At 39.2% G+C, this 144,179-nt stretch overlaps 2 protein-coding genes and 3 pseudogenes across 3 annotated transcripts in view; 2 read left to right on the top strand and 3 right to left on the bottom strand.

The window, feature by feature from the left end:
* Positions 1–44,042, bottom strand: part of LOC122694965 (interferon-induced very large GTPase 1-like) — a 1,416,129-nt gene extending 1,372,087 nt beyond the window's left edge. Inside the window, exon 1 of the mRNA XM_043904384.1 lies at positions 43,969–44,042. The gene's annotated coding sequence lies outside the window, so the exon portion shown is untranslated. The remainder of the gene's footprint in view (positions 1–43,968) is intronic.
* LOC122695313 (olfactory receptor 2D3-like) lies at positions 22,251–23,192 on the top strand. The gene has a single exon (XM_043905061.1). The coding sequence runs from the start codon at positions 22,269–22,271 to the stop codon at positions 23,190–23,192; it is 924 nt and encodes a 307-aa protein (XP_043760996.1). The 5' UTR covers positions 22,251–22,268.
* Positions 30,070–30,997, top strand: LOC122695196 (annotated as a pseudogene).
* Positions 44,043–54,601: 10,559 nt separating the features above from the next.
* Positions 54,602–55,838, bottom strand: LOC122695280 (annotated as a pseudogene).
* Positions 55,839–66,504: 10,666 nt separating this feature from the next.
* Positions 66,505–122,090, bottom strand: LOC122694957 (annotated as a pseudogene). The gene is made up of 4 exons (XR_006341285.1): positions 122,019–122,090; positions 109,559–109,628; positions 76,443–76,557; positions 66,505–75,668 (listed from the first exon to the last, which is right to left on the bottom strand). The product of XR_006341285.1 is annotated as an interferon-induced very large GTPase 1-like (transcript).
* Between the last annotated feature and the right edge of the window lie 22,089 nt (positions 122,091–144,179).

Below are 144,179 nucleotides of genomic sequence, written 5' to 3'. Positions count from 1 at the left end.
TCTGTTTTGTGTCAATTTTATTATTATTCCATCCACAAGAACTTAAGAGAAATAGAGGAGGAAACCTCCCTCTCTGAGACATTACCTAGCTCTCAGCTTTCACAATCCTTATTATCCTCTGTTTTGCCTTGTTACTATAGCTATCTATGTACTTCAATTATTTTCCTCTATTAAATAGAGAACACTAAAACAGGCTATTAATTAAACACTATTAATTAAACTGTTATGTATTGAGCATCATTTACATTCTGAAAACTTTAGCGAATCCTTTGCAAAATTTATTGCATTTATTTATTTTTTTAAATATTTATTATTTATTTATTTATTTGAATGTGCTGGGTCTTAGTTGTGGCATGTGGAATCTAGTTCCCTGACCAGGGATTGAACCTTGCCTCCTGCATTGGGAGCATGGAGTCTTAGCCACTGCACCACCAGGGAAGCCTGTATTGCATTTATTTTATTTTTTTTTTTTGCATTTATTTTTAATAAAAAATTAGATACTATCTCATTTTATAGGTAAGAAAGTCAAGAATGAGACAGAGTAAGATTCCCAAGTTTACATGATTTTTTTTTTTTTAGGGAAGAATGAAAAGTCAAACACAAGTCTTTCAAATCCCAAAACCATGATTCTTCCAGTATTTCCAATGGATAATGTGTTACTCCTCATTGTGTACACTTCAAGACACATCAGAATGATTTTTAAAATAGTAATAACTGTCAACCCCCCCTAACTTTTGCTTCTTTTGCCCCATATTTCTGAAAAATGTCCCCTATAAATTTACTTGTTTCTTTCTTACTTTCAGTGCCAAAAAGTACATCAAATAACTGTGTAGCACTCACCGTACACCATGCAATGATCCATGTGCTGGATATTCAGTTATGACCAAGACAGAATACCTTTCCACAAAGAAATTTTCTTCCAGGGCAAGGTAGGATATTGGGATATGCATGAGAAAGACAATATCAAGAACATAAAAATCTTAATGTGATTTTTCTGCTATAAAGATGATTGAATATGGTGTGGTGAAACACTACTAGGGGCCAGGGGATAGGGGATGCTTAGGAAAGACTACTCTGAAGATGCAACGTTGTTGTTGTTCAGTCCCTAAATTGTGTCTGACTCTTTTGTTACCCCATGGACTGTAGCCCACCAGGCTCCTTTGTCCATGGAATTTCCCAGGCAAGAATACTAGAGTGGGTGGCCATTTCCTTCCCTAGGGGATCGTCCCAACTCAGGGATCAAACCTGCATCTCCTGCATTTTTAGGCAGATTCTTTACTGCTGAGTCACCAGAGAAGCGGGAGGTACAATAGTTAAGTTTAAACCTGAAAGAAGATAAGAGGAATGTGAAGAACTTGGAGAACCTTCCAGGAATAGGAAATAGCAAATGCAAAGGCTTGAAACAGAAACCAGTTGGATATTTTGAGGGACAAAATAAAGGCCACTGTTGTTGGTGCAAAATTGAAAAACAGGAAAGAGTAGTAGATGATAGAAAGTTGTGATTCATGTTCTACCTTTTAGGTCATGATAAAGATTTTGGGTTTCTTCTATGTGTTGTGGGAAGCAATTGGAGCATTTTAAACATGAGAATGACAACATGGTTGAGTTTTAGGAAGATCATTCTGTCTTCTGAATGAGGACAGAATAGTTACCACAAGGAGGCAGTGGTAAAAATAAAGAGACTTAATGATGATCTAAAAAAGATGGTAGCTTGACTAAGTTTTTTAGCAAGTAAGACAATGAGCAATAGCCATATATAGAGTTTATCTTGTAGACATAGCCGTCCGGAATTATTGATGAATTTATTATGGGTTTGAAGAAACGTGAAAATTCAAGGATAATATAGTAAGCAGGTTTCTAAGATGCTAAGATAGAGTCCGCCCCACCCTCTCTTGTATTCATGCCCTATATAGTCCCTTCCCCCTTAGTTTGGGCAGATTCTATAAATATGATGGGATATGACTTCTGAAATTATATTACCTTATGTGGCTCAGATGGTAAAGAATCCACCGGCAAAGTGGGAGACCTGGGTTCGATCCCTGGGTTGGGAAGATCCCCTGGAGGAGGGCATGGCAATCCACTCCAGTATGCTTGCCTGGAGAATCCCCATGGACAGAGAAGCCTGCCAGGCTACAGTCCATGGAATCGCAGAATTGGATACGACTGGGCAACTAAGCGCAGAACAGCGCATGTGCAAAAGCAGGGAGGGCTATTCTAAACGGCTTTGACTTAACAGGTAAGCGCTTGAAAGCGGCAAGAAGCAGCAGTAGGTATGCTCCTGCTGATCTGGGAGAGAGCATGTATTGAACTGCCTGTTTGGGTAATATTCCTAGGGTCTGAGAGTGATTCTGGGCTGATAGCCAGCAAGAAAATGAGAACTTAAGTCATAATCTGAAGGAAGCTCAATTTTTCTAATAACCTAAATGAAGTTTGAAGAAGACCCTGAGCTCCAGATGAGATAAGGAGCATGGAAAACACTTTAATTGCTGCCTTTTCCAATCTTGCCCAAAAGACTTATCTAACTCTTACATGGATCCCTAACCCATGGAAACTGTAAAATAATAAATTGGTGTTGTTTTAAGCTACTGATTTTTTACTAATTTGTTGTGCAGAGATTAAAAACCAACACAGATGATTTCTAAGATTCTGACCTGAGTATAATAGATTGATTCTGGTGTCATGCCCTGAGATGGTCAGTTTATTATATAAACAGATTGGACATCATATTTTATTTACAGAATCAACTAGATAGACTGGTGGAGGTGGTAAGTAGACTAAAGTGGGCATACCTTTAAAGGAGTGGGTCCAATTTGGAGATACAGACCAGAGAGTTGCCCATATTTAGTATTTAAAGGCATGGGACTGGTAAGCTTGGTTAGGAAAAAAGTATAGATAGAGAAGAAAGAAGGGCCCTGAAGGTGAGCAGCATTCCAGCACTTAGATGAGAGGTAAGAGGAGACTAGAAGGAAGCAGAGGAGGCGGGGAATGAGGCATATATGAACTCACTGAATCCTGGAGAAGGAAGTGTTTCTAAGAGAAAGATGTGGTCAACCTTATTAAGTGCTTCTGAGGCATCAGGAGGATAAAGATAGTGAATTAGTCATTGTGTCCTTTAAGAAGAGATGACCTTGATAAAAGCCATTTCTATTGGTGGGGGAAAAAGCTTAATGGAAGTGCATAAAGAGAAAATTAGAGATGAGATGATCAGCTAAGTCTTCCAATATTTTTTGCTCTCAGTATAAGCGGAGTAAAGGGCTATTACAGGAATGGGTCATGTGGTTAAGAAAATTTATTTTAGGTGTCGGATTTAGCAAAGCACTTGGTAGGAATGATCCTATAGGGAGGGAGAAATTTTTGATGAAGGAGATTGTATTAATTTCGCATTATTGCTATTAAAAAATTACCCTAAAATTAGTGGCTTAAAATAGCAAAAAAATTTTTTGTCTCATAGCTCTGGGTCCAGAATTCTATACTGAGTCTGTCTTACGGGACTAAAATCAATGTATGGTAGGACATATAGCTTTTTCAGGAACCAGCTCCAGGGGAGAATCCATCCCTTACCTTTTCTGGCTTCCACTGATACTCCTTGACTTGTGACCTCATTATTCCAGTTTCTGCTTCTGTGGTTACATTGCTTTCTCCCTTTCTGTAGTAAAAATTCCATCTGCCTTTTCTCTTAGGTGACTGCATTTAGGGCTTTCTTGGATAATTCAGGATATTGTCCCAATATTCTTAATTTAACCACCTCTGCAAGTCCCTTTTGCCATACAAAGTTTACAGGTTCCAGGAATTAGAACATGGATATTTTGGGAGGGGGGAGGACTGTTATTTAGCCTATCAGATATATAAGAAAAATGTGCACCTGAGAGAGAATGATTAGAACAAGAAGTAGAACTGTGTTAGGAAGGACAGAGAAAAAGATACAGAAATCAAAACATATTTAAGAGTTTTAAATGAATAGCAGAACTTTTTTTTATTGTTTGTGCAAATGAATGTCTTGCAGGTGATTCCTAGGTTTATCCTTAATTGGGCATTTTATTGAGATGCCCCATGCCTTATAGGAGACTATAAGGTATGGAGCAGATCTGAGGCTGAAGGAAGATAACTCATTTAATTTTAACAGATTGAGTTTGAGATTAACATAATGGTTAACATGTGCTCTTTATATTTTCCAAACATTCTTCTACATACTTTACATGTATTGTTTTTGTTATTTGGTTTTTATTTCAATTTTTTTTGCCATGACACACAGCATGTGGGATCTTAGTTTCTGACCAGGGATTGAACCCATGCCCCCTGCAGTGGAAACACAGAGTCTTAACCACTGGACCACAAGGAAAGTCCCTATATTGTTTAATTTAATACTGACAACAAACTTACGTCTTAAGGTAAGTATTATTATATCTTTATTTTATGGGTGATTATTCAGAGATGTAAGTTGTTCAAGGCTCTATGAAAGCCTGGCTCTAGAATAAATGCCCTTAGCTACCACATCAACATCTAAGTGAAGATGCCTGCTATTAGGCTGGCAACATGGTCCTGCATACCAGAAACCTGTCTGGGCTGATGATTTAGATTAAGGAATCATCAGCATAGATAACAGTCAAATTAATAAAAAATAGATGCAATCAGTCAGGGAAAATATCCTCAGAGAAAGGATTAGCAGGCCCTATTTACACAGGGCTGATATACAACTGTTAGACTGTGGGGTAACCTTATCAACAATTAAATATTTACACACATATGGGTGACTACTAGATTCTTCTCTAGTCTATATACCCCACCACCACCCTAGTTTCCCAGGATCTAAGGAACACTGGGTGGGCCCTGCCAGGAGAAATATTCACTATTTCATTTAAAAATAAGTATTTATTCAGTACATTCTGTGGAGCTGTGGCAGATAATGGGGAATAAAGGAGAAGTGGGATATCTTTCCTGTCCTCAAGAGATTTATGAAAAATGACACATATAACCATGGCATGAATGTGATTAAGCTTGAATGCAATTATTTTATAGTGTGGTATAGGAGCCCAGAGAATACAGCAATTATTGTCATTTATTTATTCAATTCATTCATTTTACTTAGATAAAAAGCTATTTTTAAGCAAGACTAATAAGATAAAGGGGCTTCCCTGGTGGCTCAGATGGTAAAGCATCTGCCTGCAATGTAGGAGACCTGAGTTCGATCTCTGGGTTGGAAAGATCCCCTGGAGAAGGAAATGGCAACCCACTCCAGTATTATTGCCTGGAGAATCCCATGGTCAGAGGAGCCTGATAGGTTATAGTCCATGGGGTCGCAAAGAGCTGGACATGGCTAAGTGACTTCACTTTCTTTCACTAATAAGATAAAATCCCATTCCTCAAGTGCTCAGTGTCTGGTGGAAGACATGGACACAGATCTGATTTACCTGTGTATTTTAAGACAAAAATAGATACGGTAGAGGACATAGTAGAACATAATGGGAGCAGAAGCCAATATTGCTCAGTTCCATTGACAGTGATAGCCAAAAAATGGACCCAGGCTTCAGTGAATTTAAAGGTAGAAGAGTTCTTACACAGTCTTTGTACATGTACTTTGGTCTTTGTGTGTCCTCTATAGACTGTTCACATTTTCAGAGACAGCTCAGACCTGGAGTCCTCAATGAGGACTCTTTCCCAGGGTTCCTAGATTTGAGCAAAGAACTCTGAAATGTGTTTAAAGCAGGACCTTAACAAACTGTAAATCAAAGAAGACAAAGACAGAGAGAGTGACATGAGCAAGTCAGAGAGCGATCATAATAGAGCAATAGAGAATGATGAGGAAAGCGACCCACACACACATATATACAAGAGAAAGACAGAGAGATAGACAGAGACAGAGTCAGATCAAGAAGGAAAGCAAAGACCAGGAACAAGACTTTCACACACACTGCAGACCTTTCTTAGTCAGCTGTGCTCCCGTCCTCCCCATGGGTAAAGGGAAAGCTAACCCCATCACGGGCCCCTGGGCAAGAGGAGACTCACCGGTGTGAATCCTAGGTCTCCTTCCAGTTCAGTCAGACCTTGGGATGGGAGGCTGCTCTGGCAGGTTAGAAATGTGGCTGTCTTTTGTGAGCCAAGCAGCTAGCTTGATTTTTTTTTCACCTGTGTCTGAATAATGTGGGGTGTAGTAATGTAAATCACTGCCAGCCAACACCTACTCACCTGCTGCTGAGAGGACAGGGTGGGAGGACCAGGGCAAAACTAGAAGTGTTATCTTACCCCTGATTTAAAACTTTGTCAATTGCATCTCATTATGTGTTGAATAAAGTTCAATTTGGGGATTTAAGATCCATCTAGCTAGTAAATAAGAAAATGGATTGAATTGTATTCAGACTGATCTGACCTTAAGTCCCTGTGATTACTTGCTAGTTGAATTAGGGCAAGTTACTGTTGACTCCAAAAAGTACACAATGTGAGAGCTGTGAGTTAAATTTTATTTGAGGTAAAAATGAAGACTGCAGCCCAGGAGACAGCTCCTCCGATAGCTCTGAGAAACTGCTCCGAAGAGGCAGGCGGAAGGTCAGTATATGTGTCATTTTGGTGAAGGGGGAATACATGCAATCAAGTACATATTTTTTCCAGAAGATTTCTGCTAGTCACAAGGAACAGTCATCACCATGAAGGACTTTAGTTCTTTTCTAGGTATGAGGAGATACAAGAATTAGGCTCATAAAATCAGTTCTTGAAAATGTCTTAACTGTCTGAAGACCCGTGCGGCCAGCAGAGAGTGCCTCATTTCTATCTCCGCTCTGACTCCTTTCCGAGGTGTTGAAAAGCAGCACCTGCAGCAGCGCATGGTTTAATCCCTGCAGAAGCAGACGGTCAGCGCCAGTTCGTGGCTGACACTACTTAGCTTTCCACAGTCTCTCTATCTTCTAATTATGAAATGGGAATAAAAACAGCACTTATATCCAAGAGTTGCTTTGAAAAGTAAATAATCATGTAAATCTTGTAGCATAGTGTTTGGCCCTTACTTAATATTCAATAAAAGTTAACTACTATTTTTCTTCTAGTGGGGGACCCTGAGACAGATAAACCAAAGAAAACCAAGCAAAAATTTTATAACTTTTATACTTGTGAAAGGGACCCAAGAAAGCTAACTTGCTAAAATGGCAGAAACCAACCCCTCATCTTAAATACCATCTTCAGCTAAAGGCAAAAGAATGTATTAGGGGTACTGGCTTGGAACTTCAAAAAGAGGAAGAAGGCAGTTGAAATGGAGAGGAAAAGCAAATGTTTGGTAAATAAATGCCTACTGGATCATGCAGAGACAATGGGGCAGACAGCAGACTCTTGATCCTTAAGCTCTGCTGGGTGTCACCCATCATACCTAGCTCTCATACTCTTTGCAGCTGTCTCTGGTAGTAGCTCTATTCTGGTAGCAGGTCCTTTATCTAAACATTTTAGACAGCTAAATGTTAGGTAAAAAGAAAGACTTCCTGTGTCTTTGGTTTCTTAAAATTAAATAGCATAAATTAATTGTCATGCCAAAGAATCACTCTTTGGGGTGGCGAATTTTGCTCCCCCTAGGAAACTAAGGCATAGGAAATTGGATTAATTTACCTAAATTCCAAAGGCCAGGGCATGACAGAACTGGAACTCACACTCAGGCAGTTTGGCTTCTGAGCTCACGTTCTTGATTACTAATTTTTCTAGTAAAAAAAAGTGAGAAGGACCTACAGTTCTACAGCTTATTGTCTTTGAAAATTTTAAAACCACTCAGGAGAATCATGACTATTGTAGGACTAGTACCAGTTTGTTAATTGTGTAGCAAATAATGACAGTCTCATGGCTGATGCAGGGGTGAGCTTTGAGGTGCTGTCTTGCATTGAGTATGAATCATTAGCTGATTTGTTTCATAGTATTGGGAAGAGTAGATGGAGTGTTTCCTTTATACAAGGCTTCCAAGAGCATTGTTTCTTTGACCAGAACATTTGATAAGTCTAAAAGGTTGTAACCTTGAGATTTAGCCCCTGGGATATAACAACTATCTTGTTTGATATGATTGGTATCGTTTTGGGGGGCACTCTGAAGAGTTATGATACCATATTCCTTTATGTCTCAGTACAGAGTAGAATTCAGCAAGAGTGAAGTGGTAGATAAGAAGTGATTTATTAGAATAGGACGCTTATGAGGCTGACAAGCTGGTGGGTGAGAAATGCCACACCCCAAGAACTTGGTGGGCTACAATTTTATAATCAAAGGAAGAGTAGGGAGGGGGAGAAGACCTTCTTTGTCTTTCTTGAGTAGATGTCATGTTTCCTTCATTAGTTCCTCCTTCAGGTTGAGCAGGGAAGTTTACTTGTCCATACATTGTCAAGCTAGATCTACAAATTACTGTTTTCTATGTGTAGCGAGTATGTCTTAAGGATCATTAACTTCATGAGCTCACTGGGCAGAATGTGGGTCTCATGCCACCATTGTTTTATTGTTTGGGGGCATGTTCCATGCTTCTGTTGTATGGTTTTGTTGCTAAGCAAAGCCTGCTTGGTTTTGTGGCTAAGCAAACCTGCTTTCTTGAGTAATCATTAACTTACGGGGTCTCCCATATCTTTCACTCCAGTATTCTTGCCTGGAGAATCCCATGGATAGAGGAGCCTGGAAGGCTACTGTCCATGGGGTCGCCAGAGTCAGACACGACTTAGCGACTAAACCGCCACCACCACCCATACCTTTCTACTTACAATCCCCTAGTGGGATTAACAATTTAATTACCTATTTTGTCCCTTCATTCTGTCCCCATTGGTTTAGTACAGATCTCTGTCTGACCAGATTAATGATCTTGGAAGCATTTACTATTATGATCAGATTAAATATTTTGTACCTCTGCTTCCTCAACTATTGCTAATTTTGAAAAGTCACAAAGGAGAGTCTCTCTTATTTCTATAGCTTCTCCTTCTGCATTATGCTTCTTTCTCTGAGGCAGGAAAGTAGGGATTTTTATAAATAAACTAAAAAAAGGAAGATGTAGCTCTGAATGAATGAGTTGTGCACCTATAGGCTTCCATGCACTTCTTTCAACCCCAATTCTACTTCTTTTACTCCTTTCCCAGCAGTTGTGTGTTTTGGGTGTGTGTGTGTCTGTGTGTGTGTGTGAGTTGTCTCAACTTGGCCCATATTCATGCAAGTTGCAGCTGTCCTTGGCCTGGGGAATTTCCAGGGAAAGCTTCTTTAAGCTTGTCAAAACTTGCTAGGGAATCAAGGCTTGGAGATATGCTCACTTTTTGATAATTAAAACTCAGAACTTCTGGTACTTTAAGAATTCAGAGAGGGCTTGCTATTTCTCATTTACAATCACCTCCAGTTATTTTCTTTGCATCATGCCCCAAGAGAAATAACAGTCAAAATACTGCAAGTTCTCAGCCTGAGCTTCAGGGTAAAATGGACCCTGTTCTTAACTACTTTCTTGAATAAATCTTTACTGCAATATATTGCAGTATATTAAAAGACCTGACTTGATATTAATTAATAATAATTTTTAAATACCCTAAAATTTCAGTCCAAAACTAGCTCCATATGAGCCAAAGTCAGATGGTCCTGTTGAGTAAGACTCATTTGACTTCTTCTGACTTTATTGAGGTATAGTTGACATATAATATTCTGTAAGTTTCAAATGTACAATGTATTGATTTAGTCCATATATATATATTTCTCAAAATGATTGCTCTCACACCATTACCCAACTTCTCCATCCCAGCTTCATTTGATCTTAAACTTCAATACTGCTGGCTGAGTATCCAGGAAAATGAAGTAATATACCTATATACTGGTCAGTTTCTGTGGTTAGTGCTAAGAGTAACACTGTTTGGCCTGATGGATTTCTCAGGGACCGGCTCCTTAAGTCATTGGAGTGGGTGTGGATATGTGCGACCATTAATGTCAGTTCCTTTTCAGGTAAGTGAAATGTTTTGGTAGCATTAGATAACAGGGGACATTAAAGGCATTAAAACTGGGGCTGAGAAGATTAGGGCAGCAGAGATTCCTGAAAAAGAGTAGGAGGAGCTTTGCAGGGATGGCCTTGTATGCTGTCGAGAGTGGAAAATATTGGTGAAGCACTAATTAAATTTGTTCCAAAATAAATTAAGGAAATAATCACCAGGAGTTTTTTGAAACATCAATCATTAGAGTAGGTTTAAAATTGATTCATGGGGGGTAGGATGAATTGAGAAATTGGGATTGATGCATACACACTATTGATACTATGTATATTGTAGATAACTAATGAGAACCTACTGTATAGCTCAGGGAATCCTTCTCAGTGCTCTGTGGTGACCTAAATGGGGAGGGAATCCAAAGAAGCAGGGACATATGTATGTGTATACGTGTAGCTGATTCACTTTGCTGTGCAGTAGAAACTAACACAACACTGTAGAGCAACTATACTCCAATGAAAATTAATTAAAAATTCCAGTAGTCATGTATGGATGTGAGAGTTGGACCATAAAGAAAGCTGAGCACTAAAGAATTGATGCTTTTGAACTGTGATGTTGGAGAAGGCTCTTGAGAGTCCCTTGGACTGTAAGGAGATCCAACCAGTCCATCCTAAAGGAGATCAGTCCTGAATATTCATTGGAAGGACTGATGCTGAAACTGAAACTCCAATATTTTGGCCACCTGATGCAAAGAACCGACTCATTTGAAAAGACCCTGATGCTGGGAAAGATTGAAGGCAGGAGAAGGGGATGACAGAGGATAAGATGGTTGGATGGCATCACCGACTCAATGGACACGAGTTTGAGTAAACTCCGGGAGTTGGTGATGGACAAGGAAACCTGGTGTGCTGCAGTCCATGGGGTCGCAAAGAGTCGGACACGACTGAGTGACTGAACTGAACTGAACTGAACTGAAAGTAAAATTGATTCGAGCATTCTGCTCCAAGACGGTGGCATAGGAAGACCTTGACCTTACCGCCCCCCATGTGTACACGGAACCTACACCTACCTATAGAACGGTTTCTCCTGAAGAAGAACTGAGAGCTGATTGAACAGCCTCTGCACGTCAAATGATAGAAAGACTACATAGAGATAGATAGGAGAGATAGAGACACAGTATTGATGGGAATCCCACCCCTGGCATGCTGACCTGTAATAGGGAGGGATATCAATGAAGGAACTGTGAACAGACTTCCCTGGGGCACAAGAAAGAAAAACCCCAGCAGTTTAAAGGACATCTAAGCTACATGTGAAAGAAATTCATATATTAACCCTAAGGCATGTGCAAACATCTGTAAAACTGCTGAAATTCTCTTGGAGAGTGCCTCTCTCTCAGAGGCGCTAAAAATCACCATTTTTGCATTCCTCCTCCACCTTGATAGTGTGGATGCGAGAATGGTACAGGCATTCTAACCAACCCTCTAAGGCTTCCCCAGGACACTCCAGGCTCCTGGCCCATACCAGCTGTCCCCCCAAAGAGACCCTGAGAAATTGTGCCCTGGGACCACTAAACCCATGCCCACCAGGACATACCAATGGAAACCCAGATCCCCTGGATGAAGGAGCCTCAGGACTTGTACCTAGACTCTCCGGCGCCTAAAAGAATATGCTAATTATCTCTGTAACAGAACAGAGTCATAAATCCCATTATGCTTATGGGGGTATGACCACAGGCCTATTGATAAATGTCTACTATTTAACTATCTAGGCTTATGACTCATGAATCATGGGTTAACTTTGATTGTATCTCTCTTTTACCTTGTCCAGACTAGTTTCAAGGAATTTGGGGAGGTGGGTTTGAGCACGTACACTTAGGGTGTATAAGGTTTTCACAAAAACTGGTTGGGGTCCTTGGCTAAGAGGAGACTCTGCCTTGGGCCCTCTGGTGTAAAAAACTGCACTCCACTCTCTGCATTGTCCTTCTGAGTGAGTTTGTTTGCCAGAACACATAGCTACAACAATGGCACATCATGCCCCAGGCCTATGCTCACTGTGGCTCCAGCTGTCCTGCCAAGGCGTCCCTAGCCCTTAGATCCCACACAGAAGAGACAAGCCCCCTGAATGTCTGGCCCTGAAAACTAATGGGGACTATATCCAGGAAAGCCCTGGAACTGCAGGAGGTGAAGAGCTCTCTCTTAAAAGACTTCGATTCACTTATGCTATAATGTGACACATACACAAAAACACCAGTTGGAAAAATGTTTAGAACAAAAGAGAAGGAGCCTCATTTACTAATCTTAAAGTGTCTGTCAGAGAAGCAGGCAGTTGGTGAGTCCTCTCTGGGAAGCACCACTTTGGGAGCTTATCCATCCTATCTTGCTAATGCTAGGGGCCACTTTGGTACTCCCCTGGAAATCTGCTAGAGCTTGGGTGTGTCCCTCACTGAAAGCCCTGTTTATCTCTGTCGCAACAGCTCCTGTCCCAGCCAGCCTGAGTGAGAGAACTCCACCCATACCCACACTGCAGCTGCAGCCCTGCCACAACAGGTGGGGCGCCTCCTGGGCCCACATGCTGGGCACATGTGGGAAGTCCCTTCATTTCCAGAAAGACTTTAATTAAGCAGAGATAAACAACCTGTCTGATAAGAGTTCAAAGTAATGGTTGTAAAAATGAAGGAGAATGGATGAACACAATCAGAACGTCAACAAAGAAAGAAAATATAAGAAAGTACCAAACAAAAGTGAAAACTGAACTGAAAAATATAGGGGTTCAGCAGCTGAATGGATGAAGATGCACAAATCTGTGAGCTCTAAGACAAAGCAATGGAACTCATCCAGACAGAGTAGCATAATGGAAAAAAATATTTTTAAGTGAAGATCCCCGAAGTCATAAAGTCAAGCAAACTAACATTTACATTTTAGGAGTCCCAGAAGCATAAGAGAGAGTAAAAGGGAGATCAACTTATTTGAAAAACTAATGATTAAAAACTTCTTTAACCAGGGGAAGGAAGCATATCTAGGTCCAGGAATCACAGAGAGTCCCAAACAAGATAAACTTGAAATGAACCACAAAAGACATATCATAACTAAAATGGCAAAAATTAAAGATAAAGAGAGAAATTTAAAGGCAGCAAAGAAAAACAACTAGTTACATACAAGGAAATATTGATAAGACTGATACCAGTGAAGACTGAAAAATCAGCTGATTTTTTAGCAGAAGCTGCAGGCCAGAAGGGAGTGGCATGATGTGTTTAAAGTGCTGGAAAGAAAAAAAAAAATTGCCACCAAGAATACTCTACTTGGCAAGATTATCATTCAGATTTGAGGGAGAGATAAATGAGTTTCCCAGACAAGCAAAAAGTGAAAAAGATTATTACTGCTAAATTGGCCTTACATGAAATGTTAGTAAATCTTCAAGTGGAAAAAAGAAAAAAAAAAAAGAATCACTAGAAATAAGGAAATAAACAAAAGAAAAAAATCTCATTGGTAGAGATCCATTGGTGGTGGATAAGCCACTTAATAAAACTACTATGAAGGTTAAAAGACAGAAGTAGTAAAATTATAACTGCAATAAGCAGTTAAGGGACACACACACAAAAATAGATGCAAAATATGATGTTAAAAACATGTAACATTAGGAACAGTAAAAATGTAGTGCTTTTAGAATGCATTCAAAGTTGATTATCAGCTTAAAATAAACATGTGTGTGTGTGTGTGTGTGTGTGTGTGTGTGTGTGTGTGTGTGTATTCACGGTGACTGTAGCCATGAAATTAAAAGATGCTTGCTCCTTGGAAGAAAAGCTAGGACAAGCCTAGACAACATATTAAAAAGTTGAAACATCACTTTGCAGACAAAGGTTCATATAGTCAAAGAGACAGTTTTTCCAGTAGTCATGTATGGATGTGAGAGATGGACCATACAAGAGAATGAGCACTGAAGAATTGATACTTTCGAACTGTGGTGTTGTAGAAGACTCTTGAGAGTCCCTTGGACTGCAAGGAGATCCAACCAGTCAATCCTAAATGAAATCAACCCTGAATATTCATTGGAGGGATTGATGCTGAAAATGAAGCTCCAATACTTTGGCCACCTGATATGAAGAGGTGACTCACTGGCAAAGACCCTGATGCTGGGGAAGATTAAAGGCAAAAGGAGAAGGGGTGGCAAGGATGAGATGGTTAGATAAGCATCACCAACTCAATGAACATGAATCTGAGCAAACTCCAGGAGATAATGAAGGACAGGGGAGCCTGGTATGCTGCAGTCTGTGGGATTGCAAAGAGTTCAACATGACTTAGTGACTGAACAACAACAATGTATATTCATGAACCTAATAGCAATCACCAATTACAAACCTACAGTAGATACACCAAAAATAAAGGCAAAGGAACTCACACAAAACACTTAAAAAAAAAAAATCAAACCACAAGGAAGAGACCAAGAGAAGAAAAAGTAGTGAAGAACCATAAAAACAACCAGAAAACATTTAACAAAATGGAAATAAAGTACATACATATCAATATCCACTTTAAATGTGAAACAATGAAATGCTCCAATCAAAAGACATAGGATGAATTAATGCATAAAAAATACAGACCCATCTATATTCTCTACCTATGAGAGACTCTTCTCACATATATACACACAAAGATTGAAAGTAAAAGCATGGGGAAGAAGATATTTCATACAAATGGAAACAGAAAGCTGGTATTACAATACTCATATGAAACAAAATAGACTTTAAAACAAAGATAGCAACAAATTAAAATGGAAGTCATTATATTGTCATAAAGAGAAGATCCAAGAGGATATATTATAAACCCAACATAGGAGAACTAAATATATAAGCAAAAATGAACAGACATAAAGGAAGGAATTGACAGTAATACAATAATAGTAGGAAATTTTAGTACCCCACTTACCTCAATGTACAAATTATTCATACTAATTTATGAAAATCAGTAAATACATATTGGCCTTAAATGACACATTTGACTTAATGAACTTAATAGATATAGAAAGAATAGTCCATCTAATACACATTCTTTTCAAGTGCGCATAAAATAATAGTGGCTCTGCCACTGGCGATCAACTTGGTTTATCTTTTCTTGGAGATCTCAACTTTTATTTTTGACTATTTTATGGTCTTGTGACCTCTGGCCTCTGATTGCTTCAAAGACTTTACAATCCCCCCCCCCCCCGATTCTTTCATTTAAGCCAATCTAGTTTCATTTGTTCAGCACAATGTTTTTGAGATTCAACCATGATGTTGCATTTATCAATACTCTATTATTTTCTATTTTCTCCTGAGTACTATTCTGTTAAATGGATGCTCCATAAGAATACGCTAGTTTATTTGTGCATTCATCTGTTGATGCACAGTTGGTTTTTTTCCAAGCTTTTGGCTAGCTGAATAAAGCTGATAAGAACAGTTACAAGCTTTTGTATAAGCAGAGGCTTTAATTTCTGTTGGATATCTAGGAATGGAAGTACTAGGTTAAACAACACGTGTACTTATGTTGTATTCGACATGTCCATTTAAAGTTTGGTCTCTGTTAAATAGAAGTTGAAATCAGGGGAGACACAAAGATTCCAATCTGTGTCTACAAACATAATATAAGCGGCTTCAAAATATCTTACAAAGTCAGACTCATGGGAATGCATTGTTTATGTCAGCTCTCAGGGCCTTAATTTTAATGACTTCCTCCCAGGAAAAGTCACTGTTCAAGCCCTTCGGGAATTTAGGTTCAGGTCTTTGAGACTAGTGGTTGGCAAAGATTTAGGATGGGGAAATAAAAATCCAGTGAGAAATGCCAAATGGGATTTTGATCTTCAAACTGCAGATTTCGCTGCCCTGTATTCAGCCCTTGATGCCCTCTCCACTGACTCCATTGCTGTGTGCTCAGTCCAGCAGGTCAGAGGAGGCTGCATCTCTTTAGACATTTTTGCGGTTTGGAGAGACTTGGCTTTTTCTCTTCAGTGCCGCCTACCTTAATCTCTCCTTCTCTTCCTTCCTCGCTTCCTTTCTTCCTTTGTCTCTTTCTCTTTTTCTTCTTTTTGTGGCGGCCTTCTCTTTAACTGTCCTTACATAAAACCAGCATAGAAATCCTGTTTCAAGATGCTGGCAGGGATCAGATTCTACACTGAAAAAAAAATTGAGGATTTTACCCTGAAATCTGTAGGATGATAATCTCCCAGAACAGCCTTATCTTCTGAGAGCTGGAGCCTGCCACATACCCCCTGTCCTTGGCTGACTCTGTGCTCTCATCCCCTTGTGCTTTTCCTATTACCACAGGTATAAAGTTACAGGAAACCTGTTTTTTTATTTTAATTTTGAAAGTTCTTGGATCTGGAGATGAATACAACAACTACTTGAGGACTTCTGTTACCATAAGACCCACAACCTTGCTCTAGCATCTCTGTCTTATGGAAGGTAAAGGGTTTGTCCAATTTATAATATTTGCTTCTTCTTGAACTCAAGGAAGGAAGAAAAAATCTTTTGTTTTTACAACTTTACCTACTCCCAAGCCCAGGTGCACATGCCTTGTTTTTCTTGCTGGTCATTTCTGTGGGTACCAATGCTAATAGATATTAATTCATTTTATTGTTTCTAGTTGTGTGAGTATTCAGGTTTAGGTATATGAGTGTAAATATATGTAAATTTGTATATGTGATAATATGCACATGGGATAAACATGCACATATTGATTTATTGATTTGTCTAACAGATATTTATTGAAAAACTTATCTGTGTCAAGCAGTGGGGATAAAATAACTGGTGGTATTTCTCTTCAAAATAGAAAAAACCGTCATGTCAATATATGACAAGACCCACTGTGGTGTTGTAAAGTGATTAGCCTCCAACTAATAAAAATAAATGAAAAAAAAAAATAGAAAAAAACGGAGTGACTTGAAAGCAAGTATATATTATGTGATAGAAAAGATGTATTAATAGTTGTCGGGATAAAACCTAGAGAAGCAGAGAAATGGAAAATAGCAACTCAGCTTAATGGCGTGCATGGAAGCTTGGGTGAAGCCGTTAGAGGAGGATAATGGAGAATGACAAGGAGTATACCTCCTTGATCGAGTAAGAAGTGAAGTTACATAGAGGAAAGGGTGCAGGCAAAGGCCCAGGTTCACGTACCTTTAGGTATGAACGTCACGGGTGAGAGTTAGCAAGCAAGGAGAGGTGACCTTGCAGACATCTCCCAGTCAAGCAGAGATGCTCTAGAACCTGATTATACATTAGATTTAAATCTATAAACAATGAAGAATTATTAAATTGGTTTAATGGGGAGTTGAAAATGGTACAGTTAGCATTTTCTGAAGATTATTGTTTGAAAGAGCAATAAAGGAGGCAGAGAAGTCATAGAGATATAATAAGTAGAAATTATGAGGTCAGAAAATAGGTTGGTGATATTAGCAATTGAGAGGAGGAGAGAGATTTGAGATCTCCTGAGATAAAACCAGTGACTATTTCAATTGTCAAATTGATGGAAAGGAAAAAAAAAAACAGAAAAGGACTCCAATTTTCAATCTGAAAATCTGTCTTAGTAGTTTTACCAATATAAGGGAAAGAAAGGAGTATTTATAGAAAAAAAAGAAGAGAGAGATCGTAGTTTCAAGTTTGGCTATCTTAAAAGTTAAACAAGAAAATGTATGTGAAGTAACTGGTCCATATGTGTGCATTAAGTCATGAATATTTACTATTATTCTAGATAATTAAACCTAATGTACACCAAATAATAACTGTGTATTTATAAATAATTTAATCTAATTCCTGTAATAGATACTAATATCCTTATCTTATAGATGCAGAAACAAAAGCTTATGTGGCATAAATAACTTGCTCAATATGACCTTTAGAGCTCAGGTCCAAATCAAGTTGTCTGTCCACAAGACTTATTCCATCACTGTAACATCATAATGATAATCATTACTATTGCTATTATTATTTCTATTATATATAAAAGGAATTTGTCAGTGAGGTTCAGTAGGAAGTTTGATATGTGAATCAGAACTTTGAAAGAAAATGACTCAGTTGCTTAGAGAGATTTAGAAGCCATCAACAGTTAAATGATAGCCAAGGTCAGAAGAGTAGGTGAGATCTCGCAGAGAGTCTATGGCTTCAGAAAGTGAAGAAAAGAGGAAAATGCCGATACTAAATGATGGGCAAAAGAAAAGTATGATAAGGAAAAGAAAAGGAGGTGTCATTGGGAGAAAGAAGGTCTAAGAGAAGGCAAGGGAGAATATGGCTTTGAGAGTATTCATAGTTGTACATATGACTGAGTGATCACACAAGACAATCACAAGCACAATTAATATACTTGAGCATTGAAAGGTCTCTTTGAATTGTGCAAATAGATTTATTGGAGAGATTAAAAATATTATCTCAAGAAGCTTAGAGAGGAGAAGAAATAGATAAAATTCCTTTGTTAGAAGGAGAAACCAGTAGCACAAAAGATGGGGAAAGTAGAAGGAGAACAAAAAGAGGTTATGTTGGAAAAATAACCAGAGAAGAAATATTTGACATTACAAGCACAAGGGAATCCCCTTACTATAGCTAAGACAACTCTTCTGCTGAGAGGAAAGGGTGAATTATTACACAGATGTAAGGATGTGAAGAGGTGAGCAGTTGAACCTATTTATGTTGACATTTTCATTTTTCTGTTATACAGTCACGGAGAAAATCCTGAGTGGTGAGGTTGACCTTAGTTGGGTTAGGGCAGAGAACTTGAGAGGAATAATGTTTCCCTATTTATGATGGGAATATTGGAAAGACACAAGGAAAAAGTAAAGAAAAGAGACCACGATTTGTGGAGGCATTGGCTGTAATAAGAAACTTTGGCATTTGTTGTGCTTTTTCTCCAACTTAACCTAACAGCTGAAATATATATGAGACAAAATCAAATTAATACAGACTTCAGATTCAGGAAATTATATATGGATTTAACAGAACCCAATGGAAAAGAGTTTCAAGGAGGAAGACTACCAAACAGTGCCAAAAACAGAGAAATGAAGAATGCACCCAAAAGGGTTGAGTCTCAAATTATGGGAGAGTTTGGAATAGTTTTTCAGTAGAATCACAGGAGTAGGAATTATACTGAAAATAATTAAAAAGGAAAATGGATGGGAACTTTCAGTCATGCATATATTTGGCAATGAAAGAGAATGATTGGAAAGTTTGGCAGCAAAATGAGAAAAATTAGGCAATGGCTAGAAAGGACAGTAGAACCAAAGAAAGGCTGTTGTGTATCTGTGTCTGTGTACATTTTAATACAAAGGATGTTTTAACATATTTGTTTATCATAAATGAAGGCAAAATCAAAATCAAATATAAGAAAAGAAATTCAAATTGTATTATCACTTCCAAAAGACAAAAATGAAGATTCTTGCCTTTGTTAATGGTTCTTTAAAAGTAATGTGATTTCTGGGGGAATTTTATTTTAGAAAGTGACACTTGATAATTACCTGTTGAGTAAATAAGGCAACAAATGTGATCAGATGCCTATTCCTTCATGGCTAATGGATTTGGTATCATGATTATTTTTTTTCTCATTCCAAGACCAAAAAAAAATTCTTTGTACTTTCTCTTCCATTATGTTTTGTCACTGTTTGTGTTCTATTTCTCAGATTTTTTGCATTAGAGTCTGGCATGTATTATAAAACAAAATGGAAGATGTACAGGTGAATTGGATATTTGTTGGTTATCTTTTTAATATCCTTTTTTCTTTGCTCAAAATTTCCTGATTTCTTTTGGGGATACATATTTTTGCAGGGAATCTGACTCTATTACACATCAGACTTTATCTTAGTACCTTTGATGAGAAAGCTGTTGCAAAGAAACTTTATTTTTCTGATTAGATGAGAGCAAGAAATCGTGCATCCCTCATAGTTAGGATGAGGACTATGTGGAAGACTATAAGGAAACATGTTGAGGGTTTGGATAGAACCTCACCTGAAGCCAGCCCTAAAATGGATTTTCAGTAATTTAAATCTATAAGATACCATTGCTTTTTTGTTTTTTGTTTTTTCATTATTATTAGTAGTGTTAGTAGTAGCATGCTCTGTTGTTGTTCAGTCACTAAGTCATGTCCTACTCTTTGTGATCCCATGGACTGCAGCATGCCAGGCTTCCTTGTCCTTCACTGTCTCCTGGAATTTGCTCAAACTCATATCCATTGAGTCAGTGATGCCATCCGGCCATCTCATCCTCTGTCGCCACCTTCTCCTCTTGGTCTCAGTCTTTGCCAGCATCAGGGTCTTTTCCAATGAATCAGCTCTTTGCATCTGGTGGCCAAAGTATTGGAACTTCAGCTTCAGCATCAGTCCTTCCAATGAATGTTCAGGGTTGATTTCCTTTGGGATTGACTGGTTTGATCTTGCAGTCCAAGGGACTCTCAAGAGTCTTCTCTAGCACCACAACTTGAAAGCATGCTCTAGTACCCAGCATACTTGTCAAGATCCTTGACACAATAGTTAGGCTCCTATATCTCTCACAAAATCTTCTAAGTTGCAAGTCTAATCCAGTAACCTGAATGTTAAAGGTAAATTTATGGTAATTGTATGGTCACCAGTGGTACCAAACTCAAACTGACCTTGATGCGCGTTGGCCCTGCTAGCACCCAGGACGTGTTATTTACTATCGGCAGACACAGCTGGGACTCCCCGGCTGCAGAAGGCAGCCTATCAGCATTGCCTTCATTAGGCTTCCATATCAGGTTCTGTACTTTCTCTCTTACTTTAGGTCCTTGAAAGCAGAGCCTGAGAAAAGAGCTTGGGTACAGTTTATTTGAAAACTGATCCCAGGGATGGCTTCATGAGGAATGGTGATTAGGAAAAAAACTCTTAAAAAAGCTCTTTAGAGGAAATAATAATAACAGTAGGAGTAATAAACAATGGGGGCTTAACTATATAGAGCTCAACTTCTAAGAAGCATACAGATGCCTCCCAGAAATGTCTGGTGCACTTATTCATCAATTCCCATTGTCCATTGGTTAAAGGTTGCCTCTGGGACATTAACTTACCCATGCTTCCAACACTGTGGGCAGAATGCTGAAAGACAGCAGGGGTCCCTGAGGTAAATTGTCTGTGGTGCCAGGGGAGTCAGAACTGTCCACCATGGCTAAACCTGAGGTCTGAGGTGAGCTGAAATTGTGTGACAGGGCTGTGTAATATTCAGTTCAGAAGTTCCTCTTTATCATGTGAAATGTTTGTATAAGGGTCAGGATTATAGTCCATGGTCATAACTTCCTCTTTTCTTCCTTGTCCTGTTTGGATTGCTACTTAAGCCTCTTTATAAAAACACAATGAAAAAATGCAAGAATTAATAATAATGATTTATCTATTTGAACTCCCAAGCCATGTTTTGGGAGTATTATGGACAAATTTGACATTTGCAGGGAGCCGGCCTGAATGTACAGGCCCCTTACGGCTCTAAGAGAGATCAAAAGGTCTCTCTTTGTCCTGCCACCCCTTCTTGTTAAAGTATAGACTGGCATTTGTCTCCTTCAGGGAAAAAACACACCGGTGACCTTTTTGCCTGTTTTTCTGGTGCTGATAAGCTCATCATGCCTGAAACCTGTTTTCCATCTAATGTTCTATTGATGAAGCCTGTTTTCTATCTAATGTTCTAATGATCTTAATCATGTTGGGCGCTAGGGTAATTAATGCTTTACTGATCTTAAGTGTGGGAATTTAAAACATCTGTAGCTCTGCACGTATGCAAAACCCTCGATCTATTCTTAGTAACTCCTGTTAGCATATATATAGGTGTGGTAGTCTTCAATAAAGTTGGCGGAGTCAGACGCAAGCGGACTCCGTCCCTCTCAACCCCATCTTTCTCTTTCTGAGTCTTCTTTTTCCTAGGTACTCTGGTGATTGCGTTCTTGACCAGTTCGTTTGCCGGCAGGCTCCGGCAGACATTGACCCCTATTTTTTAAATTTTGAAATATAAAAAGTGAGTGGTTTTTATTGATTAAACAAGTTCATCTCATTCTTAGACTGCTGAGTCTGCAAGTACAAAATATTTTTGAGGTGAAAAAATGAAATCAAAACAAAGACAATACCTGTAATATATTTTATTTAGCAATTGTAAATTACCTTGTCAGGAATTGTCAAGAAACTGTATAGACTGTGATACTCAGACTACCAAGTGGATCAAGCAAGGAAAACTGGGCTTAAAAAGCTATATAAATTAGTGAAAATGACAATATGCATTCTAATGCTAACTGGCACATTGTAGGAAGCAGCTGGAAGCAAAGAGTCCCCAAGGTACACTTGTTAACATTGCACTTGTTTATAAAGCTTGTGAAATCAAACATTCAGAATACATCTATTCTCCTTCTGATGACAGGTAAACAGGGATATACATCAATGGGAGAAGGAAACCAAACTTTTGTGCTTGAATTTACCTTGCTGGGACTTTCACAGGATCCAAAGATCCAAATCTTGCTGTTCTGTGTTTTCCTGATCATTTACCTTCTCTCTGTTTTTGGAAACTTGCTCATAATAATCCTTATCCAAACTGACCCTCGACTTCACACTCCCATGTACTTCTTCCTCAAAAACTTGTCCTTTGTTGATCTTTGTTTCTCTACAAGCATCGTTCCCCAGATGTTGATCCACTTCCTTGTAAAAAAGAAAGCCATTTCCTTTGCTGGGTGCTCACTGCACATAGTTGTCTTCCTCCTAGCAGGGTGTACAGAGTGTGCTCTTCTGGCGATGATGTCCTATGACCGTTATGTGGCAGTCTGCAGGCCCCTACACTATTCTACTCTCATGACCCAGAGGGTTTGTGTCCAGTTGGCCACAGTGTCCTGGATCAGTGGGGCATTTGTATGTTCAGTGGACAGTGCATTTACACTCTGTCTCCCCTACCAGGGACAGAACATAATTAATCATTATTTTTGTGAACCTGCTGCACTCCTGAAGCTGGCTTCTGCAGACACCTACAATGCTGGAGTGGCCCTCTTTTCAATGGGTGTGATTGTTCTCCTGTCTCCTGTCTCCCTCATCCTGGTCTCTTACTGGCATATTATCGCCACTGTGATCCGGATGCAGTCAGGGGAGGGGAGGCTCAAAGTGTTCTCTACCTGTAGCTCCCATCTCACTGTTGTGGTTCTCTACTACGGCTCTGGAATATTTGCCTACATGAGACCCAATTCCAAGACAATGAATGAAAGGGATAAGGTCATTTCTTTGTTCTATTCAGTTATGACTTCAATGCTGAACCCCATAATTTACAGCCTGAGGAACAAGGATGTGAAGGGAACTCTGAGCAAACTGGCTGGAAGATAGTCAACATTCAGAGGCAATGATTTTTGACACTTTGAAAAAGTACTTTGAGCACTGTGATATACAACAATAGCTCTACTAGCTTCATCCTTTTCTTTCCTTGCCTTGTTTACCTCAGTTGATTTTCTTCTCTACAAATATTCACTGAATGCCTACCCTATGAAAACACTGTGCCCAGAACCTCAAAATATGTGTAACTTAATGCCTTTCTTAAAAAAACTTGAAATTCACAAGATAACACAAATATAACTCTTTTAAGAGGTAACTCTTTCAAAACCTAAAAAAAGAAGAAATATTTCACAAACTTTTGCACCGCAGAGGAAACCATGAACAAAATGAAAACCTATGGACTGGGAAAAATATTTGCAAATGATGGAATCAAGAGCTTAATTTCCAAAACACACAAACAGCTCAACCAACTCAATAACAAACAAACAAAAAAAACCCAATCAAAAAATGAGTAGAAGACCTAAACAGATGTTCCTCTAAAGAAGACAGTCACAGTCACTGTGCGTGTGTATGTTCAGTCGTGTCCATCTGAGCATAGCCCTATGGACTGTAGCCCACCAGGCTCCTCTGTTCATGGAATTTTCCAAGTGAGAATACTGGAGTGGGTTGCCATTTCCTACTCCAGGGGATCTTCTTGACCCAGGGATTGAGCCTGGGTCACATGAATCTCCTGCACTGGCAGGTGGATTTTTTACCACTAGTGCCACCAGACAGTTGGCCAATTGGCACCTGAAAAGAGACCCAACACTGCTAGTTATTTGAGAAATGCAAATCAAAACTATGAGAAGTCACCTCACACTGGTCAAAATGGCCATCATTAAAAAGTCTACAGAGAACAAATGCTGGAGAGGGTGTGGAGAAAAAGGAATCCTCCTACACTGCTGATGGGAATGTAAATTCGTGCAGCCACTATGGAAAACTGCGTGGTCATGCCTTCCTTTTAGGAGAAAGACAATGATTAAATGGAAAATTAAACTTGGCAATCTGCATAACTTTAAGTAAATGAAAGTCACCTAGTCATGGACTATACAGTCCATGGAATTCTCCAGGCCAGAATACTGGAGTGGGTAGCCGTTGCCTTCTCCAGGAGATCTTCCCAACCCAGGGATCGATCCTGGGTCTCCTGCATTGCAGGCGGATTCTTTACCAGCTGAGCCACAAGAGAAGCTACATGAACACAGGATCACAATTTAAAAAAAAAAATTTTTTTTAAATTTTTAAATTTCAATGTCTAAAGAAATCTTATTGATCATATTATCTAACTAATGCTTTAATCTCTGTAATTTTCTTAATTAACTCACACTGAGCTTTTTTATTAAAATGTCTGGGAGGTCTACATTCATTATATTCTAGCCTCAATGACTTTCTTTTTCTTCCTCAAAAAGAAAAGTGCATTCAACCTCCAGTCATTAGCACTGGATATTCCCTGCATCTGGAATGTTCTCCTAATCAGCCTTGGTGCACTTAACTCGTACTCAATATTGACAGTTCATTCTCAACAAAACTGTCAGCTCACTAGGGCCTTCACCGAACATACAGTCTAAGACAACACCTTTTCCAGTCACTCCCTATCTCCATTATTGCTTGCTATTGTGCTTATGGGACTTCTATCTCTGAAATTATTCATTTGGAAACATCCAGATTAAAACCAACTTGAAAGATGGAATGACAAAATTAATAAAAATCCAAGATCTGTAAAGGGAATCTGGCTATAGTGGTGTGTCATAAATATAAGAAGGAAAAAGACTGAAGAAATGAGAACTACTCAATAGTGACAAATGCAAAAGGATAGTGAAAAGATTAGAACTGAAAGACTGCTCATCAGAGAAGAAGAGACATTGGATAGGTGCCTGCAGACAGTGGTTTTGTTATTCATTTTTTATCCATGATCTAGTCATTTCCTGTTGGCAGCAAGAATCCTATTATAAGTCCACTTATAAAATCAATATGGGATTAAATTATATAATATTTCAATTCCTTTCCAGTTCTAATATAATATGACTAAGTCCCAAATAATTAATAATAGTGTAATTCAGAAAATTAAATAAGTATTAATATTGAATTATATACTTCAATAATTCAATACAGTATCCTTCTTTCTGATTCCCTTCAGTGTAGTAACTGGTTATTCCAGATCCTATGTCCGTCATTCTCTTTTGTTCTATTCTCTACAGTTTTTACTGAATCCACAAGTATTCCTCTAAAAAGATTTTATCTGAGTTTTTAACCTTATAAAGGTTATTCCTATTCCTTATAAAAGTTTTCTGTACTTTTTATTTTAAAAAACTCCCTGTTCGCGGCACAGAAACAGGGACACAGGCACACAGAACAGAATTGTGGACACATTGGGGAAGGAAAGGGTGGGACTAATTGAGAAAGTAGTACTGACATATATACAGTATCATGTGTGGAATAGGTGACTAGTGGGCAGCCACTGTATAACACAGGGAGCCCAGCCTGGTGCCCGGTGATGACACAGAGGGGTGGGATGAGAGCAGGGAGGGAGGCTCATATGTGTAATTACGACTAATTCCCATTGTTGTAGAGCAGAAAGCAACACAACATTGTAAAACAATTATCCACCAATTAAAAAAAATTTATCTGAGTTTTTAACCTTATAAATGAAGTACCATGATACATAATCTTTAGGGCTCTTTTTTCCACTTAATATTAAATTGCTGAATTATTTGTTTTGTTGTATGTCCTTCTGGTTCGTTTGTTTTGATTGGGGCATGATATTCTTTTGTGTGAATATTTATCTATTCCACTGTTGGTGGACATAAAGCTTGTTTCCAGTTTGTTTTTTTTTAATTGTGAACAATGTGCTCTTACATTTCACATGTGTAAAACCTTCTTTTGGGTACATCCTTTTATGAGAAAAATAAAAAATCTTGTATTTTATTTCTTTTGTTGTACTTCTGCAATAATTTTCTTGAGCATATTCTTTTTATAACCAGAACATAAAAAATGTATTTTTCATTTGCTTAAAATTGAAAGAAAAAAGATATAACTTCAGCAGCAGTTTCAGAATTTTCTGGAAAAATAAGTGATTAAAGAGAGACTAAAGAATGAGGAGGACCTGGCAAAAAATTGGGTGAGGGAATGGCCTGAACTGAAGCAGTGATGGATAGAGGCAGGTGCTGTATCATTCATTATCTTAGAAGCAGCTGAGTCCACTTGACCTGAGAGCAGGAACATGCACACAGGTGTGCTCATGAATTAGTGAAAGAAAAAGGGAGAAACAAAAAATTTAAAAGTCTAGAAAGTTTCAATAAATCAGTTTGATACTAATTAAAGCTCAAGGAAGGAAGGCCTGATATGAACAGAAGCACTACAAAGTTCATTTCTCTCTGGCTGATAATGGCCCAGGCTAGAGGCACAAGATGGGAGACGGGGAGCTGCAGCATTTACAGAACCCACAAGATACACTTTGTAATTTGGAAAGAGAGCTAACCAGGGGCCCTTGCTTCTTAGGTCATTCACTGACACTGTCTATTTACTAGGACTTTGGAAACAGCCTCGGTAAATCCACGTGAGGGCAGCATAGCCCTCAGGCCTTAGAGCTCATTTAGTGGGTAAAGTTTGCTGGAGTTGGAGGCCAGGAGATATGCCTGGGAGAGTCATTAAAATTTTGTTTCCTGGAGCAGCATTTTCAGGGGAAGTCATGTCAGCTGAGGGGATGAGACCATGATGCCTCCCCCAGGACAGGGCCCCAGCTCACTGTTGCCCCAGGGACAGTGAGGCTGGTGTAGAATCTCCATTGGGCAGCTCCTTTTATACCTTTTTAGTCAAATACCTTCTCATCTTTTTTTGTGGCTCCCAGTAAGATAGAAATACCTGAAAGTCTGAGTACCTGGACTCAAGAATTCTGTAAGAACGATGCCAAGGCTCTGAAGGCTTTCTTGCAAGGAGAATGGACAAGAGAAGTGCATAGAGATTTAGCTCCTTGCTTCCCCAGGATCCTGCCCTAGGCCCTCATCTTCTCGTTGGCATCCATTTCCACCCCCAGAGAGGACTGGCAATGTGACTGGAGGTGTCTTTGACCTCTGATTTCAGTCACAGCTGTACACCTGCCTACATCTTCCCCTGCCAGAAGAACCATCACCTCTTTCTTCATCTTCTTGAGCATCTTCATCCCTCAAATGACTCCCAGGGCAGTAGGTGTACTCAGGCAGCTGAACCTCTCCCCATGTGAGGTAAGGGCTCTTTCTTTGTTTCAAGAAAATTGAGTGGAATCTGGGTCTTGAGATATATGGTCAAGACCTCACTGCTCTGCTTCTTAGATTCTCAGTCTCTCAGCCATTATAACTCGTCCATTCCCTTCTATACTTTAGGTACCCTTACATATACCCACAATTGATCTGTTCCACTGGCAAGACCTGGGTTCCTATACTTCCTGATGCTGGCATCCTGGTAAAAGTCTCAGTATTACCTTTAGATCTAGATTATCCTGGCCTCAGATGGTCTGAGGTGTACCCATAAAAGACTGGGATCTCAAAAGAGGATGATCTAAAATCAGTTTACGTGCCTGTTCGATCTATGCCTGCTTGATATTAAAGTCCAATGCTACAGAAAAAGCTAGTTGAAGTCAATGACTATTTTAAAGTATGCTAACAGTGATACAGAGTAATAACATAAAGATATGATTCCAAATTTTTGACTCCATCTTCTTCATTGGCTTTGTCTGACCATTTCCTATAATTTCAGCAATGCCCCTCTGTTAATCTCGGTTTCCAGTCTCTTCCCTTGATCTGAGGTATTCACCCATCACCAGCAGTTTTCCAGAAGGGGGCTCATCCTGTGTAGGCACACTATATGTTTTCTGGCATTTATCTTCAGATGACTGTACTGGAGACAAACTAGAGAATGGAAGGAAGGAGAGCAGGGCTCTGAATCAAGGGGAGGAAGACAGATAGAAAAGATCTTGAGTCCTAAGAATCACCACTTTACTTAAGTCCTGCTTTTTCTTTTAAGTCCTGTCCAAATTCCTGGAGCATAAATCTGGATAAATATAACCAGTTAATTATTTTCTTCCCTTTATTAATATATCCATTCCTGTTTTTAATTCAAGGAAAGTATTTCAAGATACATATATACTAGGAACTGTACTAAGAATTGTCGTTGAATTTATGTTTTTGTCTCTGCCAATGGGCAAAGAAGTTCTTCCAGTCACTATTTCTTAGTTTCAACGTATAGACCTGGTTTTATGAGGCCAGAGAAAGATCTCAGACCCCAAAGAATGATGAAACAGCTTTACAAGAAGATGATTTTCTAGTTGACTTCTTGCCTAGACTTCACTGTGGCACAAGTGCAAGGAGGACACTTGTGCTTGTACTGCTTCAACGTTCTGACCTTTATAGTGCGGTCTCCTCTCTCTGCTTTGCACTCTGACCCCTTTTTCCTTAGCCCCCTTATATTTGTCTGCAGCCTGTAGCTTGTATAAGTGACATAGAAGTGATCATATAAAGTTTCCTTTCCTGATACTTCACTTAGATAGACTCGTAGTATGTTATACTTTCCTTCGTATTTCATTGCCAGTAGATGTGTGTAGGTGTTTAGGTAATGGGCTTTTCACATCCATGCAGTTTCCCTAGCATCAAATATAGTGCCTGGTCTGTTGTAAGCGCTTAGTAAATCTTTATGGAGTGAATGAAAGGAACTAGATCAATTGGAAAAGCCTTCTAATTTTAGGATTTTATCATCCAACTACTGAAAGGTCCCAACACTAAGTTGACAACGTTGGTGACATAAACTGAAGACAGAGGGGTCAGAGCAGAGGATACAAAGGGAAGATGAAATATTATTCTCTTCCTTTCCAGAGTGCCTCATGAGTCTTCCATCCAACTATGAAAGGTCTGCATTCATGTAGAGGAAACTAAGTAGCACTGTTCCACAAACCGCTTGGTCCCCTGCTCACACCTTTCCACCAGTACTTTCACATAGATTCAGGACTCAGCAGAATCAGCGTCTTTCCTCATACAGCTAATACTACAAGATAGAGGATGTCTTTTTTTTGTTCAAGATCTTACTTTCACTTTCAAGTGATGGGATGGCTTTGGACCATTTCTATAAATCCCCTTCTTTTATAACTCACCCCTTCTATCATGTACCCTAAACACAAATACCTTGCCATATCTTTTCAAATCTCATGCATCACCTTCGTTTCTATCCTCATTCCTCCTGAGCAAACATCTTATCATTACCTGAAAATAGGCAAACATCTTTTGTACTGTTCCTGAATATGTACCTCCAAAATCTATACTATCCCAGTGATTCAGTCATGCACAGAATTCCTCTTCCCTTCCCTTCCCTTCCGTAAAGTAGCAGTATGCTCAACAAGGATGTGAGGATAGTTCAAGAACACAAGAGATCAAGTGGTCCAAGAGCCAAGAGGTTCCCTGTTGAGAAAACTGTTCAGAATAATGAGACTGGAAAATGAAGCCAGATGTCATGTCTAGGGGAGCAGAAAAAAACAGAATTGGAATCCCAAAGAAATTGAAAGCAGAAAAGCAACTGAATTAAAATCCAATGTGCAGAGTATTTTTTTGTTGGAAAGATAGCTATGATTTTATCTATTTATAAAGATATTTGTTTGGGTTCATTCTTTTGGTTATCTTATTTAAAGATGACAGGCTATGACCAATATGCTTATTTCTAATTTATAGGATACTTTATAATAATTTAATGAAAAGATTCATAAATTCAGAAGACAGAAGGCAAACCTAGCTACCAAGAGGAAAAGATATCATCTCATGGAATTCTTATTGGTAATTCCATAGTGATGTGAGACAACACAAAACTAGGGTAATCTCCCTTAGAAAGGCTTTCATCAAGACCATCTGGTTCTACATAACTAAAGAAACAACACAGAATGGAGCACTGGAACTCCACCCTGGGAAGTGGCTTCATATTGATGGGGATTCTGAATGACAGTGCGTCTCCTGAGATGATCTGTGCTACAATCACAGTCCTGTACATGCTGGCCCTCACCAGCAATGGCCTTCTGCTCCTGGTCATCACAATGGATGCCCGGCTCCATGTGCCCATGTACCTCCTGCTTGGGCAGCTCTCTCTCATGGACTGCCTCTTCACATCTGTTGTCACTCCCAAGGCCTTCATGGATTTTCTGCTCAGTGAAAACACCATTTCCTTTGGGGGCTGTGCCCTTCAGATGTTCCTGGCACTGACCCTCGGTGGTGCAGAGGACCTCCTACTGGCCTTCATGGCCTGTGACAGGCATGTGGCCATTTGCCATCCTCTGAACTACATGGTCCTCATGAGGCCAAGGATCTGCTGGCTCATGGTGGCCACATCCTGGTCCTGTCTTCCCTAAGTGCTCTAGGACATACCTTGTACACCATGCACTTCCCTTTCTGCATGTCCCAGATCAGCCACCTGCTTTGTGAGATCCCACCTCTGTTGAAGTTGGCCTGTGCAGATACTTCCAGATATGAACTCATGGTATATGTGACAGGTGTGACTTTCCTCTTGCTCCCCCTTTCTGCCATTGTTTCCTCCTACACACTAATCCTACTTACTGTGCTCCACATGCCCTCAAATGAAGGGAGGCAGAAAGCCTGGTCACATGCTCTTCCCACTTGACTGTGGTCGGGATGTTCTATGGAGCGGCCACATTCATGTATGTTCTGCCCAGTTCCCTCCACAGCCCCAAGCAGGACAACATCATCTCTGTCTTCTACACGATTGTCACCCCAGCCCTGAACCCCCTCATCTACAGCCTGAGGAATAAAGAGGTTCTGGGGGCTTTAAGGAGGGTCCTGGGAAAATGCATACTATAGACACACCTCCTGACACAGCTACTAAGTAGATGTGGTTGTTGTTGTTCAGTCACTCACTGGTGTCTGACTTTTTGTGACCCCATGGACTGCAGCACTCCAGGCTTCCCTGTCCTTCACCATTTCTCCTGGAGCTTGCTCAAACTCATGTCATTTGAGTCGGTGATGCCATCCAACCATCTTGTCCTCTGTCATCCCCTTCTCCTCCTGCCCTCAATCTTTCCCAGCATCAGGGTCTTTTCTAATGAGTTGGCTCTTTGCATTAGGTGGCCAAAGAACTGGAGGTTCAACTTCAGGGTAAGTCCTTCCAATGAATATTCAGGACTGATTTCCTTTAGGATGAATCTCCTTGCAATCCAAGGGACTCTCAAGAGTCTTCTCCAACACCACAGTTCAAAAGCATCAATTCTTCAGTGCTCAGCCTTCTTAATGGTTCAACTCTCACATCCATACATGACTACTGGAAAATCCATAGATTGACTAGACAGAACTTTGTGGGCAAAGTAATGTCTCTGCTTTTTAAATGCTGTCTAGATTTGTCTTAGCTTTTCTTCCAAAGAGCAAGTGTCTTTTCATTTCATGGCTGCAGACATGATAGACTAAGTTTCAATTTCAATATCATATAGCAGTGATAATGATATAGCTAATAACAGGCTGAGCAAGCTCCAACAGCCTCTTAAAATCAGAGGAGGACTGCTTTCATTTGACCTGGATTCTTAGTTGTAGAGAGAAATATCTTCAGAAGATATCTTGGGCTTCTTGTCTTGTTAGGCAGATGGTTGTTCAAGCAATTAGTTGGAAAGAATAATCAATTTGTGACTGTATTTGTATAAATACTTATGTGGAAAGTATTAAAGTGAAATTGTTAGTCACTCTGTCATGTCTGACTCTTTGCAATCGCATGGACTGTACCCCGCCAGGCTCCTCTACCCATGGGATTCACCAGGCAAGAATACTGGAGTGGGTTGCCATTCCCTTCTCCTGGGGATATTCCTGACCCAGGAATCGAGCCCGAGTCTCCCACATTGCAGGTGGATTCTATACCATCAGAGCCACCAGGGAAGCCCTTATGTTGAGATAAAAAAAAGCTAAATGGTATTTTTTATACTGCCTGAAATTAAAATTATAGAAATGAATAAAATAGAATGTGGAAATTCTCAGATTACAAGTGAAAACTGGAGATACAATAGCAGTGAGAGACATGTGATGTGTATTTGCTTGATTTAAAAAAATATATATATAATTTACATACATACAGACCTATTTTGAAACATCAAAATAATTGCATGGTAAGTATATGTATATGTCTATGTCCACAGGAAAGGAAGACTACCAAATATAATTCACTTTCTATTAGCTTAGAATGAAATTTAGTCGCTCAGTCGTGTCTGACTCTTTGCAATCCCATGGACTGTAGCCCTCTAGTTTTCTCTGTCCATGGAATTCTCCAAGCAGGAATACTGGAGTGGGTTGCCATTCCCTTCTTCAGTAGATCTTCCCGACCCAGGTGTTGAACCCAGGTCTCCCACGTTGGCAGGCAAATTCTTTACCATCTCAGCTACCAGGGAAGCATATCTATTAGTTTAGATATGCTTTATTTTTATCATTCAATGTTTCAGTGTGGGAAGATTTATAACAAAAACTGGGAACTAAAATCTGTCCAGTTGAGAAGCTCCAAAAATACCTTGTCTCACATAGTTGAGATTATTTTTGAGGCAATGCTTTGTTAAAACTCAGAAAAACTTTCTTTCTTCATAAAAACTGTCTTAGATTGCTGCATCTGTTAAGATAAATGATAATACAAATATAATAATCTATGGAACTAATCCATGTTCATCATAAAAACAGAAAACTTGAAACTTGATAAAGAAGCCAAAATCACTTAAGTTTTCTATTTTTTGCTTTTTCATATATGTATTTTACTGAATAGTTTTGTACATTTTGGTTAAGGTTCTTTCTTTGTTGTTGTTTAAGATTTGGTGAACTTCTTCCTGTGAAGAAGGAACATTATAGTGTAGGGGTAAAGAGAGACAGTAGCAGGGAGAGAGAGAGTGTTGAGCCCTTTTATCGTCTGTGCATCTTTGAACACTAAATTAAACCACATGTTTCTCAGTTTGCTCATCTGAAAAGCAGTGATATTAATAGAACTCATGATGATTTCATGATGTTTTAGGGAATCTTGAATAAGATGATAAGGCACTTAGACCAGAGCTTGGCAAAGTGCTTAAACCATGCTGCTGTTGCTGCTGCTGCTAAGTTGCCTCAGCCGTGTCCGACTCCATGCGACCCCATAGACGGCAGCCCACCAGGCTTCGCCGTCCCTGGGATTCTCCAGGCAAGAACACTGGAGTGGGTTACCCGTTTCTTTCTGCAATGCATCAAAGTGAAAAGTGAAAGTGAAGTCTCTCAATTGTGTCCGACTCTTGGAGACCCCATGGACTGCAGCCTACCAGGCTCCTCCTGGAAAACCCATGGGATTTTCCAGGCAAGAGTACTGGAGTGGGCTGCCATTGCCTTCTGTGTAAACCATGCTAACTATTACATGACTAACTAGTAAATATTCTTAATAAAACTTCATTTCAAATGACTACATAATGTCATCATATCAATCTGCTATAATATATTTAGGATTTCCTTACACTTAATTTTGTCTCTCCAAATTTTCCTACATAAGGGTATATATTATGTTATGTCAAATTGTAGAAGTGGAAATAGTGGGGTGCAAGCCAAGAAACTTCTTTTAAATTCTTGTTATAAAGAGCCAGATTGCTAACAAGTAATTTAGAAACCCTTTCCATCCTGTCATAATGTTGAGCTGGAAGTGCCTGTTTATTGTACACTTTATGGAGCTGTCTTATCATTTGAACTTGCTTTGCTTATTTATTAAACATATTAATGAAAATGTAACAGCTGTTTTCATTTATATTACTTATTTTGCTTCATCTAATGAGGTTTGTTTTGTAGCTGTTTGTAGATCCTTACATTTCCCATTCTTTGTTCAGAAAATATTTTCAAATTTCTTTTAGATTTGCTTAATAATTTTGTAAGTGACATTGGACTTTTTAATCTGCAGTTTATATAGGTATATGATGAATGATGAGCTTTAAGTTCTGTTTCTAAATAGCTGGTTTTCTTACTAGTATTCTTAATCACCTTTCCATAGCATGTGTTTATTATTACTGTTGCTGTATTTATAGTTGCTTGACTACATGCTGTCCTGTAACTCTAGCAGTAGAGAATGCTTTTGCTCCTGTTCTCTAGTTCCACTGGTCAATAAAGAGTCTCTGTTTCCATTTTTCCTCAACAAACTTTTCTTAGGGTTTATCATCGGTTTATTCTTCCTGATGAATTTTTGAATCATCTGCTAACTGTCCAAAAAACCCCACTGGTATATTGTTGTGATTGTATTTAACTCATACATTGATTTGGAAATGCTATCTTTTTGCAGTATTCAGTCTTAACTCCCAGGAATATAGTATCCCATTGCCTCACCCAATAGAATTTGTTTGTTATTCCCTAAAAATACCATTTCACACCTTGACTCTCTGCTTATGACTTGCATCATACATCGCAGGGAAAGGGGGAGTAGTTACATAGAACTTCGTCATCTTCCACTACCAGCTTGACTAGCATAGCTGCACGTAGTGTTTTTATCTTTGGAAGAGCCCATCATACTCTCCAGGACAATCCATATTGCTACAAATGGCAGAATTTCACTCGTTTTTAAATGGCTGAGTTATTTTTCATTGTTAAAATTTAAAAAGTGGCCGTGAGAGACCAAACACTACACTAAGTGCTCTTGAGCCAAGTTCTCTTACTACTCAAAGAAATAGGTATTAGAATTATCTGCTTCTGCTCCACAGCGTCTCTTTACAGAAATATTGCTAAAGTTTACACACTTGCTCCAGTAACCCCCATCTTAAAGAACTCTTCTTTGAAGTCATACTCTTCCCTCCAGTTACTACTCCATTTCTCAGAGCAAATCATCTTACCAGAAACTATGGGTTTAGGACCTAACTGTATGTATAGCTTCAGGTCCTTTCCTACTATTCAGGACACATGCACTGTAATCAGGTTCCCTTCCACTCCATACCCAGAGCATTGCAGTTGTGGTTGTCAATTAAACAGGTTTATGATTCATCATCTGACAAAGAAAATATAGTTTGTATATTTTATAAAATGGTAAAAGTGAACTTTAATTACCCATGATAACCAATGACCATAAAAAGACTTTAGAGATTAAAAATTAAATTCCATAGAAGATATAACAAATATTTATAATCTACATGTCTCAGAAAAATTTTGAACAATTTGTAGGAACTTCCAACACTGCTAACTATACAGAATTCCATTGTTATTAATGTTTTTAGTCTTATACTCAGTTTATGTGTTCCTACATGATTTTCTCTCTGGAATTGCACTCCTTCTTACAGGCATAAAAAATTCTGCTCATTTTCCAAAACTCCTTTTTTATTTTCTTTCTTTTTTTTTTCATTTATTTTTATTACTTGGAGGCTAATTACTTTACAATATTGTAGTGGTTTTTGTCATACATTGACATGAATCAGCCATGGAGTTACATGTATTCCCCATCCCGATCTCCCCCTCCCACCTCCCTCTGTATCCGATCCCTCTGGGTTTTCCCAGTGCACCAGGCCCGAGTACTTTCTCATGCATCCAACCTGGGCTGGTGATCTGTTTCACCCTAGATAATATACATGTTTCGATGGTGTTCTCTCGAAACATCCCACCCTCGCCTTCTCCCACAGAGTCCAAAATTCTGTTCTGTACACATGTGTCTCTTTTTCTGATTTGCGTATAGGGTTATCATTACCATCTTTCTAAATTCCATATATATGTGTTAGTATACTATAATGGTCTTTATCTTTCTGGCTTACTTCACTCTGTATAATGGGCTCCAGTTTCATCCATCTCATTAGAACTGATTCAAATGAATTCTTTTTAATGGCTGAGTAATATTCCATGGTGTATATGTACCACAGCTTCCTTATCCATTCATCTGCTGATGGGCATCTAGGTTGCTTCCATGTCCTGGCTATTATAAACAGTGCTGTGATGAACATTGGGGTGCATGTGTCTCTTTCAGATCTGGTTTCCTTGGTGTGTATGCCCAGAAGTGGGATTGCTGGGTCATATGGCAGTTCTATTTCCAGTTTTTTAAGAAGTCTCCACACTGTTCTCCATAGCGGCTGTACTAGTTTGCATTCCCACCAACAGTGTAAGAGGGTTCCCTTTTCTCCACACCCTCTCCAGCATTTATTGCTTGTAGACTTTTGGATAGCAGCCATCCTGACTGGTGTGTAATGGTACCTCATTGTGGTTTTGATTTGCATTTCTCTGATAATGAGTGATGTTGAACATCTTTTCATGTGTTTGTTAATTATCTGTATGTCTTCTTTGGAGAAATGTCTGTTTAGTTCTTTGGCCCATTTTTTGATTGGGTCATTTATTTTTCTGGAATTGAGCTTTAGGAGTTGCTTGTATATTTTTGAGATTAATCCTTTGTCTGTTGCTTTGTTTGCTATTATTTTCTCCCATTCTGAGGGCTGTCTTTTCATCTTACTTATAGTTTCCTTTGTTGTGCAAAGGCTTTTAAGTTTCATTAGGTCCCATTTGTTATTTTTGCTTTTATTTCCAATATTCTGGGAGGTGGGACATAGAGGATCCTGCTGTGGTTTATGTCGGAGAGTGTTTTGCCTATGTTTTCCTCTAGGAGTTTTATAGTTTCTGGTCTTACATTTAGATCTTTAATCCATTTTGAGTTTATTTTTGTGTATGGTATTAGAAAGTGTTCTAGTTTCATTCTTTTACAAGTGGTTGACCAGTTTTCCCAGCACCACTTGGTAAAGAGGTTGTCTTTTTTCCATTGTATATCCTTGCCTCCTTTGTCGAAGATAAGGTGTCCATAGGTTTGTGGATTTATCTCTGGGCTTTCTATTCTGTTCCATTGATCTATATTTCTGTCTGTGTGCCAGTACCATATTGTCTTGATGACTGTGGTTTTGTAGTATAGTCTGAAATTAGGCAGGTTGATTCCTCCAGTTCCATTCTTCTTTCTCAAGATTACTTTGGCTATTCGAGGTTTTCTGTATTTCCATACAAATTGTAAAATTATTTGTTCTAGTTCGTGAAAGACCGTTGGTAGCTTGATAGGGCTTGCATTGAATCTATAGATTGCTTTGGGTAGTATAGCCATTTTGACAATATTGATTCTTCCAATCCATGAACACGGTATATTTCTCTGTTTGTGTCCTCTTTGAATTCTTTCATCAGTGTTTTATAGTTTTCTATGTATAGGTCTCTTGTTTCTTTAGGTAGATATATTCCTAAGTATTTTATTCTTTTGTTGCAATGGTGAATAATATTGTTTCCTTAATTTCTCTTTCTGTTTTCTCATTGTTAGTGTATAGGAATGCAAGGGATTTCTGTGTGTTAATTTTATATCCTGCAACTTTACTAATTAGCTCTAGTAATTTTCTGGTAGAGTCTTTAGTGTTTTCTATATAGAGGATCATGTCATCTGCAAACAGTTAGAGTTTCACTTTTTCTTTTCCTATCTGTATTCCTTTTACTTCTTTTCCTGCTCTGATTGCTATTCTAAAATGCTTATTGGAAAGATGTGAGGTTTAAGGGTTGAGGCAATAATTCCCTCATTTTGAGTAACAACTTAAAGAGCTTATATTTTGCAATTTAATAGAATGTAAAATGAAAATAAAATTGGAAATGAAAATGGCTCAGTCACTATGGAAGATAATTCCTTAAAAACACACTTACCAAAAAACTGAGCAAGTTCACTGAAAGATATTTAACCACATGAGTAACAGTTTATGTTCACTTGAAAATCTGCACCTGAATGTTTGTAATGGCTTTTTACACAAACAACAAAATCAGAAAGAACACACAAATGTCTTTGATGAATAGATAAGCAAGCTATGATACGTCCATACAAATGAACACTACTCAGCAATAAGTGAGAATAGGCTTCTGATAATCAGCAGAATTTGGATGAATCTAAAATATATTATGCTAAGTGAAAGGAGCTATACTCAAAGTGTCTGAAACCATTCATATGACATGCTGAAAAGGCAAAAAAATAAAAATAGTAGCAATGGTAAACAGATCAGAGAGTTGGCGGAGGATTGGTGGAGGGCAGGATATAATTACCAAAGGACACCAGAGAATTTGGGAGGTTGATACAACTTCTATATCTGCATTATGGTGGTGGCTGAATACTATATATGGGATTCCTTGGTAGCTCAGTGGCAAAGAATCGGCCATTGCAGGAGATGTGGGTTGATCTCTGGGTCAAGAAAAGCCCTGGAGAAGGAAATGGCAACCCACTGTAGTATTCTTGCTTGGGAAGTCCCCTGAACAGAGAAACCTGGCAAGTGTAGTCCATGGGGTCCCAAAAGAGTCAGATACAACTTAGTGACTGAACAACAAGTATACATTTATGAAAACTTGCAGCAGTATATACTACAAAAGGTGAATTTAACTGTATGAAAACTGTACCTTAGTAAAACTGAAAAAAAATAGGAAAAGATAATTGTAAACAAAAGGATATGAAGCTTTTAATATCCTGCTTCTACAACCTTCTTTAAGTACCAATAGAAAAAGTCCCCTGCCATATTGCTTTCTGTCAAGAGTTCAGTGTTATAGTTTTGAAATTCAATTGCATTTATTCTGTCAATTAAACTTGCCAGATGATTTGTCGAGTCAATTACTGTGTTCATCATCGCTCCCTGTAATATATATATGCCCCTAGGCATCACCTTCCTTCTTGATGAAATTATTATATTCAGGCATCTTTGGTGGTAAAGCCTTATAGTTTTGTTTGTAATTTTTTGTCACTCTCTACTGATGCTTTATCTATGCATAAAACTCTCGGTGGGGACAGTTATGTTCCCTCAGCACTTTTGAAGGTATTTCTCTCTTGTCCTATAACTTCAGTGAAAACTCCACTATCTTCTGTCTTTATCAGTGGGAAATCTGACTTGTTTCTTTGAGAGAATTTAAAAGATTTTCAGTAACACTGATATTCTCCATATTCAGTACTGTCTGGATAACTTTTTTTTTTTTTTTATTGTCCCTGCTCAATGTTTACGAAGTTGCACACTTTCTCTTCAAATGTCACTTGTGGCAAACAATATAACACCAAACACACGTACGTATGGACAGGACAAAACAGATGCCAAAGGTCAAGGAGGGAAGACTTGGTAATTAGAGACTCCACAGAGCACAGTCATATTGAATTAAATAGTCCAGGCTAAGAAGATGATAAATGAGGCCAGGGGGATGGAGGTGGGAAGCAACGTCCCACAGGTGCCTCAAAACCCACCTTAAATCTGGGGCAGAGGACTGATTGACCACGAAAGGGTCTTTTCTTCCTGTTCATTTCAGTTGGTAATTTGGAAATGGGCCATCGGTGCCTCCCTTAGGTGACATAGAAACCCAGGGCCTCCAAGCTCATTTAGTGAGAGAAGAGTGCAGGGATACAGGACCAGGAAACAGGCCCAAAGGGATTCATTACCATCCTGTTTCCTGGACCAGCCTTTCCGGGGAAGGCCATTTCAGCTGAGAGGCTAGGCTAAGTCCCTCTAAACACAGGGGTAGAACACAGAGAGTGGGATCATGGGATGAGGAAACTGAGCAGCCTCTCCCAGGACAGGAGCTGGCTCCATCATGACCCCAGGGACAGTGAGGTCAGTCATTGCAGGGTCTCCTTGGAGCAGCCCTTCTAATATCTACTTCCTCCCGATTCTCACTGCTTTCATCTTTTCTCCCAGATCCCAGCAAGAGTAAATAAAATTCTGAGCATCAGTACCCATGAACTCTGTCTGACTAATGCACAATAGATAGATGAAACTTTTACTTGAGGAGCTATGTGACAGAAGCAGTTTCTTTTAATTTTCCACAGGTATAAAAACAGGAAAGCTATACTCTTGTTCCGTAGAAGCTCTCCAAGTCATAAGGATTCAGTTGGCTCTGTCAGCAAGTATTGCATTTCCAGAGCAGACCTGTAGAGGAACTGAGGGACAGAAGGAGTCCTAACAGACCTTGGTCAGACCCCTCAGACTTGTAACATTGCTTAGCAAAATCAAACCTATTGGATACGGCTGAAAAAGTCCCATCTTCCTTCTAGTTTTCGACTGCATCTTCCTTGACCCTCAAACAATCCCCAGGGTTGTCCATGTGGTCAGGCAGCTGGCATTTAACCACCTCAGGTAAGAGTGTTGTCTCACTTGCAGGGAAGGGTGCAGTCTTGGGGAATTTTGACTTGAGAAATGGAGCCCAGTGCAGATCCCAAGAACTTCAGCTACTCTGTCTTCCAGGTTCTCTGGTGCTTGGGCTCTGTACCTCATCAGAAACTCCTCTATTCTTTGTTTTCTAAATATGAGGAGAATCAGTGAGGCCTGATGGAAGATTCTATGCTACATCCCACATCAGGGTATCTGCTTCCTGGTGGTAGCATCAGGATCTGTCTTCAGACCTTTAGGCTTTACTGGCATCTGATAAAAATATTTGTAGCTATGTTATAATATATGCCTCTGAAGGACCATTTAAGATCAGATGATAGTTTTGTGACATGCTTTAGTACCTCTTTACTATTAAAATTCTGTGGACCTTGTAGAAGTCAATGGAAACTAGTGAAATGTCAAAATATATGACACAATAGAGGAAAGTGAGTTTTAGAAATATGCTTCACTGACAGACTTCTTAAGATATGTTCAAAGTTGGATTTATCTGCCCAGTTTCCATGGTGCTGATTTCTGTCCATCTCGTGTCCCTGTTCTAGAAAGCTTCCCTCTGGGAGTGGGTCCCAGAGTCCCATGGCAGCTTTCAGAGCAGGAGCTCTTTTTCCTCCCCCTGTGGCTCCTCAGTGTGGTGTGGATACCCTGGCTCTGCAGTTTGGGGACCTAAGATGGTGAAAGAGAGGGGAGCTAAGGTTAATGAGCTTGATTACAAATACAACACATGCTCTTTTTTCTCCTACAACTTTCCCTATTTCTCCCCCAAACAATCTGAGCTTCCTTATCAATTCCTTATGTTTTTCATATTTCTGAATAATCCCAGGGTCACATTTATGATAATATGTTATAAAAGAAACAGCTATGTTTGCCTTGATTTTAAAGGTTAAGTTCTGAAAGTGACATCACCTCAAGCACACTATTCCATAATCTCAGACAATCTAAATTCTCTTCCCTCTTTGTTACATGGAGAGTGTAGGGCTGGTCTAGTGAACTAAGGTGCACACTTTAGCTCTTCTAATAACGCTGTTTCTACAGCTTTGAGGGCTGCAAATCAATGTGGACATACAGTATATGGAAAAAAATATTGAGGTACATTATTGATATCACCCTGATGCTCTTGTTTTAGTATTTCATATTCAAAATAGGTACACAGAACAGTGACTGGGTACTTAAATCATCAGTCAAACATTATACCTAAAGCATAGGTATAAGGATTATTAAGAGCATGGATACCTGAATATTGATACATTGTAATGAGAAAGATGATTTGAATTTCTGGGGAGATACATGTTCAGGTTTGATGCCCTGAATAATAATCTTATCTAGTGATCTTTGAATATTTAGCTGTTAATGTGATGCTTGTTCTTCATTCAGATGCTTCTTTTCAAGATACTTAAAAGATTCAGAAACAGAGATCAAGAAATAAAATTAGCTACCAGTGGGAAAGGAATCACCATATTGGACTCATATTGGTCATTCTATGGGGCCTCTGATGTTACAAAATGTTGCAACCGTCTTAACAAAAATTCACCTAGAATCTACTTGCTTCCAGGCAACTAAAGAAACAACACAGAATGGAGCACTGGAACTCCACCCTGGGAAGTGGCTTCATATTGATGGGGATTCTGAATGACAGTTTGTCTTCTGAGCTGATCTGTGCTACAATCACTGTCTTGTAGATAATGATTTATTTTTATTTGATGATAGAAGTTACCAAACTGTTTGTCTCTTGATAATGTACTCCCTTCCCCTTAGATTTGGAATTGTTTACTGGAACAATGAGAATGTTAGATTCATATTTGTGTTCTCATCATGCCTTAATCTGCCTTGATCTCTGACTGTCTCTATTCCCATTTCCGTCTATTTCTGTTTTTATTTTAGTCTCTGAGTATGTCGTTGTATCTCTCTGTCTACCCATTTCTCTCCTTTTCCTTCACTTACCTGTCTCCTTGAGGCCAAGCTCCTATCTTCAGTTTGCTCCAGAGAGATGAGCGAGAAAGCAGAGCAGGTTCCTTCCCAGAGTCTGGCAGTTTGCTTATTGAAGTCTGCAGCCTAGACTTCAGCTCCTTCTGTGGTAAAAGGGCAAGCAGGAAGTGAAAAACTGGTTTCACTTTAGTTTTTTTTTTTCCCCCTCTTTTATAAGATCAGCTGATTTTAAGGAATCCTTCTCATTTATTTATTTGTTCATTCATTTATAATTGTGATTTATATTTATTTATATAATTATGATTAGATAATTGTGAATTATAATTGTGTTTACATTGTGATTCCTGGGTGATAAGGTTATTGCAAACAGAAGACTAATGTTCGGGGGGAGTGGTGTGTGTGCATGTTTATTTATGGTGGCCTGGAGTGAGCACCAGATAAAGAACATGGGAGAAACAGGATAGGGAAAGAATTTCAGAAAAGAAACAAGGGCACATTAGAATGTCTTCCTCAGGGAACTTGCTTTAACTTCTTTACTGTTCTAGCTGTGTGATTGATTTGAAATTTAACAAAGTTTCAAAATTGTATTAGCTGATGTGGATGATTCAACACTACCATGAGCTAAATTCTTAAAAGCATACTGTGTGTTTATAGTGAGAAAGAGAATTTTACTGTTCTCTAATTTTATATTAGAGCTTTTGTAGTAGTTTAGTTGCTAAGTCATGTCTGACTTTTGCAACCCCATGGACTGTAGCCTGCCAGGCTCCTCTGTCCATGGGGTTCTCCAGGCAAGAATACTGGAGTGGGTTGCCATTTCCTTGTCCAGAGGATCTTCCAAAGCAAGGAATTGAACCTAGATCGTCTGCATTGCAGACAGATTCGTTGACAGCTACAAGGGAAGCAAAGATTTTGAATAATGTTAAAAATCTGTTTTCCCTTACATATCTCATGTAAAGCATTTTGTTTCATTGATTATCATCTTACCCCATGATTTAATTCATCATGATTTTGCTTGTAAACAGTACTGGCTGCTTCATTGTTCTCTGTTTCAAGCTGTATATGTCTGCACATGTCTTCTTGGAGGGGAACCTCATATTCATTTTTCTCAGGACCTCTAGAAAGTCTCCCCACGCCATCTCATGTTTCCCCTTCCACCCCCAGGGCACCTGTGCGTCTCCCCTGCCGGGACCTCACTGAGCTGGCCGGGTGTGCGCCCAGAGCGCTGACCCCACTGCCGACGCTCCTGTCAGTGCGCTGCTCTCTCACTGTGCTTGTCCACTCACGTCTCCCCCAACCGCAGACCTCCCCCCTCCCTGTGTTCCTCCAGGTTGTGGGGGATCTGGCTTATTCGTCTTTGTATCCCACACGTAATGCATGAACCATATGGATGAACAAAATGTCATGATTGAACAAGAAAATGATTGGTCTGTTTGAGCCTGGGTCTTCAGTTATGTGTGAGAATATTAGCAGCTATTTCAGTGAGTGACATGAGACACAAGGAAGGGATAAGAAGGGCTGGAATGGTACCCTTCCCATAAGACTTCCCTTTTCCTACTTTTAGGATAAGAATGAAAGTGTTTTCTAGTAGGCCAGAGTTTCAATGTCAGCCATTAGTTGGAGTCCAGGATCCAGCAGTTCCTAGGTATATTTGCTTATGAGTGTGGAGAGGGTGACCTAAGTAATGAGGAGCCATTGAGCAGTGGAATGAATTTGCATCAGTAGCACCATCCACTTGCAGAATATTAATGAGGATAAAATGAGGTAGGTTAATCTTACCCAGTGCTTGGCCCGAAGTGGACGTTCACGTATGAATTCTTGTCCCCAGCACACAATTGGTTTGATGATCAAATCTGTCAGAACAAGAAATATCAAGGGAAGTGTCTAGTGGCAGTGTTCCCTCACTGTTTATCCTGCACCTATGAGTATTTCTGTTACCTGCGTGTTTTTGTGATTCTTGTTTTGGGCTTTGCGTCAGTGCCCATCTTCTCTATTGCCATGCTTTGGGTCTAGAGTTCACAGAGTCTGTCTGTTGTACCTCAGATTCTGTCACAGAGTGAGCAGATTTTCTGTACCTGGTAAGATTTCAGTAAATGTATAAATTAATGAAGGAGTAAAAGCAATCCCATAGAATAAAATCAGATTTGAAAACAAGTTTATTTCACCACACATTTACCTCCCATACTCTGTGTCAATGCCCAATACAGAAAACAGACTTTTGCTTTCTTTTTCACTTTTCTCTCAGTTCCAGGAAATGTTTGTTTTTAAGATCGGTTAAATGACTAGTGACTGTTTTTGAAAGATGTTTTCTCCAGGGCTTTTTTTTTTTCTTTTTTTATTGCCAGTTTTTAACTTAAGTTCTCTTTGAAAAGTTATAGCCTTATTCTGAATAAACAGCAAAAAGGAAATCACCCAGTCCTCCACAGTGATAACAGAGAGAGCCAAGCCCCCAGGGCTGGAACTAGGGTGAGGCAAGAGAAGAGTTTAGGGTACAAGGGAACTTGTGATGAGAGAGATTTGAATTTGTAGTATGGGTGCCTCCCTTGCTTCACCCTAATTTCAGCCCTTCTTTTAGCTTCAGCTAAAAATCCTGGCATGAACCAATCCATCTCTAACCCACTGATTACAGAGAAAGGGGCAGCTGAGATCACTGGGTCTCTCTTGCCTGACATCTTCCCCTGATTCTTTCCTTCTAACTGACTTTTCTTTGACTAAGAGAATATGTCCTTTAATAGACTCTGTTGGCCTCTTTTGAAATCAGGTGGGTGATACTTGCCACCAAAAAAGGGTTTGTGGTATTTTTCTTTTTCCCCTTTCATTTCTTTTGGCTAGTCAAACAATTTAAATGATATAAGATATTCACAGTAGAAAATAAGTTTAATATCTATGTCTGGAGAATTAACAGAGGCATGAGAAATTTGAAAGATACTAAGGCAAGGTGAGGTATATTTATAAATCATACTGGACTAAGGAAAAAGAGGTTGGAGTCTGGGACTTCAAAGGGAAGTAAAGTAATTCACAGGAAAACGTAGAGATTTAATGTTTGTTAAACAAATGTTTGCTGGTCAATCTAGAGAGAATAGGACACAGAGAGGACTTCCATCAAACTGGCCTTGCTAAGTTCCTCCCTGTTTAGCACACCTAGTTCATAGTATACTATATTTGTATAGTTGTCTATAGTGGTATCTCCCTCCTGGAACAGGCTCTATATTCTGTTCTCTTAGGCAGTTAGGTAGAAGTTCAAAGTTTCTTTCTGAGTCTTTTGGAACTTCCTTACCTTCAGGTTGAAATAATCTACACCCTGAAGTGGCACATGTTGGGTCACCTGCACCGTGTCCCATCAAAGAGAGGAAGAAGAAGAAAAAATCAGACAACCTAGGTGTTTTAGAGAAAACAAAACAGTTTTCCTTTGTTTCAACACCAGGTGTGTGTGGGTCTTTCTCCACAACAAGCAATTCTGCAGCACTACCCTGGTGTCTTACAATTTAACTTGATTCTGATACTATGTATCTTTCTGAATATACTGTCAGGTCCCTCAGATTGAGGGCTCAGTCCCAGGAGACCGCCACTGGCTTCACCTGTCAATTTCAGGCAGTAGATCCCCAGATTACCTTCAACTTCTGTATGCCTTGGCTATAAATCAGAAGTTCCCGAAAGCTGCCTCTTCAGGTTTTGCTGTACTTGCTAGAGCAACTTCTAAAACTCAGGGAAGACTTATGTTTACTAGTTGAGTAAAGAATGTGATAAAGGATACAGATGGACAGACAGATGAAGAGATACATAGGTTGAGGTCTGGGTGGGTTCTGTCCCTGTGGAGTAGGGGTCCATCCCTCTCTTGGTATATATGAATTTGTTCACCAAACTGAAAGCCCTTCAAACCCCCTGCTCTTGGGATTTCATGTAGGCTTTCTCACATAGGATTCCTCTATTTTAAAGTTAATTTCCAGCCACTCTCTGGAGAATGGAAAGTGAAGGACTGAACATATGAAACTTCTAATCATGGCTTTGTCTTTCTGGTGACCATCTCCCATCCAGGGGCACAACCAGAGTTGGCTCATCAAAACAAAAGTACTTCTATCATTTTTACTACTTAGGAATTTATAAGCATTACAAGAACCCTATTTTATCAATTGGGACAAATATCAACTATATATTTCTTATTATAAATAACAAAATAACACAGGGAAAGGCACAGAGGCATCGGATCCTGCCTTCAGTGGGCTTCTTCGCCTACCTCTAAGGGCAGTGCCCAGCTGCAACCAGCAGGGCTTTGCTAGCCCTAGGTAGAGGTAGAAAGGAAGAGCATCCTCTTCTGTGAACCCTGAGAGTTTCCTGCTTCTGCTGTCTGATCCTACTTCCAGTCTACTCCCTTTAGAAAACATGAATTTCTAAGTGAATATTTAGGTGGCATTATCCTTGCAGATGACAGGGATATAAAAATTTGGGCTGATTTGTCAAGTTTAGGGATGGCTATCAGTACTAGTCTCCTTAAAGGTATGTATTTACATGGAGAGTGGACCTGAACTCCATTGTTGTTACTTTCTAATTATGCAGACTTTGGTCACTCATTTATTCTTTCTCCATTTTTCAGTAACTAAGGTGGACCCTGTAGGGCTTTCCCGAAACCAGCCGCCTGCCCTCCCATGTGCTCCATCTGCCTCTTTGTAGAAAAGCTTTAGTCTCCCAGGTCTCTCCTGAGTCCCAAAAGGCTGGCTCAAGATTTGATTTAAAGACTGTGAATTTGTAGTAACAAAAAGTAGCAGCTCGGCCAGGAGAACTGATAACAATTTAAACAACAGATCAGCCATATAGCAGTCACAAGACCTTTAGTTCCTTCCTGAAGTACATAGATAATACTGTCTAATACAACTTCCTGGGTTGTTTTGCAAATACTAGAAAACCTCCACCAGATCTAAGAAGTTAACTGCCTTATGACTATGAGAACGTGGCCCCCAGACTGATTGGAGTCTGAGGATTGATGCTGTTAACCCCTATGACACCAACTTGTTATATCACCATCAGCTAATCAGAGAATTATGCACAAGCTGATCACACACCTGTGATTCTCTCCCTCACTTTGCCTTTAAAAAAAAAAAAAAAAAAAAAGCCTTTTCTGAAATCTACTGGGGAATCTGGACCTTTTGAGCCCATATGACTCCTTGTATGGCTCTGTAATAAATGCAGCATGTTTCGCAGTTCAGCTGCTAAGAATCTGCCTGCAGTGTGGGAGACCCCGGTTCGATTCCTGGGTAGGGAAGATCCCCAGGAGAAGGGATAGGTGACCCACTCCAGTATTCTTGGGCTTCTCTGGTGGCTCATCTAGTAAAGAATCAGCCTGCAGTGTGGGAGACCTGGGTTCCATCCCTGGGTTGGGAAGATCCCCTGGAGAAGTGAACAGCTATCCACTCCAGTATTCTGGCCTAAAGAATTCCATGGACTGTATAGTCCCTGGGTATAGTCTGCAAAGAGTTGGATAGGACTGAGTGACTTTCACTTTCACTTTCCTTCACCAAAACTTGTTGTCAGTAGATTGGCTTTACATGTGCTAATGGACTCAAGTTTGTAAAGTTCAGTAACATTTCTCTTGCGACTTTTCATTATGTTGATGAAATGAGAATTCCGGGGCTTAACCTGAGGTAGGGGCTCAAAATATTAGTTTTTTCCATCTCTTTTTCCCATTTAAGTTCTGCTTAAAGGAATCTCCAGTGTAAACTCCATCTCAGTCTCAGACAGAAGTACTGAAACTGATTATGCAAAACTGAAGGGGTCTCAGACAGTAAAGAATCCATTTGCAGTGCAGGAGTCCTGGGTTCAATCCCTGGGTCAGGAAGATCCCTGGAGAAGGGAATGGCTACCTACTCCAGTATTCTTGCCTGAAGAATTCAATGGACAAAGGAGCCTGGCAGTCTACAGTCCATGGGGTTGCAAAGAGTTGGACATGAGTGAGCAACTAACTTTCACTTTCACACTGTGTGAAACAGAAGATGGAATTCAAGGAATCTTCCATCACCAAGCCAAGTGGAGAACTTACTATGCCTTCCTAGATATTATGATAGGTTTTATAATTGATGATATTGAAATACTTTAGAATCCAGGGTAAATATCCATCAATATGAATCTAGAAGAGCAAATGTAGAAAATTTACAGTGGTTGGGGATATAGAGTGGCTCCCATTTCAGAAAAACCTGAGGGATTTTCAGAATAGCCAGGAAGCATGCAAAAGGAAATTAAGTCAGAAGCTTAATTTAGAGTGTCCACCATGGAAGTGGTAGGAATGAAGTTAGGGAAGACCTCCCAGTAATGTGGGAGCAGTCGTGGATTTTTCTGGCTCTGAAAGGGATTCAGTTGCATTTTGGTACCACTCATGAATATTGAAAACTTTAGAAGAGATTACTAATTACTAAAGGTATCCCTTGGGTTTGGGGTCAGATAGGAGGGGGAAGCAGATCCAGGATTTTTGCCAGTTTGGTCAAATAGAGACTTGGAGTTGGTGTAATTTGAGATACCATTTTAGGGGAATATTTTTGAACCCTCAATATGATTATCACAGACATGTTAGAATATATGCTTTATTGAGTCCTAAAACATGTGCTGCTTCAGTTGGTCCAAGATCCGGTAATTACTAACTATATTTAGGTGTGTGGGGCTACCTAAGTAAGAAATAGTCCAGTGGTAGAATGATTTTCCAGTAGCACTAGCTACCTCACATAACATTAATGAGGGTAAATGAGATAGGTCAGTCCCACCCAGTGCTTGACCTGAAGCAGGTATTCAAATATGAATTCTTTTCTCCCCCCGCACATGATTTGTTTGAAGATGAAATGTGTCCAAACAAAAGATATCAAATATAGTGTCTTCAGCTGCAGTGTTCCTTCAGTGTTTACTTTGAACCTGAGTATTTCTGTATGAGTGGAGTTTTCTTTTTTCTTTTTGCACTCAGTGCTGGGTCTTGTATCAGCCTGTGTCGTCTCTATTGCTGTGCTGTGGAGAGATCATAGAGTCTGTGTCTGATGTACCTTAGATTCTCACAACGTGAGCACATTTTCTATATGTGATAAGATTTCAGGAAATGATAAATTAACTAGGGGGTAAAGCAATCCCATGAACTCAAAATCAAATTTACAAACAAGTTTATTTCACCACATAGCTGCTGCTTGTTACTCAGGCCACTCCCAGTGTGAGAACAGACTTTTGGTTTCATTTCTCAGTCTGATGTCAAATTCCAGAAATGTTTTTAACATAAATGTTTGTTAAGTGATTAGTAAAGGATTTGAGGAGCCCTGTGTTAGGAAGGAGAATGAAGATCAAATATACAGTTCTTATTATGAATCACAATATCACACCAGGGAAAGACACAGAGGTATCAGATCCTGCCTTCAGTGGCCTTCTTTCCCTCTCAGGGCAGTGCCCAGCTGCAAACAGTAGGGCTTTGCTTGCTGGAGGAGGTAGAAAGGAAGAGCATCCTCTTCTTCTGTGAACCCTGAATTTCTCCTATTTCTGCTGTCTGATCATACCTCCATCCTACTCACTTCAGAAAACATGGAGTTCTGCGGAAATTATCAGGTGGCATTATGCTTGCCGATGACAGGGATCTGAAAATTTGGGCTGATTTGTCCAGTTAAGAGATAGCTATTATCATTAGTCCCCACTCTTTTCTCACTACTTTCTAACTCTGTGATCTTGGATTTCATCTTTCAGTTTTCCTTTCCTCTTACCACTTTACATTGGGTTCATCAAGTGAGATAATTTCAGTGCTTTACCTGAAGTAGGGACTCAAAAATTTAATTCTTTCCATCACTTCTTCCCATTTAAATCTTGATTAAGGACCCTCCAGTGTAAATTCCATCTCAGCCTCCTGTGGGGATGTAAAACAGAGGATGGAATTCAAGGAAGCTTCCTCCACCAAGCAAAGGGGAAAACCTCTTAGACATTTCTAAAACCTCACAGACATCGTGCTGTGCTGTGCTAAGTTGTGTCCAACTCTTTGCGACCCCGTGAACTGTAGCCCATCAGGCTCCTCTGTCCATGGGGGTTCTCGAAGCAAGAATACCGGAGTGGGTTGCCATTTCCTTCTCCAAGGGATATTCCCAACCCAGGGATCGAACCCAGGTCTCCCACATTGCAGGTGGATTCTTTACTGTCTGAGCCACCAGGGAAGCCTATAATTTCCTATAATAGATGTATTGAGCACTCTAGGATCCAGGATCAGTATTCACCAATAAGGATCTGGAAGTGTCAATGTAGAGAACTTTCAGTGAATGGGGATTTAGGATGGCCCCCATAGTAGAGGATCCTGAGGAATTTTCAGAATGGCTGGGTAAAGGACAAAGGGCAATTGAGTCAGGAGACTAACTCAAAGAGTAGCCCCCAGGGTAGTGGTAGGGATGGACTTAGGGAAGCGCTTCCAGTAATATGGCAGCCACTGTGGACTTTGCTGACTCTGCAGGGGATTCACTTACATTCTGGTAACACCAGTGAATATTGAGAGCATTAGAAGAGATTGTCAATCATTAAAGGTACTCCTGGGCCTTGGGATCATATTTGAGGGAGAAACAGATCCAAGATTTTGTTAGTTTAGTCAAATAGAGATTTGGATTTGATGTAATATGAGATACAATTTTAGGGGATAATTTTTGAACCTGGTTTATTGTTTACATATGCAATTCAAGCAATTATTTGGTCTACCATGAAATGTATTCTGGGAGAGATCAAGATGGCAGAGTAGGAGGATGTGGAGCTCACTGTTAGCAATGAACACATCAGAAATTCATCTACATGTGGAATAATTCTCACTAAAATGTAGCGTTAAACTGGCTGAAAGAATCTTGTACAATCAAGGCTCTTAGAAAGATCTCATGTTATCAGGTAGGTTGGGAAGAGAAGTGATTGTGTTGGGACCTGTGCCCTTAGAATGGAACTCAGTGGAAAAGGGAGAGCCCACAGGTGGGCATCCTCTCTGGCTCATGAGGAGATTGAGTCACAGACTTGCCATCCTAGTCTCGAGGTCCTTATGCATAGGGGACAAGCCCCATTGGCTGATTGGAGAACTTTGAAGAACAGATAAAAAGGCTACAGAAACCTCAGTTCCACTCATGAACAATTCCTCTCTCAGGGTGGAGAGACATCTGCCCTAGCAGCTGCCTCACCATACTCCTCAGTCCCAATTGGAGTGAACACCCTGGCCCTGTGCATTTTACTTCACAGAGTGGCACAAACCTAGGGCTTCCAGGACCAGGGAAAATACTCCACCGTGGAATGCAGAGGCCACCCATTCCCAGGGAAGAGCGCCAGTGGGTAGGTATCAGCCAATGCTGGCCCTTACTCAGGGAGTGCCCCACAAGCAGCCCAGACTTCCGATTGCAGTGCAGCTGCCAGGATTCTCATGACTGTCTCATTGTGCACCCCTGTTCCAAGCAAACGCTCCATCCACTTACTCTACACTTTACACATGGCATTAGATCTGGGGTAGCTAGGACAGGGGAAAAGGTAACCATGGGCTGTATCTGCATGGATACACTGATGCCTCCAAAGGCAGAGCATAGGACCTCAGTAGGTGCAGAAACCCCACTTACTTCCTCATTCCCTTCCTTTGTGGCAAAGGTTCTGGAACAGGGAGACAGAAAACATAACTTTAAGGGAACAGAGCAAACACAAGACCGGCCCTAAAGACTTCCACATCAGCAACTTGGAATCAGACCCCACCCTTGAAAGGGTGGAATGGCACTGAGTAGAGAGAAGTCCCACAGGCAGAGAGGAGTTCTTATAGCCTGCAGAAAGACTGCAGGCTGTAGCTCCACCATATCTAGTCCCTCCTCTACCAAGGTGATAGCTGCCAGTGCACGCTGAGGAAAGGCAGCTGATGTCCATGTCAAATTCAGCTCCTCACCAAAGGCACTGGACACATTTAATATGTATAGAAGTTCTTCCACAAAAGAATACCCCTTCAGGACCATAGTAACTGTTTCACCTAGACTGACAGAGGCAGAGAATATTAAGCAAAAATAAGAAAGCAGAAGAACTACTCTCAAATGAAAGAGGAAGAGACAACTCCAGGAAAACAACAACAACAAAAACAACAAAATGAACAAACAATTTGCCAGATAAAGATTTCAGAAATTGGTACTAAAAATGTTAACTGAATAAGGGAAGATGATTGATTTAAATATTGATCATTTCAATAAGGAATAAAATTATATTAAAAGACCCAATCAAAAAGAGATAATTCGATATCTGAGATTAAAAAAAAACACTAAAGGAATGAATAGCAGATTAAGTGGTTCAGAAGAACACATAAATTGTCTGGAAGGTAGAGTAATGGAAATCATCTAATCAGAACAGCAGAACAAAATTCAACACATGCACCCCAATGTTCATCGCAGCACTGTTTATAATAGCCAGGACATGGAAGCAACCTAGATGCCCATCAGCAGATGAATGGATAAGGAAGCTGTGGTACATATACACCATGGAATTTTACTCAGCCGTCAAAAAGAATTCATTTGAACCAGTCCTAAAGAGATGGATGAAACTGGAGCCCCTTATACAGAGTGAAGTAACCCAGAAAGATAAAGAACATTACAGCATACTAACACATATATATGGAATTTAGAAAGATGGTAACGATAACCCTATATGCAAAACGGAAAAAGAGACACAGAAATACAGAACAGACTTTTGAACTCTGTGGGAAAAGGTGAGGGTGGGATGTTTCGAAAGAACAGCATGTATACTATCTATGGTGAAACAGATCACCAGCCCAGGTGGGATGCATGAGACAAGTGCTCCGGCCTGGTGCACTGGGAAGACCCAGAGGAATCGGGTGGAGAGGGAGATGGGAGGGGGGATCGGGATGGGGAATAAGTGTAAATCTATGGCTGATTCATATCAATGTATGACAAAACCCACTGAAATGTTGTGAAGTAATTAGCCTCCAACTAATAAAAAAATAAAAAAAAAAATAAAAAAAAAAAAACAAAATTCAAATTTTAAAAAATATAAGGAGTCTAAGAAATCTCTGGGAAACCATTAAATGTGCCAACATTCACATTATAGATGTTGCAGAAGAAGAAGAGAGAGAAGAAAATGGAAAGTGTATTTGAAGAAATTATGCCTGAAAACAACCCAAACCTGAAGAAGAAAACAGATATGCAGGTATAGAAAGCACAGAGGGTCCCAAACAAGATAAACCCAAACAGACCCACACCAAAATATATCATAATTATACTGGCAGTAATTAAAGAGAATTCTAAAGGCAGCAAGAGAAAAAGTTATATACAAGGGAACCTCTCTAAAGCTACCATCTGATTTCTCTGCAGAAACTTTGCAGGCCAGAAGCAAATGGCATGATGTATTCAAAGTGGTGTAAGGGAAAACCCTGCAACCCAGGGTACTCTATCCAGTAAGACTGTCATTTAGACTAGAAGGAGAGATAAAGAACTTAGACAAGCAAGACTAAAATAATTCCACAATAATAGACCTACCCTGAAACAAATGCTGAAGGGTCTTCTCTCAACGGAAAAGAAGTAAGAGTCAAAGGAAAAGAAAAATCCCTACAGGAAAGACAACTGTACAGTAAGGACTGAAGATCACTTCAACAAGCAGGTACACAGATTAAAAAGCAAAAAATTGGCCAAGTAGTATTCCATTTTATATGGGTACCACTCCTTCTGATGTAAGTCCGAAAGAGAAAAGCAAATATAGCAACACATATATGAGTAATTGAGAAACACTGTCCTGTTGAACCTGTTTGCAAGATAGAAATAAAGATGCAGATGTAGAGAATGGACTTGTGGACACATGCGGGGAAGGAGAGAGAGAGATGAATTAAGAGAGTAGCACGGATATACGTACATCACCAAGTGTAAAATAGAAGCGGCTGTGTAACACAGGAGGCTCAACCCAGTGCTCTCTGATGACATAGAGGGGTGGGATGTGATGAGATGACAAAATGAATTTTACAAATTCAGTGCTATCAAAGGCCAAAGCAAAATGTCTGGCCTTATTCTCAGGAAAAAGTAAAATCTGTCATAACAAAACCTGGAAATTCTTCAAAAGGCATTATACTTACCAGTTATCCATTGTGGACATATTTCCACAAGGGAATATATTTATCTTAAAATATATATATATATTTTAAGATAAATTTTTAGGGAATATAAATAACTTTAGGAAACTCCCCAATATTATGGGTTTCCATGGTGGCTCAGATAGTAAAAGATTTGTCTGCAATAGAGAGGATGTGGGTGGGAGCCACAGGAAAAAATATATATGTAAAATAAATTATTAGGGAATATAAATAGTCTTTTAGGAAACTCTCCAATATTATTAGGTTGGTGCAACATAATTGTGGTTTCAGATTGTGAATTTTAAACCATTGTAACTAGGCTCAAACACATCTTTATTAACCAAAATAGGAACCATTACAATCAACACGTTTTTGCCAATGAAAAATAAGTTTATTTGTTCCTGTGGCATAAAAATGCATGCTTTGAGTTTTGACAAACTGTTCGAAAGATTGTTCCATCTCTGCTGGTTGTGGAAGTCTTTTCTCTGCAACAAGTTGTTGAGATGCTTGGAGAAGTGGTGGTCAGTTGGGAAGAATTCAGGTGAATATTGGGCTTCCCAGGTGGCGCAGTGGTAAAGAATCTGCCTGCCAACGCAAGAGATACAGGTTTGATTCCTGGGTTGGGAAGATCCCCTGGAATAGGAAATGGCAACTCACTTCAGTATTTTTGCATGGAAAATCATATGGATAGCCCACTGCTGGGCTACAGTCCATGGGGTCACAAAGAGTTGGATACGACTGAGCACACACAGGTGAATATGGAGGATGAGGCAAAACTTTGTAGTCCAATTCATTCAACATTTGAAGTGCTGGCTGTGTGACATGCAGTTGGGCATTGTCTTGGAGAAGAATTGGGCCCTTTCTATTGGCCAATGTTGGCTGCAGACATTGAGGTTTTCAGTTTTTCGGTGTATCTCATCAATTTACTGAGCATGCTTCTCAGATTTACTAATGGTTTCACTAGGATTCAGAAACCTGTCATGGATCAGACCAGCAGCAGACCACCAAACAGTGACCATGACCTTTTTCTGGTGCAGGTTTGGCTTTGGGAAGTGCTTTGGACCTTCTTCTCAGTCTGACCACTGAGCTGGTCATCATTGGTTGTTGTATAAAATCCACTTTTCATTGCACACCACAATCTGATTGAGAAATGGTTTGTTGTTATTGTGTAGAATAAGAGAAGATGACACTTCACAACAATGATTTTTTAAGATTTTGGTCAGCTTATGGGGCACCCATTTATCAAGCTTTTTCACCTTTCTAATTTGCTTCAAATGCCAGTCAACTATAGAATGGTCGATGTTAAGTTCTTTAGCAACTTCCTGCGTAGTTGTAAGAGGATCAGCTTTGATGATGGTCCTCAATTGGTCATTGCCAACTTCCAGTGGCCACCCACTACTCTCCTCAACTTCAAAGCTCTTGTCTCCTTTGCAAAACTTCTTGAAATACTGCTGCACTGTGCATTTGTTAGCAGTTCCTGGGCCAAATACGTTGATGTTGCAAGTTGTCTCCACTGCTTTACAACCCATTTGAATTCATATAAGAAAATTGCTAGAATTTGCTTTTTGTCTAATATAATTTTCATAGTCTAAAATAAATATAAAATACACAGAAAGTAATGTCATTTGCAAAATAACATAAAGTGAGAAATGCACTTTAAAATGATGTGCCAAAAAGACAGAAATATAGATCAATGGAACAAAATAGAAAGCCCAGAGATCAATCCACGCACCTATGGACACCTTATCTTTGACAAAAGAGGCAAGAATATACAATGGAGAAAAGACAATCTCTTTAACAAGTGGTGCTGGGAAAAGTGGTCAACCACTTGTAAAAGAATGAAACTAGAACACTTTCTAATACCATACACAAAAATAAACTCAAAATGAATTAAAGATCTAAACGTAAAACTAGAAACTATAAAATTCCTAGAGGAAAACATAGACAAAACACTCTCCGACATAAATCACAGCAGAATCCTCTATGACCCACCTCCCAGAATATTGGAAATAAAAGCAAAAATAAACAAATGGGACCTAATTAAACTTAAAAGCTTCTGCACAACAAAGGAAACTATAAGCAAGGTGAAAAGACAGCCTTCAGAATGGGAGAAAATAATAGCAAATGAAGAAACAGACAAAGGATTAATCTCAAAAATATACAAGCAACTCCTGCAGCTCAATTCCAGAAAAATAAATGACCCAGTCAAAAGGTGGGCCAAAGAACTAAACAGACATTTCTCCAAAGAAGACATACAGATGGCTAACAAACACATGAAAAGATGCTCAACATCACTCATTATCAGAGAAATGCAAATCAAAACCACAATGAGGTACCATTACACGCCAGTCAGGATGGCTGCTATCCAAAAGTCTACAAGCAATAAATGCTGGAGAGGGTGTGGAGAAAAGGGAACCCTCTTACACTGTTGGTGGGAATGCAAACTAGTACAGCCGCTATGGAGAAGAGAACAGTGTGGAGATTTCTTAAAAAACTGGAAATAGAACTGTCATATGACCCAGCAATCCCGCTGCTGGGCATACACACTGAGGAAACCAGAATTGAAAGAGACACATGCACCCCAATGTTCATTGCAGCACTGTTTATAATAGCCAGGACATGGAAGCAACCTGGATGCCCATCAGCAGACGAATGGATAAGAAAGCTGTGGTACATATACACCATGGAATATTACTCAGCCATTAAAAAGAATTCATTTGAACCAGTTCTAATGAGGTGGATGAAACTGGAGCCCATTATACAGAGTGAAGTAAGCCAGAAAGATAAACACCAATACAGTTTACTAACGCATATATATGGAATTTAGAAAGATAGTAATGAAGACCCTGTATGCGAGACAGCAAGAGAGGCACAGATGTATTGAACAGTCTTTTGGACTCTGTGGGAGAGGGAGAGGGCGGGATGATATGGGAGAATGGCACTGAAACATGTAAATTATCATATGTGAAATGAATCCCCAGTCGAGGTTCGATGCATGATACAGGATGCTCAGGGCTGGTGTACTGGGATGACCCAGAGGGATGGAATTGGGAGGGAGTTAGGAGAGTGGTTCAGGATGGGGAACACATGTACACCCATGGCAGGCTCAAGTCAATGTATGGCAAAACCAATACAATGTTGTAAAGTAAAATAAATAAATAAATTAAAAAAATAATAACAATAAGGAAAAAAAACCTATGGGAAATTAAAGCATAAATTAGTAGTACTAAAAAATAAATACACTTTCTGAATAGAAAAATAAAATAAAATGATGTGCAATATAACCACATTTATTTACAAATGTATTTTAATATCTAAAATAGCAAAGTTGAGCAATGTAAAACCACAATTATTAATAGCTTCTCTTTACCAATTTCATTTATTTTGTCTCTCTTTTTCTTCCTTGATGTGTTTCACTAGAGGTTTATCAATTTTATCTCATCAAAGAACTAGCTTCGTTTCATTGATCTTTTCACTTGTTTTTTTCAGTCACTATTTCAATTATTTCTTCTCCAAGCTTATTATTTTTCTTTTATGAACTTCAGGTTTTGTTTGTACTTTTTATTCTCATTCCTCTAGGGATAAGGTTAGTTTGTTTACTTGAGAATGCTTTTTTGTTTGTTTTCTTTAGGTAGGCCTATATTACTATACACTGCCTGTTAGAGCTTCTTTTGTTCTGCCTCATAGGTTTTGGAGCATTTTGTTTTCATTTTCAGTTGTCTTGAGATTGTTTTTTAAATTTTATCTTTGATTTCTTCAAGGAACCATTTGTTGTTTAGTAGCATGTTGTTTAGACCACAAGTTTATGATTTTTCTGGGGTTTTTTGGTACATTCTTGTTTTATCCTGTTGTGCTCAGACAAGATAGTTGATATAATTCTAGTTTCTACAAAGACTTGTTTGTGGAGTTGCATATGATTTATTGTTGAGAATGTTCCTTGGGCACTTGAAAAGAATATGTATTGTGTTTCATTTGAATGAAATATATTTTCTGTATCTAATAAGTCAACCTAATCAAATGCATTGTTTAAGGCCCATATTTCTTTATTGATTTTGTGCCTGGATCATCTGTCCAGGGATGTAAGTGGGCTTTTAAATGCCTGTACTTTTATTGTATTACTGTTCATTTCTCCCTTTATGCCTGTTAACATTTGCTTTATGTGCTTAGGGGGCACCTGTATTGGGTGAATTGATAGTTACAAGTTTGGAAATAATAGCTGGATCCATAAGAAATCAATGGACATTCAAATTTCAATTTTATGTACTATTTTTGGTAGAGAGGTCATTATGCAACACATATATCTTATAAAGTGCCTACATGCAGAATATGGAAAGAACTATGAAATCACCACAAAATGAATATGGATGAAAGACTTGAGCAGGCAGTTTATATAAGTGAATATTCAAATAGTCACAAGGAATGAAGGAAGTCCAGTCTCAGCAGTAATCAGGGAAATGCAAACTATAGTGAGTTATTACTACTACATAGTCCAGAGTGACTAAAATTAAAAACAGTGATAATAGTGTTAATAACACGAGAAGCAACGGAAACACTCATATATTGCTAATAATGTTATAAATTTGTACAGCTACTTTAAAAATTGGCTGGTATTCTCTCCTAAAGTTGAAGAGATATCTAGATATGTAGATAAACTATGACCCAAAAATTATTCTCCGGGTATATACCTAATGGAAATGTGTGAGTAAATGCAACAAAAGACATGTGCAAGAATTCTTAGAGCAGCAGTATTTAAATAAACACAAGCTGAAGAAAATTCAAATGTTTGCAGTAGTTTAAAGGATAAATGAATCGTGATATATATTGGAATATTATGCAGGGATGAAAAACCCAACTGTAGCTCCATTGAGTAACAGATAAATTTCCCGAACATTGTTGAGTGAATGGAAGCCAGACACAAAACAATTAAACTGAATCATTCAATTTGCCTGTTCAAAAACAGAACTCATCTATGGTGTTGAACCTCTGGAATAGAGAGGGTAGAGTTATTAGAAGAGGACATGTTGTAAAGGAGGTGATTCTAGGAGGTTGGTATGTCCTGTAACTTTTCCTCCATGGTGGTTAAATTGATGTGTTTGTTATGGAATAATTCCATGAGCTGTACACGTGTAATTTGTGTTGTTGTTGTTTTGGTAGTATAACTCTTGTATTTCCATTAAAAATAGGTTTAAAAAATCACATCTTTTATAGCCTCCTGACTCTCCAAGAGTTGTTTCTCTTTCATTCTATGAGTAGGTGTGATATAATGAATAAAGGACCCCCCAAAACAGATATCCATTTTCTAATCCCCAGAACCTGTGAATATATGGCTTTACATGGCAAAAAGAATTTTTCAGATGTGACTAAGATATTGAGATTGGGAGATTATTATGGGCTATCCGGTTGTGAGGAATGTAATCAGAAGGTCCTTATGAGAAGGAGATGTGGGGGTCAGAGGTAGAGTGATGTTGCCTGGGGACAACTTGACTGGTCACTGACAGCTTTGACGATGGAAGGAGATTGTGAGCTTAGGAAGGAGGGCAGCCTCTAGAAGCTGGAAAAGGCAAGAAAACAGACTTTCCTTTAGAGCCTCCAAAAGGAATGCAGCTTTGCCAATAGTTTGTGTTTAGTCTTATAGACCCAATTTTGGACATATCACCTCTATAACTATAAGAGAATGAACCTGTTGTTTTAAGTCACCAAATCTGTGGTAATTTGTTACAGTAGCAATAGGAAACTGATAGTTGTAGTTCATGGGCAGTGTCCTCTGACATTGTATCTGTCACAGTACACTGTCCATAATAGGTGCTCTATAAATTGTGCAGAATGTATGATCAAGCTTCCAAAGTGTCATTCCTCATACAGTAAGGGGATTTTTGAAATAAATAAGGATGTTGAGAATTCAAGACCAGTATGATGTCATGTGACCAGGCAGTTTCTACTAGTCTCTTTCCCTCTAATCTTCAACCTTCCTTAAATGTGAAAGGCTTAGGGTCTGGAGATGAAGGAAAAGAGCACAGGGTTTGCAGTTATCAGGCACAACAAAACTGGAGATGAGGATGCGGATGAAGATGGCATGACTAGAACTTTCCCTTAGTCTGTGAAAGGCATTTGTTGTCAAGAGGGAGATTAGAATATTTTACAAAAGAAATGTGCAAAGAAATAAGATGGAGGTATTAATGCTCTTGACATCCCAAATGGATTTTATTGTTGTAATTCAACCACTCAGTTGTGTCCGACTCTTTGCAATCCCATGGACTGCAGCACACCAGACTTCCCTGTCCTTCACCATCTCCCAGAGCATGCTCAAACTCATATCCCTTGAGTTGATGATGCCATCCAACCATCTTGTCATCTGTTGTCCTCTTCTCCTCCTGCCATCAATCTTACCCAGCATCATGGTCTTTTCCAATGAGTCTGTTCTTCGCAACAGGTGGCCAAACAATTGGAGCTTCAGCATCAGTCCTTCCAATGAATATTGAGGATTGATTTCCTTTAGGATTGACTGGTTTGATCTCCTTGCAGTCCAAGGGACGCTCAAGAGTCTTCTCCAACACCACAGTTCAAAAGCATCAATTCTTTGGTGCTCAGCCTTCTTTATGGTCCAGCTCTCACATCCATACATGACTAGTGGAAAAACCATAGCTTTGACTATAGGACCTTTGTTGGCAAAGTAGTATCTCTGCTTTTTATTATGCTGTTTAGGTTTGTCATAGCTTTTCTTCCAAGGAGCCAGCATCTTTTAATTTCATGGCTGCACTCACCATCCACAGTCATTTTGGAGCCCAAGAAAATAAAGTCTGTCACCATTTCCATTGTTTCCCCATCTATTTGCCATGAAGTGCTGGGGCCGAATGCTATGATCTTCCTTTTTTGAATGTTGAGTTTTAAGGCAACTTGTTCACTCTCCTCTTTCACTTTTATCAAGAGACTCTTTAGTTCCTCTTCACTTTTTGCCATGAGGGTGGTGTCATCTGCTTTTCTGAGGTTATTGGTATTGCTCCCAGCAATCTTGATTCCAACCTGTGCTTCATACAGCCCTGCATTTCACATGATGTACCCTGCATATAAGTTAAATAAGCAGGGTGACAGTATATATCCTTTTCATACTCCTTTCCCAATTTTGAACCAGTCCGTTACTCCATGTCCGGTTCTAACTGTTGCTTCCTGACCAGCACACAGGTTTCGCAGAAGGCAGGTAAGGTGGTTTGGTTTTCCCATCTCTTTAAGAATTTTCCACAGTTTGTTTTTATCAACAGAGTTAAAGGTTTTAGCATAATCAATGAAGCAGAAGTAGATGTTTTTCTAGAATTCCCTTGCTTTTTCTATGATCCAGCAGATGTTGGCATTTGATCTTCGGTTCCTCTGTCTTTTCTAAATCCATCTTGAACATCTGGAAGTTGTTGGTTCATGTTGAACAACTAGGCATGCTGAGGCCTAGCTTGGAGAATTTTGTGCATTTCTTTGCTAGGGAGTGAGATGAGTCCTATTTTGTCGTAGTTTGAGCATTCTTTGGCATTGCCTTTCTTTGGGATTGGAATGAAAACTGATCTTTTCCAGTCCCGTGGCCACTGCTGAGTTTTCCACATCTGCTGGCACACTGAGTGCAGCACTTTAACAGCATCATCGTTTATGGTTTGAAAGAGCTCAGCTGAAATTCCATCACTTCCACTAGCTTTGTTCTAAGGTCTGCTTGACTTAGCACTCCAGGATGTCTGGTTCTAGGTGCGTGATCACACCATCGTGGTTATCTGGGTCATTAAGATCTTTTATGTCTAGCACTTTTGTGTATTCTTGCCACCTCTTCTCAATATCTTCTGCTTCTGTTCAGTTCAGTTCAGTCGCTCAGTCGTGTCCGACTCTGCGACCCCATGAATTGTACCACGCCAGGCCAACCTGTCCATCACCAACTCCTGGAGTTTACTCAAACTCATGTCCATCGAGTCGGTGATGCCATCCCACCATCTCATCCTCTGTCGTCCCCTTCTCCTCCTGCCCCCAATCCCTCCCAGCATCAGGGTCTTTTCCAATGAGTTAGCTCTTCACATGAGGTGGCCAAAGTATTGGAGTTTCATCTTCAGCATCAGTCCTTCCAATGAACACCCATGACTGATTTCCTTTAGGATGGACTGGTTGGATCTCCTTGCAGTCCAAGGGACTCTCAAGAGTCTTCTCCAACACCACAGTTCAAAAGCATCAGTTCTCCGGCACTCAGCTTTCTTCATAGTCCAACTCTCACATCCATACATGACCAATGGAAAAACCATAGCCTTGACTAGACAGACCTTTGTTGTAATGTCTCTGCTTTTTAATATGCTGTCTAGGTTGGTCATAGCTTTCCTTCCAAGAAATAAGTGTCTTTTAATTTCATGGCTGCAGTCACCATCTGCAGTGATTTTGGACCCTCCCAAAATAAAGTCTGACACTGTTTCCCCTGTTTCCCCATCTATTTCCCATGAAGTGATGGGACCAGATGCCATGATGTTAGTTTTCTAAATGTTGAGCGTTAAGGCAACTTTTTCACTCTCCTCTTTCACTGCTTCTGTTAGGTCTATACCATTTCTGTCCTTTGTTGTGCCCATCTTTGCATGAAATGTTCCCTTGGTGTCTCTAATTTTCTTAAAGAAATCTCTAGTCTTTCCCATTCTATTGTTTTCCTCTATTTCTTTGCACTGATCACGCAGGAAGTCTTTCTCTCCTTGCTATTCCTTGGAACTCTACATTCAGAGGGATGTAGCTTTCCTTTTCTCCATTTACTTTATTTTTTTATTTTTCTATTTTTTTTATTTTGAATAACCAAAGTTGTAAGTTTAAAGTTTAATCAACTTTATTTTTTTTCTTTTTGTTTTTCATTTATTTATATTAGTTGGAGGTTAATTACTTTACAGTATTGTAGTGGGTTTTGCCATATATTGATATGAATTAGTCATGGATTTACATGTGTTCCCCATCCTGAACCCCCCTCCCACCTCCCTCCCCATCCCGTCCCTCTGGGTCATCCTAGTGCACCAGCCCTGAGCACTTGTCTCATGCATAAAACCTGGACTGGAGATCTGTTTCACAATTGAAGAAGGCGAGGGTGGGATGATCTGAGAGAATAGCATTGAAACATGTATATTATCTCCTTTGACTTTAGCTGCTTTTCTTTTCTCACCTATTTGAAAGCCCTCCTCAGACAACCATTTGGCTTTTTTGCATTTCTTTTTCTTGGGGCTGGTCTTGATCACTGCCTCTTGTACAATGTTACAAACCTCCACCCATAGTTCTTCAGGCACTCTATCTATAAGATCTAATCCCTTGAATCTATTTGTCACTTCTAGTGTATAATCATAAGGGATTTGATTTAGGTCTTACTTGAATTGCTTAGTGGTTTCCCCTACTTTCTTCAATGTAAGTCTAGTTATAATTACTAAGATTCATTCCCAACTATAGAACACTTCTGACACTAAAAGTGTGGGTTTTCTCTACCAAACAGTTCTCTAACTCTGTGCAGATACCAGCTGGGTGTCCTACAATTTAATTCAGTTCTGACACTAACTACCTGGAGTTAGTTCAGACCTCACTGGTTAAGGGCTCAGCCCCACAAGACTGCTCTCCCACTTCAGATAGCAATTGCAAATATTGGGTCCCTAGTTACCCACAATTTATCTGACTTGTCTTAAAATTTGGGATTCCCATGACTCTCTCTTCTAGTTTGATAATTTGCTATGACAACACACGGAAATCAGGGGCTTTTCTTATTTACAGCTAAGTATATATAGGATATATAGTTACGTATCCTTATAAAGGATGTTAGAAAATATATAAATGAAGAACCTGATTACGAGGCAAATAATATGAGGTATGGAGGTGTCCTGAATACAAGAGCTTCTGTGACTGTAAATGTTGGGGTACACCACCTTTCTGCATGTGGGGGTGTTTACCACCCTAGAAGCTCTCCAAACCCTTTCCTTTATGGTTTTACAGAGGTTCCATGACATAAGCATGATTAAATCACTGGCAACTCTGGATTAACTCAGTCTCTATCTTGTTTCCCTCCTGGACACCTCCAGGCTATTTGGAGCTGAAAGGTCCAACCCTCTAATCACATCGTTTCTTTGGCAAGCAAACTCCATCGTCTAGGGGGCTCTTACAGAGTCACTGCATTAACATAAGCTCAAGTATTCTCGACAGGGACTTTTTAGGAGTCACAAAAGAGGCTCCTCTCATCCCTGTAACTCATGAAGTTCCAAGAATTCTAGGAGCTCTGCTCCAGAAACCTGGACAAAGACTGGATATATCTTTGTTATTATATCACAATATTGTACTAGTTAATAATGAGAAGTAATTGAAAACATCTCCTGGAAGCAGCCCCTTCCTTTGTCAGAAGAGACTCATCTGTGTTGCCAGTTTATTCCTCCTCTTGCCCCTCTTCCTCATTTTTCTTCATCTGTGTGTAACCTGTTCATTGAATGAGCTGGACTCAATGGTGTATGATTGGAATATTCCTTTATTTATCTCTACCCTTGCTTGCCACCATGTTATTTTGGTTCTCCCCACCCCCATTCCTGATAATATTCTTGGGAAAGTGACTTTTCTAGTCACTTTTGGTATTAGAATATCTAAAGTCTTAGGCATTGAAAGGTTTAGTCCTATCTACTATCAAAACTTCCATCTCTCATTAAATCCTAAGCTGGCTCTTTGACCACCTTTCACCACCTCCATCAAGTTCAGGCCTGATTTACAATTTCATAGACTAGGAGAGAGTAAACTGAACTGAAGTGTGTCCTGGCCTGTTTTCTTTTTCTCGTTTCTTCCTTTCCTCCTCCTACTCTCATTATTTGGTTTGAGGGATGAGAGCTGAAGGGTAGCTGGTGCTATTTGTGATTTTTCTTTTAGTTGTTGAATATACAATAGCTGCTTCTTGTGGTTGTGCTTTTGTGGAGTCTTCAGAATGCCCCCATACACTTAATGAGCTGACAGTGTACTGTTTGCTGACCTGTTTTGCTGACATCCCAGGGTAATTTCTTTGACTTTCCCCTCATTCCTGCTTCTGGCAGTATATTTCCAGTTGTCTCTGCTGAAGTGGGTGGTGGGAGCAGTGGGGCATGGAGGGGTGCGTGGGGTGGGGCGTGGGAGGGGTGAGGAAACTCTGTTGGGCAGAGGATCCAATCTGTAGCCCATGGACCTTGGAGAAATTCAGCATCTTGTTCAGGAATACAGGACACTAGTGATCATTAGAAGGTAGTCCCAGCCTCCATGTTAACTACCATTATTGCTGTTTCCCGGAGTTTGTTCAAACTCAGTGATGCTATCTAACCTTCTGATCCTCTGCTGCCCTCTTCTTTTGCCTTCAATCTTGATGTCTCCTCCAAATTAGAAGACATATAAGTCTGTCTTAAATCCCTATGGACTTAGGCATGACAGTAATAATTAGTCCGTAATAGTCCATAATACACTTCATTCACTTTGAGACCTAAGTGAAAATCTTCTTAGTGAAAATTTCCCTATTTTTAAAAAGCATGTGCTGGTGCTCTGTCATGTCCAACTCTTTGCGGCCTCATGGATGGTGGCCCATCAGGCTCCTCTGTCTGTGGAATTTTCCAGGCAAGAATACTGGAGTGGGTTGCCGTTTCCTTCTCCAGGGGATCTTCTCAACCCAGGGATTGAACTTCGCCGTCTCTTTTATCTCCTGCATCAGCAAGTGAGTTCTTCACCATTGGTGCCACCTGAGAAGCAACTCACATCTTATTTGTGTTCTTTATCTTGTCCTAGAATCCATCACTCTCCTAGCCCCATTCCTGCAGGATTTGTCCTCTCTAGCTTAAATCACTCTGGAAATTCCCTACGTCTATTGATGTGATGACCCCCAATTCCTTTGTTTCCATGACCCACATTTTCAGAGACTCTAAGAGACTCTTTCTACTGATTGTGTGAACCTTACCTCCAGTGACCTTACAACGCTGGCCATCTCTAATCCCTGTGACCTACCTTGGGCCCAGCATCTCCCACTTTTGATGACTATATGATTCTCACCCCTATCACCCTACTCCAGTGTTCCTAAGATCTCCCTCACTGACCTCAACCCATTGACACTTTGATCCTGACCCCACCTTGATGGCACTTTACTCTCCACTACTATCATAGAAAACCACTTTCATATGTTTCCATCTACCTTCATTCCCAACTTATGTCTAGCCATTTTGTAGGGAACTCTTGACACCGTCTCTGAATTGCATTTAGTAATCACTCTCCTTAAATGCCTGAGGAATTGATAAAAAATTATTTGTTTATACACAAGAATTTTATCTGATAATCAAAGATAATCATGATGCTTCTTAGTTAGAAGTTTTAATGGGCTTATTGAACAAATATGAAAAGCATTGAACAAATGTTAACATTGCACAGTTATCAAGGATGCAGTGATGTCAGAGACAGGGGCTATATTGTGCATGGGTTCTGTTTTTGTCACTATTTTAACTTTATCCTATTCAGAGGCTCCTCCGACTCTCAGTGAGACTATTTTTAAAGAACAAAAGGAAAATCCATCTATTCAAGAACATCTGCTTTCTGTTTCGTTTTTCTGTTTCATGATTTCTTCTGGAGACATGGTCATTTGACCTGAAACTGAAGAGTATGCTTGGGGCACAAAGATAGCAGAGTGAGCACTCCTGTCTCCCAGCTCTGCAGATCCAAGTTCTTTGATTGTTCTTCTTTGTACTGTATGTTTTCATACAGGCTGTGGAGGGGTAGAGAGTGTACCCTTAAATGGAAGCCAATGAATGGCCCTATGTCAGACATGAGTAACTTTTTTCTTTGCATCAGGATTCCTCCAGATCATCAGCTTTGAGAACCTAGCATAAGTCATTGTTTCAGAAGGTATAGGTTTGCAGAGTGGAGATTTCCTCCCCTCTCAGGTCCTTGGTTGGCTTCAGTGTGTTTTCCTTTTTTATTTCTGATCATGACTCTATGGCTCAAACAGTGTGAAAAGTCACAAAGGTGCTTGATTTGGAGATAAGCATTTTCTTACATTTTAATATACAGAAACATTTCTTATCGAATTATCACTATGATTTAGTCACTAAGATGTGTCTGACTCTTGTGACCTCATGGACTGTAGCTAGCCAGGCTCCTCTGCCCATGGGATTCTCCAGGCAAGAATACTGGAGTGGGTTGCTATTTCCTTCTCCAGGGAATCTTCCCGACCCTGGACTCGAACCCGGGTCTCCTGCATTGCAGGTAGACTCTTTACCGACTGAGCTACGAGGGAAGCCCCGACCTGGTCCACAGCCTTGATTAAAATGGCCCTTTTTCCCTGGTCCTAAATCTTTTTCTATAAACGGGTCCTTCTCAGACCTGTACAGAGCTCTAGGCCATGAATACCTAAACTCTTGTGAATTTTTTCTTAACCTTTTAAAAAAAACATGCACAGGCCAGTGCCAAAGTGCCAAGGAAGAAGAGAAAAGTGGTTAAATTAGAAAAAATTATTTAACTTATATATGTCATATTTGTTTAATATTGTTTCCCAAATTGATACAGGCTCTATCCTGGCCAAGTTTCTGATTTTTTTTTCTTTTTTTTTTTTTTTTTACTCCTATAATAGAATAGCTTTAACTGGCATTATATTTGGGAATTGAAAATCGTGAATTTCCTATGAATGTTTTTGCATTCATGCATTAGTAACTCTTCCTCACAATTTAAGAGAGTGAAAAAAATACACTTAGAAATGAAAAGTATTAGTAACTTCCAGTCAATAACTGTATATTGATAAAAATATTTGCATAGTTATTCTATAGATTTTGTAGCAGCCTGCAATGATTTTAATCTCCCTCTATGAAAATGACTTTCTTGAAGCTTTATATAACATTACATATTTAAAAATAAAAACATTCAAAATAATAATATAAAATATGCAGTCGGTATATTAAATGGACTTTATTGGATTTTATGTACTCATGTATATTAGTTATCTGTTTTTAAAGAAGAATGAATTGAGACAAAGAAAAATAAGGTTCTTACTCAAGAAATCTTCAACTCTTGCTATGATTGATTTAGTTTTAGATGTTTCATTTGAGAAAGATTGATACAAGGAAGGTTTTCATTCTGAGTGGGTGGTATTTTAGGCCTGTTCTGGTAATGTGCCTTCTTTGTTTAGATACTGGAACTCTTATCTGGTCATTGAGTATTATTTTGTTTTCAAGTCATCAAGCACCTCCTGCTTTGTGATTTTCTTCCAGGCATCAGGAATTTCACCTTTATTGGTAAATCTTTTGTGATATTTTTCTTCTAGCTTTGATCTGAAGTGACAGACAAACCATTTCCAGTATGGCTGGGTGGATGTGTCTGGGGTGATGCTCCATGTGGCATACTCCCCTCCTGCTTGTCGATAGGTCTTATATGGGAATCTCCTGCCATCGTCCAAAATAAAAATGCAATCACTTGCTACTAAACTAGTACAGTAGTCAATGGAAAAATTGTCTGTTTGATACCACCACCATCCACCGAGAGCCTGTGGACGGTGAAAGGGAACACTGTGGTCTCCTTCATGGGTAGGGATTGTGTTCGTACAAATTGCTTTACAGAAGGGACACTGTTTCCAGCAGCCACAGAGATGTTCAGAGAGCATTTTCTGGATTTCAGGAATCATTTCTACAAATCTAGACAAACAGTTCTGTTCTACCTTCTTCATTTCAGGATCTAAAGCATTACTCATGGCCTCTTTGATAAACTCGATATCTTTTATCTCCTGGTGTTCAATGCTTATCAAGTCTTTTCGTGGAAGGATCAAATTACTCCCCAGGTGATCACAGAACAAATCTAACCACCCAGACACTGTGCTGCTTTTATCTTTGGCTATTTCTGTAGATGCTTTTATAGCTGAGAGGATGGCATTCTTGATGTCATCTAAACTGATTTGTAGAAAAGTCTTTATTTTTTTACTTCCTGTGTCAGAAAAATATCTTTTAACATGGTTTTCAATGTAATCCTTAAAAAATGATTCTGGATGATGAAGGTACTGCCAGTAGTTATCAAAATTTTCCTCTTCTGCCAGAGAGATGAGAATGTGTTTCTCCAGGTTAGCTCTGTTTTCATTGAATGCGCGGCAGGTGGTTCGAATGTCCCCAGCAATTTTGAGGGCCATGTTTTTCCTTATGGTGCTGAAGACAGCAGGTGTGAGTTTGTTCCACAGAAAATCAACAAATGTTTTAATTGAAGTTGCTCCTTGACAAGAGATCTTAAAGCTCATGAAGAAATCATCTTTCTTGCTTTGCAGATAGTTTACAGGATCATTTGCCCTCTTGAATGCCTTGTGCATCTCCTTAAACTTCACTGATGCTCTTTGGAATAAACACAATGATAAGTCTATTTCATATCTTCTTGTAAATGTGTATCTTTTCTGAGTGTGTGCAGACTTCACCTCCTCTTCTATTATTCTCAGGATTTCATGGAAATAAGTTGGATTGTAATCATGCTTTTGCTGACATATTTTGTTAACAGTTTCATTAACTTTTGAAATAATGCAGTCAGTAGTCCTATTTATGAAGTATATATCCTGGGCATCCATTGTCTTTTTATAGAGTCCCAAAAGACCCTTGTTCATCTTAACATGTTTTTCATAGTTGATTTCAAACTTTTCTCCAGAATAGTTCTCCAGTGTGCTTACCATGTCTTTTTCCTTTTTGAAATAATCCAAAAGGATGTTTTCAGAATCCAGTTCAATGTCAGGGTCTGTGGCTGGAGGGAGATTTGAGGACACATCATAGACCCATTTTTCCCAAAGTGGGTTGAATTTCTCATGGAGCTCTTCCTCGCTCAATTCAGTGCCATTTAGCAATAAAGCCAAATTCCGGCTTCTTTCCAGTAATTCCTTTTCATAACCTGACTTTTTGTTATCCAGTTTTTCTTGATTTTTTTTGAAACTAATAAGTTCTTTGGCTTTTCTTTGGCCATCTAAAATTAGGGTCTCTTTAAGGATTATTAGTTTATTTTCAAAATTTCCTTTCCACTGAACCAGCACTTCACTATCTGGGTCTTCATTAAAATATTTTTCAAGTTCTTGCTTGATGGCATTATATATCTTGGTAACTGGAGCCTCCAGGGTATATGCTTCAAGTGTCTGGATTTTTCCATTCTGAATCTGGTTGATCAGCTGCTCCTGTAAGCTCCGCACGTGACTCCTCAGCTCCCATGTCCAGGAGTTATACATGGTTTCCAGTTTGCTCATGGCCATGACTTCTTGAGTGTTCCTGAAGCTGAAAATAAAGTTCTCATTCAGTAGGGCTCTCCACAAATCTTGAACTCGTAATTTTACATCTGATATCTTCATGATGCTTCCCCTAGATTCCTGTTGGGCAGTCACAAGAATTCTGCTTTTTAGTTCCTGAACATTGTGGCTGTAGCGAGGATTGGGAGGAGCCATTGGGGGATTGCCATCCCAGAGGTGAGCGAAGTAGTAGACGTGGGTATTGGCATCAAACTTAATGACATCACTAAAGCAGGTTACATCAGAGCACTGCTCTTCTTCAGCTGCTATTGCTGCCGTTTTATCCAATCTCTGCTCTAGCTGCCTTCTTCCGTCCATAATTTTGTCTTTAGCTGTAACTTCCCCCACATTCTGATGGACAAAGAGGCAACTGGGAGAGATTTTTACTTGTTTCATCCTCAGAAAAGCTTGGACAACTATTTGTAGAATATCTTGCATTTCTGATGGATTTTCCCCCATAATATTGATCAGAGTCAAGTTTCCAAGTCCGATGACAAAGGTTGCCAATTCATTGTCATGATTCTGGGACTTGTTGCTGAGCTCTGGGGCTCGAAGTCCCTCTGTGTCCACAACAAGCATAAAGTCAAAGCCAAGTTCAGCTGTGAATGTCTCCTCCACTTTCAGAAGCTGCATGTAGGCCCCCCGAGTACACCTCCCAGCACTGACAGTGAACTGCAGCCCAAAAAGAGCATTCAGCAGGGTGGACTTCCCTGAACTCTGCAGGCCAAGGACAGAGAGAACAAAGAGCCGCTTGTTTCCAAGTTTCTCAGAGAGCTTGTCAAAAACAGCTGCCACCCACCTCAGGGGCACATGTGAAACATCCCCATCCATCAGCTCAATGGGAACACCAGATATCATCAGATCTGCAGCTATGTGGGGAAGGGAGAGAAATAGGGTATCTTTCATGGGTGAAGTTTCTTCCAGAGCTTCATAGATCTGGCCAGTTTCTCTGAGAATGTGCTCAATTCCCAAGGTACAGTCATTAATCTCTCTGGAAATAGCTTCTATCTCATGTTGCCAGTCTTTCAGAGAGCTACTGTTTGTGGCCTCTTGCTTTTGTTTTAGAACCAATGCCTTTTTCTTCTCATTTAGATTTTCCAAGTGTTGTGCAGTCAGGTTGTCCAAAGCTACATTCAGCCATTGGAGGAAGTAGAGTTTGGTGTGAGTTTCTGAATGATTTTGGAGAATTTCAAGGACAGAACACATTAAAGCTTTGACAGGAAAGGCTTTTCTCAACTGTTCCTGTCTTATCATTTGTTTCTCTGTCTCAGTCTCACTTTTGTGTTGTTCAATGCTGCGATTCCCCTTTTCTCTCAGATGATAGAGTTCTCTATCCTTTTCACACCAACGTTGCCACAGTTTTCCCTGAAGAGGTAGTAAGTTTTCCTTGACCTGACGTATTTCCATTTCTCCCAGTAGGGTCATTAGATTCTCTGCCTTTTCTTTGGCTTCCTTGCAATCTCTCTGGTCTTCATCAATGAGCATTCCTTGCTTGCGAGCAACTTGGGCACAGTTCTCCAAGCTGAGTGCAGTGTTAGAGAGCTCCAGCAAATGTCTGATTGTAGTTGTGAGCTCCCCTATTAATTCTGCCTCATTTCTGTTCCTGATCCCAATACTCACTCTTGAGCCAGATTTATTGACTGTGACTTTTCCTTTATCATCAAGCAATAAGATTAAAGGTTTTGTTGACTGACACATGTCACGGACTGTTTTTCGGTTTTCTTTATTGTCATCAGAAGTTGACATGAGGACCACAATTATGGAAGAGACTTCCTGCAAAAAGGCAAGTTGCTTCTCATGTTCCTTTGCATCTCCATGAAGATTGGTAAAGGTCAAGCACTTGTCAAATCTGTCCTGCTCTTCCCCCCCAGGACAGAACCAGGCGACTTCCACCACTCCTCCCATCAAGAGACAGTCTCTGCTGCTGCCTTTGCAATGTCGGTGAAAAAAGACATCATGTTTGCGTTCACTGAGAAGACAGTTCATGATCTGAGACTTGGAGGCAGAGAAGCCAGTTCCAACTCTAACAAAGGACACCATGGGGGCAGAGACATGACACATCTGTTGATTTATGTAATTGTCCTTCTCACCTTTTGTTGATTTCCCTACTTGCTGCCAGCTCCTTCGAATTTGACTGAGAGACCAGAGAGAGAATTCAATTTGAGCATTGCAAGGATTCGGTATGAGAAGGGGGAGTGCAAACTGACAAATGGAAAGTTTGTCAAAAATGTATTGTCTGGCAAAATCATCTGCACAGTGAAGAATTGCCATCTGAATATCCATAGGGTGAACATAGGGTCTGACATTAGTGTCTGCTGAAGGGTTAGTAAGACTAACACTTTCTTCATATAGATCTTCATATGGATCAAAATCCTCCTTTTCTTGATTTGAGGTACTTGAATAGACTTGGTTCTCTGTGTATTCTTCATGTTTGATGATCAGGTATCTCAGCCCATAATCGAGCATCAAGAGCTTCTGTAGGAAATAGAAGGGAAGTTCTCTTTCAGAGCAGGGCTGGGTGTTGTACACAGAAGTCTTGTGGATCAGTTGGAAGTTAGCTCTGCTCATTTTTCTAGGGTAGTAATGTTCTAGGCCTAGACGCTGGAGTAAGTCTTGCAAGGCTCCATTTTCTATGACTTCCTCCTTTTTATTTTCATCATTGTGCGGTTCATAGGGCTCTTTCTTTTCATGGAAGACACTTTGCACTTGTTTTCCCACTTCCTCCACTTGCAAGGAAGAGACAATGGCCTCATAATTCCCATCAATGAGCAGTCTCAAGTCTTTTTCTAGGTTTTCCCAATCATGATCTTCAGGCTTGGTGAGGACATATACAACTTCTTTAGTGAAACATTGTCCCATGTGATGTTTTATCAATGCCAAGCGTTGTGTTTTCTCCTCTGGAGAAACAGCTTTGATGCCTGCTGTTGCTGTCAGGCCCGTGAGAACAAGGAATGCCTGAGCCCTGTAGTTGCAAATATTTTTGAGCTCTTGGTATTTGTTTTGCGCAGTTTGCATTTTATCCAATAGGAAGTCTAACTCATCATGCCCCAGGAGATACTGAAACGTATTGTCAACCACATGATATCCTGCACCAGCTGCAATAAAAAGTAACAAGATGTGTGTGTCTGGCTTCCCCGTTTCACGGAGGTATTTCAAGAAGCAGCCAAGAGACACGCTGACATCATAAGTCAGCTTTCTTTGAGCTTCCTCCACCAACTCTGTGGATTCGGAGTTGGCCTTTACTTCCCTAAGGTCATTCTGTGTTTTTTTTAAATATTTCAGTTAACTCAGAAAATCGGGTAATATGGACATTGTCTTCCATTGGTTCTGACTGGAATATCCACTGCATAATAGAATGAGCCTGGGGAAAGTTTGTTACTGTATAGATGTGAGGATCCAAAAGACTGCTCAACTGAGATTTCATAAATTTAGTTCCACAAATGTAAGATTTTTTGCAAAAGTTGACAGTGTTTACCAGAAAATTCAGCAGACCCCAGTCTTTGAAGCATGTATTAATCCAAGTGGTATAACTTTTAATTTTTTGACTCAACCTTTGCATGAAATGTATCAGCCTTTTAAGCTGTTTTTCAGGATCAAAAACTTTCCAGGATTTCACATCCTGTAGGAAAATCCTAGCCTCCTTCTCAATACTAAGTAATTCTTCTCCTTCCTGGATCTGGGCAGTGAGTTCAGTCAGATCAGTATAGTTGTCTCTCAGGCAGTTAGCTACTTTAAGAGGATCCTTAAAATCATCTCTGTGGCTAGAGAGGACAATGTCCCAAACAGGTACCAGTTGAGTTCCACGGTCAATGACACACCAGGTTTGATTATTGGCAACTAGACCAGCTTTCCAGTCCAAAAAGTCATTTGCTTCTGGTGGGCCACCTGTCTGGGCCACGGATAATTGTACTTCAGTTTGGAGATTTTGGAAGGTTGTTCTCTGAGAGGCTTTTTTTGAGTGAGAGTCTGACACATCCAGATCTGTATCAATGTTCACTCCAAAGCCACCGTAACTGCCCCTTATGTAAGTATCCAGGGCCTCTGCAGCTTTCTGTTTCACTTCTGCCAGCTGCTCTTTTTGGAAACCCTCTGAAATTGCTTTCCACCAGTAGATTCCTCCCAAGTGCAGAGGGCCCTGGTTAGCATGAGACCCAAACCTCTGGAAGAAGGCTTCAGCCCTATGCCTTCGCAAGAGAAGTTGGTCTGGGTCTTCCTGATCCAAAACCCCTTCAATGCATTTCAATTCCTGTAGAGCTGCCTTGGAGAGCTGGAGTTGCTCAATGGGAAAGTGGCAGGAGGCCAGTGGGATGTAGGTGAATTTGACTGAACAGAAGTAAGACTGCTCAGAATGTGCCTGTCTAGTTTCCTTGGATTCTGACTGATATCCCCAACCTCCACCCTTTGCTGAGGCAGTTACACTGAAGCCCAGTTTCTCTACCATCTGGGTGAACATGGATTCTTCTTGAGAAGATGTAAATTCGTTTGTTTCTGTCTGTGTACCCTGCTCAGCACCACAGAGTGAGAAATCCTTGGGGACACGGAGTAGCTCTTCTCTCTTCTCTATCAGACCCCTTTGGTTGCTGGTTTTGTAAATTCCCTGCAGGGCCAGTCCTCCAGATGCCCATCTCACCAGCTCTCTATCTGAGAGGTTTTTCCTGTGAAACAGTGTTCCCTCCATAAGGTTTAGTTGTCTCTGTATGTTTTCCATGAGTTCTTTTAGGGACTTATTGTGGCACAGCCTGTTCTCTTTAAGGATCTCCATTACCTGCCTCAGTTCTGCCTCCACTTTACTCACTGTCTCTTCCTGTTGCTGCCTCCCTTCTAACAGCAACTCTTTCAGCTCCTGCAGTGTCTGTTCTGTCTGCTGCTGCTTTTTCTTTATTGTTTCCACCTGAGACTCCTGTAACTCTGAAAGAGTATTTGAGTGTGACAGGTTAAGCATCTTCTCCAGGGCTTTTCTCTCCCAGGCATGTCGTGCTTGGGATTTCAGCTCCTGGAAGTCTTTCTCTTCTAGGTATTGTAAGGCCTGGGCACAGGTCACACCCAGGTGTTCCTCCAGCTTTGGCAACCAGTACTTAACTGGCAGTCCTACTTCTCTCAGCATCTGTTGGAGATCTTTCCTCCTATTGCCTCTGAGCAGGGTCTCAGCAGCAGTTGAATCTGCTGTGTCCATGGCTGTAGGAAGAAAAGACCCTCAGTTAGCCTGTGTCATGACTTGAAGAAGTGTCTGCCACATAGCCCCAAGGGTGAGTATACTAAAGATGGGCTTCCCAAGTGGCACTGGGGGTAAAGAACCAGCCTGCCAATGCAGAGGACATAAGAGACATAGGTTTGATCCCTGTTAGGAAAGATCCCCTGGAGGAGGGCATAGCAACCCACTCCAGTATTCTTGCCTGGAGAATCCTGTGCACAGAGGAACCTGTATTAAAGATACAAGTCTGTGAGGCCTTGTCATCCCCTGTTTTCATTGTTCCAACAACTGTATTTTGTGAACACTTTGAATAATTTTTGTGTGTGTCCAAGATATTATGTGTATGGTCTCAACATGGATTACCTTTTTGGTTGCTTGAATGAGCTGGAACTTAATAGCTTGACCTTTGACATTTCTTATTACACATGAAGAGCATTAAGCTGAAGGTAGGAGTTTGAAAATATGCATGATTTTGATAGCTAGATGTTAATTTGTTTTTAAAAAAAGACTAGAACTACTAATTATTTTTCCTCCATAAGTTTCTGTCAAACCTGTGTCAAATGGTTCCCATTCTCTCTTTGTCACTTCTTAGTGCATTTCATTAACTACTCTCCTGTTGCTTAAAATACACTTGGCAGATGTCAGTGTCATGAGGACATAAGATGTTTGTCTTTTTTCCCCCTTTTAAAACAACAAATTTGACACCCATTTGTGAACAAAAGTGTATCTTTGGAGTTGTGTGATCTACCAACACTTACCAGCGGATGCAGGAGTAGTCTTGATGACCTGCACACCTGGTAATAGGCAGAAGACCTCCTTATGGCCTGAGCAGAGAGCGGAGACAGTGAACCTTCCCCAGCTTCTATCACCACCCTTGGGGGGGAAAAAAAAAACCGGAGAGTGCTTACCAAGATAGGTACTCACAGATAAGAGAGAATTTGGGGAAGTCCAGTCTTCCTAAGAGGAGATTCCAGCACAGCTTGGTAACATTACATGTGGCTAAACTATCTCATGTCTGTGACAGCTCCAGTGGGGAAAACGAGAGTGAATATTGAATGCTCAGTTAACCCAGTTGTGGGGGACATGGCTGGAGAAACCCATTTATCTGCAACAGTACCCAGAGTACTGAGGCAGGACCTCTATGAATGGGAGGAGGGAATAGATCAGGAAAGAGGCAGTTAGGAATCTCAAAGGGCATTTAAAGGATGCAGTCCCTATTGATTCCCCCCCCCCCCAGGACTTCATCAGGAAGTCTTCCCATGAACCTTTGGGAGAACTTTACCTGAGGATTGGCCTCCCAAGTCTGTGGGCACCTCTTATCGCCTAAATGGTAAGCCTACAACTACTCCAACTCTGTGGCTAATTCCTGTGTGCACTCCTGAGTTTAGTTAGCATCAAGAACTATTAGTAGGTTGGTAAATTATGTGCTTTCAGAAAACAGACTGTTGGGAAGAGAGAAGCCACACACTCAAGGTATATTGCCACCTTCCAGAAGATAGGAAAGTTTCCAGTTGTCAGCTTGGTGAGTTATAAGAACCAGAGAAAATATGAAAACTTGAGAATTCTGCCATGAAAGACATTAAGAAAAGTAGGACAGGTGTACCCATACAAACGTAGAGAAAATCTCAGATATTAACAGCACCAGGAAACAGAATGTCCCACATGAAATCATACAGTAAGATTTAAGGAGGTGTCTGCTATTTCAAGGGCTTCCAAGTTGGCTCAGTGGGTAGAGAATCTGCCTGCAATGCATGAAACTCGGGAGATGTGGGTTTGATAACTGGGTTGAGAAGATCCCGGAGGAGGGCATGGCAACTCAGTCTAGTATTCTTGCTTGGAGAATCCCATGGACAGAGGAGCCTGGCAGGCTACAGTCCATGGGGCTGCAAAGAGTCGTACATGACTGAAGTGACTGAGTATGCATGCTCGCATGCACACTGCTATTTCAAATGCTAGAACAGCAGTGCAAAGCTACAAGGACATGAAGAATAAGGAAGCATGTCATCATGATAAAATAATAATTCTCTAATAACCTAGATCCCTTGAAGAAGGAAATGGCAATGCACTCCAGTATTCTTGCCTGGAGAACCCCATGAACAGAAGATCCTCGCAGGCTATAGTCCATGGGGTCACAAGAGTCAGACATGAGTTAACAACTAAACCACCACCACCACCAATGACCTAACTCAAAGTTAGGTTAACCTAACAAAGTTTAGTGACTTGGTTAATAAATAATTCAAAGTAATTATTTTAAGGGAACTCAGTGAGCTACAGAAATCCCAGACAATGATAATTAAATTGTTGTTTAGTCACTAAGTTGTGTCAGACTCTTTGTGAGCCCAGGGACTGCAACACACCAGGCTTCCCTGTCCTTCACTATCTCCCTGAGTTTGCTCAAACTCATGTTCATAGGGTTGGTGATGCCATCCAACCATCTCATCCTCTGTCACACATTTTTCCTATTGCCTTCAGTCCTTCCCAGCATCAGAGTCAAGGGAATGGCAGGACACACTTAAAGTAATGAAAGAGAATAACCTACAACCCAGATTACTGTACCCAGCAAGGATCTCATTCAGATATGAAGGAGGATTCAAAAGCTTTACAGACAAGCAAAAGCTGAAATAATTCAGCACCACCAAGCCAGCTCTTCAACAAATGCTAAAAGATCATCTCTAGACAGGAAACACAGAAAGGTTGTATGAACGCAAACCAAAAACAACAAAGCAAATGGCAAAGGGACCATACCTATCAATAATTACCTTAAGTGTAAATGGGTTGAATGCCCCAACCAAAAGACAAAGACTGGCTGAATGGATACAAAAACAAGACCCCTATATATGCTGTCTACAAGAGACCCACCTCAAAACAAGGGACACATACAGACTGAAAGTGAAGGGCTGGAAAAAAATATTTCACGCAGAGACCAAAAGAAAGCAGGAATCGCAATACTCATATCAGATAAAATAGACTTTAAAAGGCTGTGAAAAGAGACAAAGAAGGACACTACATAATGATCAAAGGATCAATCCAAGAAGAAGACATAACAATTATAAATATATATGCACCCAACATAGGAGCACCGCAATATGTAAGGCAAATGCTGACGAGTATGAAAGGGGAAATTAACAATGACACAATAATAGTGGGAGACTTTAATACCCCACTCACACCTATGGATAGATCAACTAAACAGAAAATTAACAAGGAAACACAAACTTTAAATGACACAATGGACCAGCTAGACCTAATCGACATCTATAGGACATTTCACCCCAAAAAAAATCAATTTCACCTTTTTCTCAAGTGCACATGGAACCTTCTCCAGAACAGATCACATCCTGGGCCATAAATCTAGCCTTGGGAAATTCAAAAAAATTGAAATCATTCCAGTCATCTTTTCTGACCACAATGCAGTAAGACTAGATTTCAATTACAGGAAAAAAACTATTAAAAACTCAAACATATGGAGGCTAAATAACACCCTCTGAATAACCAACAAATCATAGAAGAAATCAAAAAAGAAATCAAAATATGCATAGAAATGAATGAAAATGAAAACACAACCCAAAACCTATGGGACACTGTAAAAGCAGTGCTAAGGGGAAGGTTCATAGCATTACAGGCTTACCTCAAGAAACAAGAAAAAAGTCAAATAAATAACCTAACTCTACACCTAAAGCAATTAGAAAAGGAAGAAATTAAGAACCCCAGGGTTAGTAGAAGGAAAGAAATCTTAAAAATTAGGGCAGAAATAAATGCAAATGAAACAAAAGAGACCATAGCAAAAATCAACAAAGCTAAAAGCTGGTTTTTTGAAAAGGTAAACAAAATTGACAAACCGTTAGCCAGAACAAACCGTTAGCCAGAAACAAAGAGAGAAGAACCAAATCAACAAAATTAGCCAGAACAAACCGTTAGCCAGAAACAAAGAGAGAAGAACCAAATCAACAAAATTAGAAATGAAAATGGAGAGATCACAACAGACAACACTGAAATACAAAGGATCATAAGAGACCACTACCAGCAGCTCTATGCCAATAAAATGGACAACTTGGAAGAAATGGACAAATTCTTAGAAAAGTATAACTTTCCAAAACTGAACCAGGAAGAAATAGAGAATCTTAACAGACCCATCACAAGCACAGAAATCGAAATTGTAATCAGAAATCTTCCAGCAAACAAAAGCCCTAGACCAGATGGCTTCACAGCTGAATTCTACCAAAAATTTAGAGAAGAGCTAACACCTATTTTACTCAAACTCTTCCAGAAAATTGTAGATGAAGGTAAACTTCCAAACTCATTCTATGAGGCCACCATCACCCTAATTCCAAAACCAGACAAAGATGCCACAAAAAAAGAAAACTACAGGCCAATATCACTGATGAACATAGATGTAAAAGTCCTTAACAAAATTCTAGCAAACAGAACTCAGCAACAGAGTCTTTTCCAAAGAGTCTGCTTTTAGCATCATGTGGCCAGAGTATTGGAGCTTCAGCTTCAGCGTCAGTCCTTCCGATAAATATTCAAGGTTGATTTCATTTATGATTGACTGGTTTGATCTCCTTTCTGTCCAAGCACCATGGTTTAAAAGCATCAGTTCTTTGGCACTCAGCTTTCTTTATGGTCCAACTCTCAGATCCATACGTGACTACTGGAAAAACCATAGCTTTGACTATACAGACCTTTGTTGGCAAAGGTCCAACTTTTTAATATGCTGTCTAGGTTTGTCACAGCTTTTCTTCCAAGGAGCAAGCATCTTTTAATTTCATGGCTGCAGTCACCGTCTACAGTGATTTTGGAGCCCATGAAAATAAAATCTGCCAAAAATCTGCCACTGCTTCCACTTTCTCCCCATCTATTTGCCATGAAGTGATGGAACCAGATGCCATGATCTCAGTTTTTTGAATCGAGTTTTAAGCCAGCTTTTTCACTCTCCTCTTTCACTTTCATCAAGAGGCTCTTTAGTTCCTCTTCACTTTTTGCCATAAGGGTGGTGTCATCTGCATATCTGAAGTTATTGATATTTCTCCCAGCAGTCTTGATTCTAGCTTGTGCTTCATCCAGCCCAGCGTTTCACATGATACACTCTGTATATCTTGACCTGTATACAGGTTTCTCAGAAGGCAGGTAAGGTGGCCTGGTATTCCTGTCTCTTTAAGAATTTTCCATAGTTTGTTGTGATCTACACAATCAAAGGCTATAGTGTAGTCAATGAACCAGATGTTTTTCTGGAATTCCCTTGCTTTTTCTGTGATCCAGCAGATGTTGGCAATTTGATCTCTGGCTCCTCTGCCTTTTCTAAATCCAACTTGTACACCTGGAAGTTCTCAGTTCATGTACTGTTGATGTCTAGCTTGAATGATTTTGAGCATTACCTAGCTACCATTGAAATGAGCATAATAGATTGAAGAAGACACAAATAAGTGGAAAGATATCTCTATGCTCATGGAGAATTGACATTGTTAAAATATGCATACCTCACAAAGACATCTATAGATATATCATAATCCTTATTATAATTCTAAGGCATTTTTTCACTGAAATCATCAAAAGCAACCCTAAAATATGTATGAAATCACAAATGATCCCTAATAGCCAAAGCAATCCTGTAAAGAAGAAGAAAGCCAGAGACAGTACAATTGTTGATTTCCAACTATATTAGAAATCTGTATTAATTTTAAAACCAGCACAAAATAGATACATAGACTAATGAAACAGAATAAAGAGCCCAGAAAGAAACCTCTGTATGTGTGGTCAACTTAAATTTGACAGGGGAACCACAAACACTCAAGGGGTAGTGGATTGTCTCTCCAACAAATGATGCTGGAAAAACTGGATCTCCACATGCAGAAAAAAGAAATTAGTCCCTCATCTTACATCACTCATAAAAATCAACTCAAAGTGGATTAAAGACTTAAGCAGAAGACTGGATTAGGTAAAACTCAAAAAAATGAACATAGGAGAGCAGCTCCTTTGAAGGAGGAAACAGACAGAACAGGCTCCATCTTGAAAGCAGGACTCCATCTTGGGCCAAACTGTGGACTTTGAGCTATATGCCCAGTATCTTTGGAAACGACATACCAACTGGAAAACCTGACCCTCTGGATGGAAGAGCCCCAGGGCTCGTACCTAGACTCTCCATAACCTAAAAGAATACCCTAATTATCTGTGTAAACAAATAGAATCATAAATTCTATTATGCTTATTGAGGTATGACCACAGGCCTATTGATAATTCTCCACTTTTAACTACCTAGGCTTAAGGCATATGAATCATGCGTCAACTTTGATTGTATCTTTCTTTTCCTTGGTTCAGACTAGTTTCAGGGAATTTGGGGAGGTGGGTTTGGGCACACACACTTATAAGGTTTTCACAAAAACTGGTCAGGGTCCTTGGATAAGAGGAGACTCTGCCTTGGGCCCGCTGGTGTAATAAACTGCACTCCACTATCTGCATTTTCCTTCTGAGTGAGTTTGTTTCCTGGAACATGTGGCTACAACACCTTGACATTGTTCTTCACAATGATATTTTTTGGATATGACCCCCAAACTTAAGCAGCAAAAGCCAAAATCAGCATGTAGGATTACATCAAGCTAAAGTTTTTGCACAGTGAGAGAAATAATTTAAAAAATGGAAGGTAACCTTCAGAACAGGAGAAAATATTTGCCATCCAAATATTGAATAAGGACTTACTCATAAAAACACATAAAAATTCATACAACCGAATAACAGAACCCAAAAAATTTCAATTGAAAAATGAGCAGAGAAGATAAATAGGCATTTTTTCCAAAGAAGATATTCAGATGTCCAACAGATATGTAAAATGATGCTCAACACTAATGGTCATCAGAGAAATGCAAAGCAAGACTGCAATGAGATGTTATCTCACTTTGATTAGAATACTCTCAGCAAGAAGACAAGAGATAACAAGTATTGGTGAGGATGTGGAGAGAAGGAAATCCCACTGTTGGTGTGAATGTAAATTGTTTCAGTTACTATGGGAAACAGTGTAGAAGTTCCTCAAAAATTTAAAAAAGAACTACCATATTATCTAGCTACTTTGGTTATGGTTATACATCTAACAGAAATGAAAACAAGATGTTGAAGAGATATATGCACTCCCATGTTTATGATAGCATTATTTATAATAGCCAACATGTTGAAATAGCCTAAGTGTCAGTCAGCTGCTGAATGGATAATAAAGATATCTTATCTTATCTATCTTCATGAGGAAGAATGAAATTTGTGGCAGTTTCCATTTGTGACAGCATGGATGGGCCTTGAGGGCATTATGCTACATGAGGTAAGTCAGAAAGAGAAAGACAAATACTGTATGATATCATTTATAGATAGAATCTAAGAAAGCCAGACTTCCCTGGTGGCTCAGAGGGTAAAGCATCTGCCCACAGTGCAGGAGACCTAGGTTCGAACCCTGGGTCGGGAAGACCCCCTGGAGAAGGAAATGGCAACCCACTCTGGTATTCTTGCCTGGGAAATACCATGGACAGAGAAGCCTGGTAGGCTACAGTCCATGGGGTTGCAAAGAGTCAGACATGACTGAGCGACTTCACTTTACTTTTCAGGAAAGCCAAATGTGTAAAAATTAAAGCAGAATGGTGGTGACCAGGGACTGGTGAGTGTAGGTATTGGGGAGATGTTGTTTAAGGGTTCAAACCTGCAACCAGATAAATAAATCCTGAATACATAATATTTAGCACATTATACGTAGCAATACTGTATATAAACTTCAAAGTTGCTAAGTGACTAGATTGAAATTGTTTTGACCACAATAATGAAATGATGATGATGTGACATTATAGATGTTTTAGAACTCTTCAGTGGTAATCATGTTGTGGTATGTAAATGTTTCAAATCAATACATTTTTATGCCTTGTATTTACAAAAAGGACTCTGAATTTCTGAAACAGTCTTGAGCCAAAAGAACAGAGCTGGAGGTTTCAGAGTCCCTGACTTCAGACTATACTACCAAGCTACAATAATCAAAGCAGTATAGTACTGGCACAAAAGAATAGAATAGAGAGCTCTGAAACCCACACATTTTTGGTCAAGTAATCTATGGCAAAGGAGTCACGAAGATATAATGGACAGTCTCTTCAATAAATAGTACTGGAAAAACTGGACAACTTCATGAAAAAGAATGAAATTAGAAGCTTTTCTCACACCATATAGGAAAATAAACTCAAAAGGTTTAAAAACCTAAAGGCAAGACCAGAAACAATAAAACTTCTAGAGGAAAACATAGGAGGAACAATCTTTGACATAAATCATAGCAATATTTTCTAAGGCTAAGGAAACAAAAGCAAATATAAACTAACAGAACTCAATTAAACTCAAAAGCTTTTGCACAGTGAAGAAAGTCATCAACAAAATGAAAAGACAAACTATTGAATGAGAGAAGACATTTGCAAATGATAGGACCAATAAAGGGTTAATGTTCAAAATATATAAGTGCTTTATACAAACTCAACATCAACAAGCCAGAAAAACTGATGAAAATATAGAAGACCCGAATAGACATTTTTCCATAAAAGGCATAAAAATGGCCAACAAGCACATTAAAAGATGCCCAATATTGTTAATCATTTCAGTTCAGTTCAGTCACTCAGTCGTGTCCGACTCTTTGCGACCCCATGAATCGCAGCACGCCAGGCCTCCCTGTCCATCACCAACTCCCGGAGTTTACTCAAACTCATGTCCACCGAGTTGGTGATGCCATTCAGCCATCTCATCCCCTGTCGTCCCCTTCTCCTCCTGCCCCCAATCCCTCCCAGCATCAGGGTCTTTTCCAATGAGTCAACTCTTCTCATGAGGTGGCCAAAGTATTGGAGTTCCAGCCTCAGCATCAGTCCTTAGGGAAATGCAAATCAAAACTTCACACTTGTCAGACTTATTACCATCAAAAGGAACAAAAATAACAAATGTTGGCAAGGATGTGGAGAAAAGGGATCCTGTGTACACAATTGGTGGGAATGTAAATTGGTGCAGCCACTGTGGAAAACAGCATGGAAATTTCTCAGAAAATAAAAATAGAATTATCATTATCTAGCAATTCAGCTCCCAAGTATATAGCTGAAGACAATGAAAGCACTATTTGTAAAAAATATATGCACCCCAATGTTCATAGTAACATTGTTTATAGTTGCCAAGATATGGAAGCAACCTAAGTGTCCATCAACAGGTGAATGGATAAAGATATTTCATGTATACTCACATAGAGGGAATGGAATATTACTCAGCCATAAAAAATAATGAAAACTTGCCATTTGCAACAACATGGATGTGCCTGGAGGGTATCATGTTTAGTGAAATAAGTCAGACAGTGAAAGATAAATAGTGCATGTTATACTTATACCTTAAGTCCAAAATAAAATAAACACAACTATATAACAACAACAACAAAAAAACATACTCATAGAGAACAAACTAGTGGTTACCAATGAGGAGAGGGGCAAGATAAGGGTAAGGAATTAAGAGGTACAAATTACTGTGTGTAAAATAAATAAGCCAACTATATGATAGTGTGCAAGCCAAAATTATGGAGACTGTAAAAAGATCAGTGGCTGTCAGGGGTTGGAAAGAGGAAGGGGAGAATAAGTAGAGCAGAATTTTCAGGGTTAATGAAACTAATTTTTAAATATTGTGTCATGTTTTCTCATATCATTATACGTTTGTCAAAACCCATAGACTGTATGATAAAAGAGTGAGCCTTTAGTTAATAATGGAGTATCAGTATTATCTCATCATTTGTAATAAATATACAACATTAATGAAAGATGTTGATAAAAGGGGAAGCTATGTATGTGGTGGGAGTATATGGAACTCTCTGTACTTTCCATTAATTTTTTAAATAAATATTAAATAGCTCTAAGATGATAACCTACTAATTAATTATTAATAAATACTTTATTAATATGAAAATTGAAAAGTCAGAAAAAAAGAAACATGAACCTGGTGGTTTAAGCAGAAATCACATAGTAAGATTGCAAACACAAATAGATCACTAATCATATTAAGTACACTGCATGTTTCAGTAAAAGACAAAGATTATTAGAATGAATAAAGAAAATCAAATCCAACTTTTGTTGCTACTGACAAAACTCTACATGTATCTAAAACATAAGGATAGAGTGTGTGAAAGTATAGGATGGGAAAATTCAGACACCAGAAGAAAGCTAGAGTAGCTAGTTATATAATATCAGAGAAGTAGAATTTAAAAAGCTTTCTGTAGCACAAGTTCTTATGGTGTAATGATAAAGATTTTTCACAAAGAAGATATAACAATCTACATTAATATCATATAATAATATGGCCTCAAAATAAAAAGCAAGACAGCCAGTTCCCAGTCTGGCCTGTAAGAAACCTGAAGTCAATACTCTATCCTAACAACAACTAAAAGACTGTACAAACTGAAAACCAACCACTCTTCTTACATGTGACAGATAGATTAAGTCACAGGGCAAACTTTGTCCCCCAAATTGTAGAAACAGATAGGTGAATGTAAAGGAGAAGAAACCTCAATGGGGTAGAAAAACCTAAACTGTAATTGACAGGTTCTGTGGATGAGTCTGAGTCTCACAAACTCCAAGGGGACCCTGTAATAGAGGCTCTCTGTACTTCTATTTTATCTCCAGGAGGTTGACCAGGTTCTCGCGGTGAATACTGGAGAAAAATCCAGTTGTGCAGAGGGAGGGGGAACGTAACCATTTTGAAATATTTCAGAACATTTTGTTCTTCTTAATAAGTTCTGTCCTGAAAGAACCTATATTTCCAGACCCTAAACTATTCGAATTTTTTTTTTCACAGTTGAACTGACCTGATGAAAGGGAAATACCCAACTCCAGTTTATTCTAGTATTCTACACCAGGAAAAGAAAATATCCAAGTATACCCTGTTCTAGCTTTCCATGAGGGAGAAGGGAAATGTCCAACTCCAGTACCCTCGAGCTATCATCTCCCACCTAAGCAGGTAATAAAGCTCAGAGATAGACAAATATATGATATTGCTTATATGCAGAATCTAAAAAAATGATGCAAATGAACTTATTTACAAAACAGAATAAGACTCACTGACTTGGAGAAGGAACTTATGATTGCCAGGGAAGAAATATGTTTGGGGGGAAGGATAGTTTGGAATTTGTGACTGACAGGTACATATTGATGTTTCAAATAGATAACCAACAAGGACTTACTATATTTAATTTTGTTTAATATTCTGTAATAATCTAAAGGAGAAAAGAATTTGAAAAAGAATAGATGCATATATATGTATAACTGAGTCATTTTGTTGTACATCAAAAAACTTACACACTCTGTATAATGGGCTCCAGTTTCATCCATCTCATTAGAACTGATTCAAATGGATTCTTTTTAATGGCTGAGTAATATTCCATGGTGTATATGTACCACAGCTTCCTTATCCATTCATCTGCTGATGGGCTTCTAGGTTGCTTCCATGTCCTGGCTATTATAAACAGTGCTGCGATGAACATTGGGGTGCACGTGTCTCTTTCAGATCTGGTTTCCTTGGTGTGTATGCCCAGAAGTAGGATTGTTGGGTTATATGGCAGTTCTATTTCCATTATACAGAGTGAAGTAAGTCAGAAAGATAAAGACCATTACAGCATACTAACACATATATATGGAATTTAGAAAGATGGTAATGATAACCCTATATGCAAAACAGAAAAAGAGACACAGATGTACAGAACAGACTTTTGGACTCTGTGGGAGAAGGCGAGGGTGGGATGTTTCAAGAGAACAGCATGGAAACATGTATATTATCTAGGGTGAAACAGATCACCAGCCCAGGTTGGATGCATGAGACAAGTGCTCAGGCCTGGTGCATTGGGAAGAGGGATCCCAGAGGGATTGGGTGGAGAGGGAGGTGGGAGGGGGGATCGGAATGGGGAATACATGTAAATCCATGGCTGATTCATGTCAATGTATGACAAAAACCACTACAATATTGTAAAGTAATTAGCCTCCGACTAATAAAAATAAATGGAAAAAAAAAACTTACACAGTGTTGATCAACTATATTCCAATATAAAATAAAAAATTTTAAAAGGTGATTCCAAATGCTACCATTGTAATAAATTCTTTTACGGCTAAAAAAAGAGGACAAAATTAGAGAACTAACACCTTTGGACTTCTAGATTTAAATATAGTGAAACAGTAATCAAGATAGTGTGTATCAGTGAAAGAACAGACAAATGGATGAATGGAACAAAAGAGAGCCCAAAGAAGAGCCAGATAAATATAATCAACTGAGCTTTGAAAAGTGAGCAAAAGCAATGTAATAGAGCAAAGAAATAGTTTTTTTAAAGAAATGGTGCTGCTGCAACAATTGGACATCCACATGCAAAAAAAATGAATCTAGATACAATTTTGCATCCTTCACAACAAATTAATGTAAAATGGATCATAGATATACAGAAAATGCAACATTAGAAAACTCTTAGATGATAACACTGGAGAAACCTAGATGACCTCAGGTATGGCAATGATGTTTTAGCTATAACTCCAAAGACAGGATCCATGAACAAAAGAGTGGATAGACAGGACTTCATTAGTAGCAATGTAAAAGTTCTCCTCTGGAAGACAAGTTTTGAACAAAATGAAAAAACAAGCCATAGATGGGGGGAACCATTTGCAAAATCTGATCAAAGACTGTTATTCTAAATATCCAAAGAATGCTTAAAACTCAACAGTAAAAAAAAAAAAAAAAAAAAAAAAAAAGAACCCTTTAAAATTGGGCCAAGTACCTTAACAGACACCTCAATAAAGAAGATATACAGTGACAAAGAAACATGAAAAGCTGCTCAGCGTATGTCATTGTGAGATACCAATATACAGGCAAATCAAAACCATAATGATGTATCACATCAAACCAATCATAATGGCCATGATAATATAGTCTACAAATAATAAATGCTAGGAGGGTGTGGATAAAAGGAAACCCTTGTGTATTGTTGCTGAGAATTTAAGTTGGTTTAGCCACTATGGAAAGGATTGTAGTTTCCTCAAAAATGAAAAATAGGATCACAATATTACCCAGTAATTCCACTCCTGGGTATATGTGTGAAGGAAGTGAAGACAGGATATTGAAGAGGTATATGTACCCCCATGTTTACTGCCTCATTATTCACAATAGCCAAGATATGGAAACAGCCTAAGTGTCAGTCCATGGCTTCATGGATAAAGGATATGTGATACAGCAGGCACACATATGCACACAGACACAGACACACAATGGAATATTACATAGTCATGAGAAAGAGGGAAGTCCTGCCCTTTGTGTGTGACAACATGGATGGACCTTGAGTGCATTATGCTACATGAGATAAGTCAGACCAAGAAAGAGAAAGTCTGTTAATTTCATTTATGTGTGGAATCTAAAAAAGCCAAACTTGTAAAAACAGAGTAGTATGTGGTTACCAGGGGTTGGAAGGTATAGGAATTAGGGAGATACTGTTTAAAGGTACAAATGTGCCATCAGTAGATAAATCAGTCCTAGACATGTAGGTTTTCCTGGTGGCTCGGTTGGTAAAGAATCCACCTGCAATGCGGGAGACCTGGGTTTGATCCCTAGGTTGGGAAGATCCGCTGGAAGAGGGCATGGCAGCCCACTCCAGTATTTTTGCCTGGAGAATCCTCATGGACATAGGAGCCTGGTGGGCTACAGTCCATGAGGTCACAAAGAGACGGACATGACTGTGCGACTAAGCACAGCACATAGCACACACAGTGATTATAAACAATATACTGTATTATAAACCTCAAAGGTGCCAAGGGACTCTATCTTAATTGTTCTCACCACAATAAAGAAATGATACTGTGATGTGATAGAGGTGTTAGCGAACTCTATCTTAGTAATATGGCAATATAAAAATGTATCATCAGCATGTTGTATACCTTAGACTTATGCAAGGTTATATGTTGACTATAGCTCAATAAATAAAATGCACTTCTTAGCTGGTTTATACTTGTCACCCACTTCTCACTCTTCTTCTGACACTAGTTAATATCATTATATATATCTATTTTATATTATAAACTATATATGTATAATCAAATTCTCTTTATCTACTGATGCCATCTTAATGTGTATATGTAGAAACAAATACTCTCATATTCAATGTTTTCTCAATGTTATGTTTTTAACCCCACTATATTTGAGACATATATGAGATGAGATTTCCATGTTTCAAATTAACACATAATTCAGGTTTCCTCTCTTCTTGTATTTCCTGTCCTACTGAATGTCACTATTATAATCCTATGCATCCTTCTTCCTCCTAATGTGAATGTAGTTTCCTGTCCTTTCAAATTATCCTTTCCAATCTCTTCTAAATCTCAGTTCTCTTTAATTCCCTACCAGCTCTCCATTAGATTTTTCCTTCATTTTTTTCTTCATTGGATCACTATAACTGTCATCTCATCTTACAGTCATTTTGATTTTGTGCTTTCCATCTTCCCCAGTGTCACTAAAATTTGAATCTAAATGTAATGGCAGACTCAGTAATTCAAAAAACTTTTCTGGGCTTCTGTGGTGGACAGTGGTTAGGAATCCCCCTTGCAATGCAGGGAACACTGGTTTGATCCCTGGTCCAGGAAGATCCCACATGCCACGGAGCAGCTAAGCCTGTGCACCACCACATCTGCACCTGTGCTTAGAGCCCACAAACCACAGCTACTGAGCCCATGTGCTGCAGCCACTAAAACCCGGGTGCCCTAGGGGCTGTGCTCCACAGTAACAGAAGCCACCACAATGAGAAGCCCTGGGTGTTAATGCAAAGGAAGTGAAGACCGGATATGGGTGAGATACACTGTGCAATGTGCACACTGCAACTAGAGTAGCCCCCACTTACTGCAGCTAGAGAAAGCCTGCGCACAGCAGTAAGGACCCAGCGCAGCCAAAACATAAATTAATTAAGGAAGAGAGCAACTTTTCCAACTGAGTTATCTAAAATATCTAGATAAATTTAATGACACATTCTTTGATGTCTCAAGGAATTTAATAGGTAGTGAAATAATATCTGATGGAAGAGGTAAATGAATTTGAAGCAAGTGAAGCACTTTCATTACAAATTAAAGACGACATTTAGGATACCTTGGCATACACCTCGCAAGACAAATACAAGAAATTCACAATCAGACATATCATAGTGAAACTGCAGAAGATACAATAGGAAAAGCAAAGCATTTAGAGAAAAGGAGACTTTTTCAAATTCATGTATTTTAATTGGAGAATAATTACTTTACAATATTGTGATGGTTTGCCATACATCAACATGAATCAGCCACAGGTATATAGGTGTCCCCCACAATTCTGAACCCCCCTTTCCTCCTTCCTCCCCACCCTATCCTGGGTTGTCCCAGAGCACCTACTCTGGATGCTCTGCTTCATGCATCAAACTTGCACTGGTCATCTATTTTACATATGGTAATGTACATGTTTCAGTGGTATTCTCTCAAATCATCCCACCTTCACCTTCTTCTACTGAGTTCAAAAGTCTGTTTTTTATATTTATGTCTCCCTTGCTGGCCTGCATGTAGGATCGTTGGTACCGTCTTTCTAAATTCCCTATATATGTGTTATTATACAGTATTTGTCTTTCTCTTTCTGACTTACTTCACCCTGTATGATAGGCTCCAGGCTCATCCACCTCATTAGAATTGACTCAAATGCACTCTTTCTAATAGCTGAGTAATATTTCATTGTATATATGTACCACAACTTCCTTATCCATTCGTCTGTCAATGTACATCTAGGTTGCTTCCATGTCCCAGCTATTGTAAATAGTGCTGCACTGAACACTGGGGTACATGTGTCTCTTTTGATTCAGGTTTCCTTGGAGTGTATGCCCAGCAGTGGGATTACTGAGTGGTATGGCAGTTCTATTTCTAGTTTTTTAAGGAATCTCCACACTGTTCTCCCTAGTGGCTGTACCAGTTTGCATCCCTACCAACAGTGTAAGAGTGTTCCCTTTTCTCCACACTCCCTCCAGCATTTATTGTTACAGACTTTGATGATGGCCAGTCTGATCAATGTGAGATGATACCTCATTGTGGTTTTGATTTGCATTTATCTAATAATGAGTGGTGTTGAGCATCTTTTCCTGTGTTTATTAGCCATATGTATGTCTTCTTTGGAGAAATGTCTTTTTACATCTTTTGCCCACTTTTTGATTGGACTGTTCATTTTTCTGGTATTGAGCTACATGAGCTGCTTGTATATTTTGGAGACTAATTCTTTGTCAGTTTTTTCCTTTGCTATTACTTTCTCCATTTTGAGGACTGTCTGAAGTAAGTGGATTTTACCTTCAAATAATAATTAGAGAGAATGATGACCTCAACAGCACTGGTGGAAGCCAGAAGGCAGTAGGATGGAGTGTTAAACCTACTGAAAGAAAATAGCTGATAAAGTAGGATTCTATACAGAGTTAAAAACATCCTTCAAGAATTATGGTGGAAGAAAAACAAAATTGAAAACAGCACAGTAACAGAATTTGTTACTTGGAAATGCACATTGACGGAACTACTAAGGCATGTTTTTTCAGGAGAAGGAAAATATCACCAAAGACTAGTCAGAGATGCAGGAAAAGATGGTGAGCAACAAATGAATAAGTATATGGCAAAATCTAAATAAATGCATAAAACAATGGGGTTTAAAATACATGATGGCAATTGCATTTAGGCTGGAGTGTGCAGCCAAATGGATTTAAAGGACCCTCAGTGCGGGGGTCCAGCCCCAGTGGGTCCAGGAACACCGAAGGGATGAGTGGCATCGGAGAGGAATAAGACAGACACACATAGAAGGTTGCATAGAAGAGGTAGCTTTTTTTATTTTTAGGACAGCTCAGTTTTTATAGAATGAACATTACCTCCCCCTTAAGTCACCACATATTACATCAGATATTGGTTTTGTGCTTCTGTCAACATTTTTCTTCCCTATGTTTTCCCCCTATGCATTCATCTAGAATGTTTCCGATTACAGGGCTTTTTCTTAAATGTCCCGTATATAGTCTTCTTGCCTCAATGGCCTAACATTTTCACTTTAACAAAACAAAGTTCTACAAATCTCAGGTATAGTGTAAATACTTTGGACAATAAAACAATACATGGGAAGGGTCACAGTAACATGTTTGACATTTCTGAGAATAGTACCATGAGAAAAACCTTGATATTTTTCTTTACCTAAAATTACAAAGTTTACAATGATTAACTATGAAGCGGCAAAACACCTCTAAAGCAACAAAACACCTCTATTAACAGTGAGGTAATGGCAGTGAAGCTGATTAATATAAATCTTCTATTGAAATCCTATGTACCCCATTTTCTAATTCTACAAAAATACCCATAATATCCCACGTTTTTTAAAGAAAGGGAAGCAATGAACAAATAGCAGCAAGGAAATAGCAATAATGAAAACCCTCTCAACCAAGGAGCAAGTAAACTGAAGCAGTATATCTACTTCTAAATCTAAATGCCTCTACTCTTTTCTATTCTAGAACATTATAATCTTTTAAGCAAGCAGCCAAACTATTTCTATGGCCTTTTCCTTTCTGACTTGATGTTTATGGTCATGTCCTGAGCCAGAACAATCATGAGCATTTCCACAAAGGCTTGGACTTTTCCAGGGAGGCCTTATTACTATATATTATATTTCCAAAAATTAATAGAAAGCCCAACAACAGTAAGACAGAAAGAAGAAAGGGACATACTGGGCCCCCAGGACAACCTCGAGGGGAAGCGCTGCCTTGCAGATTCCTTTCTTGTCCCGTGACCTTGTCCCAGTCCGGGCACGTCCTGGTGATTCCTGAGGGGACACATTGGGCTCCCAGGGCAGCCCCATGTGAGGAAGAGCTGCCTTGCAGGTTCCTCTCTCGTCCCGTGACCTTGTCACGGACTGGCCGCATCCCGGCGGCTTCTGACACCTCAGTTCCTTGAGGTAATTGATAGGAAAGTCAAAGATTCTACTGATTTTGTAGCATATATGTTGCAATTTCTAGAACAATCTCAAATATAAGAGTCAAGAATATATAACTGTCAAACTCACACAGAAAAATAAGGTAAGAAACATTTGATTATACAGCTTAGCAAAAGTTGTGGGCTACAGTGAAAGCAGTGCTTAGAGGGGAAATTTACATTGAATGCATACAAAACAAAAAATAATTATATGAAAATAATAATCTAAGTTTCCATCTGAGGAAATAAAGAGAAAATTAAACCAAAATAAGCAAGAGAAAAGAGAGAAGAACTAAAAAAAACAATAAAACTGAAAACAGGAAATCAATAGAAAAAAATCAGTAAAAGTATAACATGACTCTTTGGAAACACCAACACGACTAATAATTCAGACTGTGAAAAGAGGGAAGATACAAATTACTAATATCAGAAGTAAAATAGGGGCTACGGATATGAATTCTGTTGACACTGAGGATGAAAAAAAGAGTACTATGAAAAACTGTTTGCTCTCACATTTAATAGCCTAGATAAAAGGTATCAGTTCCTTGGAAGACAAACTATTAAGCTTAAATGAGAGGAAATAAATAATCTGAATAGTCCTGTGTCTGTTTAAAAAAATTTAATCAAAATTAACAACCATCCAAAACAGAAGGCACCAGTCCCAGTGGGATTCACTGGTGAATTCCACCAAACGTTTAAGGAAGAAACTACCAAATATCTACACTCTCTTTCAGAGGACAGAAACAGAAGGAATACTTCCTAATTTAGTTCATGAGGTCAGTGTTAGCCTAATACCAAAACCAGGTAAGGACATTACAAGAAAGAAAACTGAAAACCTATATCTCTGATGAAAAAAAGTTAACAAATTAATAATGTAAAAAGGAGTTCTATACCACAACCATGTAGGATTTACCTCAGGTAAGCAAAGTGTATTCAACATCCAGAAATAATTCATGTAATATACTACAATGAACTAAGAAGAAAAACCACATGGAGAGAACCCATTTGACAAAATCCAATACTTACTCATTATTAAAACTTCCAGCAAGCTAAGAATAGAGGGAAACTTACTGAACTTGATAAAAGACATTAACAAAAGCCCTCCTATTAACATTACACTTAACGGTAAGACCCTAGAAGCTTTCCTCTTAAAGAAAAATAGGTTAAGGATATCCCCTCTGATCACTCCTATCACACATTCTATTGGAAGAGTTAGTTAATAAGATAAGGAAATAAAAATATACTGATTGGGAAGAAATAAATAAAACATGTCTTTGTTTGTAGATGACACTACGTAAAAAAAGCCAAAGAATCAACAAAAAATCTCCTGGAACTGATAAGTGAATACAACAAGGTTGTAGAATATAAGGGTTAGAATACAAAAACTATTGTTTTTTAATATGCTAGCAATAAGCAATTGGAATTTGAGACTAAAAACACAGTACCATTTAAACTAGCACCCTCACAAAATAAATACTTAGACATAAACCTAATAAAATATGTGCAAGATCTATATAAGGAAAACTACAAAACTCTGATGAAAGAAATCAAGCAATATCTATATAAATGGAGAGATATTTATGTTTAATATTGTTAAGGCATCAGTTCTTCCCAACTTAATTTATGGAGACAGTGTCTTCTTCAGCCCCACAATTTGAAAGCATCAGTTCTTCAGCATTCAGCTTTCTTTATGGTCCAACTCTCACATCTGTACATAAGTGCTAGAAAAGCTATAGCTTTGACTATCTGGACCTGTGTTGACAAAGTGGTATCTCTGCTTTTAATATGCCGTCTAGTTTATTATTACTGTTTAACACACACAAAAATATTGAGCTATAAAGCTATGAAAGACAGAGAAGAATCTTAAATCACATTGCTGTGTGAAAGAGAACAGGCTGATAATGCTACAAACTTTATGATTCCAACTCTATGAAATAGTGGAAGTCAAAACTATGGAGACTGTAAAATAGATCAGTGGTTGCCAGGGGTTGTGGAGAGAAAAACAAATTGGTGCCTATAGACTTGTTTAATGCAGATTTGCCACAAAACTTCAGTTTGTAAAAAACACAATATCCACAAAGCACAATAAAATGAGATATGCCTGTATACCTATTCAGTTCAGTCCAGTCATTCAGTTGTGTCCGAATCCTTGTGACCCCTTGGACTGCAGCACACCAGGCCTGCCTGTCCATCACCGACCCCCGGAGTTTACCCAAACTCATGTCCATTGAGTTGGTGATGCCATCCAACCATCTCTTCCTCTATCATCCCCTTCTCCTCCCGCCTTCAATCCTGCCCAGCATCAGGGTGTTTTCCAGTGAGTCAGTTCTTTGCTTCAGGTGGTCAAAGTATTGGAGTTTCAGCTTCAACATCAGTCCTTCCAATGAACACTCAGGACTGATCTCCTTTAGGATGGACTGGTTGGATCTCTGTGTAGTCCAAGGGACTCTCAAGAGTCTTCTCCAACACCACAGTTCAAAAGCATCAATTCTTTGGTGCTCATCTTTCTTTATAGTCCAACTCTCACAACCATACATGAATACTGGACAAACCACAGCTTTGAAAGGTGTATCTTTGTTGGCAAAGTAATGTCTCTGCTTTTTAATATGGTGTTTAGGTTGGTCATAACTTTCCTTTCAAGGAGTAAGCATCTTTTATTTTCATGGCTGCAGTCACCATCTGCAGTGATTTTGGAGCCCCGAAAAATAAAGTCTCTCACTGGTTCCCCATCTATTTGCCATGAAGTGATGGGACCGGATGCCATGATCTTAGTTTTCTGAATGTTGAGCTTTAAGCCAACTTTTTCACTCTCCTCTTTCACTTTCATCAAGAGGCTTTTTAGTTCTTCACTTTCTGCCATAAGGGTGGTGTCATCCGCTTTTCTGAGGTTATTGATATTTCTCCCAGCAAGCTTGATTCCAGCTTGTGCTTCTTCCAGCCCAGCATTCCTCATGATGTACTCTGCATATAAGTTAAATGAGCAGGGTGACAATACACATCCTTGACGTACTCCTTTTCCTATTTGGTACCAGTCCATTGTTCCATGTCCAGTTCTGACTCTTGCTTCCTGACCTGCATACAGATTTCTCAAGGGGCAGGTCAGGTGGTCTGGTATTCCCATCTCTTTCAGAATTTTCCACAGTTTATTGTGATCCACGCAGTCAAAGGCTTTGGCATAGTCAATAAAGCAGAAATAGATGTTTTTCTGAAACTCTCTTGCTTTTTTGATGGTCCAGCAGATGTTGGCACTTTGATCTCTGTTTCCTCTGTCTTTTCTGAAACCAGCTTGAACATCTGGAAGTTCATGGTTCACATATTGCTGAAGCCTAAGCTTGGAGAACTTTGAGCATTACTTTACTAGCGTGAGATCAGTTCAGTTGTGCGGTAGTTTGAGCATTCTTTGGCATTGGTACACCTACTAGAATGGCTAAAATTCAGATCACTAGCAACACAGATTGTGGCAAGGGTGTGGTGTGAAAGCAACTCTTATTCATTGCTTCTGGGAATGCAAATGGAATAGCTACTTTGAAAGACAGTTTGTTTCCTTCTTACAAAGCTAAATGTTCTTTTTCCATATGACTAGCAATCATTCTCCTTGGTATTTATACCTAAATTATACTCACAAAAACTAGTACAAACATATCTATAGCAACTTTATTTATAATTTCAAAAACTTGGAGACAACCAAGACATCCTTCAGTAGGTGAGTGGATAAATAAACTGTGATACTTCTAGACAATGGAAGATTATTCAGTTCTATCTAAAAAAATGAAAATAATTAAATGAAATGAAATGAGAAGCCATGGAGGAAATGTAAATGTATATTGCTAAACATATAAAGCCAGATCAAAAAGGCTACATACGGTGATTCCAATTGTAATATATTCTGGAAAAAAACAAAATTATAGTGAAAGCACGAAGATGAGTGGTTATAAGGAAAGGATGAGAAAGAGGAGCACAGAGGATTTTGGGGGCAGTTCCTATTCTCTATGTTTAAAAGTTTGTTACACTTCATTAGACATTTTTTAAAAACCCATGGAACATGCAAGACATATATAGACTATGTGCTCTGGGTGATATTGACATTTCAGTGTGGGTTCATCACTATAACAAATGTGTCACTTTTTTGGTGGATACTGATAATGCAGGAGATCATGCATTTGTGGGGCTAAGAGGTATATGGGGAATCTCTGTAACTTCTGCTTGTTTTTGTGTAAACCTGAAACTGCTCTAAAAAATAAATTCAATAAAAATAAAACAAAGTTTACAGGCTTGGTGAAATTGAATCTACAACTACTTTAGGAAAGATTTAATATTACCATGTATTTTGTACCTGATAAAACAAACCAAGAAAAAATCAGTAAATACAAAGAGCACTCACACAATATGATTAACAACTCAACCTAATGTCCTCATTTAAAACTGCTCACAACACGTTTGCATTGTGTCTCTAATGACTTTGGGAAACTTCTAAGTTTGGCACAAGCAAACTGCTTATCTGGACAGAGGACAGACACATATTTGGGTACTGTTTGTGGACGGTTGAAAGGAGAGAAGAAAGTTGAATACCTGGGGTGAGGGCATGAAGATATGTATTTGGAGAGCCAATCTAGAGATCTGCCTAAGACAGAGATGTGGTCTTCAGCAGAGAGGACTCCCCATGAAGGTGCATCAAAAAAGGATGTCCCAATTTGCACTTATCACCAGATTTCCAGACCTCTTCCTCCTTTTGTTTTCCCATCACATTCATCCCACTCTAATTTTTCAGTGTCTCAGGTTCCAAATAGTTCTCTTTGACTTCTGTGTCTCTTTAGCTCACTGCAATCAGACATCATATTCTCAAATTTTTCCATCCTGTTCAAACATGTATATATCATAGACTATGTATCAGGTGTTCTGATGAAAATGGGGTTATAGGTATAAATAAGACATGGTCAGACAAGGTTCTCCATCAGTCTAGGAGGAAAGAAAATCTTGAGTAGTCTAGGAGAAGGGAGAAACAGCTTTAATAGGAGCTCCTCTAATCCTCACTAGAATAATTTTAGTTATTGATTCTCTAGAGAATGCATAAGGTTCATCCACCTTCTTTGAGCCTTGCTCTCTCTGTTCAGTTCCGTTCAGTTGTTCAGTCATGTCCAACTCTTTGTGACCCCATGGACTGCAGCATGCCAGGCTTCCCTGTCCATCACCATCACACCATCTCCCGGAGCTTGCTCAAACTCATGTCAATTGAGTCAGTGATGCGAACCAACCATCTCATGCTCTGTCGTCCCCTTCTCTTTCTGCCTTCAATCTTTCCCAGCGACAGGGTCTTTTCCAGTGGGTCAGTTCTTTGTTTCAGGTGGCCAAAGTATTGGAGTTTCAGCTTCAGCATCAGTCCTTCCAATGAATATTCAGGAATGATTTCCTTTAGGATGGACTGGTTGGATCTCCTTGCAGTCCAAGGGACTCTTAAAAGTCTTCTCTAACACCACAGTTCAAAAGCATCAATTCTTTGGCTCTCAGCTTTCTTTTAGTCCATATATCACATCCATACATGACTACTGGAAAAACCAGAGCTCTGAATAGATGGACCTTTGTTGACAAAATAATGTCTCTGCTTTTTAATAAGCTGTCTAGGTTGATCATAACTTTTCTTCCAAGAAGCAAATATCTTTTAATTTCATGGAGGCAGTCACCATCTGCAGTGATTTTGGAGTCCAAGAAAATAAAATCTTTCACTGTTTTCATTGTTTCCCCATCTATTTGCCATGAAGTGATGGGACCGAATGCCATGATCTTTATTTTTTCAATGCTGAGTTTTAAACCAGCTTTTTCACTCTCCTCTTTCACTTTCATCATTTCATCACTTCCTGAGTTCCTCTTTGCTTTCTGCCATAAGAGTGGTGTCATCTGCGTGTCTGAGGTTATTGATATTTCTCCCGGCAATCTTGATTCCAGCTTGTGCTTCATCCAGCCTGGCATTTTGCATGATGTACACTGCATACAAGTTAAATAAGCAGGGTGACGATATACAGCCTTAACGTACTCCTTTCCCGATGTGGAACCAGTCTGTTGTTTCATGTCCGGTTCTAACTGTTGCTTCATGACCTGCATATAGATTTTTCAGGAGGCAGATGAGGTGGTCTGGTATTCCCATCACTTTAAGAATTGTCCAAAGTTTGTTGTAATTCACACAAAGGCTTTAGTGTAGTCAATGATGCAGAAGTAGCTATTTTTCTGGAATTCTCTTGCATTTTCTATGATCCAACAGATGTATGCAATTTGATCTCTGGTTCCTCTGCCTTTTCTGAATCTAACTGGAACATCTGAAAGTCACAGTTCATGTACTGTAGAAACCTAGCTTGGGGATTTTAAGCTTTACTTTGCTAGCGTGTGAGTTGAGTGCAATTGTGCAGTAGTTTGAACATTCTTTGCCATTGCCCTTCTTTGGAATTGGAATGAAAACTGACCTTTTCCAGTCCTGTGGCCACTGCTGAGTTTTCCAAATTTGCTGGCATATTGAGTGCAGTACTTTCACAGCATCATCTTTCAGGATTTGAAATAGCTCAACTGGAATTCCATCACCTCTTCTAGCTTTTTTCATAGAGATGCTTCCTAAGGCCCACTTGACTTTGTACTCCAAGATGTCTGGCTCTAGGTGAGTGATCACACCATCATGGTTATCTGAGTCATGAAGATCTTTTGTGTATAATTCTTCTGCGTATTCTTACCAACTCTTCTTAATATCTTCTGCTTCTGTTAGGTCCATACCATTTCTGTCCTTTATTTTGCCCATATTTACATGAACTATTCCCTTGGTATCTTTAATTTTCTTGAATAGATCTCTAGTCTTTCCCATCCTATTGTTTTCCTCTATTTCTTTGTATTGATCACTGAGGAAAGGTTTTCCTATCTCTCCTTGCTATTTGGAACTCTGCATTTAAATGGGTATATCTTTCCTCTTCTCCTTTGCTTTTAGCTTTTCTTCTTTCCTCAGCTATTTGTAAGTCCTCCTGAGACAGCCATTTTGCCTTTTTGCATTTCCTTTTCTTGGGGATGGACTTGATCACTGTCTCCTGTACAGTGTCACAAACCTCTGTCAATAGCTCTTCAGACACTCTATCAGGTCTAATCCCTTGAATCTATTTGTCAGTTCCACTGTATAATCATAATGGATTTGATTTAGGTCATAACAGAATGGTCTAGTGGTTTCCCCTAATTTCTTCAATTGAAGTCTGAATTTGGCAATAAGGAGTTAATAATCTGAGCCACAGTCAGCACCCAGTCTTGTTATTGCTGGCTGTATAGAGCTTCTCCATCTTTGGCTGCAAAGAATATAATCAACCTGATTTCGGTATTGACCATCTCGTGATGTTCATGTGCAGTCTTCTCTTGTATTGTTGGAAGAGGATGTTTGCTATGACCAGTGCTTATTCTTGGCAAAACTCTGTTAGTATTTAGCCTGCTTCATTTTGCACTCTGAGGCCAAATTTGCCTGTTACTCCAGGTATCTCCTGACTTCCTACTTTTGCATTTCAGTCCCCTAAGATGAAAAGGACATCTTTTTTGGGTGTTAGGTCTAGAAGGTCTTGTGGGTCTTCATAGAACTGTTCAGTTTCAGCTTCTTCAGCATTACTGGTCGGGGCATAGACTTGGATTACTGTGATATGGAATGGTTTGCCTTGGAACAAAGAGAGATCATTCTTTCGTTTTTGAGATTTCCCCTAAGTAGTGCATTTCAGACTCTTGTTGACTATGAGGGATACTCCATTTCTTCTATCGGATTCTTGCCCACAGTAATAGATAGAATGGTCATCTGAATTAAATTCATGCATTCCAGTTCATTTTAGTTCACTGATTCCTAAAATGTTGATGTTCACTCTTGCCATCTCCTGCTTGACCACTTCTAATTTACCTTGATTCATGGACCTAAGATTCCAGGTTCCTATGCAATATTGCTCTTTACAGCACCAGACTTTACTTCTGTCTCCAGCACATCCACACCTGGGTGTTGTTTTTGCTTTGGCTCTGTCTCTTCATTCTTTCTGTAGTTATTTCTTCATTCTTCTCCAGTAGCCTATTGGGCACCTACCGACCTGGGGAGTTCATCTTTCAGTGTCACATCCTTTGCCTTTTCACACTGTTCATGGTGTTCTCAAAGCAAGAGTACTGAAGTGGTTTGCCATTCCCTTCTCCAGAGAATGCATATGGTTCATCCACCTTCTTTGAGCTTTGCTCTCTCACTTATCCTTTGTTTCATACTTTGCATCTGTCTTTATCCACTGGTTGTTTCATATTAGCGCCCAGACATGCTCAGGCGTTCCTATTCTAAATAAATGCAGGTTGGAGTTTGTTTCCTCTTTAAGTGCTCAGTCTCTTTATTCCTTTCACTATAATATTTCCCAAAACTTGAAACATTATCTTAGTTAGTGTGACTATGTGTGCTGTGCTGTGCTTAGTCGCTCAGTCGTGTCCGACTCTTTGCGACCCCATGGACTATAGTCCCCCTGGGTCCTCTGTCCATGGAATTCTCCAGGCAGTTCTCCAGTGGGTAGTCAGTTCCTTCTCCAGGGGATCTTCCCAACCCAGGGATCAAATCTGCTTCCTACACTGCAGGCGGATTCTTTACTCTCTGTGTCATCAAATATGAATGCGCATAGTCACTCCCGACTCTTTGTGACCCCATGGACTGTAGCCCACCAGGCTCCCTTGTCCCTGGGGATTCTCTAGGCAAGAATATTGGAGAAGGATTGCCATGCCCTCCTCCAGAGGATCTTCCCAACCCAGGGATTGAACCCAAGTCTCCCACACTGCAGGCAGATCTTTATCATCTGAGCCACCAGGGAAGCCCTCAAATATGAACATATGATGGCTAAATAAGCTAATGAACATTCAGTTTACCATTTTTTCATAAGTTTAGGTTGTGCCATATGACTTTTAATAACACAATCCTGTCCTTCAGTCTCTGGTTGCTAAGTTAAATAACATATTTTTGTACTCTACCTTCATCTTACTGATTATTAAGACCAATTATAAAGAAAGCCTTTTCTTCTTTCTTGTGTTTATCTAAGCTAGTTTAATACAGTAAATATTATAGACCAGAGTGAGCAAAAATAAGCCAAGGTTGTGCTGTGCTGTGCTTAGCCATTCAGTCATGTTCAACTCATTGTGACCCCATGGACTGTAGCCTGTCAGGCTCCTCTGTCCATGGGGATTCTCCAGGCAAAGAATACTGGCGTGGGTTGCCATGCCCTCCTCCAGGGGATCTTCCCAATCCAGGGATTAAACCAGGTCTTCCACATTGCAGGCAGATTCTTTACCATCTGAACCAGCAGGGAAGCCCAAATCAAGAATGCCACACATTTATTTCAGTGTTCACCAATACTGGTCTTTTGCCAGTAATGTTCTAGGTTCTATAGATTGCTTGCTGAAGAAGACGGTGATGTCCTTACTCACCGATGGTGAGGAGACAGATAATTCATACATAAATTGATATAATATAATACATAATAACAATATAATATTGATTATAATATCATTACAATGTTATAATAAATGTAATATTATTATAAGAAGAGGACTACTGATTATAAAGTTGGTTATCTTGTGTGTGTATGTGTGTGAGTGCCCCTGGGTGGAACATCACATGTATAAGCCCTATTCATCACCCAGCTGTCAAGGTGAGCCCCTCCTTTGCTTCTACCCATGGCTGTGGAGATGCTTTCAGCTTTATTTCTCTTTCTCTCATTTTCTAGAAACAATAGTTTTTCTTCTTTTCTGTTAATTCAGCAATGCCTTGGCAAGGATAGAAAACTTTTCTATCCTATAGAGAGAAAGGGATGTAAAAGAATTTTGAAGAAACTATGACCAATAAGTCATACTTTGATTAAATACATGAATCTACACATTCAAGAAGCTCAATGAACTTTAGGATGGAAAAACAAAAGATATCCACACTGAGACATGTTCTAATGAAACTTTTAAAGGTCAGAGACAAAGGAAGAACCTTGAAAGCAGCAAAAGAGAAATGAATGTCCTATTTAAGGGAGATTCATTACGAATAAGACTGGACATCTTAGCAGAAACCATGGAGGCCAGAAGGCAGTGAGATAACATATTTAAAGTACCTAAAGAAAGAGAAAGGCCATAACTCTATACCTGGCAAAACTGTCATTCAAAAATAAAGGAGACATTAAGACATTCCCAGATTAACAAATGCTGAGGGAATTCATCACTAGTAGATGTGTCTGTTTGTTCAGTTGCTGAGTTGTGTCCCAGTCTTTGTGATCCTGTGGACTGCTGCATGTCAGGATTCCTTGTCCTTGACTATTTCCTGGAGTTTGCTCAATTTCATGTTCATTGAGTTGGTGATGCTAGATGTGTTCTATAGGAAATGCTAAAAAGAGTCCTTCAGGTGGAAATGAGAGGACACTAGACAGTAAACTTGAAGCCACATGAAGAAATAACACAGGTAAAGGGGTATATAAACCAGTATTAGTGTATTTTTCATTTGTGACTCCTTTTTCTTGCCCAGTTTGATCAAAACACAATTCATAAAGTGATCATGATAAGCCTATGTTAAATGGGCACACAAAGTAGAAAGATGTAATTTGTGACACAGTAACGTAAAGGGGGAGGGATGGAGATATGTAGGATCAGAATTTTTACACACCTACGGAAGTTAATGATATTAATTCAAAATAGATTGTTACATGTTTGTGAGGTTAATTGTAAGCTCCAGCACAACCAATGCTAAAATAACTTTTAAATATGCAGAAAAATAAATTAGAAAGGAATCAAAATTATACACTACAAAAACACCAAACACAAAAGAAGGCAATCAATTGTGACACCGAGGAACAAACAAGATATGAAACATATGAAAGAAAAAGCAAAATTGCAGAAATAAATGTTTAATTATCAGTAATTATAAATAGATCAAACTCTTCTATTAGAACTCAAAATAGATTATAAAGCAAAATACTTTATATGCTGTCTAGAAAAGACTCATTTCATATCCAAGACAAATAGGTCAAAAGTGAAAGAATGGAAAAGGACATTCCAGGCAAATACTTACTAAAAGATAACTGAGATATCAGTCCTAAAATCAGATAAAATAGACTCAGTCAAAAATTGTTACAAGAGGCAAGGAGGAACACTAAATATTGATTAAAATGTGAACCCATCAGGAAGATATAAAGCTAGGAACCTAACAACAGAACTCTAAAACATAGGAAGCAAAAATTGGGAAGTGAAAGCAGAAAGACAGTTCTAAAATAATAGTTGGAGATTTCAATGCTGTACTTTCCACATGGAGAAACAATTAGAAGATCAGTAGCAAATAGGGGAGTTGAACAATACTCTAAACCAACTATATCTGACAGACATAAACAGACACTCTGTCCAACATCAGCTTAGTAGTGTTTCTGCTGAACAGATTTTCTCAAGAACTTTGTGGATCTTCTGTAAATGTCAGTGGGATTCACTCCTCTAGGCAAAACCCACATTTATAGATCTCTTCCAGACAAACCCTTCTAAGCCTTGCCCTCCTGCTGAAATAGTAGGAAACAGTACCCTTAAGCTTCCTAGAGGATTTCTAGTTTGGTTGATATCTGTGAGGCAAACCCTTGTCCTCTTTTTCGGGGAGGGTGTGGTTAAAATGAATTTTATTTATTTATTATTATTAATTGGAAGGTAATTGCTTTACAGTATTCTGTTGGTTTTGGACATACATCAGCATGAATCAGCCAAGTATACCTATGCCTCCTTCCTCTTGAACCTCCCTCCAACCTACCATCCCACCTTCTAGGTTGTCACAGAGCACTGGGTTGAGCTCCCTGCATCGGATAGCAAATTCCCACTGGCTATCTATTTTACGTATGGTAATGTGTATTTCCCTGTTACTCTGAATTCATCTCCACCTCTCCTTCCCCTACTGTGTCCACAAATCTGTTCTCTGTGTCTGTGTTTCCATTCAGTTCAGTACAGTTGCTCAGACGTGTCCGACTCTGCAGCCCCATGGACTGCAAACCGCCAGGCCTCCCCGTCCATCACAAACTCCCGGAGCTTACTCAAAATCATGTCAATTGAGTTGGTGATGCCATCCAACCATCTTATCCTCTGTTGTACCCTTCTCCTCCCCACTTCAATCTTTCCCAGCATCAGGGTCTTTTCCAATGTGCCAACACTTCGCATGAGGTGGCCGAAGAATTGGAGTTTCAGCTTCAGCATCAGTCCTTCTAATGAATATTCAGGACTGATTTCCTTTAGGATGGACTGGTTGGATCTCCTTGCAGTCCAAGGGACTCTCAAGAGTCTTCTCTAACACCACAGTTCAAAACATCAATTTTTCAGTGCTCAGCTTTCTTGATAATCAACTCTCACATCCATACATGACTACTAGAAAAACCATCTCTTTGACTAGATGGACCTTTGTTGGCACAGTAATGTCTCTGCTTTTTAATATGGTGTCTAAGTTGGTCATAACTTTTCTTCCAAGGAATAAGCTTCTTTTTTTTTTTTCATGGCTGCAGCCACCATCTGTAGTGATTTCGGAGCCCCCCAAAATAAAAGTCTGTCACTGTTTCCACTGTGTCCCCATCTATTTGCCATGAAGTGACAGGACCAGATGCCATGATGTTAGCTTCCTGAATGTTGAGTTTTAAGCCAACTTTTTCACTCTCCTCAACTTTTTCACTTTCATTAAGATGCTCTTTAGTTCTTCTTTGCTATCTGCCATAAGGGTGGTGTCATATGCATATCTGAGGTTATTGATATTTCTCCCGGCAATCTTGATTCCAGCTTGTGCTTCATCCAGCCTAGCATTTCACATGATGTACTCTGCATGTAAGTTAAATAAGGTGACAGTATATAGCCTTGACGTACTCCTTGGCCAATGTTGAACCAGTCCATTGTCAATGTCCATTTCTAACTGTTGCTTCTTGACCTGCATACAGGTTCCTGAGGAGGCAGGTCAGATGGTCTGGTATTCCCATCTCTTTGAGAATTTTCCACAGTTTGTTGTCATCCACACAGTCAAGGGCTTTGGCATAGTCAATAAAGCAGAAGTAGATGTTTTTCTGGGACTCTCTTGCTGTTGTTGATAATCCAACAGATGTTGGCGATTTGATCTCTGGTCCCTCTGCCTTTTCTAAAACCAGCTTGAACATCTGGAAGTCCACGGTTCATGTCCTGTTGAAGTCTAGCTTGGAGAATTTTGAGCAGTACTTTACTAGCATGTGAGATGAGTGCAATTGTGTGGTACTTTGACCATTCTTTGACACTACCTTTCTTTGGGATTGGAATGAAAACTGACCTTTTCCAGTCCTGTGGCCACAGCTGAGTTTTCCAAATTTGCTGGCATATTGAGTGCAGCACTTTCATAGAATCATCTTTTTGGATTGTTTCCATTGCTGCCCTGTAAATAGGTTCATCAATACTGTCTTTCTAGATTCCATATATATGTGTTAATATACCATATTTGTTTTTATCTTTCTGGCTTACTTCATTCTGTATAATAGGCTCTAAGTTCATCCACCTCATTAGAACTGGCTCAAGTACATTCCTTTTCATGGCTGAGTAATATTCTGTTGTGTATATATACCACAGCTTCTCTATCCATTCATCTGTCAGTAGACATCTAGTTTGCTTCCATGTCCTAGCCATTGTAAATAGTGGTATAGTGAGCATTGGGTATGGGTGTCTCTTTCAATTAGAGTTTTCTCAGGTTATGTATAGCCCACTAACAGGATTGGTGGGTCATATGGTAGTTTTATTTCTAGTTTTATATAGGAAACTTTATCCTTAAAATGATAGGAAAGCCTAGTTTTGTGCCTGATTCCTTCACCTTTTAATCTTTCTGAAGTTTTAGGGAAAAGTTGGACAATCATACTAAACAGAGATGAAGACTATGATCCTTAATTGTTACAGATGGTGAGAAATTTCAAAATTGAAAGGTCTTGATTTCTTTTTGTTTAACAGTTCTTTCCTCAATTTATCATTCTCCTGTCACATATTATCATAAACAGAAAAAAGAATTCAAGAGTCACTTTTAATACCTTACTTGGAAGTCCCCCTAAAAGTAAAACCAGCTTTGAAATATTTTCTTGAACATAACTCCAGGATATAGTTTTGCTACGTTTTTTATCACTTTGTAACAAGAATCTTCCTCCTTCTGTTTCTGATAACATGTTCCTCAATTTCTTCTGATTCTCACTGTGGCATCCTTAAAGATTAGATTTCTACCAACAGTCTGTTGAAAACATATAGGCTTTCTATGAAAGCTCTTCTAGTCTCTGCTCACTTGATTGAATTCAAAGCTATTTCCAAGTTTTTAGGTACCACTTCTAGGTATGAAAATCTGTATTATTTTTATACTGTTTCATAATGGATTGCCACAAACTTAGGATCTCAAAACACAGATATATCCCAGTGTCTGTCAGGAGTCTGGCATGACTTAGCTGGGTGCTGTACTTGAGGTTTTATAAGGCAGCACTCCAGGTGTTGACTGAGCTGTATTTTCATCTAGAGTTTCAGCTAGAAAAGCTGCTCTTAGCTTATACATATTGACAGAATTAATTTTCTTGTGATTTTAGCACTGTTCACAGTTCCTGGCCACATTATCTTTTCCACAGGCCTTTCTTCAACATGATAGCGTACTTCTGTAAGTCAGCAGGAGGGAAAATTATCTCTGAAGAAGGGCTGAGTCTCTCTTGATGGCCTTTTGCCTGATTAAGTTGAGCATATCCAGGATAAGCTTCCTTTTGGTTATAGCAAAACCAATTGGTTTGGGTTCTTAATTTTATCTGAAAATTTCTTCATCTGTGCTACATTCTATTGTTTAGCAGCAAAAGGAGGTCATTAGGTAGGCCTTGATCATGGAGCTGCCCTCATCTGCATGGCAAGTGGTAAAGTATGTGAATTCCTCAGTCCAGTGTTTGACATAGACTAGGAGATCAATAAATGTTAACACCTCCTATCTTTTGATTTTTCTAAAAGTCTCTGTTCGAACCACAGAGTCAGTGCCCAGAGGGATGTAGGACTCAATGAGGTAAACCCCACTGAAGGGGAAGAGGATCTGAAGGAGATTGCGCCACCTAGCCAAAGGAGAATCAGATTCTCTTACTTATAAGAGCATGCTTCACAGTTTAGGAAAATCTGGAGAGAGGAACTGTTAGTGGAGACTTGAAGACCTAAACCAGAGAACTTGGAAGGAATACATATGCAGATTAGGCTTCAGGGAATTTTTCAGTGCATCAAGGTAGAGTATAAAAGGGAATTAAGAGAAAAGAATAGCGTGGGGAGTGTATGCCATCCAAACAAGTAAGATGTCTGTTCTATGGAGATACATATAACCATCAAGATATCCTTTTAGTTGACCAAAGGGACTTAATGTTTAGGTGGCTTAGGATTATAAATGAGATGTTCTGTATATGGAATTCATTTAGTGTCTATAACTATTCCAGGTGGTAAAGACAAATTTTAAGAGATGATATTCATTTAAGATTGGCCTATGAACTAAAGTAACCTGAAAAGTGGCAAGTGTATCAGGGAAAACATCAAGAAAAGAGACAAAGGATGTTTGAATGGGATGAATACATTCCCAGGACTAGAGCATCCTATGGGACCGAGAATGAAAATGTAGGAAAAAGAGAAGCTCCCCAAGGTAGAAACAGGTTCCCGTCTCCAGGAGACCATGAAGACTGAAAGTAGAATGTCAGACCCACCACTCCAGGGAGAATAAATATAGGGTTTAATGATAATATGTCAAGTCCAATAAAGATTGGGAAGCTTACATACACTGGAGAATGAAAGGAAAGAACAAGACTTAAGGGTCTAAATTAAGGCCAAGGTATGTTTTTTGTTTGTTTGTTTGATTTTTACTTTAACTAGAAACTACATACCACAACTGCAGTCAGGAACGCTGATCCTGTAGGTTTTCTTTCAGAAGTGTCTTCCCATCTCCTGAAGCTTCTGCCATGAGATAATAGGCAATATTAGGAAATAGCAATTTGGAAATTTCCAATTATGAAATAATAGGAAATAGCAATATGGAAATCGCTGCAACATGGAAAATAACCTGAGTTTGATCCCTGGGTTTGGAAGACTTCTTGGAGAAGGGAATAGCAACCCACTCCAGTATTCTTGCCTGGAGAATTCCACGGGCAGAGGAGCCTGGTGGGCTACAGTCCCTGGGGTCACTAAGAGTCAGACACGAATAAGAGAGTAACACTTCCACTTCATTTTCATATGCTAAGCAAGGTAGAGAAATCATTGATAAAATCTTTCCAGCACCACGAAGAATGGGCAAAAAATCTACCTCTAGCCCAAAAGTCCTTCACTGTAGGCAAAAGCAAAGTAGGCAAGAATTAAAGAATCTTTTCTGCTCCTCATGCTTCTTCCTACTACACATATCTCTACTTCTCTATCATTGACACAACACCAGTATCAGCTCTGAGGCACACAAAGCTACACAGAATGACTCATTGACATTGGAAACTATCAGAACAAGTGCCTTATAAACATGTGCTCAAATATATACACTATTTTATATGTATTTTTCTTAGAGAATAAGTCAGTGAAAGACAAAACAGGATCTTCAGCAATGATATAGTTCTATGACTATTATTATTACTAGATCCTTGCTGGAACTGACAAACTTGATTTTTATGTGACTTCAAAAGATTTCTTCCCAGACACTCTAGTTGGAGGTAGAAAGGAGGGATCCTGGTATACAACTTAACTGTAAAACTGATTTACTCTTGAGGAAAATACTAGTGTGTTCTGGACCTACATAAACCTAGTAAAGGCCTCTGCATTCATTTTCAGCAGAGATCATTTTGTTAGGTTACAATTGATACCAAGGATTCAGTTTCTAGCAAGAATTAAATATATGGATTGATTTCCACATGACACTTTCTGTAGCCAATCTAAAATCTTACTTTTACCATGCTGCTTGGTGATCAAAGCCTGTGTCCATTGGGGTATAAACCAATGCTCTCAAATCACAGGCAGATCATCTCCTAATGTGGGGCTATATCCATAGTGTGCCAGTTCCCTTCAGGGAACGTAATCTTGAAAAATATCTTCTGACACATTCAACCCCTACCCAACACTCAGCACAGTTACTCATGCAGAATGAAGAATGACAGGAGCCTGACAGTGTAACAGGACAGACTCCCCAACTTTCCAGTGTCACAACAATATCTGTCCACATCTGAACCAGACTGTCCAGTGGAGACAATCATTGAGAAGTCTACCCTCCTCACTATGCGTCGTTGTCTGTGCTCTTGAACTGACAGCTCTGAGAATTCTAGGTCAGTAGGCACAGTCTTAAAGTCTTAGAAGGAAACAGCAGCTACAGCTACTGTCCTACATTTTCTGTTCCTTCTTAACCTATATGGAACTCAGTGACTATGGGATTTCAAACGCTGAAGAAGCCTTCTTTGGGTTACAATCTCCCACGTCTCCTAAAGGAAAGCATTTCCCCATTTTGAGACAAGAAAATAATAGAATTGCTAAAACATTAGCAGAAAAGACACACAACATCTCCATTAACTTTCAGTCTATACCAAAATGTTGAAAGTTATTTTCCATGTTGCAGGTCTCCTGCATTTCAGGCAGTTTTTTGACCATTTGAGTCACCAAGGAAGTGTTTAGTTTTGGTCCATTTGAGTGCCAAATTATAGCGATAGATTTAAAGAAAGCAGGAATCTATTCCAAAAAGGCAGAAATTGCAGCAAATTAATGCAAGTGTTAAGGATTGTAATGTCCTCACTCTTCTGACTGATTGAACTTGACTTGGTTTTAAGCCAATTTAAAGTTAAAAACATGAGTTAATCTTTCAAAGTAGTTGTCCTCAGACTTTATATTGCATAATGATTACCTGAGGACATCTTAAAAATGTGGATTCCCAGCCCCACTCACAGAGAATCTGACATGGAAGGTCTAGCTTATTGCTCAGGAACTATGGTTTTTATAAACACCTCAACGTTCATTTTACAATTGCTGCCACGTGGTAAATCACATTTTGAAAAACACTCTATTCTAAGATAACATTTTTTTAGTGGAGAAAATGTGGGAGTGTAAAAAATAAATTTGCCATTTCTGTTGGCCTGAACATGATGGTTTATCATTTGACTGTCTTTACTTCTTAGTTTCCAGTTGAGGTACTCTTTCTGTCTCAGTATTTGAATAAATACACATGAAAGTTAAACTACTGTGCTAGAATGCACAACTGAGTTAAATGTTTTAAGACTTTAACTTCAAAGGATAAAGAAATGGAAATGTGTGTGCAGAGCTATAAAGCTTTTTAAGGAGACAGATAGGCTAGATCCAGAAATGCTGCTGACATATGACTGAGTCTAATATGGTTAGAAAAATTACCTGAAATTTCGGCTAATTTCAGAAATTATCAAAGAAAAAAAATAGGATATTTCCCAGAACTGTAGTAGGCCTGATTGTCCATGTTGAAAATTTAGATCAAATGTTGTATGAAGTTAACAACAACAACAGAAACAATTTGTTTAATAGTCCTGGAAACACTCTCCAGTTCGTAGGATGGATAGTAAGGAGTGTGAATATTAAACAAATGAACAGTCTTGGTTATTTACAGATATCTTATTAATAAAAGCAGACAGATGTCAGAGATCCCATTAGCAGCATGGTATTGCTACATGTTATTAGCACTATTTTTAATATTCTTAAGGTATATGATTTGGATCCTAAGATTATCTGTCAACCAAATTTGTAAAGGAAAAGTCAAACTACTAGTTGAAATGATTTTTATTGTATAAGGTAAAAATTAAAACAGATATAATGTAAATTCTAGCTAGTTCATACAAGCAATGAATGCTTGAGAGGGTGTGGAGAAAAGGGAAAACCCTTGTACTGTTGGTGGGATTGTAAATTGATACAGCCATTGAGGAGAACAGTATAAATGTTCCTTAAAAAACTAAAAATAGAACTAAAATGTGACCCAGCAATCCCACTACTGGGCAATTTCCCTAAGAAAACCATATTTCAGAAAGACACATGCACCCCTGTGTTCATTGCAGCACCATTTACAGTAACCAGGATATGGAACCAACCTAAATGTCCATCAGCAGAGAAATGGATGAAGAAGGTGTGGTTCATACACACAATGGAATATTACTCAGTCATAAAAAGGAATGAAACTGGGTCATTTGTAGAGATGTGGATGGACCTAGAGACTGTTACACAGAGTGAATTAAGTCAAAATAAGAAAAACAAATATCATATATTAATGTATATATGTGGAATTTGAAAGAATTGCCATAGATGATCTTATTTATAAAGCAGAAATAGTGACACAGATGTAGAGAACAAATACATAGGTATCAAGGGGGAAAGGAGGATGGGATGAATTGGGAGGTTGGCACTGACATATACATACTCTGTATAAAATAGGTAACAAATGAGAGCCTACTGTATAGCACAGGAAACTGTACTCGGTGCTCTGTGGTAACCTAAATGGGGAGGAAGTCCAGAAAAGAGAGGACATATGTATTTGTATAGCTGATTCACTTTGCTGTGCAGTAGCAACTAACACAATATTATGAAGCAACTATACTTCAATAAAAACTACAAAATTCCAGTTAGCTCAATACAGGACAAGGTGGTATAGGTGAGGATACTATGTGTGTGTGTGTGTTTGGTGGTAATGAGAGTGAAAATGTACCAAGCTGGTAAAAATTTATTTTTGAATGTGACAGATAAGAATGAAAGTTAGTAATGACATAAAAGGGTGATTCCTTTCTCTCTATGTGTGTGCATGCTCATTGCATGTAGAACTTTTTGTGACCACATGGAATGTAGTCCCCAGGCTTCTCTGTCCATCATCCTAACTAATGAAATAATAAAATGAAATAAAGAAATATCAATTGGTATCACAAAAGTAGACAGGAAAAAATTCAAAGGGAAAAATAATGGGTACATGTAAATAAGTGACAGGAATAAGTCAAGTTTTTCATCCTTATGTATATGCCAGTAGAACTGTGTGTAAACATACATCAAGACATATCCACCAGAATGTTCATAGCACCACTATTCATAAAAGCAAAAAATTGGAAACAATCCTGATGTTTTTTCACAGTCTCATGGTAAATAGAAAGTGACATATTCATATAATAATAAAAACAATATCATAGTGATACACAACAATATGCGTATATCTCACAATTTTAAGTTTTGAAACAAGCCAAATACAAAAGAATACATATAATATGATTGCATATACAGAAAGATAAATACCTGCCAAAATGAATTTGTAATATCACAAGTCTGAGTAATGACTAGTGTAAACTGTTAGGAAGTAGAGAGATTAATGATAAGAAATAGCTAAGAGTATGAGAGAGTGTTCTGGAATATGGGCAGTGTTCTAATACTCCATCTGGGCATGCTTATGTGGTCAATTTGTGATACTTCATTAAAGTAGATACTGGTAGACTCTAATCTCATGGCATGATCTTCTCTATGGGTTGAGAGATCATTGGTCAGTGGAGCAAGGATCAAAGAGACCAGGAGAAAAGACCAAAGCAGTCTTTGTTCCATCCCAGGAGGACTGTCAAGTTAATCTGTGTTGCTCTTAATTAGGGTAAAGTCACAGGCACATGTTTTATGGTTATTGGGCTCAAATCTTTCTTAGTCACTTAAACAGAAAGCAGATAATCTCAGACTTTACATGGAAAAACCCCTGAGAACCTGTTTGTTATTTCCTGAGCTAAAAAGCCTGAAGTTGGTCGGTCTGAGAGAGATTTGAGGGTACAGTTGGACAGGACTAGCGAAAGACTTGTAGTTCTTTAGGGTAAGGGTCAGGCCACTGAGAAATGGAGATTTTCAGAGACTAGTAGGTAAACTTAGGCTTATGATTAAATGACTTGTCCCCTGTAAAAAAAGGAGAGCATAATTCTTTGTTTAATTTCCTGTTGTCGAAGAAAAACACAGATAAAGTTGTGTGTACATCTATATGACAGAAAAATGACATCAGATAACTTGTATGCAGAGATCTTCTCTGACATCCCCTAACTCAAACTTCCCTTTCTATTACACCTCAGGTTCTAACGAGGAAGACTGTGGAGAATAGGCCTCTCAGCCATATTTAGCCGAAATTCAGTAGAAGGGATATAGTTGATGACATAGATGTTATAAAAGTTTAGATAATTGTTCACTTTTCTAATCTATATTGATCTCTACCTTGTTAAAGTTCATGAATACTATTAATTCCAACTTGCAGAGATTGTCAAGAAGCTTTGAGCTATTCAAACTCAAGATGTCTTCTCTCAGAAATAGGAATTTTTGTGACTCTTTTGTCCTAAGTCAATTGTACATGCATATGTGGTTTGGGTGTGTATGTAAAAAAGAAAGAGGTCATTACATTGTCTCATTTTAAGGCTTATGTACAGCTACCAAGAACAAGATGGTAGTAATGAAGACAGATATAGGTCAATGGAAATGGAAGAGTATAGGGGATCTAGAAATACACTTATATATATACTCTACACTGATTTGCAAAGAGGAATGGAAAATCTATTCAACAAATGGTGCTGGGACAATTGGATATCCATGTGGAAAAAACATGATCATTGATGCTGCTTTATCCTACATCCAAAGTAGCTCATCACACCTCACCCAAAATAACTCAAAAGAGACCAAAACTTACATGTAAAAATTAACCTATTAAACTTCTGGATGAAAGAAGAGTGAAAATATTAACATTCCTGGTCTTGCAGTGGGCAAAAGTTTCTTAAGACACTAAAATCATGAGCCATAGCAAAACTGATCAATTAGACAATCAAAATGAAAAATTTGGCTCTCTGAAAATTGCTGCTGTTGTTGCTGCTAAGTCACTTCAGTTGTGTCCGACTCTGTGTGACCTAATAGACAGCAGCCCATGAGGCTCCCCCACCCCTGGGATTCTCCAGGCAAGAATACTGGAGTGGGTTGCCATTTCCTTCTCCAATGCATGAAAGTGGAAAGTGAAAGTGAAGTCGCTCAGTCGTGTCCGACTCCTGGTGACGCCATGGAATGAAGCCCACCAGGCCCCTCCATCCGTGGGATTTTCCAGGCAAGAGTACTGGAGTGGGTTGCCATTGCCTCCTCCAAAAATTACATTAAGACAATTAAAGGTCGAACTAGAGAATGGAAGAAGATATTTTCAATGAATATATCTGAAAAAATACTGGTATCCAAATTATATAAAGACTCTTACAGTTCAATAATATGTAAGATAATGTAGTAAGAACAGGGCAAAGTGTTTGAATAGCTGATTTCATAAAAGAAGATATTGAGTGGTCAGTAAGTGCATGAAAAGATGGTCAACATCATTAATCATTAGGGAAATTCATATTAAAACTGCAATGAGAAAACAGAACAAACTCATTAGAAAGGTTAAAATTAAGAAGACAGAGAATATCAAGTGTCAGAGAGGATGTAGAGCAGCTAGAACATGCCTCACTATTGGTAGTAACCATTCCAGGAACTTGTTAGGCACTTGTGAAACATGCACACACCATATGACTCAGATATTTCACTTCTAGATATCTATCCACGAGAATGAAAAATTTTTGTTCACACGATGATTTGTGTATAGATGTTCATAGGAGATTTTTGAATAATAACTAAAAACTGGAAATACTCAAAATGTCCATAAATAGGTAGATACTGGGTTGCCCAAAAAGTTCTTTTGAGTTTTTGTGTAACATCCCCTGAATGAACTTTCTGGCCAATCCAATAGCTAAACAAATATGCTATACAATAAAATACTGCTTAATAAAAGAAATGGATAACTACTCATACAAGCAACAACATGGTTGAATTGAAATTTTATTATGCTGTGTGAAAGAAGCCATCAACAAAAGAATACTTCTTGTATTATTCCACTTATATAAAATGCAAACTAATTTATAGTAAACCAAAGCATATCTGGTTGCCCAGGACTGGAATAGAGGGAAGAATAGACTGCAAAGGGACACTGTAAATTTTGGGGGATCATGAAAATATTTTATGTCTTGATCACGGGAACGGTTTCAAGGGTTTAGTGGTTTCAGCTTGGCAAAATTCATCAAAATATGTACCTTAAATGGATGCAATTTTTTGTGCATAAGTTATTTCTCATAATATTGATATAAAAATAAGAAAATAATTTTAAACTAGGATAGAGGAAGTCACATGATTCCATATTCTGTGGGACCTTTCAAGTGCAAGAACATAGGGCCCATTTAGGTGGGAGTGTATGCTTACACTCAGACATGACTTCCTTGAGACCATTATATATTCCCATATTCTAATTTGCTTTTAGACTAGTGAGGTTTCTGGGAGCATTCTAAAACCACATAGCAAGAGAAGATCTTTTCCCTTTCCTTGGTTTTTACATTTTTGTCTTCATGTACCTAGCGATTAGTAGCAAATGCCTTAGCTACAGTTGAAACATGAGGCATTGTCTTGAGGACAGAAAGAAACTGAACTGGGACCTGAACCAGGAGCAGCCAAGTGTGTAGAGGATGTTTTTGGATAACTGAGGAGACTGATGAAAAAAGGTGAATCCCTGGGATCCCAAGGGAATGTGAAACCAGCATGGGAACAGCCTAGGACTGAGTTATACTTCTTACCACCAGGTGAGACCCTTGAGGTAGAATATAAGTGCATCCCAGCTTGCACCCAGTTACTTGTTTAAACCTCTCTCTGCCTTTTGTTTTCTCAATGCATCTACTATGTTGCCATCTTCCCAGGGTCTCAGGCCCCAAAAGAGTCTAGTTTGACTCTTCTTCATTCTCTTCTTCACTTCCCACAATCAAACAACAATTATCATCTTCATAATTTTACATATAGTTTACACTTACTGGTCTAGTCCTAAGTGCCAGGCACTTTTTGAGACAATGGGTTACAGAGATAAATATGAAAAAGGCTGAGAAGTTTCTTTGAACGGATAGTCCAGAAGCATTGAGAGGGGTCTATGAATACAGGAAAGATTACATCAAAGAGAGCATTATTTGAGGCTCTTCTCACATTTGGTGACCTCCCTTTCCATTTCTACAGGGTGTAGAAGCTATGTGGTCAAACCTTCCTCATCTTCAAAGATTGTCACCTTCAAATTAAGACTCTATTATCCATTCTTGTGTTCTTCCCTCTGGTCCCCAAGGAAGAGGCATCCCTAACATCTTTGCAATACTAACTCTGTTCTTTAAATCCTGCTGTTACTCACCTCCCATTGGCCTTTTTCTTTTCTTTTTTCTTTACCTTAGGTCTATAATATTTTGGGTAATTTTACTTTTGTGGTTGCTTCACTTTGAATAAAAAAACATACATCTTCCCATTTTGTTTGAATATAGAGTGGATCTTGCCTCCTCCATAAGCTTTTCTTTATATTTCTTTTATTGTTAGATTTCTCAAAAAGGAATTTCAAGTTTAGCACTTCTGGCTCAGTAAATGTTGGTTGATGAAATAAATTGCTGAATGCATCCTATCCACTTATTATTATTTAGTTTCACTTCTGACCTCACCTTTTTCTAGAAAAAGTTCTCCTCAAGTCTGATATTCACATTCTAATTATCCAGTCCAGGGAGCCTTTCCAGCTTTCTATCCTGTTAAATCTGGGAGCTCCTCTTTGTTGACCATCTCTCCTCACTTGCACCCAGGATGATAATGTGCCTCTGAGTGAATGAGATCATACAAGTACCGCTGATTGGAAGTTTGGTAAAGAATTTTTAAATGTCAGCATCTCTTTCACACATATTTATTGAGGGCTTTCAGCATGCTGGGAAACGTCTTAGGTACTGAGTGTTGACTAATGAATAAGGCAGGTTAGATCCCTGCCTCTACAGTGTTTACCTCTACCTGAAGGAAGCAGACCATAAACTTCAAAATATTTGAAGAAAGAAAATAATTTCAGGTTAAGTGTTAGCAAAGAAACAATCAGATAATTGGATGGAGAGTAACCTGAGACTGCTTTTGATCCTGTAGTTAGAGAATACGTGTTCAAAGACTCTGCTGCTAATCGTGAGCTGCTTTAGGCTCTTTATGCAGCGTCTAGCCTTTACCAGTTATCAAATATCATGATTCACCAGTGACACCACTGGGTGTTTATCTAAAGGAAAAGAAAATACTAATTTGAAAAGATCCTCCCCATCCCTGACCAGGTTCATTCCAGCATTATTTACAATAACCAAAGTTGAAAGCAACAGAAATGTCCATTGATGGATGGATGGATAAAGAAAGTGTGCTACATTTCTAAATTTATTCAGAAAAAAAAAAAAAAAAGAGAGAAATCCTGCCATTTGTGACAACATGGTTTGACCTTGAGGGCATTATGTTAAGTAAAATGTCAGACAAAGATAAATGCCATATGATCTCACTTACATATGAAAGCTAAAACAAACATAACATAACCAAAAACAAGCTAAATGATACAGAGAAGAGATTGCTGGTTGCCAGAGTTTGGGGGAGAAGGACGGAAAATGCGTGAAGGAGGTACAAAGGCTGAAATTTCCAGTTATAAAAGGAATGAGTCCTGGGAATATTATGTGCAGCATGATGACTATAATTGATAATACAGTATTGTGATTTGAAAGTTGCTAAGAAGACCTTAAAATTTTTCATCATAAGGAAAATAAACTATAACTGTGTGGTGATGGATGTTTACACAGGCTTGCTGTGTGTTATCATTTTGCAATATATACACATATGGAATCATGTTGCACAGTTTAACTAATATTATATGTGAATTATATCTCAATAAAAAAGAAAAAGGTAACAACATGTTAGCTTATCTCTTAATCTCTACCTCCTATTGTAGATTTTACTGTTTCTGTAGCTCCTCTTGGACTTGGATTTACGGTGTTGAATGGCTTTTCCAGTTAGAAACTTATTTTGAATTGCTAACTCTGGCCCTTTGGGGGTATTATTCCATTTTGATGGGCAAATGGTGATGTAGGCACCTTTTATTTCTTGGAAGCCATTTTTTCCTACTTCTTCACCTAAATTATGTTCTTGTTAGTTACCTACTAAATGCCAGGCACTAGTTTGCGCTATTTGACTGCTCTGTATAAGCAGCTCTCGAATCCTTATCTCTATCCTTGTGTGGCCCACCTTTCAACGGTGCATCCTGAAATGCATAGGTAAGTCATTCACTTGTTTACAAAACTCGAAAAGTCCTCATTGGTTTATGATATGATCAAATTACTTGGCCCTAGCATTCAATCCCCCTCACAGTCTGGCAATAATCAGCCCAGTCCCCCACTTTTTTTCTTTGAAGTGAAGTGAAGTCGCTTAGTTGTGTCCAACTCTTTGTGACCCCATGGACTGTAGCCTAGTCCTGGAGTGGGTTGCCATTTCCTTCTCCAGGGGATCTTCCTGACCCAGGGATTGAACCCAGGTATCCAGCATTATAGGCAGACACTTAACCATCAGCCTTCTGTTATAATATTACTTCTCTTTTGTGGTTTGGTTTCCTGGCTGCAAGGCAGGTGGCATCTTAGCTCCCCCACTGGGGATCAAAACGCAAAAAGCAAAGTCTTAACCACTGGACTGCCAGGGAAGTCGTAACCCAATTCTTTTTACAACCACTCTTTTTCCTTTTCTGAACTTCTAGTTCACTTTCTTCCCTTAAAAGCTGTACTCTATCATCTTTCCTTGATCTCATAGTTTTTAACCCTGTATGTTGAGGTGGACCAGAATATGCCACCTCCAAATCTGTCACATTGACATGTGGATTGTTCTGAGCAGAAGGCAATTAAGACCCAGCAGACTCAGGAAAAGCCTTTTTACCTCTCTTTGAACTTCCTAAAAGAATTATATAGAGGGCCTGTACCAGAAAGTCTCGGAGAAGGAAATGATAACCCACTCCAGTATTCTTGCCTGGAGAACTCCATGGACAGAGGAGCCTGGTGGGCTACAGTCTGTGGGGTAGCAAAGAGTTGGAGCGACTGAGCAACTAACACTGTACCAGAAAGAGCTATTACCAGAGACAGCTTTTTTATCAGAAAGACATATTTGCACAGCATCTCAAACATTTGCTTACCAATCTTTTGCTCTTCCCATGTTAATTGTGTTCCTCCTCTTTGAAGCCCCAGACCCCTACTGCCTTCTCCTTAGCTGAAGATGGTTTATATACCTGAAATCCCAGGCCATCTTTGAGTCTTGGTGGGGATTCTGTAAGTATGTAATTAAACTTAACTTTGTCCTGTTAGTCTGTTTTCTATTAATTCAAATATTAGATCAGCAAAATATTATATTAGATGAGCATTTCCCAGGACACTATACTCGTAATCCAATTCTCCTTATTTGTGAAGCCTTCCTTTATTCTTCCAGGTCCAGTTAGTTTCCTTCTTCTCTGTATTTACCATAGAACCTCTTACTTACATGAGTCATAGTAAAGTTAAACTTTTCATGAGTCCTTTGCTCTTGAAAGCAGTGATGGTTAAAATAACTCCATGCAACCTTTTGTGTTTTGAGAATTAACTTACTGCAAAGAGACACCTTTTTGCATACGACTTAGGTAAGACTCATTTGTGTGTTCCCCTATTACTATTACTTATAAGGAGGCCAGACACAGGCCCCCTTTTTAAAAATTAACTGCTTTTCTTTCCCTGTCTTTATTGCTATACAGTAGATCTTTCTTGGTTACATTTTTAAATATAGCATCAGACAAAGACCCTTTAAATTCCATTCTTTGCCTCATGAAACTTTCACTGAGCTGTTTGTCCCCCTGATCAATTGGAGTGTTTGAAACTAAACATTAATTAAGCTTCCCTCCTTTTTAGCCCCTCAAGGATGTCCCATCCTCGATCTGATCCAGCATACAACCCGCCTTAATGATCCCTCCTAAGAATAAAAATATTTCCTTTTATACACACTCTCTATTCTCTGTTCTTTCTAGCCTGTTGACCCTTCCCTACAAAAGAAAATTCCTTTCTGCCTGTCCTTTACAGTTCTGTTTGAATTGTTTTCTCTATTACAGTAGTTTCTTTCGCTTTATTGCAATAATCTTTTCAAATGAAATCTCTTTTTATGTAACTGTAGATTTATTTTTATTTGATGATAGAAGTTACCAAATTGATTGTCTGTTTTGATAATGTACTCCCTTCCCCTGAGATTTGGAGCTGTTTATTGGAACAATGAGAATGTTAGATTCATATTTGTGTTCTCATCATGCCTTAAACTGCCTTGATCTCTGACTGTCCCTATTGCCGTTTCCATCCATTTCTGTTTTTATTTTAGTCTCTGAGTGTGTTCTCTCTCTCTGTCTACCCATTTTGTATTTTAGTTTGTATTTTGTTTGTAGTTTATTCTCTGAGTATGTTGTTGTATCTCCCTCTCTACCCATTTCTCTCCTTCTCCTTCACTTACCTGTCTCCTTGAGGCCAAACTCCTGTCTTCAGTTTGCTCCAGAGAGATGAGCGAGAAAGCAGAGCAGGTTCCTTCCCAAAGTCTGGCAGTTTGCTTATTGAAATCTGCAGCCTAGACTTCAGCTCCTTCTGTGGTAAAAGGGCAAGCAGGAAGTGAAAAACTGGTTTCACTTTAGTTCCCCCCCCCCTCAACTTTTAAAAGATCAGCTGCTTTTAAGGAATCCTTCTCATTTATTTATTTATTTATTCGTGCATTCATTCATTTATAATTGTGATTTATATTTATTTATATTATTATGATTAGATAAGTGTGACTTATAATTGTGTTTACATTGTGATTCCTGGGTGTTAAGGTTTTTCCAAATGGAAGACTAATGTTTGGTGGGGAGTGGTGTGTGTGCATGTTTATTTATGGTGGCCTGGGGTGAGCACCAGATAAAGAACATGGGAGAAACAGGATAGGGAAAGAATTTCAGAAAAGAGACAAGGGCACATTAGAATGTCTTCCTCAGGGAACTTGCTTTAACTGCTTTACTGTTCTAGTTGTGTGATTGATTTGAAATTTAACAAAGTTTCAAAATTGTATTAGCTGATGTGGATGATTCAACACTACCATGAGCTAAATTCTTAAAAGCATACTGTGTGTTTATAGTGAGAAAGAGAATTTTATTGTTCTCTAATTTTATATTAGAGCTTTTGTAGTAGTTTAGTTGCTAAGTCGTGTCCGATTTTTGCAAACCCATGGACTGTAGCCTCCCAGACTCCTCTGTCCATGGGGTTCTCCAGGCAAGAATACGGGAGTGGGTTGTCATTTCCATTTCCAGGGGACCTTCCCAACAAAGGAATTGAACCCAGATCTTCTGCATTGCAGACGGATTCTTTGACTGACCTACAAGGGAAGCAGAGTTTTTGAGTAATGTTAAAAATCTGTTTTCCCTTACACATCTCATGTAAAGCATTTTGTTTCATTGATTATCATCTTACCCCATGATTTAATTCACTATGATTTTGCTTGTAAACAGTACTGCCTGCTGCATTGTTCCTCTGTTTCAAGCTGTATATGTCTGCACATGTCTTCCTGGAGAAGAACCTCATACTCATTTTCCCAGGACCTCTAGAAAGTCTCCCCACGCCATCTCATGTTTCCCCTTCCACCCCCAGGGCACCTGTGCGTCTCCCCTGCCGGGACCTCACTGAGCTGGCCGGGTGTGCGCCCAGAGCGCTGACCCCACTGCCGACGCTCCTGTCAGTGCGCTGCTCTCTCACTGTGCTTGTCCACTCACGTCTCCCCAACCGCAGACCTCCCCCTCCCTGTGTTCCTCCCAGGTGTGGGGGATCTGGCTTATTCATCTTTGTATCCCACACTTAGTGCATGAACCATAGAGATGAACAAAATGTCATGATTGAACAAGAAAATGATTGGTCTGTTTGAGCCTGTGTCTCCAGTTATATGTGAGAATATTAACAGCTATTTCAGTGAGTGACATGAGACACAAGGAAGGGATAAGAAGGGCTGGAATGGTACCCTTCCAATAAGACTTCCCTTTTCCTACTCTTAGAATAGGAATGAAAGTGTTTTCTAGTAGACCAGAGTTTCAATGTCAGCCATTAGTTGGAGTCCAAGATCCAGCAGTTCCTAGCTATATTTGCTTATGAGTGTGGAGAGGGTGACCTAAGTAAGGAGGAGCCGTCGAGCAGTGGAATGAATTTGCGTCAGCAGCACCATCCACTCGCATATTATTAATGAGGATAAAATGAGGGAGGTTAATCTCACCCAGTGCTTGGCCTGAAGTGGACGTTCACGTATGAATTCTTTTCCTCAGCACACAATTGTTTTGATGATCAAATCTGTCAGAAGAAGAAATATCAAGGGACGTGTCTTTAGCGGCAGAGTTCCTTCCACTGTTCAATCTGCACCTCTGAGTATTTCTGTTATCTGCGTGTCTTTGCGATTCTTGTGCTGGGCTTTACGTCAGTGCCCATGTCTTCTCTGTTGCTATGCTTTGGGTCTAGAGGTCACAGAGTCTGTCTGATGTACCTCAGATTCTCTCACGGAGTGAGTAAATTTTCTGTACATGGTAAGATTTCAGTAAATGTATAAATTAATGAAGGAGTAAAAGCAATCCCTTAGAATAAAATCAGATTTGAAAACAAGTTTATTTCACCACACATTTACCTGCCATTACTCCGTGTCAATGCCCAAAACAGAAAACAGACTTTTGCTTTCTTTTTCACTTTTCGCTCAATTCCAGGAAATATTTGTTTTTAACATGAACTTCGGTTAAATGACCTGTGACTGTTTTTTGAAAGATGTTTTCTCCGGGCTCTTTTGTTTCTTTTTTTATTGCCAGTTTTTAACTTATATTCTCTTTGAAAAATTATAGCCTTATTCTGAATAAACTGAGCAAAAAGGAAATCACCCAGTCCTCCACAGTGATACTAGAGAGAGCCAAGCATCCAGGGCTGGAATTAGGGTGAAGCAAGAGAAGAGTTTAAGGTACAAGGGAACTTGTGAGTGAGAGAGATTTAAATATTGTGGTTTGGGTGCCTCACTTGCTTCACCCTAATTTCAGCCCTTCTTTTAGCTTCAGCTAAACATCCTGGCATGAACCAATCCATTTGTAACCCACTGATTACAGAGAAAAGGGCAGCTGAGATCACTGGGTCTCTCTTGTCTGACATTTTCCCCTGATTCTTTCCTTCTAATTGGCTCTTCTTTGACTAAGAGAATATGTCCATTAAGGGACTCTGTTGGCTTCTTCTGAAATCAGGTGGGTGATACTTGCCAACAAAAAAGGGGGGGTGGTGGTATTTTCCTTTTCCCCCTTTTATTTCTTTTGGCTAGTCAAATAATTAAAATGACATAAGACATTCACAGTAGAAAATAAGTTTAACACATATGTCTGGAGAATTAACATAGGCATGAGAAATTTGAAAAATAGTAAGGCAGCAGCCATCCTGACTGGCGTGTAATGGTACCTCATTGGGGTTTTGATTTGCATTTCTCTGATGATGAGTGATGTTGAGCATTTTTCATGTGTTTGTTAGCCATCTGTATGTCTTCTTTGGAGAAACGGCTGCTATCCAAAAGTCTACAGGCAATAAATGCTGGAGAGGGTGTGGAGAAAAGGGAACCCTCTTACACTGTTGGTGGGAATGCAAACTAGTACCGCCGCTATGGAGAACAATGTGGAGATTTCTTTAAAAACTGGAAATAGAACTGCCATATGACCCAGCAATCCCACTTCTGGGCATACACACCGAGGAAACCAGATCTGAAAGAGACACGGACACCCCAATGTTCATCGCAGCACTGTTTATAATAGCCAGGACATGGAAGCAACCTAGATGCCCATCAGCAGATGAATGGATAAGGAAGCTGTGGTACATATACACCATGGAATATTACTCAGCCATTAAAAAGAATTCATTTGAATCAGTTCTAATGAGATGGATGAAACTGGAGCCCATTATACAGAGTGAAGTAAGCCAGAAAGATAAAGAACATTACAGCATACTAACACATATATATGGAATTTAGAAAGATGGTAATGATAACCCTATATTCAAAACAGAAAAAGAGACACAGATGTACAGAACAGACTTTTGGACTCTGTGGGAGAAGGCAAGGGTGGGATGTTTCGAGAGAACAGCATCGAAACATGTATATTATCAATGGTGAAACAGATCACCAGCCCAGGTTGGATGCATGAGACAAGTGCTCGGGCCTGGTGCACTGGGAAGACTCAGAGGGATTGGGTAGAGAGGGAGGTGGGAGGGGGGATTGGGATGGGGAATACATGTAAATCCATGGCTGATTCATGTCAATGTATGACAAAAACCACTACAATATTGTAAAGTAATTATCCTCCTACTAATAAAAATAAATGAAAAAAAAATGAAAAATAGTAAGGCAGGGTAAGGTACATTTATAAGTCATAGTGGACTAAGCAGAAAGAGGTCGGAGTCTGGGACTTCAAAGGGAAGTAAAGTAATTCACAGGAAAACAGAGAGATTTAATGTTTGTTAAACCAATGTTCGGTGCTCAATCTAAAGAGAATACGACTCAGAGAGGACTTCAATCAAACTGGCCTTGCTAAGTTCCTCCCTGTTTAGCACACCTAGTTCATAGTATACTATAGTTGTATACAGTGTTGTATAGTTATCTATAGTGGTATCTCCCTCCTGGAACAGGCTCTATATTCTGTTCTCTTAGGCAGTTAGGTAGAAGTTCAAAGTTTCTTTCTGAGTCTTTTGGACCTTCCTTACTTTCAGGTTGAAATAATCTACACCCCGAAGTGGCACCTGTTGGGTCACCTGCACTGTGTCCCATCAAAAGAGCAGAAGAAGAGGAGGAAAAAATCAGACAACCTAGCTGTTTTAGAAAAAACAAAAAACAGTTTTCCTTTGTTTCATCACCAGATGTGTGTGGGGCTTTCCCCACAACAAGCAATTCTGCAGCACTAGCCTGGTGTCTTACAATTTAACTAGACTCTGACACTATGGATCTTTCTGGATGTACTGTCAGGCCCCACAGTTTAAGGGCTCCCAGGAGACTGCCACTGGCTTCACATGTCAGTTTCAGGCAGTAGATCCCCAGATTACCCTCAACTTCTGTATAACTTGACTATAAATCAGAAGTTCCCAAAAGCCGCCTTTTCAGGTTTGATGTACTTGCTAAAGAAACTTCTAAAACTCAGGGAAGACATGTTTGCTAGTTGAGTAGAGAATCTGATAAAGGATACAGATGAACAGACAGATGAAGAGATACATAGGTTGAGGTCTGGGTGGGTTCTGTCCCTGTTGGGTAGGGGTCCATCCCTCTTTTGATATATGTGGATGTGTTCACCAAACTGAAAGCTCTCCAACCCCCATGCTCTTGGGATTTTATGTAGGCTTTCTCACATAGGATTTATCTGTTATTAATTTTCAGTCCCTCTCAGGAGAATGGGAAGTATACGCCTGAAAACATGAAACATCTAATCATGGCTTTGTCTTTCTGGTGGCCATTTCCCATCCAGGGGCCCATCCAGACTTGCCTCATTAGAACAAAAATGCTTCTATCATTCTTACTACCTAGGAATTTATAAGCATTTCAAGAATCTGTTTTATGAACTGGGACAAAGATTACTTATATATTTCTTATTGAAAATAACAATATTTCACAGGGAAAGAGAGGCATCAGATCCTGCCTTGAGTGGGCTTCTCCCCCAACCTCTCAGGGCAGTGCCCAGCTGCAACCAGCAGGGCTTTGCTAACGCTAGGTATAGGTAGAAAGGAAGAGCGTCCCCTTCTCCTGAGATTTACCTGCTTCTGCTGTCTGATCCTGCTTCCAGTCTACTCCCTTTAGGAAACATGAATTTCTAAGTGAATATTTAGGTGGCATTATCCTTGCAGATGACAGGGATACAAAAATTTGGGCTGATTTATCAAGTTTAGGAATGGCTATCAGTACTAGTCTCCTTAAAGGTATGTATTTACATGAAAGTGGACCTGAACTGCATTGTTGTTACTTTCTAATTACGCAGACTTTGGTCACTCATTTAATCTTTCTCCATTTTTCAGTAACTAAGTTGGACCCTGTAGGGCTTTCCCAAAACCAAACCGCCTGCCCTCCCATGTGCTCCATCTGCCTCTTTGTAGAAAAGCTTTAGTCTCCCAGGTCTCCCCTGAGTTACAAAAGGCTGGCTCAAGGCTTGATTTAAACACTGTGAATTTGTAGTAACTAAAAATACCAGCTGGGCCAGGATAACTAGTAACAATTTAAACAACAGATCAGCGATATAGCAAAGTTACAGGATCTTTAGTTCCTTCCTGAAGTACATAGATAATGGTGTCTGATACAACTTCCTGAGTTGTTTTGCAAATACTAGAAAACCTCCACCAGATGTAAGAAGTTAAATGCATTAGAACTATGAGAAGATGGCCCCCAGACTGATTGGAGTCTGAGGATTGATGGTATTAACCCCTATGACACAAACTTGTTATATCACCATCAGCTAATCAGAGAATTATGCACAAGCTGATCACACACCTGTGATTCTCTCCCTCACTTTGCTTTTTTTTAAAAACAAAAAAAAGTCTTTTCTGAAATCTACTGGGGACTCTGGACCTTTTGAGCCCATATGACTCCTTGCATGGCCCTGTAATAAATGCAGCATGTTCTGTAGTTCAGCTGGTGAAGAATCTGCCTGCAATGTAGGAGACCCCAGTTCAGTCCTGGGTCGGAAAGATCCCCTGGAGAAGGGAAAGTTTACCCACTCAGTATTCTTGGGCTTCCTTGGTGGCTCAGCTAGTAAAGAATCAGCCTGCAATGAGGAAGACTTGGGTTCAATTCCTGGGCTGGGGAAATCCCTGGGAGAAGTGAACAGCTACCCACGCCAGTATTCTGGCCTAGAGAATTCCTTGGTTATATTCCACAAGGAGTGGGATAGGACTGAATGACTTTCTCTTTCACTTTCCTTCACCAAAACTTGGTGTCAGTAGATTGGCTTTAGACATGCTAGTGGACTCAAGTTTGTAAACGTTCAGTAACATTTCTTCTTGCTACTTTTCATTGTGTTAATGAAATGAGAATTCCAGGGCTTAACCTGAGGTAGGGGCTCAAAATATTAGTTCTTTCCATCTCTTCTTCCCATTTAAGTTCTGCTTAAAGGAATCTCCAGTGTAAACTCCATCTCAGTCTTAGATGGAGATACTGAAACTAATTATGCAAAACTGAAGGTGTCTCAGACAGTAAAGAATCCACTTGCAGTGCAGGAGCCCTGGGTTCGATCCCTGGCTCAGGAAGATCCCTGGAGAAGGGAATGGCTACCTACTCCAGTATTCTTGCCTGGAGAATTCCATGGACAAAGGAGCCTGGCAGGCTACAGTCCATGGGTTGCAAAGAGTTGGACATGACTGAGCGACCTACTTTCACTTTCACACTGTGCAAAGCAGAAGATGGAATTCAAGGAATCTTCCATCACCAAGCCAAGGGGAGAATTTACTATGCCTTTCTAGACATTAAAATAGGTTTTACAATTGATGATATTGAATACTTTAGAATCTAGAGTAAATATTTATCAATATGAATCTAGAAGAGCATATGTAGAAAATTTATAGTGGTTGGGGATATAAGGTGGCCCCCATTTCAGAAGAACCGGAGGGATTTTCAGAATAACCAGGAAGAATGCAAAGGGAAATTAAGTCAGAAGCTTAATTCAGAGTGGCCACCATGGCAATGCTAAGAATGGACTTAGGGAAGAGCTCCCAATAATATGGGAGCAGTTGCGGATTTTGCTGGCCCTGAAAAGGATTCAGTTGCATTCTGGTACTACTCATGAATATTGAAATCTTTAGAAGAGATTACTAATTACTAAAGGTATCCCTCAGGTTTGGGGTCAGATATGAGGGGGAAGTAGATCCAGGATTTTTGCTAATTTGGTCAAATAGAGAATTGGAGTTGATGTAATTTGGGATACCATTTTAGGGGAATATTTGTGAACCCTCAAACTAATTATCCCAGACATGTTGGGATGTCTGGGATGTTAATTCAATTCAAGCAAATCTTATTGGTTCTACTATTAAAATATATCCTGGATTAGGCCACAGACCGTGTGTAGCACTAAGTGCTATCCTAATACAAGCTGCTATCAGCTCTTTTCTGAATTGTTGCAATAGTCTTCTAACTTATTCCCATGAATTGTCATTTTCATTGTACTCTACCTCATTTTCTTTGTCTATTCACACAGTATGAACATTTTAATGAGAGAATGACCCTTTCAAATCAAAAGTAAGATGTCATTCCTCTGCTTATAAATCTTGAAGAGCTTTTCATCTCTCTCTTAGCAAAAGTAGCAAGTCCTACAATGTCCCACAAGCCTTTATATCAATTTGATCTGACAAACACAAAAAAATGCTCATTTTTTTGTGCTAAAACTATACTGGCTTCTTTATTAAACCTCATCTGCTTCCATCTTGCAGTCTTTGCTCTTGCTCTATCTGAAAAAAAAATTTATTGTTTCCATCCCTTTCTTCAGAATTCTGCTCATATTTCACTGTACCTGGGAAAGTATTTCCTGATGACCCTATATTAAATAGCAGTCTTGTATGCCCAGCACTCATTACCTTCTTTATTTTCCTATATTTTTTCTTCTTAACATTTGCCATCATCTAACATACCATTTATGACCTAAATCAAATCCCTTACAATTATACAGTGGAAGTGACAAATAGATTCAAAGGATTATATCTGATAGAGTGCCTGAGAACTATGGACAGAGGTTTGTGACATTGTACAGAAGGCAGTGATGAAGACCATCCCCAAGGAAAAAAAGAAATGCAAAAAGGCAAAATGGTTGTCTGAGGAGGCCTTACAAATAGCTGAGAAAAGAAGAGACGCGAAAGGCAAAGGGCAAAAGGAAAGAAAGACCCATTTGAATGCAGAGTTCCCAAGAATAGCAAGGAGAAATCAGAAAGCCTTCCTAAGTGATCAGGGCAAAGAAATAGAGGAAAACAATAGAATGGGAATGACTAGAGATCTCTTCAAGAAGATTAGAGATACCAAGGGGACATTTCATGCAAAGATAAGCACAATAAAGGACAGAAACAGAATGGACCTAACAGAAGCTGAAGATATTGAGAACAGGTGACAAGAATACACAGAAGAACTATACAAAAAAGATCTTCATGACCCAGATAACCATGATGTTGTGATCACTCACCTAGAGCCAGACATCTTGGCGTGTGGTCAAGTAGGCCTTAGGAAGCATCACTATGAACACGACTAGTGAAGGTGATGAAATTCTAAGTAAACTATTTCAAATCCTAGAAGATGATGTTATTGAAGTGCTGCACTCAATGTGCCAGCAAATTTGGAAAATTCAGCAGTGGCCACAGGACTGGAAAAGGTCAGTTTTCATTCCAACCCCAAAGAAAGTCAATGCCAAAGAATGTTCAAACTATCGCACAATTGCACTCAACTCACAAGCTAGCAAAATAATGCTTAAAATTCTCCAATCTAGGCTACAACAATATATGAACCGAGACCTTCCAGATGTTCAAGCTGGATTTAGAAAAGGCAGAGGAACCAGAGATCAAATTGCCCATCAAAGAAAAAGCAAGAGAATTCCAGAAGAACATCTACTTCTGCTTTATTGATTACACCAAAGCCTTTGACTATGTAGATCACAACAAACTGTGGAAAATTCTTTAACAGATAGGAATACCAGACTGCTTTACCTGACTCCTGAGAAATCTGTACACAGGTCAAAAGCAACAGCTAGAACTGGACATGGAACATGAACTGGTTCCAAATTGGGAAAGGAGTATGTCAAGTCTGTATATTGTAATCCTGCTTATTTAACTTATGTGTAGAGTAAATCATGAGAAATGCTAGGCTGAATGAAGCACAAGCTGGAATCAAGATTGTCGGGAGAAATATCAATAGCCTCAGATATGCAGATGACACCACCCTTATGGCAGAAAGCAAAGAGGAACTAAAGAGCCTCTTGATAAAAATGAATGAGTTGAGTGAAAAAGCTGGTTTAATACTCAACATTCCAAAAACTAAGATCATAGCATCTGGTCCTATCACTTCATGGACATAGATGGGGAAAAATGGAAACAGTGACAGACTTATTTTCTTGGGCTCCAAAATCACTGCAGATGGTGACTGCATCCATGAAATTAAAAGACGCTCACTCCTTGGAAGAAAACCTATGACCAGCCCATACAGCACATGAAAAAGCAGAGACATTACTTTGTCAACAAAGGTCCATCCTTTGTTGGTCTAACCAAAGGTCCAACCAAAGCTATGGTTTTACCAGTAGTCATGTATGGATGTGAGAGTTGGACTCAAGCTCAGCTCAAGAAAACTGAGCACCAAAGAACTGACGCTTTTGAATTGTGGTGGTGGAAAAGACTCTTGAGAGTTCCTTGAACTGCAGGGAGATCAAACCAGTCAATCTTAAAGGAAATCAGTCCTGAATATTCATTGGAAGGACTGATGCTGAAGCTGAAGCTCCAGTACTTTGGCCACCTGATGCGAAGAACTGACTCATTGGAAAAGACCCTGATGCTGGGAAAGACTGAAGACAGGAAGAGAAGGGGACGACAGAGGATTAGATTGTTGGATGGCATCACCAACTCGATGAAAATGAGTTTGAGCAAGGTCTGGGAGTTGGTGATGGATGCATGGGAAGCCTGGCATGCTGCAGTCCATGCGATCACAAAGAGTCGAACATGACTGGGCAGCTGAACTGAATTGAACATATTATTTACATCCTTGTTTATTTATTGTCTCTTTCTACTAGAAACTTTATAAAAATAATGACTTTATCTCTTTCTTTAACACTTGAGTCACTAACTTTTATAATAGTAGCTAGAACACAGAATGTACCTCTATGGTTATTGAACATATGTAATAGTAATAGTTTCTTTATTTTACTAAAATTGGATCATATTATAGACAGTGATTTGTACCTTGTTTTGTCTAATTAATGTGTGTTCAAATTTTTCTATGTAGATGTACAAGGAGTTGTGTCATTTTTCTTAATTTCTTATTAAATTCTATTGAAGAGATAGACTGTGTTTCTGCTTCAGTTCAGTTAAGGCACTCAGTCATGTCCGACTCTTTGCGACCCCATGAATCACAGCATGCCAGGCCTCCCTGTCCATCACAAACTCCCGGAGTTTACCCGAACACATGTCCCTTGAGTCAGTGATGCCATCGAGCCATCTCATCCTCTGTTGTCCCTTCTCCTCCTGCCCCCAATCCCTCCCAGCATCAGGGTCTTTTCCAATGAGTCAACTCTTCGCATGAGGTGGCCACCGTACTGGAGTTTCAGCTTCAGCATTAATCCTTCCAACGAACACCCAGGACTGATCTCCTTTAGGATGGACTGGTTGGATCTCCTTGCAGTCCAAGGGACTCTCAAGAGTCTTCTCCAACACCACAGTTCAAAAGCATCAATTTTTTGGTGCTCAGCATTCTTCACAGTCCAACTCTCACATCCATACATGACCACTGGAGAAACAATAGCCTTGACTAGTTGGACCTTTGTTGGTAAAGTAATGTCTCTGCTTTTTAATATGCTATCTAGGTTGGTCATAACTTTCCTTCCAAGGAGTAAGCATCTTTTAATTTCATGGCTGCAATCACCATCTGCAGTGATTTTGGAGCCCCCCAAAATAAAGTCTGACACTGTTTCCACTGTTTCCCAATCTATTTCCCATGAAGTGATGGGACCAGATGCCGTGATCTTAGTTTTCTGAATGTTCAGCTTTAAGTCAGCTGTTTCACTCTCCTCTTGCACTTTCATCAAGAGGCTTTTTAGTTCCTCTTCACTTTCTCCAAGCCAGGCTTCAGCAATATGTGAACCGTGAACTTCCAGATGTTCAAGATGGTTTTAGAAAAGGCAGAGGAACCAGAGACCAAATTGCCAACATCTGCTGGATGATCAAAAAAGCAAGAGAGTTCCAGAAAAACATCTATTTCTGCTTTATTGACTATGCCAATACCTTTGACTGTGTGGATCACAGTAAACTGTGGAAAATTCTGAAAAAGGTGGGAATGCACTACCCTTAGGAGACTTAAAAACAAAATTCAACTGAGTAAATTATTTAAAATCTCTTTCACTTTATTCAATGAATCATGTAGCAGTCAGAGTCCAGTCTAGTAGACAGAAGGGTCTCTGAAGGGCTATACAGTGAAGTAATTTCATAGACAGAGGGGAAAAGGAAAAAGAAAGCTGAACCAGGTAAAAAAGCAGATCGGTTATTAGAAGGTTAGTTTCCTTATAGAGAATGGGTAGAATTTATCAGGTAGATTGTCTAACCCCTGCTGATCAGGCAATTGCTGATTGACTGGTATTAGACTAACTTTTGGGAAAGCCAAAACTATAATTGTCTCAGTTTGCTGTGTAGCGTTAGCATGAATGACTCAATTTGGGGCCTACTGTCTTGTTTTTAACAGAGCCTGTGACAGTGTTCTTGCTTCTTGACATTCATGACAGAGCACTTTGCTAGTTTCCCTCCTTTGCAAACCTGGATGCACTTCTCTGTTGGTTTTGCAGGCTCAACAAACCTTATGCAGACATGCATACTGTAACTCATTATGGCATTGTTGTACCACCTTCCTCATCTACTTCGTCCTCTCACTCTAAATGACTCCTTGGCTTCACTGGTCAATTTATATGTAAATTATTGTTTTCTCCATCAAGAACTGTATCAGAGTTCTATGTAGAAGAAAACTGTTACTTTGAATAATTTGGAATATGGGATTTATTATAGGGGTTTGATTTCATGAAGCAGTATGACTATTGCCTCTGTGATTAGTGGTGGGCCTAAGTCATGGGGACAGGCACTTGGGGAGGAAAGATAAATATGACATGGGGGAGGATAATGACAAACTGGAATCCATGAGGATGAGCTATAGACTGTTTTGGTCCTTTACAGCCTCCAATCATCCAATTACCTGACTTTGATAATTCAGGTAGTCTACAAAAGAAGCTGGTGCCCTTGGTCACAATATTAAACTTCTACCTGGCTCATGAGTCAGTGAAGATGAAGCAGGGGAGCTGGATGGGAGCTGATGGAGTTGTCAACTGAACCACTGCCCCACATCTACAAGGTGAGTCAGTGACAACATCTGTGAGTTGAGATAGTGTCCCTAACCAGCTTCCTACGTGGAAGAAGAATACAAAGAATATACCTACTGCTTCAGTTCTACCTTCTAAATCTCACACAAAATATCTCTGTGGTTTACACTAACCTTGAACCATTAATGAAGATGGTGAGTGCAGCCATGAAATTAAAAGGCGCTTGCTCGTTGGCAGAAAAGCCATGACTAACCTAGACAGCTTATTAAAGAGCAGAGACATTACTGTGCCAACAAAGGTCCGTCTAGTCAAAGATATGGTTTTTCCAGTAGTCATGTATGGATGTGAGAGGTGGACTATAAAGAAAGCTGATCCCCAAAGAATTGATGCTTTTGAACTATGGTGTTGGAGAAGACTCTTGAGAGTCCCTTGGACTGCAAGGAGATCCAATCAGTCCATTCTAAAGGAAATCAGTCCTGAATATTCATTGGAAGGACTGATGATGAAGCTGAAACTACAATACTTTGGGCACTTGATGCAAGGAGCTGACTCATTTGAAAAGACCTTGATGCTGGGAAAGATTGAAGGCAGGAGGAGAAGGGGACGACAGAGGATGAGATGGTTGGATGGCATCACCAGCTCAATGGACATGAGTTTGAGTAAGCTCAGGAGTTGGTGATGGACAGGGAGGCCTGGCATGCAGCAGTCCATGGGGTGTCAGAGAGTCAGACACGACTGAGTGACTGAACTGAACTGAACTGAACTATTAATAACACAAGGAAGGAAGTTCTAGAGAATGTAGTTTCAATTTAACTAAGTAGACACAGGACAGCTCCACTACAGTCTTGATTTTCAGCCCCATAACACTATGGTGACCACATACTTTGCTTTTAAAATGGGGCACTTTAAAGAGTGAAAGATGATGGGGCAAATGCTAAAATCCTCACAGTAATCCAGGCCATCTATTTAGAACATACACTCTAAATCTGCCAATTGTCTACTTTATACTGGACCTCTTGTAGTATTTCCTCCAAGTTCAGTTCCTGATGCTAGTCAGGTTTATTCTTAGCATCACGCTAAATTGTATTAAAGAGACACATTCCTGTGGCAACCAAAATTTCTTCCCTGGCCTTTACAGTCTTCTGTCATGGTGGTCTCTATAATGTGCGTGTGTTGTTAGTCATTCAGTCATGTCCGATTCTTTGCGACCCTGTGGATGGTAGCTTGCCAGGCTCCTCTGTCCATGGGGATTCTCCAGGCAAGAATACTGGAGTGGGTTGCCATGTCCTCCTCCAGTTCCCTATCATAATGAGCTCTAATACACAGTTTTCCTATTTTCCATTTACTTCTGCTTTTTTCTTCCATGGAATCTTCTCAGTTGTAGTGAGTTTTAAACTTTGGCTTCAGGACTTCCGTGGTGGTCCAGTGGTTAAGAACCTGGATGCTGGTACAGGGGACATGGATTCTATCCCTGGTCTGGAAAGATGCCACATGCCTCAGGACAACCATTCCCACAAGCTGCAACTGAGCCCACATGCTGCAGCTACTAAAGACCATGTGCCTAGAGGTTATGCTCTGCAACAAGAGAAACCACTGCAATGAGAAGCCCAGGCACCAAAAGGAAGAGTAGCTCCCACTCATCACAACTAGAGAAAGCTAGAGAAAGGCCTTACATGGTAATTAAGACCCAGCACAGCCAAAAATTAAAAGCAGCAAAACAAAACAAAAAACTTTGGCTTCTTTTTCTTTAAATCAGTATATGGGCTTAGTGTACCTACTAATGGCCTTTGTGTATCTACTTATGGGGGGGCTATCTACTATCTACTAATCTACCATAATTTCTGGAGTTTACCTTCTTGCTGTTCAGTGGCTAAGTCATGTCTGAATCTTTGCAACCCCATGGGCTACAGCATGCCAGGCTTGCCTGTCCTTCGTCATCTCCCAGAGCTTGCTCAAACTCATGTCCACTGAGTCAGTGATGCTATCTAATCATCTCATTCTCTGTCATGCCCTTCTCCTCCTACCTTCAGTCTTTTCCAGCATCAGGGTCTTTTCCAATGAGTCGGCTCTTTGCATCAGGTTGCCAAAGTATTGGAGCTTCAGTTTCAACATCAGTCCTTCCAATGAATATTCAGAATTGATTTCCTTTAGGATTGACTGGTTTGATCTCCTTGCAGTCCAAGGGACTCTCAAGGGTCTTCTCCCACACCATGATTTGAAAGCATTAGTTCTTTGGTGCTCAGCCTTCTTTATGGTCCAACTCTCACATCCATACATGACTACTGGAAAAACCATAGCTTTGACTATATGGACATTTGTTGGCAAGTATGTCACTGCTTTTGAATATACTGTCTAGGTTTGCCATAGCTTTTCTTCCAAGAAGCAAGCATCTTTTAATTTCATGGCTGCAGTCACCATCTGCAGTGATTTTGGAGCCCAACAAAATAAAGTCTGTCACTGTTTCCATTTTTTCCCCATCTATTTGCCATGAAGTGATGGGACTGAATGCTATGATCCTAGTTTTTTGAATGTTGAATTTTAGGCCAGCTTTTTCACTCTCCTTTTTAAACTTCATCAAGAGGCTTTTTAGTTCCTCTTCACTTTCTGCCATTAGGGTGATATCATTGTATATCTGAGGTTGTTGATATTTCTCCCATTTATCTAAACTACATCAATTCATTTGGTTACTAAAAGCCTAACTTTTTTAAAATTCACATTTGAAAGTTTTTAATTGTTGATCTCAGGGGAGCATCCAACTCTAAATGACTATTCATAACAGAGAGGGATGATTAGAAATTCCTGAGTTCAGTGGATCTTTCCTTCATTAAACAAGGTTGTCTTCTCTCTTCAAGAAGTTCTCTTTGATGATATTTCATCATTCTCAGGCAAATAAAAGAAATTTAAACTGGAATTAAAAGTCACATAGGAAAGCAAAGATTCATAGCTGAATGCTAAAAAGTTTATCTCAAATGACTGCTTTATGTTTATACTGATTATTTAAGAAATATGTATACACAGAGACTTGGAGAAAAAAAAACAAGAAGAACAGGAAGCCAGGACAGGAACAGACTAATGTAAGTTGAGCCGTGGTCTGAAGTAGAAAACAGTTGAATCTGTATCCTATGCATGGAATCAACACAATCAGGAAAATATCCAAATAGCAACCTATTCAACAGTATGATTCAGAGACATGTTTAAAATAAGAGGAAGTCATGTCTTTGAATGGTGTTGAGAAATAGCCACTTTAAATTGTTATAAATATAATTTCTAGCTACCTTGGGAAGTATACATTATTGAAATGATAAATATGATAAATATTTATTAGAAACAGTGTTCCTGCAAACTAGATCATGAAGACTAGGAGTGGTCAGGTGATCTGGGAGATCAGGCTTACCAAATACATCAAGAAAAACTTTCATCCTCCTGCCTTCAATGCTTTTACCTGTGTAGGTGGAGAAGGAGCCCCAGAACTCTGTTTATCTTGGCAAGATCCCTTTACTTCCCAGTATATCCCCAAACTCACAACTTTGCTGTCACTGTCTGCCTTGAGCCTTAATGGTTAGACCCAGTTTAATGGGTTGAATTGTGTCCCCTAAAAGATATGTTAATAAATTTTCACTCCCTGTTGCTCAGAATGTGACCTTATTTGGAAATAGGGTGATTCCAGATGTAATTAGGTAAGATGTGGTCATATTTGAGCAGGGTGGCCCTTAATCGAATATAACCAGTATCCTTGTAAGAAGAGGAGAAAGAGACCCACAGGGGGAATACCACGTGATGACGGAGGCAGAGATTGAGTTGCCGTAACTGCAAGTTCAGGAATGCCAAAATTTGTCAGCAGATCACTAAAAAAAAATTGCAGAGACAAATGAAGATTCTTCTCTACAGGTTTCAGATGAAGGATGACTCTGCTAACACCTTGATTTTGAACTTCTAGCCTCCAGGAACATGAGGCAATGAATTTCTGTTATTTTAAGCCAACCAGTCTGTGGTACTTTCTTAATGAAACCCTAGGCAACTAATGTACACAGTATATCCTTACACCCTTTATCTTTATTTGTTCTTGTTACAAAAAACCCGTGACATACAGTGCAGCACATACCTCTGCATGGTAATTTTCATGCAGTTTAAACAGCCTTCATTTAACTATATCTTATGCCCTTCAAATTCTTTTCTTGTGTCCAGTGGAACATGGGGTCAGACAGCAAAATGAAACTAGGCTTTCCTGAAAAGTCAGAGCTTCCTGTACTAACATCACAAACACATCTGCTGCGTTTCCTTCTAAGGAATTTTAAACTTGCTGTTAGCTTTGTCCAGAATGCTCGTTCCTCAGATAACTAAATTATTCCCTCTTTCAATTCCTTTAGGCCTTTAATTCACAATAACTTTCTTAGAAAGGCTTTTTTTTTTTTTTAAATAGTTTTGTTTATTTATTTGTTTTTGGCTCTGCTGGGTCTTTGTTGCTGTGTGAGTGTTTTTTCTAGCTGCAGTGAGCAAGGGCTACTCCCTAGCTGCAGTGCACAGGCTTCTCTTGTTGCAGAGCACTGGCTCTGGGGCGCTTGCGCTTCAGTAGTTGTGGCTCCTGGGCTCTAGAGCACTGACTCAGTAGTTGTGGTGCATGGGCTTAGCTGCTCTAGGCATGAGGAATCTTCCCATGTGTCCTGCATTGGCATTCTTTATCTATCACTAAGCCACCAGGGAAGCCATGGAAAGGCCTTTCTAAGCACTTTATGTGAAGCTGACATCCTATGTTTGCTATTCCCTTTTCTACTACCCTTCCCTGATATTTTTTTTTAAGTATAGCTGATTTACAATATCATATTAGTTTCAGGTGTGCAATGTAGTGATTCAATATCTTTATAGGTTATTTAAACTTATTATAAAATAATAGCCATTTCCCCCTCTGCTGTATGGTATATCCATTTTGTTTATTTATTTTATCATAGTAGTTTGTATTTCTTAATCCCTTACCTTTTCATCCCTGATGTTTTTTTTGCCTTATACTTTTCACCATAAAATATGATTTCACTATGAAATATAATTTATTTATTCTGCTTGGAAGGAAAATTCAATAAGGTATAAAATTGATATGAACACCTAATAATAACTGAAATGGGTTATTAAATGGTGCTGAAACAAATAGACAGCAAGACATTTCTCTAGCAAGCATGGGTTTACTCATGATCAGCAGAGAACTACAACCTGGGGGCTGCCATCTTGGCAAGCCACATGCAAGTCCCCACCCACACAGCAAGGGAAGGAGAATGCTTTTATAGAAAGAGGAAGGAAATTGCAAAGGTCATAGTGAAAAAGGAACCCATGGCTTTTCATATCTGAATCCTTGACAGGAACAGGAGGAGTATTTCTTCTTCTTCTTCCTTTGGACTCTGTTCTTCTCCCAGAGTGTGTGTGAGCTTTCTCTCTGGTCTGCTGACTCTATTTAATTAAAGTTTCTATTTATTATGTTTTTTACATTCCCCCCACCTTATTATCAGGATTTTTCTTTGAAAACATTGCTGATCAAGAGTTAGGATTTCTGATTTCAGTGGCTTTTTTGTCCATCAGTGCCAAGAAGGACCTTTCCTCCTGTAAGTGTAGCGTGAACATAGTATCTCACTTTGGAGGCAAGGTGCAGATTGGAAACCTGTTGGAGTCACATTTGAGTAACGAGGGGCAGGACAGAGAATATTCAGGCACTTTTTATCTGAAGTCCATATATTATCAAGATCATGGACATTGGGGGTCATCTGAAGCTTTATATCATCATCAAAGCTTTATGTCACAAAACTTTATGTGACAAACTCCCAACAAACTTAATCTGCATATTTTGGGAAAACTGTCTCATCCAATGTCTCCTGCTTCAGTTCTGAGAAATCTTTACATTCAGGTCACCAGATGATGTGCAGTCCAGTCAGGATTTGGTGCTTTCTTTAGGTATGTTATGTGAATCCAGAGTCTGTCTATTCCTTGGAGTTTGGTGGCGTAAGTGTTGGTTGGCAGTGCCTGAAACAGGCCTTTCCACCTAGGTTGAGGAGACCTCTTCTGGAGGTATCTTTTCCAGTAGATGAAATCTCCAGGTTGCAAGCTGTCATGCTTAAGGTCTTCATCTCTTGAAAGTGCACCGTGAAATGATTGATCTACCAAAAACATGGTTACTTTTAACAGAAATAAGTAGGTCTTTGCAGTATTACAATATCTCTCCTTTTATCAGTTTTGACTCACAAGAAGCAGGACCCAAGTGCATTGGGCATCCTGTCACTATCTCAAAAGGTGAGAGTTTATAAGTTCCAAAAAAGGTGGATCCAAGATACAGAAGGACTAATGGCAATGATATTTGCCAATGTGTTTGGAGAGCCTGTACAAGTTTTCAAATTAAATCTTAAGTATCCCGTTAGTATGTCTAACTAAATCAGAGGATTGAGGGTGGTAAACACAGTGAGTGTATTATAAAACCAGCATAGTTGTTGAAGTATCTGGCCGGTAAAATGGATTTCTTGATCATTATTGAGGTTGAGAGGAGTTTTCTAGACATAGATTATCTTTTCCAGAAGGACTTTGGCCGTAGAACAGGCCTTTTGCAAGGGGAGGCTTCAGTTCAGTGTGAAAACATACAGATCATGATTAAAATATATTTATATTTATTAGACAGATGAAATTTTATGAAATATATTGGCCAGATTCCAATGACCAGTTTAAATTGTTAAGAAACAGTACAAATAGGCTTGTTTCTGTTTTGCTTTGGACAAGTGGAACAAGTGAGGTAAGTGCTCTTTGCAACCTTGTTAATGCTTTCCCACCAATATTAATTCATTAAGGCTATCTTTGTGTCAGCAGACCAACAGTGTCTCTAACAGTGTTGAGGCATGGGAATTTAGAGTCTCCAGGACTGGTGATACTGAGATAAACTTGGGTCTGCTGGTTCATTCACAGTAAAGTCAATATGCTGACCTATAATAGTGGTGAAGAGAAGTGCAGCATTTATTGCAAGGTCAAGCAACTAATGCTGAAAAGAACAGAACTCCCTGGTGGATTTGACGGAAGTGTTTTTAAAGACAGTTTCTCATATGAGTGAGAGGGTTGTAGGGTGCCTGATCAATTTGTGGGCATTCTGATTAGGTGGTGGTGAGGTATATAATTGAGAGTCAGTATTATCAACCTTAGTGCCAATAGTTCTGGGGTCTGTGTGCTTGCAGTCAGCATGCAGTTAACTTCTTCTATCTGATGGGGCTTTCAATATCTGCAAGATAGCTCAAGGATATGGCTCAGAATATTAGACATAGCCTTTGAGAGGAACTGAAGTCCTTGAATTTGTTGTATGACTAAACTATTATTATTTTGTCTTACTTAACTGTTTCCCTTTGTTTCTGTATTTTCTCACTTCTCTGATTAAATTTGCTCTTTTGAACTTGGGCGAGGCCTAGGAGGCTAAAATTTTTCTATAAACAAGAGGCAGAGGTCATGGCAGGCTCCTGCTCAGTTACACTAATTTATTATTTAGTCCTAAGTGGAACTTCCTCTAGTTATCTAGTCAACAGTTGTTGAATTTCCAATCTTCTTTTTCCTTTTCTGAGACCAATTGCTGGGCTTCTTTAGCCAGTTTCTCTAAATTATCATTTAGAGAAATATCCCTTTGGACCATGACATAGATTTAGCTGTTATTTTTCCCTTTAAAGGCAGCATTCTTTGTGGAAATATTAGCAAGATGATTTCTCTTAGCTTCCAGAGAGTTAAGTTTAGAATGACTCAATATTAATAAAATGTAAAATAGCCAGTAAAGGTATTACACCCAAGAATTCGAGACCATTGTGACCACTTTAAATCTCATTTCTGCCAGGAGTAAGGATACCACTTTGCTTCCACAATATTCCAAAGATATGTCTACTATAAGTATAAATGTTGGCAGACTTCTCCTTGGCTAAAGGATAAGCCCATGTAAAAGCATATAATTTAGCCTTTTGGGCTGAAAGAGCACAGATAAAAATTCTACCTCAGCAATATCAAAACGTATGCAACAGCATATCCAGCATAATTAACAACCATCAGTGAACAATAAGTTGTCATGGTTACCCAGAGGAATTTCCAGTAGATCATCACAAGGAGTTAAGAGATGATCCATTAGCCTTAAGCCATTGTGAGGGGTTTTTTGTTGTTATTGTTGTTGTTTTTGGTGATATAGGGGAGAAGAACAGCAGGATTAAGGTTATTAAAAAGTAAAAAAAGTTATGTGAGGAGCAATTAACAAAAGGACTTTGCAAGAGGTGAGACTGCTAGCAGAAATGCTGAGTTCAGTGAGAATTCAGGAGAGTTCCACTGCATGAGGTACAGTAATTGAAGAGATTTCCACAATAATTTTCTTGGTGGCCTCAACCAAACAAGTAGAAATAGTAATGACTCTAAGGCAAAAGGGTTATTCCCATGCCACAGGGTCCAACTGTTCACTATATTCTATGGGTCAGTGGTGATCCCCATGTTTTGGGTGAGTATCTCAAGAGCATTCCATCCTTTTCATGCACAAAAAGAGAAAAAGGAATCTGATAATTAGAATGCTCATGGACAGGTGGGTTTATCAAACTCTCCTGCAAGGTCTTAAAATATGTGTCATCTGATTTTTCCCATAAAGTTGGGTCAGAATTGTTACTGTTGAGTAAAACATACAAAGATTTGGCCAGAAGAAAGAAATTTGAAATACTATTTTGTCAATAGCCAACTAGCCTGAGAAAACCTCACAGACAGTGTTTACTGTGGGGTCTGGGGAAACTTTAGGATATGATGAAGTTTATCTAGGTATGGCCCTTGTTCTGATATCAGAGGCCCTAGATGTAGAACTTGTGTTTGGGAGAACTATAATTTTTCATTGGTGACCTTATGTCCCTTCTAAGCTAAAAGCTGTAGCAGGTAAAAGCTGTCTTTTTGTGAGGAGGCATCAGAAGGAGGGCAGAGAAGTAGCAAATCATCCATGCAACAAAATGGAACCTTTAAGGAACTTTATATCATCTAAATCAGTCTTCAGAATTTGTGAGAAATAAGAAGGACTTATATACATACTCCAAGTATATAACATTGAGGCAGTACTGTCAAGGTGAATTCTATTTTTTCCAAGTGAAGGCCCAAAGGTATTGGCTAGCTTCATCAACTGTATTATTAAAGAATGCACTATATAAATCAGTTACAATGAAGAATATGCTTCTGGTGGGGATGGATGTTAGTGATGCATGAAGAGCAGAATGAGACAGGCAGGAGACAGAGGCACAACCTTTAAAAGAATGATATAGCCCTCGAAGACACGACATTTACTAGTTAGAACCAGCTAGGATGACTCGACTTCCACTCGACCTTGAACCTCGTTATGCGTCCATTGTAGTTTATCAGTGTGCTAAATGACACACGTGCCAGAGCTATGACCATTCTGAGGCCAACTGGAAAAGGTCAAAAAGTAGGCAGTGGTCCAACTCCTGAAAAGCCCAGGCTTTTCCCCAAAATAGTTGGAATAATCATCCCACTCATTAGCTTATTAAATTACCCAACCTATGTTTTGGGGCCTCTCATCTTCTGGGATGGCCCCACTCTACCTATGGAGTGTG

The sequence above is a fragment of the Cervus elaphus genome, chromosome 1 (assembly GCF_910594005.1).
Source record: "Cervus elaphus chromosome 1, mCerEla1.1, whole genome shotgun sequence".
NCBI lineage: Eukaryota > Metazoa > Chordata > Mammalia > Artiodactyla > Cervidae > Cervus > Cervus elaphus.
The sequence above is the reverse complement of the archived record's forward strand: the minus strand, read 5'-3'. Positions and strand labels throughout refer to the sequence as shown.

Excerpts from the sequence above, each read along its gene's own strand:
- LOC122695313 (XM_043905061.1), top strand. The coding sequence starts at position 22,269 with ATGGGAGAAGGAAACCAAACTTTTGTGCTTGAATTTACCTTGCTGGGA.